A 144,179-nucleotide genomic window follows, 5' to 3' on the forward strand; every position below is an offset into this window, starting at 1 on the left:
GTTGAGGATGGGTGCATTAAGAAATGCCAATCCAGTTTTAATATCCATATGGACCGGCATCCATTGAGTGACTATCACTCCTTAGTGGGTAGTGTGTTAAATCAAACAGATTGTTGGGTATGCTCTAAAGTACCCCAAGGTCATAGCAAATCAGGACTAGTACCATTTCCTTTAACGGTAGGGGAGGTACTTGAGCTAAAGGGTGGGAGACCGGTGGACAGGAGGTTTAATATCTCCAGTCCTCCTAGTTTGAAGCTCCACCAATATCATGTGGATAGATCCCTAATATGTTTTAACATTAACAATCCCCGAAAGCCGGGAAATTGGGAAGTGTCATGGAGTAACCAAACCATGACCTTTTCATATAGAGCAGATAGAATGCCGACAGATACAGAACTTATACGCCACATAGCCAGTAGAGAAAAATCTTTCCGATATAGGTATACCCTAGGAAGTAGGATTACGAGAGTTGGAGAGGTATCACCAGGATACTGCGCACATATCGTACAAACTGATACGTGTATTAAACAGATGGGAGCATTAGGTTTAGGAGATTTCACATGGAATATGTGTAATATGGTTATGTCCTACTCCGTCCCATATGTCCTCCCCGATGATGCATATTTCATATGCGGGAGGAAGGCGTATAAGTGGCTTGCCCCAAACTCTGAAGGATTGTGTTATATTGGAAAAGTACTGCCTGAAGTAATGACTGTATCACATGACAAAATGAAAGACATACACCGTGGTGCCCAAGCTCCTTATACTCATACCCACTACAAGCACGTAGTTAAAAGGCAACTGACAGAAAGGACAGAGCATTCGGCCTCTGACATGATCCATGAATCCACCGGGATTCAGGTTCTGCTTGCGCTAGATTTCACTCGCACCGCTAGAGGAGTGTTGAACTATAGATACATCTCCGCGCTTGCCAATTTGTTAGACAATATCACAGAAATGTATGATGACACGTTTAGGTATACTGGAAGAGAACTTCAAGCTTACAAAACAGAACTGGTTCAGCATAGAATGGTTCTTAATTATCTCACAGCAGTGACAGGTGGATATTGTGTCACACTGGCAACGCAGTACGGCGTGAAATGTTGCACATATATTACAAATAGCACCGAGGACCCGGTCGAGGTCATAGACCAAAAGATGGACGATATTCTCCAACTGAAGTGGGAATTTCGCAGGAGACACAATCTCACTCTTGCTGCTGTGGGTAATGAGCTGACTGGTTGGGTGTCATGATTGAACCCGCGAAATTGGTTCTCTGGTTTAGGAGAATGGGCTCAAGGAGTCATAATGGATGTTGGGAAGTTTCTCCTATGTATCTTAGGTGTTGTCATATCGATTGGCTTGATATTTAGATGCGGTCAGGCTTTAATGAAGTGCAAACTTCGTACCAGGGTAATGAGTCTGAGGAGTGAGGAAACTGTAATTCCAATGGATTTGATTTATGACCCAACTGTAGAAACAATGATGTGATGAAAATGCGATTATACGGTCCGTTTCTTTCACCTGTTTTTCCGGTTTTTCCAAGGTAAAAAGGCCCACTTTTGACGAGGAATTTGATGATCCTGTATACAGACAACGGATGGATTAAAGAAGAAGTTTTGACAACCTTATACACAGATATTTGATGAACTATGCCATAGACCCCCAGTTTCCCTAGAAATTTTAAAATTACGCTAGCCCAACATTTTTGTAAGTCTATGGACATTGACAAAGCTTTTTGCTCGCACCTTATGGGCAAAAGCACAAAGAAGACTGCAATCAACAGACACGGAACAAGACCTCAACCAACAAATGTTCATTAACCTGACATAGAATACCACTGCATTTACCATAAGTGTTCTTTATCTTCATTTCTACAACCCTCAGGTAATAACACACATAGTCGATAGGGAATACAGGCACAGATATCAGCAATCACATATTCCCCCATTCATGTATCATCAACTAAAATGTGCTCCCCCATTTTGTTACAACCACAGCCGAAAAGAGCTCGGTAGAGTTTGACAGCCCATCCACAGACCCTTAATACGGGATAAGAAGGAATTCAAATGTATACTTCGCAATACCTCGAAGCTTGATGTACAACACGTACGGCACGATGATACATGACCCCCCACACATGGATTCATGCACACACGCTTCTGCTATCTCACTAGGTCATACCCTCTTCACACCTTCTCCTCTCTCCTCCCTTACCCAACCATGGAAATGTATTAACCCCTGACATATATTTTTCTCTTTTTGAAATGTTTTAGAAAGTGGCAGTTGTTGTTGACTGCCAAAGGGTGGACTGTCAAAGTCAGAAAAATAACACTATGCACACTACCATATTTGCACCTCATACAGGTCCGTGCTGCGCATGCGTGCGCTCTCCCGTGCGTGCGCATACCCGCTGTTACGTGCACCCGCAGGTGCACGGTATGCGTATTTACGGTAGAGTTTATGTGTTCGTAGCGTGCGACTCAATCGTTACATATTTTCACTATATAATGTATTTTGTAGATCATGGTCCCTTTGATAGATCTTGAAAGTTTAGTTAATGTAGCATGTTCCTGGACAGAGAGATCTCTCTTTGTATTGTACGAAGGGTCCAACAGGGGTCATACAGTGGTGTTTAGTATCAATCGGAAGAGTATTTAATTAGCAATATTCCGGTGTTGGTTTGGAGCGGATTAATCGCTCGTGCGAATAGTTATGGACATAAGAAGTTTATGTCCATTTACTATTATTTGCACTTACTTATCCATGCGGCGGGAAACCTAGTTTCCCACCCACCTGAGCAGTTGGAAGTAGACACAGCCCACCTGTTTGACATGGCCAGAAGCTTTACCCATTGTACTGTACAGCATCAGAACCACTCCCAGGTCCCCTCTTAATCTGTCTCCCTTTGAAATTTTGTTTGGTCGACAACCGTATGTTATGATTAACCCTCAGGATGATTTGAAGTGTAACAATGAAGTGACCGTAAAATACTTGATTAACATGAGTAAACAGCTAAGGAATCAAAATGATAATTTGAAGCTAGCGATTCCTGATTTACCAGATAGTAATTGTCATGACATTGAACCTGGGGATTATGTAATGATACGGAATTTTCTACGCTCAGGTTGCCTTATTGACAGATGGGAAGGACCATACCAAGTCTTATTGACTAGCACTACAGCATTGAAGGTTGCTGAGAGAGAGACTTGGGTTCATTCGTCCCACTGTAAGAAGGTCGCTGATCCAGAGAGGTCCCGTGACAAGGAACAGACGGTAGAAGTTGTATCACTGGAGTGTCTGTTCCAAGAGGACTGAGGCGGCACCTGAGCATTGAAAATCACAAGATCGAAAGCAGTTGTCGATTCCCTGTTCCCTTTTATTGTTTTTTTTCCACTTCCCATTCCCTCTCCCTCAAATTATTTTTTTTTCCCCTTCTCATTCTTCTTCGTTTCCTCCTATAAGATGGACTTGCCCCAAGAGACTGTGATCCGGATTTTCCTGTTGACCATGATGTTGACCAAAGCAGTCTGTTCCGGCGAGAGTACCATGGAGGTCGAGAGAGGTTCTGGAATGGGTTATGATGATAAAGATGGAGGCGTAGTTTTCCAAGAACAACTTAACCAACAAGTAAAGGCGAGTATCAGAAAACGATCCGATAGCATTGACAATAGAAGGAATTGTGAAGGATTGTTAGCTGAAGAAAACTGTATCTGTAGGCTCTGTGACAATGTAGTTGAGGATGGGTGCATTAAGAAATGCCAATCCAGTTTTAATATCCATATGGACCGGCATCCATTGAGTGACTATCACTCCTTAGTGGGTAGTGTGTTAAATCAAACAGATTGTTGGGTATGCTCTCAAGTACCCCAAGGTCATAGCAAATCAGGACTAGTACCATTTCCTTTAACGGTAGGGGAGGTACTTGAGCTAAAGGGTGGGAGACCGGTGGACAGGAGGTTTAATATCTCCAGTCCTCCTAGTTTGAAGCTCCACCAATATCATGTGGATAGATCCCTAATATGTTTTAACATTACCAATCCCCGAAAGCCGGGAAATTGGGAAGTGTCATGGAGTAACCAAACCATGACCTTTTCATATAGAGCAGATAGAATGCCGACAGATACAGAACTTATACGCCACATAGCCAGTAGAGAAAAATCTTTCCGATATAGGTATACCCTAGGAAGTAGGATTACGAGAGTTGGAGAGGTATCACCAGGATACTGCGCACATATCGTACAAACTGATACGTGTATTAAACAGATGGGAGCATTAGGTTTAGGAGATTTCACATGGAATATGTGTAATATGGTTATGTCCTACTCCGTCCCATATGTCCTCCCCGATGATGCATATTTCATATGCGGTGTCACGAACCGGTCTCTCACCTTTGCGGGTTCTGGGGTTCATCCGTTGCCAGTGCGGTTGCTCGCGGTGCTGTGCGCCCGTGTGGGGACACGGCGTGATCAATGGCACAGGTAATGCAGAGTCTGGGAACTGTGAGTGCGGGGACCAAATGGCCTAAGGCACTGCGGTGTGTCTGCTGTATAGGAGGTGGCCATGTTGGAGACCAAATAGCTAATACAGAGCACTTGTGAAAACACCTGTGGGCAGGTGTAAGCCAATCCCGTGCTTGTGCTGCCTTTAAGTAGGCTGGGATTATGTTACTCTGGGCCAGTGCTTTGTTGTATCAACGCTGTGCTCTAGCTCTGAGCTCTCTCCGTGCATTCCTGTGTGATTCCCGTGGTCCAGATATCGCCTCCGTTCCCAGAGGTCCGTCTGCAGCCTTCACTGCTGAAAGATCCACCGGCTCTCCGCTGTGCTGTCAGTTAATTGCACTCCTATTGGAAATAGTTGGATTCCCAGTGTCCTGCATGAGGTTACCTTGTCAGTCTGCCTATCCTACAAAGTCTGCAGGATCTCATTTCTCTCAGCTGTTCGTTTGTTCAACTCTGCATTTAACCCATTCATCACCTTGTCTTCTACTACAGTTTCACAGTGATCTCCGGAACCCGCAAGTAACCCAATTCAGTACTTTTTATTTGCTATGTTGTCATTACAAGGATAATTCATCACAGTCTCTCAGTTAACTCTCAAAACTCCATTGCAAATCCTTACAGTTATCTCTTCATGTCTGCATTATCCAGTTAATCACATTCTGCAGTTCAGCATCAAAGCGTGTTTATATTTGCTATGTTGTCATAACAAGGATAATTCTTCACAGTCTCTCAGTTAACTCTCAAAACTCCATTGCAAATCCTTACAGTTATCTCTTCATGTCTGCATTATCCAGTTAATCACATTCTGCAGTTCAGCATCAAAGCTTGTTTATATTTGCTATGTTGTCATAACAAGGATAATTCTTCACAGTCTCTCAGTTAACTCTCAAAACTCCATTGCTAATCCTTACAGTTATCTCTTCATGTCTGCATTATCCAGTTAATCACATTCTGCAGTTCAGCATCAAAGCTTGTTTATATTTGGACAATCCAACATTTATTCATCAGCTTGTTTTGCATATGTTTCCATGAACATTTCTTTTATTTATTTTTGAGTTTTCTCTTGCATATTATTCCTGCAATACTTCAGTATAATATGATGATTAACAACTTGTCAGTTAACTCTTTACTGAATTGTTATTTTGAATAAATATATGAAGCGGAACTTTCTTCGTCCTCCCTGCTTTCTTCATAGCCCAGCACCTACACCTGTGGTTGGTCCCGGGTTAACGGATTCACAAAAACACCCGGACCTGACATGCGGGAGGAAGGCGTATAAGTGGCTTGCCCCAAACTCTGAAGGATTGTGTTATATTGGAAAAGTACTGCCTGAAGTAATGACTGTATCACATGACAAAATGAAAGACATACACCGTGGTGCCCAAGCTCCTTATACTCATACCCACTACGAGCACGTAGTTAAAAGGCAACTGACAGAAAGGACAGAGCATTCGGCCTCTGACATGATCCATGAATCCACCGGGATTCAGGTTCTGCTTGCGCTAGATTTCACTTGCACCGCTAGAGGAGTGTTGAACTATAGATACATCTCCGCGCTTGCCAATTTGTTAGACAATATCACAGAAATGTATGATGACACGTTTAGGTATACTGGAAGAGAACTTCAAGCTTACAAAACAGAACTGGTTCAGCATAGAATGGTTCTTAATTATCTCACAGCAGTGACAGGTGGATATTGTGTCACACTGGCAACGCAGTACGGCGTGAAATGTTGCACATATATTACAAATAGCACCGAGGACCCGGTCGAGGTCATAGACCAAAAGATGGACGATATTCTCCAACTGAAGTGGGAATTTCGCAGGAGACACAATCTCACTCTTGCTGCTGTGGGTAATGAGCTGACTGGTTGGGTGTCATGGTTGAACCCGCGAAATTGGTTCTCTGGTTTAGGAGAATGGGCTCAAGGAGTCATAATGGATGTTGGGAAGTTTCTCCTATGTATCTTAGGTGTTGTCATATCGATTGGCTTGATATTTAGATGCGGTCAGGCATTAATGAAGTGCAAACGTCGTACCAGGGTAATGAGTCTGAGGAGTGAGGAAACTGTAATTCCAATGGATTTGATTTATGACCCAACTGTAGAAACAATGATGTGATGAAAATGCGATTATACGGTCCGTTTCTTTCACCTGTTTTTCCGGTTTTTCCAAGGTAAAAAGGCCCACTTTTGACGAGGAATTTGATGATCCTGTATACAGACAACGGATGGATTAAAGAAGAAGTTTTGACAAGCTTATACACAGATATTTGATGAACTATGCCATAGACCCCCAGTTTCCCTAGAAATTTTAAAATTACGCTAGCCCAACACTTTTGTAAGTCTATGGACATTGACAAAGCTTTTTGCTCGCACCTTATGGGCAAAAGCACAAAGAAGACTGCAATCAACAGACACCGAACAAGACCTCAACCAACAAATGTTCATTAACCTGACATAGAATACCACTGCATTTACCATAAGTGTTCTTTATCTTCATTTCTACAACCCTCAGGTAATAACACACATAGTCGATAGGGAATACAGGCACAGATATCAGCAATCACATATTCCCCCATTCATGTATCATCAACTAAAATGTGCTCCCCCATTTTGTTACAACCACAGCCGAAAAGAGCTCGGTAGAGTTTGACAGCCCATCCACAGACCCTTAATACGGGATAAGAAGGAATTCAAATGTATACTTCGCAATACCTCGAAGCTTGATGTACAACACGTACGGCACGATGATACATGACCCCCCACACATGGATTCATACACACACGCTTCTGCTATCTCACTAGGTCATACCCTCTTCACACCTTCTCCTCTCTCCTCCCTTACCCAACCATGGAAATGTATTAACCCCTGACATATATTTTTCTCTTTTTGAAATGTTTTAGAAAGTGGCAGTTGTTGTTGACTGCCAAAGGGTGGACTGTCAAAGTCAGAAAAATAACACTATGCACACTACCATATTTGCACCTCATACAGGTCCGTGCTGCGCATGCGTGCGCTCTCCCGTGCGTGCGCATACCCGCTGTTACGTGCACCCGCAGGTGCACGGTATGCGTATTTACGGTAGAGTTTATGTGTTCGTAGCGTGCGACTCAATCGTTACATATTTTCACTATATAATGTATTTTGTAGATCATGGTCCCTTTGATAGATCTTGAAAGTTTAGTTAATGTAGCATGTTCCTGGACAGAGAGATCTCTCTTTGTATTGTACGAAGGGTCCAACAGGGGTCATACAGTGGTGTTTAGTATCCATCGGAAGAGTATTTAATTAGCAATATTCCGGTGTTGGTTTGGAGCGGATTAATCGCTCGTGCGAATAGTTATGGACATAAGAAGTTTATGTCCATTTACTATTATTTGCACTTACTTATCCATGCGGCGGGAAACCTAGTTTCCCACCCACCTGAGCAGTTGGAAGTAGACACAGCCCACCTGTATGAATCAACCTATGACCTTTTGTTATAATGCGAAGACGAATTCCTGTGTCCAATGAACAATGAGATTGTAGGGACCATTGAATTGTATTGTGTGTGGGGCATAAATAGACAAGCCGACGATATCCAGCTCACTCTCTCTTCAACGGTTCTCATTGCTGATAATCGGGAGCTGGATATCGAGGCGCATGCGATCGTTCCCCTTGTGCGTAAGTTTTCTCCGCAATCATATTGTCCTTATTGTAATTGTGAGCCATTTCTCTCTCTCTCTCTCTTCTCCTCTTTCTCTCTAATTTCCCGTAAACGTAATCGTATTATATTGTATTTCCTGTGTAGTTATCTGGTTAGTTAGTCTATGTTATATTGTAGTGTGTGAATTGTACTGTATTTATCTTTTTGCAAGTAATAACATTCATATAAGGCGTTAGACTCTAAGCACGGTATCTGGGTATTTCTTATAGTGTTAAGTATTCTCAGAGCGTCGGTGACGCTCAAACAGCTTTTGAATTAATAAGGTTATTCTGTGTTGCATTTACACCCTATCACTACACAAAGGTTTTACTGCATAGTACATTGTTTATGGTTTAGATATAAAGGTTTAACATTGTGAGCGTCTGCGCCGCTGGTGATCTCCTCGTGGTTCCGAGCATCCGCTACGCTATAGCGAATCATTACGTTAGTCGGCAGCCAATAGCGTGCCAGCCTGTGATCCCTTAGCCGTGAGCGAACGTGACGCTTGAGCGTCTCGACTACGGCTAAGCGATTGTTACGCAACGTGCGTACCCTTACGGTACTCCATACGTCAATAGCGTACAGTGTTCTTAGACCTCTTAAAGGGTTTTATATAAGATAAATATTTAGCTTTATCATACGGTTCAGTGTAACCTTACGATTTTGACTATATTGCCAAAATCGTAAGGAATGTTAGTGCAAATCGCATCATGTGTATACAGCTTGCGATACTGATGCGCAGTCCCGTGGGATCAGTATCGCAAGAAAAAATAGACTGTGCAGACTGTCAATCACACATAGCCACAATTGCACCATTTGTAGACAATATCAGTGCTTCTGGGCTCTGGGAGAGTTCAAGGGAAATCGCATAGTCAAAATCGGGCATAGTCAATATCTCACCATGTGTATGCACCTTTAGACTATCTTCCATTCAGGCATGATGACAGCTCAGGGCTGCCATCAGAAATTGTGGGTCATGGCACTGACAAAATAGGTAGGGCTCCTTGGGGTGGAGCTGTGGATAATTTAGGTGGGGCCTCAAGTGGTGCGTAAACCAGTTTAAAGAAAAATTGTCAAAGTTTGGCCTGTATGGGGTGGGTGTTATTATAACATGATGCCCTAAGGATTGAACAGGAAGGGGATTGGCCATGATTAATGGATGGGCACTAAGATTCAGTAATCAATAAAAAAGGGGAAGGGACACCCACACCCAGCTGACTACCTTGATAGGATGGTGATTTACCCTCCAAAACAATAAGCTCTTCTGTATTTGTCTAGCATTGCAGGCAAGTGATTGGCTCTCGTTATTAACCCGTCCTATTTATCACACCACAAAGCTCTGCTAGCAACCATGTAATTTAGCACAGTGCTGTAGAAGTTGCTCAAGCCACTGGTTTTGTACATAGTATATATACTGGATATAATTGGTCATGTCTTTGCAAAAATTGTTCAGTGCTCTTTGCAGACAGGCATTTTTCCTGGACCACTAAAAGAATCAATATTTAGACCTCTTCTTAAAAAACCTAATTTAGATCCCGTTCGGCATGAACCTTCATTTCCTAGGAAAGGTTATTGAGAAAGTGGTTGCAAATCAACTGGAAACCCGCCGACAAACCATGATATTTATGATCCATTCCAATCAGGATTCAGGAGAAGACATAGCACAGAAACAGCCCTGGTGTGTGTGTTAAATGATCTTCTGATGGCAACAGACAGAGGTGACTGTTCAATATAAATCCTTCTGGCTCTCTCTGCAGCATTTGATACCGTGGACCATGGGCTTCTTATTGAGCGACTGATACATTTTTGTGGACTGGATGGCACAGTCCTAAGCTAATACAAACAGAAAAAAATGGAGTGTTCAGCGCTGAATAACAAATAAATGCAAACGTGTCTGCTATCTATGATATAATATACCACAACCTATACTTTGTATGTTTGTCTGGATATATTCTTGCTATTTTGATAGTATTTCAGCAACAACTATATAGAGATTTTTATTCGTAGATGATACTTATAGAGGGATTTTTAAATGTGCATACCTCTTTAAGCTGCCCATACAGCCTCAGAAATAGAAAGCAATGAGGTTTTTTATATACAAAGATGGTCTGCAAACTTCACATCCAGTATATGTTGCTAGCAGTTGATAAAGACCACCGTCCTTGCTGTGTCTCTAAATGAAATGACACTCACTTTAGGTAACCAGATACCATTCAAATAATTTCTCACAGACAGGTCACAGAGAGTATCGTCTGGAGTATATTCATCTGCATCAGTTCCATTGCCATGTGGTGTCCAATAAAGTTCTATACTATCCCCCATGCTTCTTGCAGTTTACATGCTCCCGCTGGGTGAAATAATCAGGCTGCATGGCCTGGTCCTCCACTGCTATGCAGATGATACACAACTGTACTTGTCCTTTGCTCCGGGCACTGATAACCCAATAGCAACCGTAAATGTCTGTATAGCTGAGCTCCAGGAGTGAATGAGTGCCAGTTGGCTGTGACTGAACCTGGATAAAACAGAGGTCCTTATGATAGGACTGCAACATCAAGGGACAAGACTGCAGCATAGCCAACCTACTGGACTTAATTTCGTGGATTCAGAATTACAAACCACTGATTTTGTGCAGAATCTTGACGTTGTTCACCTGAGGAATTTAGCCAGAATCAAGCACTTAATTCCCTCAGATGATGTGCCAAAAGTCATACATGCATTTGTATCATCTCGATTAGACTACTGTAATGCCCTCTACCTTGGTCTCCCAGCAAAAGAATTGCACCGCTTACAGCTGGTGCAAAACACAGCTGCCAGGCTGTTAGCCAACCAGCCCCGTTCTAGCCACATAACACCCATACTCTACTCCCTTCACTGGCTCCCTGTAAAATGGCGAATCATCTTCAAGATTGGCTTACTGAGTTTCAAAGCACTACATGACCAGGGCCCAAGGTACCTGAGCCAGCTTCTGCTACTATACTGACCAACTCGATTTCCGCGATCTGTAGATGAAGGACTTTTAGCAGTACATAGGATCTCCCGTAATTCATCTGGGGGTCGAGCTTTTAGTCATGCGGCTCCGACTCTATGGAACTCACTTCCCCACACAGTGCGAGTGGCCCCAACTGTAGAATCCTTCAAAAGTAGACTCAAGACTTTCCTGTTTACTCAAGCATTTCCATAATGTCCCTTTAGTATCTACATGCTTCTGTATTCTATGAAAAGCTGTTCTGTACTTCATTATTTTCTGTACTATATCATGCTATGTATCTGTTAAGCGCCTTGAGTCCTATTGGAGAAAGAGCGCTATATAAATTAAATTATTATTATTATTATACCAGCAAAATGGAGTTTGACATAAAAGTTAGTTTGCAACCAGCAATAAAACAACTGGTAATCCCATCAGTCACACAGGCAGTACCAATACTGCACATAACAAGGGCAGAAAACTCCAGTGAGTGATTTATCTCTCCGTGTCAGCTACACACACAGCACAGCAGTCAGAAATCAATGAGGCTGGGGATGAACGGACACTCCAGCAGCAGGCACAGGATTACCCTGGCTTCTCCGACTGCTGCTTGCAGCAACGCAGGCAGGGCTTTCTCTTCTTCAGCTTGTTGGTCACTGCTCGAGTGGTGTGAGGCGGGTATTAAGAGATGCGGGAGGCAGGAGGTGAGAGGCAGGTGGCCAGCACCGATGGGAGAACGGGGGCCCTCACTTTACTGTAGGGCAGTGGCACAGGAGAAATAGCGGCAGTGGCGGGCAGTATGAGGCAGAGTGGCCCAGGCCCTCCCTTCTCTGTCAGAGTGGGCAGGCCTGAGACAGTTGTTCCTAAAGTTCCCCCTTAATGGCGGCCCTGCGACAGCTACACATACTGTAGAGACTTAACACATTGACGTTGCAAGTAGGTTTCCCCTCTGTCCAAAGTGCTGGGAGGTCCAGAGCCATCTTAACAGCATTAAAGGCACTGGGCAAAGCACTGGGGCCCCATGGGAATACATAAAAAAATCATAACCTACCCCTCCTGCAGTCCTGACTGTCTCTCCACATGCTCCAATACAATGAATGGCTGTCAGCACTCTGATTGGTGGATAGCTCCAACCATTCGCCAATCAGCATCCTGATAGCCATTCACTGTCTGGCTGCAGGCTAGGAGGCAGGAAGAGAATACTGCACTCTGATTGGTGGATAGGTCCACCAATCCACTAAACAGCAGTCTGGTGAACAGCTCCAATCATCCACCAAACAGCTAGAAGACAGCCATTCACTGTCTGACTGCAGGCTGGAGGCAGGTAGGGAATGCTGGTGTAATTCACAATCAGAGCAGCCGGGGCAGTATTCTCTACCTTCCTTCCAAGAAGCTCTGAAGACACCAGCCCAGGAGGGAGATGCATTAGCCCAGCCTGCCCCTGTTTAAAGGCCCCTATAATCATGGAACCCTGGGCTGATCTGGGACGCGGTATCGACGAAGTACTGATATACATCAATTAGATTGACACCATTAGCTAGACAGTGTGTTTAAATCGACAGGTGTAAGATAGACGCGGGTGTTATATCGATGGTAGTTTTGTCGACATATACAATAGTACGACATGTACATGATCGAATCATTAAGGTAGACATACCATAGTGATCGGCATCAGCAACATAGACATAACATATTTCGACAATGTGAAGTCCGACAATAAAAATATTTCGACAAGTAAATGATCGACAGGTGTAAGATCGAATCAAACAAAGCTTAACAGCTTATAGGTCGACCGATAAATGATCAAATTTTATTATATCGAATATAACCAGGCTAGACAGGTGATAGATCGTAAGCTAAATGATTGCCATCTTTTATTTAGCAGATAACTACTTTGTATACTGTGGAGTTCTCTGTATATGTTTTCCTGCAACGCTTGTTGTGTGACAACTGTCACATACATTGTGAAGCAGCAAAGAGATCAACTTTGTGAAAAGTCACTGTAGTTGCCCATTCCCCCTTTACCCCCCCCCCTCCCCCATGCCCCTCGATGTCAGGGCACCTTCAGCAAGGCGCAGCGTCGCGCCTGCATTCATGAGACACCCAGAGGAAGCCGCTAAACAGCCCACTCACAGCGCTCTCCCCCAAGGCATAGCACTACATGCCCTAGGCTGCCCTCACATCCCTACCAGCTTCATGTGTTAGCGATGGACACGCTCCCTCCCTGCATGGGACAAGTGTCCTTTACCAACCCCCCCTGCGCCCCTCGATGTCAGGGCGCCTTCAGCAAGGCACAGCATCACTCCTGCGTTCATGAGATGCCCAACCACCGCACACCTTGCATATGTTTATTTTTTCTATATAAATCAAAACTGATTTACAAGTTTATTATTCATTTATAAATTCCATTCCCAGGTAGCATAATTTAAGATTCCTACACTCTGGATGCCTTATGTTAAGCTAACCCTCGACTGTAAACCTATATTTAGTTTATATTTAAAAAAAAAAGGCATGGCAATATTTAAAATGGCTGACGCTCTATCCCCTCACCCCCGACCCATTCTTCAGTGTCCGTTTACCATTGGCTGGCTATGTTATGTGTGTGATGATGCAGTATCTTGCCACACAGCTTAACCAATTAAAAACTTTGAATCATAGGCAGTAGGAGGGTTTGTTTTACAACCATTATAAAGCCAAGACCCACCCTTGCTTAGGTGTCATTTTGAGAACACTGCCACTGAGTGTGTCAGCGTGTATAATTTGGCTATCCGCACTGCAACAGAGACCACTAAACTTAGTTTGCTGTATTCCAGTGATTTGTGACAATAGGATATTTGTCTTCCCTGTTAAGGTAAATCCCTAGCTTTCCTCTAATTCTATCCTCAGAAGTTAGACTAAAATATAGTTAGTTTTAGACACACACACACACACACACACACACACACACACACACACACACTCTCTTTCTCTTTCTCTCTCTCTCTCTCTTTAATGATGTATCCTCTCCAAGATCTACATAATACCTCATAGCTTTTAAAAGTTTGGGTGTAACTTTTAATTCTGGGACAGACAGTTTAAAGGTGGCTGCTGCTTATATTTACAAAGTTCACTAACACAAGCTGCTATGTTTTTTTAAATAAACTCCTTCTGACACTAGAAAGCAGCAATCTATATTTATGTGTTCCATCCATCTTCAGGATACCCTCCACTACCCATCCCACACAGTAGCGGATCTTGCCACGGGCAAGCAGGACTTTTGCCCGGGGCACCGCCTTCCGGAGGGCGCTGGCGCCATCCGGAGGGCGCCGCACCGTGGCAAGATCCGCCACTGCTGCCCGCTGCGTCCGCCTCCGCTGCCCGCTGCCGTCCCCCTTCTGTGAAGGGAACTAGACGCTATGCGTCTAGTTTCCCTTCGTGGAGAGGACCTTTTGCTGTGCGGTGTGCGATGACGTCATCGCGCACCGCTCAGCATTCAAGCGGCGCTAGCAATGTACAGGGGGCGTAACTGACCACGCCCCCTGTATTAGGCCACACCCCTTTTCCTGCCCGGGGCGCAGAGCGCCCTTGAACCGGCCCTGATCCCACACTTCTCCCCTGCATCCATTCCAACCAAGCATCCAACCCTTACTGGGGCAGTTTCATCTGCTAGGCTTTGAAAATTAATCCAGTTTTGTGATAACATAGCTGTGTATATGCACCTTTACGCAGTCTGCTATTGATTGTCTGATAGTACGTCCCCAATTACAAAATGGCGCCGCTTCCTCTCCATGCTTGGCTGCCTGTCAGCATGCTAAAGACATTTAGCGTCACTGCGCAGATACACAGTTTTGTCATCCAAAACTTATCACATTGCAGAGCCCCGCAGAGTGTGGCTACTGTGTCTGAGCTAGCGCACACAGATCAGTACACAGGCTCGGGAAAAAATGAGGGAGGTGGTGACACAAATGGGACAATTACCATTCCCCGAGCATCATGGTCACATAAAATGTGGATCAAGACAATTATAATTTTTTTTAGATTTCAGGTTAGCGTTTGCCCGTTAATAAATTTAAATTCTTAAAACATGCCTTCATTCGTACACCCCCACACACACATACACTATGTTATACACTCCAAGTAAACACCCTAGTTAAGCCCGCCACTTTGTACAGTCCATAATGATTTAACGATGCTTAACCGGGGACGGATTTAGGAGATGTCGATCAGGGCTAAGTACCTCCTTATAACACAGCCACAGTGACGGCTAAGTGCAAGTGTAATCTATGTGCCCAGCGCTACACCTAGTCCCTCTGCAACAGGTGCTGCACCAGGACCCTATTTACCCAGTGCTGCACAGGACCCTATGTATCCAGCGCTCCATCAGGACCCTATGTTCCCAGCACTGCACACGGAGACTATGTTCCCAGCACTGCACACAGAGACTATGTACCCAGCGCTGCACCCGAAGACTATGTACCCAGCGCTCCACCCGAAGACTATGTATCCACCACTTTACCAGGACCCTATGTATCCACCACTGCACCAGAACCCTGTGTATTCACCGCTGCACCAGGACCCTGTGTATCCATCGCTGCACCAGGACCCTATGTAGCCACCACTTTATGATGACCCTATATATCCACCGCTGCACTAGGACCCTCTGAATCCAGCACTGAAACCAGATCTTTTTTTTTTTAAAGTAAGTTTTATTGGTTTATGTATTAAGAAACACAGAAGTATAAACGTTAGACAATATTTGTGGATCAACATAAGAGGTGCATAAAGTTAAGGCTGTACAAAAAAAGGAACAATATAAACACATACTAACAGCCCAGGTCGTAGTGATCCTTATTATCGAATAACATAGAAAGGTAATGGAAACTACGATGTAGTTACTGAAAGAGCAAAACGTGAAAAGAGGAGAAAGAAAGTAAGAGCAAGAGATAAGAAAGAGGAGAGGGGGGGTGGGAGCGTCGGCCAGACAAAGTTGGTCACTAGATCGAGTTCTGCTATCTATATAGAAAGTGGATCAGATGGTTGTCAATGGCGATTCAGCATTAAAGTGCGTCGTCCATGGCGTCCAAGTGCGTATAAAAGTGACTGATGTGTCATGAAGGGCAGCGGTGATGCGTTCCAACTTGTATGTGGTCCATATAGCATTAATGGTGGCGGGAAGAGTAGGGGGAGAGGTGGATTTCCAATTCGCTGCAATTTGGCCGTATTTAAAATGTGCTTGATAAGTTTTAATAGATGGCTCGGAGTGTCTGGAACTGGGCGTAAAAGTAGAGAGTAAGATGGGGAGTCTGGGATGACCACATCGGTGATTTCTAGTATTAGTTTATGAATTTGACGCCAGTAGCGGCGGGCAATCCCACAGGACCACCAAACATGCAGCATGGTTCCCCTCTGTCCACAAAGTCTCCAACATCTATCAGAACAGGAAGGGTAAATAGCCTGAAGTCTAGATGGCACAAGGTACCATCGGTAGTAAATTTTATAAGAGTTTTCTTTGATACGAACTGACAAGGAGCTCTTAGCAATTTCCTGTCTGATGTCAGCCCACTCCTCAATAGTCAAGGTCTCCCCTACATCTCGTTCCCACGCTATTTCATGAGACTCCTTCGCAGGAGAATTGTGTGATAGCAAGATTTGGTAAATGGCAGACAGCAAACCTTTTGTAGACCGTTGACCACAACATAAAGATTCAAATGTAGTTTTGGGTATAGAATGAGCAGTGTTACTTAGAGTAGAATAAAAGTGACGAATTTGCAGGAATTGATAGAAAGATGAGTGAGGAAGAGAGAAGCGTGATTGCAGGTCCGCAAACAAGGGAAATGAAGAAAGGGGTGCCAGATCAATCAGGAAAAGGACATTGTGAGAAGTCCAATGTTTAAAAGCAAGGTGGTTGGTACCTGGGGGGAACTTGGTATTGTTTCAGAGGGGGGTCAGCAACGGATTATAGGAACGAAGACGATAATAGCAGGTGCAGTGATCCCACACCGATAATGCAAAGCGCATCGTCTGCAACAAGAGAGACGAGGCCGGGCGGGAGCGAGGCGCACACCATAACAGGGTTGAAGGAGAATATACATTTATTACTTGAGCTTCCAAAAGCGTCCATAATCTCTGTTCAGGAGGTGAGTGCCAGAGAGCACAGGAGGCCAAGTGCGTGGCTCGATAATAGTTAATCAGGTCCGGCATACCGAGGCCCCCGGAGTCATGATGTTGCTGAAGTAGTCGTATCTTGACTCTGGGTTTCTTACCAGCCCAGATGAAGATCGATAGATCCCTTTGTAGATTCTTCAAGATTTTAGTCGGTATATGAATAGGGAGGGTCTGCCAAAGATATAGCAAACGCGGAAGTATATTCATTTTGATAGCAGCTGTACGCCCAAGCCAAGAGATAAAGAATTTGTTCCAGCCCCCAAGGTCGGTACGTATAGATGCGAATAGACGCGGGAAGTTGGCCGTGTATAGTGACGCGTGAGACTTTGTTAGGTAGATTCCTAGGTACTTAAGTTTAGTGTGTTGCCATTTAAACGGGTAAGAGGACTGAAGGAGGCGTAGGTCCCGGGGAGTCACGTGTATATCCAGGATTTCTGTTTTATCAGCGTTGAGTTTGTAATTAGATAGACGACTATAAGTTTGAATCTCCTCAAACAGGTGTTGTAAAGATATGAGTGGGTCAGTTAAAGTGAGAATGACGTCATCCGCATACAACGCTATCTTGAAGTCGTGGTTCCCTACCTTAATGCCCAAGATGTTGGTATTCAGTCTGATTTTGGCTGCCAAAGGCTCCATCACCAGAGCAAATAGCAATGGGGAAAGTGGGCAGCCCTGCCGGGTGCCATTTCTAATAGAGAGTGACGGGAAAACCAGACCGTTGATGAAAATGGAGGCAAAGGGATTATAGTAAAGTGAGGTGACGCCATTATAAAAGGCACCATGCACGCCCATGTTTTCCAAGGTTTGGCGGATAAAGGGCCATGCTACCCTATCAAAGGCTTTTTCTGCATCCAAAGCCACCACCAGGGTCGGAAGGGACTCCCGTTGAGAGAGGTGGATAAGGTTGATAAGCCGGCGAGTATTGTCCGCCGCCTGTCGATTAGGAATAAAGCCGACTTGATCCGGATGTACTAAGGTCGGTAGGAATGGGGCTAATCTATTCGCAAGAATTTTAGCGAACAACTTAAGGTCTGTATTTAACAATTAAATGGGTCTATAATTTGTAATTTCAAGCGGGTCACGGTCAGGTTTGGGTATAACGATAACGTTAGCCCTGGTGGTGGCTGCATCCAGGGAGCCTAGTTCCAGTAAAGAGTTGAATAACGAGTGAAGCATGGGGAGGAGTGGGTGCGCAAATTTTTTGTAATAGATGGCCGTATAGCCATCGGGACCTGGGGCGGACGAACGGCGCAACTGAGATATTGTGACCAGAATTTCCTCATTGGAGATAGGGGCGTTAAGCGTTTCTAGGTCTGAAGCAGAAAGTTTTGGTAAGCGACAGGTGGTGAGGTAATGTTGAGTGTTGGAAATGTGAGATGAATCAATATTAACAGGTGGAGGTAAGTTGTAGAGTGATTCATAATAATCATGAAATTACGAGGCCATAATTTTGGGGTCACAAGTCACGGATCCGTCAGAGCATTTCAGAGCGAGTATGCGGTTTTGTGTCCTTTTAGCTCGGAGGCGATGAGCCAACAAAGTGTCAGCTCTATCTGACTTTTCATAAAATTTCTGGCGGATCCATAGGAGTGATTTAACCGTTTTTTTCGTGAGAATTTGTGACAGCTGTCCCTTAAGTGAGAGGATCTTAGTGTAAAGACGCTTTTTCGGGAAGCGCTGGTGAAGAAGGGTTAGGGAAGTTAGTTCCGTTTCCAAGTCACGAATACGTTTAGTCTCTATTTTCTTATGTGCTGAGGCAAGATTAATAAGGAGGCCATGTAACGTTGCCTTATGAGCCTCCCATAACACTGCAGGAGAGATATCCGGAGAGCTATTTTCAGCACAGTAAGTCTGAATCATAGCGGTAATGTCGACAATGTTAGAGGGTTTAAGAAGAAGAGACTCCTGTAAACGCCATGTCCGAGGGGACGAAAGAGTATGAGGGACAGTAATGTCCAAGATAAGGGCGTAGTGGTCTGACCAAGTAGTGGGGATTACTAGGAGCGGGTAGGGCCTACAAAAGGAAGGGGTAGTGCCGCACAGGCAGCCCCTTCAGTGTGGGGGGTAACGATAATATAAGAGAATAATAATTAGAAAACCAGAACGTGTATAACAATAACTAAGACATCCTGCGGTCAAGCGCGAGGGTTTAGAAATAAACAGGTCATTACCTAAAAAGAGCAAATTGACTTCACGGCTTATCTAGGCAAACACATAACTAAATGACTACAGCGACAGCAGCTAGTTGCGGAGCGGGGAGAGAAAGAAAAAAAAAGGGGGGGGGACTTTTTTGAGAGAGCAAACAGAGTCACATAATAACATTTAGTGAATAACAGTAGCATGTGACAACGGGAGGCAGGTTAGGGGTGGTAATAAGTACGGATATATAGCCTGGGCCGGCCCCATGCTATTGAGTTCAATATTAGCCTTACCAATTCAAGGCACGGTAGACATTTTCCCCCTGGGTCCAGGCACGACCAACACCCATACGTCCCATAAATCTAACAGTCCGTAAAACAACATGAGCAATGTGCGTAAGGTGAAATATAAAAGAAAAGGGAGGGGTGGGGGTGGCAACTGTCCTGTAATCAGCAAAACATAGTTACGTGTCTGCAATCATCAAAGTGTCATGTTATTTAGTAGACCAATCCGGAGTCGGTGCCACAGGCCTTGGTGAAGATGTGGGAGTAAGTTGATTCCTGAGCTCGCCAGGTAGAGTATCAAAAATGCCAAGAGTCTTGAGGAGGTCGTAGCCCTGAGCAGGGGTTTTAATGGAGTGATGGGACCCATCTTTAGTCACGTGAAAAGGGAATCTCCATTTGTATTTAATAGAGTTAGTACGGAGGACTCTAGTAATCACAGCAAGGTCTCGACGTTTTTTGAGCGTAGAGGGAGCTAGGTCTTGATAAATTTGAAGTTGAGTGCCTGAGTAATCCACAGATTGGAGTTCCCGCGCGGCTGACATAACCTTTTCCTTAGATTTATAATAGTGGAATCGGAGGATGACATCTCGGGGTGGTTGGGATGGAGGAGGCCGAGGGCGGAGCGCTCTATGCGCTCTATCCAGAAGGAACAGGTCTTTCGGAGTCCCGGGGAGTAAATTCAGAAACAGGCCTTCCAAAAAACCCGGGAGGGCGTCCAAGGCAACGCTCTCAGGGATGTTACGGATCCTGATATTATTTCTCATGTTCCGGTTGTCCAAATCCTCTAGGTGGTCCTCATGCACGTCGACATCAGTGCGGAGGTCAATTAGCTCCTGTTCAAGCACGGCCTGATACTGACACACTTCGTCCACCTTACGTTCCAACGAATCCGTACGGGTGCCCAGGTCGGTCAGATCTTTTCTAAATTCCGCCAGCGCCGACCTCATTTCGGTTTGAATAGTTTTGGTCACAATAGAGACGATATCTTGGGTGGTGAGGGGAGCTCTTGGCGATGAAGCATCCTCCGAATCGGACATGCGTTCTGTAGTTGATGAGTTACGAGAAGTAGATCCAGCTTTCTCCCATGCCCGTAGAATGCTGGGTTTATTAGCAGCGTTTGACTTGCGATTTTTTTGCGACATAATAGAGCGGGAAAGTAGGTATCCAGAGTATCAACTCCACGTAGGAAATCTCAGAAGTATCCGGAAAATAATTTCGAGAGGCCTCGGCTAGAGCATTAGCTGACCCTCAAGCGCTAGGTGACCGCAGGATAGGCTAGGCTAGGGCAGGCATCATGGGCGCCATGAAGCGCTTCGCAGAACACGGGCCGCCATCAGTAGAGATTCACTGTGGAGTGGATTGAGGCGCCTCAGTGCCTCGGAGCCCAGGCCGACAAGGATCCAGTGGCAATTATAAAATGGCGGGCCAGTCAGCGGACCACTGCAGCGGCGGGGAGCCTCGTGTAGGGACCCGCCTTGTCACGCTCATGCACCCCCACGGCCGTAAGATAGTAGGCTGGCGGGGAGGGTATTACTTACCTCCTGCGCCCCCACTACGATAGACCGGGTATAAGGCGAGGGCCCAAGCAATCACCATCACCCCACTGAAGGGGGGGGTAGTAGAGCTGTTATTGCTTCGGGATCACAGCAAGGGGACAAGGGGGGATCACAGATGCTGCGACTGTGCCCTAATATGGGGGAGAGCTACAGTGAAGGCAGATTGCTGCAGTATGGAGGGCAGCACAAGTATGACCCCCCAGCTCCGGGGCGAACAGCCAGCCCCCGTCCCGTCCTACCAGTGATCCACAGTGGGTGCCCTGACAGTCGGAAGCCCCGGCCGCTAAGGAGAGAGCGCCGGGCTCGGGCGTTGCGAGCCGCTGACGGGTGATCCAGGCCGCTCGTCTCCGTCCCCAGGTAAGGCCGTGGCAAGATGGCGGCCGCACTCGCGTTGATCCCCGCTGCCCGGGGCTCCGGACGCCGACGTCCCGGGCTGCTGGGCATTCACAAGGGCAGCCAGACTAAGGTGGGGGTTTGATAATCCCTGCACAGGGCTTCAAGAGCATTGGGGAGTGGATCAGAGTGTCGGCGCAGCTCCGGGAGGTCAGGTCGGTACCCGTGGTTACTCCAGGCCCCGGCTTCAATCTGGGGAGAGGGCCGCAACCCGCAGGAGCGCTGAAAAGCACTCCCCGATTCCGCGGCGCCCCCCCAGACGATCCAAGCCAGCTGGAGTGCAGTGGGGGAGATGAAGGGACGTGGGTGGGTGACCCCGAGTGACTTATACAGGGCTTTTGGCAGGTTAGTGTGCAGGAGCTCCTGAGCTGCACGTCTGTCTCTTTTGGTAGCTAAGCCAAGCCCCCTGAAACCAGATCTTTTAGATCAAGTGCTGTAGTGTCTGAAGTGCATTCAAAATTGGAATTGGCTAATCGACCTAGATCTCGATATGATGAGAATATGGATTTTAGATTAAGATTAGAGTGTGCAAATATTCAACTGCAATCTTTGCAAGGACAGAATGAGAGCGATGAGGATGAAGCTTAAATATTAATGGTAATAACCCAATGTATCAAGATTGCATTCAAAGATTACTATATATAGTGTTATTAATAATTGTTATTTAATCTGTATTATTTTTAAAGAGTTTACCCATAGGGTACGTATTAGCAATACGAGTCAAATTCAACACCCTCAATAGGAAACAAAGTTAAGCCTACATCGAGTTTCTATTTGAATTATGTGTATGGTTTTACTCTCTTTTTTTTTTTTTTTTAACAGCAAAACTCGTGATTTTTTCTAGTGGACAGTCAAGAGGCAAAGACGTGAGCATACAGCCTTACCGAAGTGTTATAGGCTACAAGTTTAGACAGCAAAAGAGTGGAATCCAAGCAAAATGCTGGCATATAGCATAAAAGTCCTATTGTTTTATGAAGAGTCACAGAGCTCTGGAACAGGGTTAAATACAGTTGTAAAGGTGTGCAGCAGTGGGTAAGTTATTTGGACAAAGATCTTTTGTGAATGTATTTTCTGTAGGGTGTGTTGGTTGTTATATGATTTGTATCTCCATGGCCGCGGTGTATGGATGCTGGCGGAGGATCAACATACAACAAGCAGAAGGCCTGGAAGACAGATACTGTGGCATAGTCCATTTTTATCATGTGTGTAATATGGTGACAGGGGCTTTATTGTATGGGCAGATTATGATGACAGGTGCATTAATGTGTCTGTAATAATATGTGCACAAAATGTGTATATATATATATATATATATATATATATATACACACACACACACATACACACACACACACACACACATATACACATACTGTATATATACATACATACACACATATATTAATATTTGTTATACATTTAAAGAAAATTTTGGGGTTGGGGGGCCCATGATTATTTTGTCTGTCCTGTGATACAAAATTTATGATGGAAGCCATTTCTCCAGTGCATGTATATTGTTACCTTTCCTGTCGTTAATACCCACTATGGAGACATCTTCAGTGCGCTGAAGTTCTTGGGTCAGGATAAGCAGTTTAACTTTCATTCACTTACCTGTTTCACTTCCTTTTTAGTCATGTTGGACAAGGTTTTGGGAGACAGGGTCACGGAACAGAAGATGGAGGGATACAGAGGAATCCATGGTTTCTGGGTGAAAAAAGACACATCGATAATAGGAAGAGGCAGGCTGACATGAAAAATTATTATTAATAATTTAATTTAGCTTAACAATGTGTTTATTTTTTATTTATATTTTAACTGCGTTTTCATATTAATTTAGTAATATTTGAATAAATTAACAATCTTAACATTTAGGTATGTTTAATATACATATTACACTATTTAGAGAGAGAGAGAGAGAGATATTTGATGGCATAAACCATCTGGCCACTTGATGCTGTCATAATTTCCTATGTTTCTCTTAAATACATACACGCTTGAATTTCCCAAATATTGTGTCACTTCAGTTTTAGGGTGCTGTGACTATGAGGGTTTAAAAATATTAAAGGAAACAGTTATTTCAATGAGTATAACTTTGAATTTATTGATGTGAACTTTGAAAATTACAACTTATTTTAAAAATGTATATATATATTTAGAAAGCAATTTAACAAAATAAAACATATGTATCTGTAATATACAATAATAAGAATAATATCACCACATCAGATGATGGTATGTAGGATCAAAATGGTCTTCCTAGTCTTTGGTGGTGAGGCATTGTTGATCAAGTTTGTTTTCCTGTATTTCAAAAACATAATACATTGTGTGCACAAACAATGATGATTTATTAAAACAACATTAAATCGTATTTTTTGTTGTGTTTTTAATATGGTAATGTCAAAATATAGAAAATGTGTTTTGAACAGTTTTTAATATAAGGGTAATCATATTTTACTTGCCTTTCACAATTTATAAGGTTTAATTCACAAACATAGTCAGAAATTATGCAGTAACATCACTATCATATAATTTAGTTGTTTAATATATCTGTAGAAAAACACTGTCTATAAAGCAGCTGTGGAAATACAAGTGCCAACCTGACCTGACACAGTTTTATATTAACGAATGTAAAAAATGAAAGATTATTATTTGTGATTTTTTTAAAACATATTGAGATGCACATAGTAAAAAGATTTGCATAATAAGAAAATAGTGAAATATATGTTAATTTTCAAATAAATAGATACACTTTACTAATATTTAATATTTAAGTAATATGAACAATACAGATTGAAGAATTATTAAGCATTTTAAAAAGTGAAGATGTGGTCAAGTGTAGTTTTTGCCTATGTAAACCATTCCACTGCTGTGTATAATTTATAAGATTACAAATCATATACAGAATGTTAATACGATGATGATTGGCTGCCATGGACAATTTCTTGATTGAAATACTTAAATGCTCTTTTCACTGCTTAATTCATCTGAATCAATATCATTTTATAATTATAGTAAAAAAAAGTACAATCATTTTGGAATATATATATTTTTGGAATTATATGTGTGTAAATGGATTTTAAATAAATATGTTAATTATAGCTATGTAAAAAGTTTTAAGGTACATGACAAGCGGATTAATATTGCAATTATAATAATTGTTTAAATAAGTATAATTACCTCAAAACAAAGTAATGAAGAGAAAAAATTCTTCTTTGGCTTGCAGACGATTGGAAGGTCCTAACAGTTAACTAGTTAATGTAATAAAAAAAATATTAATTATTAGTACTGTGTAAATTTAAATCTTTGTTTCTAATAGCTGATTAAGGTACGTAAATAGAGGATAAATATTAAAATTCTAAAAATGTTTAAATAAGTATAATTACCTCTAAACAAAGTAATGAGGAGACAAATTCTTCTTTGCGTGCAGACGATTGGAAGGTCATAACAGTTAACTAGTTCATTTAATAAAAAAATAAATTATTAGTAATGTATACATTTAAATCTTTGTTTATAATAGCTGATATGCATTTTGAACTGAATAAAACAATATACCAATATTATAGTGCCCAATTTTTTTCTTCAAAATATACTATACTACAGTATGTTATTATTTTTAAGCTAACATATATTAATTATAATTGAGTTATTTAATATTAATAGAAGGGGTAAATTGCTAGTTTGGAGGGTGTGGTGTAAAGGCCCGTACACACGGTGAGATTCGGGCTATGCCTGATTCTCACTATGTGACAGGGGTCTAGGTCAGCACACAGTCAGTATCGCAAGCACATAATGAGTGTGCTTGCGATACTGACTATGTGCGATTTTGGCTGTGTCAATTTTGACTATCTCTTCTATAGAGATAGTCAAAATTGACTTGCCTGCACAGGCTATCTATTCTTGTGATGCCGACCACGCGGGACCACGCATCGGCATCGAATCGGGATCGCGAGGTGACTTTTCACCTTGCGATCTGCACTGACTTTTATATAGTCAAAATCATAAGAAAAAACTCACCGTGTATACACACCATAACAAAGTATGATTGGTTGATAAAAATTATTATATTTATTCAGAAACAATTACTAGTATAATTAATATGTAGAACTACGTTAAAAAAAATGTTTACACATAAACTACAAATAATAATAATTTAAATTTTATTTAACGACAGTTATGTCATAAGGAATAGGCCAGGGTTACACAACCTGTGTCTCCAACAGCTGTGGAACTACACAACCCAGCATGCCCTGAAACATTTCTTTGAGTATACTAATACCAAAACTGTGGTAGTTCATGCTGGGATGTGTAGTTACACAAAAGTTGGTGAGCCAAAGGTTGCCTAACCATGGCATAGTCCAGGCTCTCCACCTGCTTTGGAACTACACATCCCAGGATGTCATGCCACATTTTTAGAATATCCCAAACAGCAAACCTGTGGTAGTGCATGCTGGGATGTGTAGTTCCCATGAAGTTGGTGAGCCACAGGTTGCCTAACCATGGCCTAGTCCAGGTTAGGCAACCTGTTGCTGTCCACTTGCTTTGGAACTACACATCCCAGCATGCCCTGCCACATTTTTAGAATATACTAACAGCAAACATGTGGTAGGGCATGCTGAGATGTTTATTTCCACAGCAGATGGAGAGCCACAGTTTGTTTATCCCTGGATTAGGCAATAAAAGGACCTACCCCTTGCAGTCAAAGTACTAGTGACTACATGCTGGAACAAAAAAGGGATAAATATTGTCACAACGCTGCCGGCCAATTCTACAAATACGCCAATTTGAGAATTGCCATATGCAACGTGGGGGTCACTTTTGCCACCAGCAAGAGGAAATTTGCATCTAAAATCAAGGCAATGTAGCCTACGCTTCTACCTGTCACACACACTGCAATACTTAGAAAAGTAGGTGGACGTGGACCACACGAGGACTTGGTTCATTAGAATTACATGATCAGAACTAAAAATTAGATATTTAATTTCAATAATACTTCAGAGCTTTAGTTACAAAAGGGTGTTACAAAATTTATTAAGTATATTTTAAAAACACACACAGTTTCTGGTATGATCTCAATAAATGAAAAGAAATAAAAAATACAGAAAACCTAACTCCCTTAAACGAACTTAGGTGGTTCTTCTGTGGGGGAGTTTCACAGAATAGCCCTGGTCATCTCCAATGTATATTTGAGTCCTCAAGAGATGCACTCTCTGTTTACCCGTGAGAGTCACAGATATAGTCCCCAGCTCTAGCAAGGGATTTTTAACCACTTCCCTGCTGGACACTAAACATACACCATTTTATACATACTGTTGGTGCTTGGCAACAGGCAGAGGGGAGGGTGTGTAGTCCAAAGGCATTGAAATCTCCTTCAAAGAGAGTGAGGTCTGTGGGGATCTGTACCTTGTGACCCCTGGACAGCTTTATGACTAGCCAGGAAGCTTAGTGGCTTAGTTATCTAAACATGTGGACTGCTTTTACTTTCCATCAGGTAATTGAGTCGGCCACCTCCCTCTTATCAGGGGTTATAACCCATGGTCTGGTCATTGCACATGTCATTGCTTTCATCACTAACATTAGGGTCTGTAGATCTCCCACAACCTATATGTATGGAGGTTAAACGCAGGACATTGCCTGTCAGACATTTTGTCACCTCTAAGCTGAAAGAATACAAAATTATATATATATACAGTCACTTGAAAACATCATTGCTGATTATTTCTGCAGGTAATCACCACACCTTAGATCAAATATAATTTGTGATTCTCCTTTCTACATTTAAACATAACAAATGTGTTTTGATGTTTTAAAATATAGGACAGCTTGTAAAGTTTGTAAAGGTGTTTCATAAAGCATTATATAATTTTTATAATTGCTGAATATTAGTAAAATTTATGTTAAACATACTAAAGGGAAACTTTAACTAAAACATTAAATTGGTGACATACTGTATTAATCTAAAATGGTAAACCATTTTATATATTCAAATTTTAAATATAGCTTTAGATATTACCAAGATGTATATTTTAGAATGGAAAACAGAATGCAGAAATTAATTGAATAATAGTAATTTTATAACATTTTAAATAGTCTATTTAACAGTAATGATAGGATACCGAAATCCAATATGTAAAAAGTAAGGTTTTTTTTTTATATTTTTTATTTTGTATTTTAAACTATTTAAAAGTCAACAAATACAAAAAAGCCATGGGAAATATGAAACTTAATTTGGAACTGAAAGTAGGGCAATATTTAAAAACTTTTGCAAATTACTCCAGCTTGAGATGGAAGGCAATGGCATGCAGAAATTCCATCAAATCAATGCAACCAAGTTGTGAAAAACATTTCTGGAGTGCATCTTCTCGAGTTGTATTTTCACGTTTAGCGGGTGTTCAGACAACATTACAGGTAACTTTTTCAATCATGTTGGTGGTCACTTGTGCAGATATGAGATAAATTTGTAGACTCCAAATTTTTCTCTCTCCCAGGAGAATGTTCCATCTCCTGTGACATCCTTCCAAATTATTTTGTGTTCTTGGAATCCCACCAAGCATATTGTCATGCACTGACCACATGCATGGTGGAAAAAGTGGGGCAGATCTGTTTTGACTTCTGGAACGTTCTCTAAGCCGACTCAATATATAGGTCTCCTCAAAATATGTGACTAATGGTGCAGCATTAGGAGGCATTTCTGATTTTAATTGTTCAAATGCAGGAGCGATTTTGTCTGCAGGGAGGAAGGCAAGGACCTGAAGGTGCCTAAGTTTCATTGCAAATCCATGACCACGTCCATATTGCACTGATAAGCCACATGATTAAATTTTTCACCTCAGATTTTGACCAAAATGGAACAAGCAACACTTATGGGTGGTGCTTGGAAAAACGTGTTTAGCTGCTTGTATTGCAGCATTTTCAAAATCAGTCAATATGTACAATGGAGAAAATTGGATATCATACTCCTGGCCATAATCCTGTAGGTCTTCTAAAAATCCGGTTTAAACATACCTCACTTTTGCTACTAAGCAATCCATAGACCAGTCAGACACAGCATTGTGTACTACCATCTGTCTAAATTTGTCTAAATACGGTTGGACACGTTTTGAAAGTGCCAACCATTACCCAATACGGTGCCTCATGAAGATTCCTCAAGTTAGCTTCTGTACTGAATAATAGTGTTCTTTCATTGTGGAAAGTACTGTACGTTTTATCCCATCAATATATTCCAAATGACATGGGATAGCAATATCATCCAGTGTAGTTGGTTCATGTGGGCAATCCTCTCTCCTTACCCTTTTGACAAGTTTACGGAGGGATTCACTGTTTGGAAGACAGGCAGCACTGGTAGAGGGCATTTGTGCAGTACCTGCTTGAATTATAACAGATGGAGGGTCATTGGTATCCTGTGCACGTTGCTTTATTGATGCCTTGGAAATGGCAACATCTGTTTTTTCTGCCTTGGGAGTATGAGTATGTTCTCCGTGAGTATTCAGTTGGTGCTATCCTGCAATGATGGTCGTCTTTGCAAAGCATGGACAAGAGCCAGTCTTCCTCTCTGTGCAGTGCCAATAGACAACATCACCGTGCTGCTTGTTTTTAGGCAAAAGATATCAATCGATGTTTAAGACCATTCCTCTTTGACAAGGAACCAAATGACATAAAGGTTCATCAGCCATTGTTGAATAAATACAGAAGAGTACTTGATCGGAATGCTGGATGAATGTCGATTATGTACACCTGTGCTAGGAGTACCTTTTTTTAGGATTTTTAATAGGGAGGAAAGTTAAAATAAATTAAAATGTAACCAATGAAAATGTTGTACTTTGAAAGAGTGTTTTAAAAAAAAATACAATCAGAAATGCGGTGGGAGTGGGCTGTTGATTGAATTTAAATAACATAGGATTATTAGGAGACATGCTGATGCTAGTCTACTATATTATTTTTTTGGGGGAATAGAGATGTATCATGAAGATATGGAGGGTGCCGTCATCCAATTGCTCATAGGCTGGAATGAGACTTGTAGCGACATGCACTAGAGGAGACTAGGAATACCTATTAGCGGGTGGTAGAGTCTCATTTGAGGTGCATAACGGGGTGCAAGGGGGTGCTGAGAAGACTAGGAGTGGGTGTGCAGAAATAGAGGGGTGCGCAGGGAAAGGGGACTAGTGTACCATGCAGGGGAGGTTCATGGCAGTGGGCAAGGGCGTAGCTACCATAGGTGCAGGGAGTGCAGCTGCTATGGGGCCCAGAGCTGAGAAGGGCCCACCAGTCATAGTTGCCTACCCTCCCGCATCAGTGCGGCATCTCTTGTTGCCATGGAAACATCCACAAATCCCCCATATTCTTCCTCCCCAGGCGCAGCATAACAGCCGGGGGAGGGAGTCCCAGGAGACATCACTTGCCGGGCTGAGGCTCCGACCAGTGAGCTTAGCTGAGTGCTGGAGTAGGGGAGGAAAGGGCTCATGTGTTTCCTGTTGCTGGTCACTGGTGTGATCCACCCACAGCACAGATTCAATGCCTGCAGGTACGGGTTGCAGCCACATGAAAAAGATAGTTTAGTAGTAGTGGGCTCTCAGTCCCTCTCTGTGTCTGTCTCTCTCCCAGCTATACCCCTGCATTATACAGAGAGCAGAGGGAGAGATAATACAGAGCAGCGTGTGGATCAGAAGTCACTGTCAGCAGGGAGAGGTAGTTTTACAATGTAGCCATGACATGTCTTCTCCAAGTCTGGACACGCCCACTCAGCCCTGGTTTTCTGATTAAACTTAACACTGGAGTGATGCCGGGAGAAGGAAGCTAATACTATGCAAGATCCACAGCAGATGCCTACCTATCTCTCTGTACCTCAGGTTCACATAGGAGATCCGCTCTCATGTTACAGTATTCATTACCTTGCACATGGTATGAAGTGGCCATCACCAGTACACTATACTGAGGGTATTTCTGGAATCTTTCATGTATATTTTAAACTTTTTGAGTCAACTGCAAATTCTATGCACCTGGATATTTCTGTATGCACATGTCTGTTAATGCTATGTTAGACAATTGTCATTCTATTTACTGTATATATACCAGGTAAAGGACTCCATCAGGTATCCTCCTATCAGTAGGGTTGTTTGTATTTGTACAACTGTACAGTTTAAGATAGGCTCAAAATTGAAGGAACCTGCCAGTGTCTGTTTCATTAGGGATACACCCAATATACAGGTTGAGTATCCCTTATCCAAAATGCTTGGGACCAGAGGTATTTTGGATATCGGATTTTTCCGTATTTTGGAATAATTGCATACCATAATGAGATATCATGGTGATGGGACCTAAATATAAGCACAGAATGCATTTATGTTACATATACACCTTATACACACAGCCTAAAGGTAATTTAATGCAATATTTTTAATAACTTTGTGTATTAAACAAAGTTTGTGTACACTGAGCCATCAAAAAACAATGATTTCACTATCTCAGTCTCACTCAAAAAAGTCAGTATTTCGGAATATTCCGTATTTCTGAATATTTGGATATGGGATACTCAACCTGTATATTATTTTAAATGTAACCTTTATCATGCTGAGGGACAGGTATTACTCAAACTTTGTGGTATAATTGACTGACACTGTATTGTATCCGAATTAGTGCCCTGTACACTTACATTATTTATTTCATCACAAATTCGTGCTGCCCACTGTTCCTGTTGGTTAACCTGCCAATGTTTGGAGCCCTCATGTATGAAACATGATGAATATATTGGGTGGTATGTAATGGAGACCAAGTTCACCCAACGTGTGGGATGCCTGCTGAACTTGGGCTTTTTTTAATGGGGCAAACATTTTCAAGGCATGGTTTAGCCTTGTAAATAATTGCCTCTTTAAAAAAGTCTGAGTTTATCCAGTATTCCGCATGTCTGGCAAACTCGGACTCCATTACATCCCGCCCATTGTATGTGTGACAAATGGTCTGTATTCTAACATTTGTACTTTTTATTCATGAGTCTGTATTATTGTTCTGATCTATGATCAATTGTTTAAGAAGTGTAAGCTTTATACTGCATTGTGGAATTGTTTATATAATGAACAATAATAGTAATATTTAGGAGAATCATAGGTGAACAATTCTCATATTTATCCACAAAACACAAAGCACCATGGATGTAAATGTATTTAATTTTTTTTTTTTAAACATGTTGTACCCGTTCTGTTACATGGCAGCAGTGCTTTCATTCCCACTGCCTCAGGTTTCATATCAATAGAGATAAGGGGTACAAGTAATAAGGTCCAAGTTGCTGGAGGTCTGGGATTTCACCTGAGGATTTTTAAAGCAGCAATCATTTACATGGCAAAACAAACCTGCTTTTGCCTTGTAAATGATTGCCGCTTTAAAACTACGGGCATTCTCGGATGAAATCCCGCACCTCAGGCAACTTGGACCCCGTTACCTTTACCACAATGTCAGACTCTTTGCTGGTAGATCCAGTTATGGGTCTGCTTCTGACTTGGACGCAATGCCAATGATCATGTAAATTAGTGATTTTTTTTTTTGCGACTGCACATGCCACCCCACTGGCAGCATGCTACATTTAGTACTTTAGATTTCACCTGCCACTGCAGGATACACTCCTGAGTGTCAAAAGAAATGTCTATAGGTCGAGCTAGACACACTCCTTCTACTGCTACCTATAATCTCCCTGAAATCAGTTTTCAAAATGAGGCAAGAATGGACCACCTTCCATGGCAAAGTTACATGTGTTATATACATTTTTCGCCATTGGGTGGTACGTAGGGGTCCTTTCAAACTTTTTCCTTTGGTACGTAGGGGTCCTTTTAAACTTTTTCCTTGGGGCCTAAAATATATCTAGGTATGCCCCTGGACTTAAAAAAGAAGAAAAGTGACTGATTGCGCTATTTCTCCAGGTGCGTATATGAATAAAAACACGTGTTTTTCACTTCTCTGGTGTTTATTTTAGTACAAACGTTATATCTCATACAACAATATAATAAAAAAAAATTAAGTATGCATACTCATTAGGGGCACATTCTAAAAAATTATTTTATAATAATAAAAATGATGATATTTCTCTGTTTTAGACATCCAGTGCTCAAATCTATCAGAGACAATTAATAGTTACACTCCTGGATTAAAATGCAACATGATTTATGTATCCACAACGTTTAAACGGTGATTTTCCAAGGTGAAAACTCAGTTCTCTGTTTAAAGACACAGTTTCCACAACATTGAATATTGCTTATCTTCGTTGTATTAGAACTCAGTCTTTAGCATAGGACCACAGTTCTCATTCATATAATTGCAAAGTCCATAGACTGACAGTTTCTAAATTGAGCCGCTTACCACCGTGTCCGTGGATGCAGACGTGATGGGGAGATCCTCGCCGTGCACAGCGATGCTGGTTTGCTTTCCTTCTCCCCGTCCATCCTCCGTGGTGGTAGCGGTGCTGGATGGTTTCTAACCCTCAACGTGAGTGGGGCCGCTTGTATGTGGACAATTTTCAGAATAGACTCTCCACCTTGCTAGCCGCGTCTCCTTTGATTGCAGTTCAGCTGGAGCGGCAGGTGTGTAAGAGGTCTCGTTGGTTGTCCTTAGCTCCCAATCCGGCAGGGTTGATCCCAAACAATGTCGCTGATCACTTGGCAGGGTGAAAGGCAATTCTCTAACGCGTTTCGCACACAGGTGCTTCCTCAAAGATGCCCCTGGACTTGCTCATTGTAGTGTGGTATAAAATGAACTGGAGGGCATTTTAATGTTATATAAAATAAACCGGGGCACTGTAATGAGGCACAATATAAACGGGGAGCACTATATATCATAATGTGAATTGGGGGTACTGTGCGGCATAATGTGTACTGGCAGCTCTGAAATGTGACATAGGGTGAACTTAAGCACTACTGCAATTCATAAAAGAAACTAGGGCACTACTGTGGGGCATAACATTAAATAAGGCTCTGCTATGGTTATGAAAATGAACTAGGGCACTATTTTATAGGGCAAACATTAACAACTGCTGCAGAGAAGTGTCTCTCTGGAAGCATTGGGACGGGGGCCCCTTGAAAATGTTGCTATGGAGACCACAAACTTCTGGATACGCCACTGGCAGTGGGTAAATGTGTATGGGCAATTAGTGGTCAACCTTGGATTTGTAGTTCCATGCTTTGGTGGAGAGTCGGGCGGAGCAGGCTATTAGCCGGGGTGGCGTCTTATTCAAGCCGCCTAATGTGGTGCAAGGGGGGTGATGGGAAGACTAGGAGTGGGCGTCCAGAAATAGAGGGGTGTGCAGGGAAGGGGGACTAGTCTACCATGCAAGGAAGGCTCATGGCAGTGGTTAAATGTGTATGGGTGATTAGTGGTCAACCTTGGACTTGTAGATCCACACTTTAGAGGAGAGTATTATAGTTGGGTATTAGCGGGGGTAGCGTCTGAGTCAGGAAGGATTTGGGGGTTGTAGGGGGGTGATGACTATAATGAAGGTTCATAGAATAGGGAGTGCAGAAATTTATATTTGTAGCTAGGTGGCAGGTCTATTAACTTTTATATATTTTCTTCTTTTTTTTATGATGCGTATAAAATAAATAGGATCATTTGGTGTTGTGAAAAATATGGGACATGTAGTTCAGTGATGATCAATCAGACGTTTTGACAGGAGAGACATTGGGTCTAGAGTAGACAATAAGTGGTGATCTTTATGTGCTTCTGTGATTAGTGAGGTGTTTTGATAGAAGAGACGTGCAGTCTAGAAATAGGGGTGTAAGGGAGACATAGATCATAATTGGTTTGTTTCAGATAGAAGTTAATTGTATTAACCTTAGAATTAGTCAAGGTTAACTGGACCCTACATGACGATAGTGTGATGTGTACGTGTGAAATCTGTATGCACATGTCTCCACATATAAAAAATAAATACGCTGGCTATGGAGAATAATGTAGCTTATTAAAAAATAGGTACGGCCTGGGCACCTGAACAATGGATCACACAGGAAACTGTGCTCTGACACTGGAGCTTGTAATCTCTCCTACTCCATCTCCATGGTGACATACAGCACGTCGGATGGACACCCATTATTTCATGTTGATTATTATTTTGTAAGTGTTTATGTTGTCGACCTGTTTGTAATCAAACAATGTTATGTCTGTTTGTATTCGGTCGACCTTTGTGTTTGTCGATGAATGTATTTTATGTCTATTTGTTTGTCGATGTGTTTGTTGTCGTTCAGCGTCATGCCTATGTTGTATTCAGTCGACCTTTTTATTTGTCTATGCTTCTGTTGTTAATTTGTTATTTGTCAATGTCATGTTTGTCGATATACTGTGCGTCTGGGTTATTTTATGTCGATCCATTTTTGTTTTCAATCTATTGTTGCTGTCAAACTTCTTGTTGTCGGTCTTTATGTTGTCGATCTATGTTTGGCCGATAAGCCGTCCGGATACCCTCTGGGCTGCTGCCCAGTGTGCCTATACATTGGATGTCCCTGAGGTAACCTTGATCTGTTCTTTACACTCATTTTGGACTATTATATTTACTATGCAGAATGAGCATTTGCAGCTATATGCTCACTTCTTAAATGGCAGAGATTAAGTTATTATGTTGATCAGTACTATTTGCATCAGCATTTTGTCTTTGTGTATAGATGCACTGTTATAATTAAAGTACTACAGTATATTGGTGCCATGTTTGGGCCACTTTCATTGCTTACAACAAGGATAGTATAACACCTTACAGTTCTCTATACTTCTAAAGGATTAAGGTATCTCGGCGATCCCTATTTTTTGGATGATTTTAATTGTACATCAGTTGTACTGATATGTGTTCCTTCCATAAGTGGTCCAATAAAAATAATTTTTTATACTGAAATGGAGACTCAATATATCTGTTTATCACTATTGTAAATGTAATGAGTGCCTCTGTAAACATATCATAGATAATGAAGGGGTTGCATGTTTGTGACAGATTCCGCTGTCTGCTTCTGGTATGGCCAATGCAAAAGTGAGGAGACAGCACCAGCTCCAACAGTGTAGAGAACTGGATCATATGGAAGGGAGACAGGAGTTAGAGTGGGGGAATGAAGGGGGGGGGGGGGGGGGGGGGGAGAGAACTGAGAAACAGGAGGTAAGGGAAAAGGATAAAGATGGAGATCAGACTCTAGGAAATGTTCATTCCCCTTCCCTTATTATAACTTAAGCATCCTACCTTAGGTTAATAGACAGGAAGTGATTCATTCAGGATAGGGATGTCAATAACCAGGGATGTGCCTAGACATTTTGCTTTATACTGTACATAGCAGTTCATAAGTGTGAAGTTCAGTGGAGCTGAGGGGGTGTGGTTGCAGTTACACAGACCTCGCTCTGTCAGTAAAGTGTAACCCCTTCACCCTCCTCATTGGTTATGCACAGCGTCTGCAGAGGCTAGACATTCACAATTAGGCATTCCCCACCCATTGCCACACCTCCTGTGCTAGGTCACGATAGATCTCTTGGCAGCAATTCTGAAATTCCATAAATTCCAACAATGAAATCTTAATATTCTACCTTTATTGAACCTTTGTACATGGTCAACACAACACACTGTAGATGTAACGGCCACATTCTGTAGAATAATGGATCGGAATTCAGTGTGAAACACGAATGCGGGGGGGAGTGCAGACCACACTGGGTAGTACCCTCTTAGAAGGAGACAAAAATGACAGAAGCTGAGAGCAGGTGCTGCATGGTAATGTCAACGCCCCAGAATCTGGTGAGGAGTACGGGGAGAGTCTCCAAGAGTAGCCCAGCATCTAATGCCCCATTCCCCATATAGCCATGCCCCCTTCCCGGTACCATTTACCACACTAAGTGACACCAACCCTAGTGATGCCACTGGACAGTTGATAGGGGAATTTTGTGCATGGCACGTAAACCAACTCGGAAACCAACTAACCAACGTAACCAACGTAAACCAACCTTCCACTGGAAACATAAGAACAATATTGAGCTAACATTTTCTAAATCAGTTTTGAAACTTTCACCCATCTCTAAATTATTCCCAACACTTTGTGTTCCTAAAAATGTTGCCTGATAACAGCAGCCTCGGTTCACCTCCTCTGACAAAAAAAAAAAAAAAGTTATACAGAGAAGGTGTACTTCTTTCAACCCAGTTGTTCTAAGGAAACCTAGAGCAATTCATTTAGATTATACAAACAAATGAAAATAGCTTGGCTGATCTTGTTGACGCTGATATGGCCATCAGCGGTTAATAACATAAGCTTGTGTGCTATATTAAATGCACACAGATTACTGCAATCAATGTACAACTAACATTGTTACTCAGGCTTGTTCCTGACCACTTCCAGCTTAATGAACCTGCTGAGTAATTTGAAGAATTCTCTGTAAGTTGAGATAGGAACACTCTGTTCTCTTACGCGAGAACACGTTGATCTACACAGTTATTCAAGGAGTTCTAACAAGACGCTAAAGTCAGCCCCAACTGTGAACACCAGGAGGAATTTATTTTCTTTGGCAGCAGTTGTTACAGACATTTAGGAGAACCCGTGGTAAAGTATCAAGCAAAATAGTATTGTGTCAGGTACTGCAAAAGACAGTTGTCCATGTGGTGATGTCACATGACATCATAAGTTAGTATAATACTTACTGGATAAAGGCCAAGATATACTAAGCCTTAGAGAGTGATAAAGTGGAGAGAGATAAACTACCAATCATCTGTCATTTTGCAAACACAACCTGTAACATAACATTTAGGGGCTGATTGGCTGGTACTGTATCTCTCTCCAAGTTTCCATACATAGGACCCAAAGGGTGGTGAGGAACAAAATGAAAACAGTGTAATAAAAGGATCTATTTATCAAGCAATTATGAGCCTATTCACCAGCTCTTTCATTGTTTCACACAATTTACCAAGAGGGTAACCCTATAGAAATCACCACAGGTTCTATTCCCACTCTATGGGTGTCGCGGACACCCCACGAGTGAGAATAGCCTTGGCGCAGCTGTCAGCATTCTCTGCAGTTGGGATGCCGATGTCGGTATTCTGTTCACCGGAACCCCGACCTCCGTGATATTAACTACATCCCGGAAGTAACTATACCCAGCAATGCAGACCAGCAAAGCCGTAGAGCTGAATTCCCACTGGGTCAAGGTAAAATGCTCATGTGCACGCACGTACATATCACTTTAAATGTAAATAGTGAGGATACCCTCATTGAGATGCAGGGTTACCAGCACCCTGCCATGGTAAATTGCTGCTGTACATCATTATACATCGCTGAGATATGAAGTAGTATATAATAATAGTTACTAGTCTACCTACTGCCCACTGCCTACCAATGTAAGGTAGACACATTATAGTGAACTTGACAATTTTCCAGAGACAGGTGACTGGAGGCGTGTCCTGCTACAAATGGGTGTGTGGCCTAGTTTGTTTGGGCCTAGTTTGTGGCACATTTTCTGAGTGGTTGATGAATCTATGTTATAGTACATTTCTAATCATAATATTGTCAGGTTTGTGTAGTATAATTGTCTATCTGACAACAGGAAATGTTGTAAACCTTGGCAGAGTTGTGCCTTGTAAATTAGATCCTTTGTGCACTGTAAATTCCTTTTTTAGTGGAATTAATGCTGTAACTCTAAAGCCAAATACCAAGATATTATACCTTATTGTAAACAATACAGTAAATTGGTCCTCATTGGACAATTACCAACCCAGAGGGATGTTGAGGGAGTGCATACTGCATAGTAGGGTAACTCAGTGCCGTTTCTAGGGGCGGGCGAGCCGTGCAACTGCACGGGGCGCCCGCCGCGGCACTTAGTTACTCCTTCTTGCCTCTCCCGAGCGCTCCTGCTCGGGGGGCGGAGTTTCGCGGAATGACGCGTTGCGTCGTGACGTCACGACGCAAATGCGTCATTCCGCAAAGCCCCGCCCCCCGAGCAGGAGCGCTCGGGAGAGGCAAGAAGGAGAAGCAAGAAGGAGGAGGCGGCCGGCGCGGGACGTGAGGCGGCGGGACCGAAGAGCGGGAAGACGTAAGTATTCTCTCTCCCCCTTCCTTCTCCTCAGCTTGAAACCTGCCTGCCGCACTGTGTAAAATGGGGGCACCTGCCTATGGGGATACCTGCCTGCCACACTGTGTAATATGGGGGCACCTGCCTATGGGGATACCTGCCTGCCACACTGTGTAATATGGGGGCACCTGCCTATGGGGATACCTGCCTGCCACACTGTGTAATATGGGGGCACCTGCCTATGGGGATACCTGCCTGCCACACTGTGTAATATGGGGGCACCTGCCTATGGGGATACCTGCCTGCCACACTGTGTAATATGGGGGCACCTGCCTATGGGGATGCCTGCCTGCCACACTGTGTAATATGGGGGCACCTGCCTATGGGGATACCTGCCTGCCACACTGTGTAATATGGGGGCACCTGCCTGCGTACTGTGTAATATGGGGGCACCTGCCTGCGTACTGTGTAATATGGGGGCACCTGCCTGCGTACTGTGCAATATGGGGGAACCTGCCTGCGTACTGTGTAATATGGGGGCGCCTGCGTACTGTGTAATATGGGGGCACCTGCCTGCGTACTGTGTAATATGGGGGCATCTGCCTGCGTACTGTGTAATATGGGGGCATCTGCCTGCGTACTGTGTAATATGGGGGCACCTACCTGCGTACTGTGTAATATGGGGGCACCTACCTGCGTACTGTGTAATATGGGGGCATCTGCCTGCGTACTGTGTAATATGGGGGCATCTGCCTGCGTACTGTGTAAAATGGGGATATCTGCCTGCTGTGCTGTGTAAAATGGGGATATCTGCCTGCTGTGCTGTGTAAAATGGGGATATCTGCCTGCCGCGCTGTGTAAAATGGGGATACCTGCCTGCTGCACTTTGTAAAATGGGGATACCTGCCTGCGTACTGTGTAAAATGGGGGCACCTGCCTGCGTACTGTGTAAAATGGGGATACCAGCCTTCCGTGCTGTGTAAAATGGGGACACCTGCCTGCCGCGCTGTGTAAAATGGGGACACCTGCCTGCCGCGCTGTGTAAAATGGGGACACCTGCCTGCCGCGCTGTGTAATATGGGGACACTTGCCTGCTGTAATGTGTAAAAAGGGGACATTTTTATTTTTTTCCGTACTGTGGTGGGTGTGATGATATCAGATGAGGCCATGCCCACTTTAATGAGACCACGCCCATTTTAATCAGGCCACACACCCTTGTCGGGAGCGCGCGCATGCTTTTTCTTTTTATGGCTATATGGGGGGGCACACTTTTTTTTTTTTTAGAGCAATAGGGGGGGGGGGGCGCATTTTGAAATCTCGCACTGGGAGCCAAATTGTCTAGAAACGGCCCTGGCCCGGTAACTGGTGTATTTTTACACATATAACTCAGTATACTGTTCACAATATGTTTTATGCATATGAATTGGCTTCAGTACAGATGCACTAGTCATATTTATCGACTCACTAACAATGACTGCTGTTTAGGGAAAAAGTAGAAGCGAAATTACCAGATGGGAATAGAATGGGTTAAACCTCTGAGGCTGGGGGAGGGCCTGTGTTGGCATCAGGTGACAGGGGTATCCAATGAGATAGGAAGGGTATGGGGTTAAGTTTCAATTTTAGGGTCTCGAAGAGGCGTGGTTAGCCTCTTTTGCTACCGGGAGCAGGTTAGCGGCAAGGACCCAGCGGTGTTGTTACCCCCTGCAGCCCTGGCTGTGTCTCCAGCGGTGCCTGTTGCCACTGGAGTCACGTGGAAGTGGGGGCGTGCAGCAGCGCGGGCGGCCATGTTTCCCCTTTCTCATTTGTCTGTGCCAGCGCCGGGAGGTGCTTCTGGCTGGGTGCGGCGGGGGGAGGCTGGGCGGCATGGACAGAGGGTGATTGGTGCAGCCGGGATGCAGCTGCCTGGTCACCGCTCCCCTTCAGCAACAGTATTGGCCTGGGAGCTCACAGCAGCAGCTCAGGAGGAGCTCCCAGGGCGCAGGGAAAGTTAGAGTGGCTAGTGGTAGGCAGGGTAAAAGCAGGGTTGGAAGAGAGAGTGGCCATTTCAGGGTCCCCAGGGATAGTAAAGGGGTGGAGCCTGTGTATAACATGGGGGACAGACAGGCTGCAGCAGCAAGTAGCAGAGCTGCTGGCAGCAGGCCAAGATCTCATATTACAGGCTCTGCGGTGAGGTCTTCCTCTAGTCAGGACAGCATGTGTGTTAGGAGCCAGCAAGTAGCTGTTGCTGGAAGGAGTGAGGTTCAGGATTTGAACCCTTCAGGGATGTCGGCTAACAACCTTGATCCTGCAACTATTGGGTCTGTAATGTCCTCTGTGGTAGCCGCTTTTGCCCCTCTTGTTGTGGATTTTACCCCTGGTCCCGCTTCACAAGAGCAGCTTCCTGTTTCCGACACGTCCTGGCCGGTATTGGAGCAGTTCTTGCAGGCGTGCCAGAGCGTTGGTGTGACAGCGACACAATTGGGTGTTGGTGCGCCAGCAGATGAGGAGCATCCTAGGGCACCAGCTATTCTTTTTCCGGCCTCGTTACCCACCTCAGGGGCTTCCGCACCGAGGAAAGTTTCCTCTTCTGTTTCAGATGTTGTGGTTTCCGACGATCCGAGAGAAGTTGGCCGTGAGGAGGACATTTCTTCATCTGGTACAGCGGGGGCAGAGCAACCTGGGACTTTAGGTGAGGTGTCGGGGGTCTCAGAAGGGGGCATCACTAGTTCTTGCCTTTCTTCTAGTGGGTCTACTTATAGATCCTCCTCTTCATCTTCCTCTTCAGTCGCATCTTCTGCCAGTATAACTGCCAGGACTAAGAAACGCGCTGCAAAGTATGCCCGTCATGAGGCAGATCGGCGCAATAAGCAGGTTAAGCGCCGGTGGGTCACTGAGAGCGCGCACAGGACGAGGAAGCGTCGCAATTTCCTGGGGGTAGTCCACTGTGACTATACAGAAGTGTTGCGGGGGTTGCGAGAGAGTTGCCGCAATAAAATATGGAATTTGTGGAGATGTTTGCTCTAACTGAGGAGGCTAAGAAAAGTTTTAAAGCAGCTAGAGCTAAAGGCGGAATAGGGGTGGAGGTGTTTAAAACATATGACAATTGGTTGGCAGGTTTTTGTGTCTTAGCGGCTTGCTATTTGGAGGATTGGCCGGAGGAGCATATGAATATTATACGTTACTTGCACCTACACGACATGCAGTGTAAATTGATGGGGACCGCTTGGACGGTGTATGATGAGCAATTTAGGTGCAAGCAGTATTGTTTGTGAGTTATAGATTTTGGTTGCAAGGACGTCGAGGTACAGCTTGACGTTACGCGGTCACCTCAAGATCGTAAAGAGATCTCTCGTGCTGCGTCTGAAGCACAGCAGGCGGAGACAAGTGCACAGAGTGTTGTTTTAGATGCTCCTTCGGGCCGGATATCCTGCGGTCTGGACGGTCTTCTTCTCTGACACCTGCGAAGGGCAAATGTTTTGCCTATAACAATTCTACGTGTACCCTGGGACAGAGGTGGCATTGCAGCGGTTTCCACCCCGCGTCTAATTGTTTTCGATCAGGTCAGCAGGGGTTCAAGCCCGGGAACGGCACTTCCACCAAACCAGCAGGGAATTCTGGAGTTAAGTAGGGCTCCTACCCCAGTCCGTTTGATGCTATGTCCAAATGGTTGGGGTGGTATCCTAATAAGGAGGTTTCTCAGTTTTTGTTTTTAGGTTTTAAGTTTGGTTTCTGTTTGCCGGTTGCTAGTGAGGTGGTAGTTGGTTGTCCTAGGAATTTACAGTCAGCATGTGCTTTTCCCAAAAAGTTGACAAGGAGGTGCGGCTAGGTAGGATGGCGGGCCCCTTTGCGCAACCACCATTAGAGAATTTAGTTATTTCTCCAGTGGGGGTGGTACCCAAGAAGACTCCTGGTGCTTTCAGGCTCATTCCACATTTGTCTTACCCACCTGGGTCATCTGTTAATGATGCTATACCTCCGGAGCATTGCTTGGTGGTGTATCAATCTTTTGATGATGCTCTGACTATAGTTCAGTCCTATGGTCCTGGGGCACTGATGGCTAAGATTGATGTTAAGTCAGCCTTTCGGTTGCTACCTTTGCATCCCAATTCATTCAGGTTCATGGATTTTCGCATCGGGGAGGAACACTTCATAGACAAGTGCTTGCCTATGGGGTGTTCCGTTTCATGTGCATTTTTTAAAAAAAATTAGCACCTTTCTTCATTGGTGCGTGGAGTTTTCTTGTGGTGGTCATGGGATAGATCACTATCTTGATAACTTACTGTGCGTTGGTTCCGTGAGTTCCAGCTGTTGTAGTGAGCTTTTGTTTTCTTTGCGTGGCCAATTTTGACAGTTTGGTGTACCGTAGCTGAATACAAAACAGAGGGCCCCCTCTCTTGTTTGTAATTTCTCGGGATAGAGATTAACACCGTGTTGGGCTCTTGCAGTCTTCCGGCGGAGAAAGTTTTCAAGTTGCGCAAGGTTATTGTGCAGGCAGTTGCAGTGCGTAAGATAACCCTTAGGCAGACCCAATCTCTTTTTGGGGCTGTTGAATTTGCCTGTAGGGTTATCCCTATGGGCAGGGTTTTTAACCTTAAGTTGGAAAGGGCCATGGTGGGGGTCTCCAGATCTTACCATTTTATCCACCTATCTTCAGAGATAAAGTGGTACCTGGCTTTTTGGATTTCCTTCCTGGAGGATTTTAATGGTGTTCGGATCTGGATGGCCCCCCTCGTCGATAATGCCGTCTTGCAGCTTTTTACTGATGGAGCGGGTTCTTTAGGGTTTGGTTGCTACCTTCATGGATCCTGGTGTGTTGCGCCTTGGCCAGGAGATTGGGTGCGTAGGGGTTTGACCAAAGACCTTTTGCTTTTGGAATTGTTCCCAATCATGGTAGCCTTGGAGGTATGGGGTGAGCAACTTAGCAATCACAGCATCTTGTTCAGACGTGATAATCTGGGTGTGGTGCATGCGATAAACAATCAAAGGGCTAAGTTGTTGCTGGTTTTGCACGTACTGGCACAGCTAGTGTTGACTTACATGTGGTGCAATGTGTTCTTTCGCACTCAGCATGTGCCAGGGGTTGATAATGGAATTGCAGACACATTATCTAGGTGTCCGTGGGATAGATTTAGGTCCTTGGCACGGATGCTGACTCTGTTGGTGTGCTCTGCCCCCTTATGTTTGGCAGGTTATCGAGCCAGCTTGGAGGGGATAGTGGAGTGATCTCTTGCCCCAGGCACTCTCAAGGCATACCGTCAAGCATGGGAAGAATGGGAATTTTTTTCCCGTGGACAGAGGCTTAGAGGTAAGAGCGGGCATCAGTTGATGCTTTCTTTTATTTGGCAGCTCTATGTCTCCGGCAGATCTAGAGCTGTTGTCTCCAGGTACCTTGCGGGTATTTCCTTTTTCTCTAAGTTAAAAGAATTCCCAGACCTTTCTAAAAGTTTCCTTCTCGTGAAGGCCCTAAAAGGGTGAGCACATTTTGTGCCGGTGCCACCGGATAAGTGGCGTCCTATTGACGCTCACTCCTCCTGTTTATCCTCGGGGCGGTTTTGGGTGTGGCGGACTCTGTATTCAAAGCACTGTTATTCCAGCTGGCTTTTTCCATGGCTTATCATGGGGTCTTTTTGGTTTCGGAGTTAGTTGCTCCCTCCAAGTGGAGGGAGTCGGCTATGTTGCGACCCGATGTTCAGGTCAGTGAGGGGTCCTTGCTGTGCAGACTGCGTCGCTCTAAGACTGGTCAGTTGGGCAGAGGCAAATGGGTATCCTTGGTGCCTTCCTTGGATGACCGGGTTTGCCCAGTGGCCTTGGCCAATCATTATGTGGTGGTTAGACCTTCCTTGGAGGGTTCATGGCTATTACATTATGATGGTCTGTTGCTGATGAAATACCAGTTTAGCTGGATGTATGGCGCTGTCTTTGCAGTGTGGGCCTCTCACCGTGGGACTTTGGGACTCATTCTTTTAGAATTTGAGCCGACACATCTGCTGCACCTGCAGGGTTTTCAGTTGCGGAAATCCAGGCATTGGGCCGGTGGAAATAGAGCCGTTATAAGCAGTATATCCAGCCAGGGTGTTTTAATTACAGTTAATTGTTGCAATGTTTTACTGCTTTGTTTTCATTTGTTTGCTTTGTCTTTGTTAGTCTGGTTTGTTTCCGCCTGTCCTCACTACTCGGGGATTAGCTACTCACCACTGCTGGCAGTGGGGGTTCAGAGGGTTTTATACAATTTTTTTACATGTTTTGATGGATATAATTCGGCTTGATTATTCTTGATTCGGCTAATTGGATTTCAATTATATGTCCCTCAGAGGTTTTATAAGTTTTAACTCTGACCGAGTTCACATGTGTTGTCCCCCTCCCTCCCCCCCCCCCCCCCATCCCTCCCTCTTCTTTTATTTTTTTATTATATTCTTGTGTGTTCATGTTGCTTCGATTGGCTTGAAGCTTATTTATGGCAAATTTATTATACAGAATTTTTTTCGTCACTCTTATGTTTTTTGGGCGGCTTGGTTTATGGCCTCGGCTGGGGCACTGATTTTCCCAGGGTCTGAGGAGGTTAGATGGGTTGGAGTGAGAGGTATGTTGTGGCAAGATCTTAAAGCTAAACTTTTGGAACAGGCTAAGTTGTTTGGTTTACCTTAGATTCTGGTTCTGCATTTAGGAGGGAACGACCTAGGTAAGAGGACAGCTTTGGAGTTGCGGTGTACCATGGTGGTGGATTTAGCCAGTGCTTTGGAGGCCTGGCCGGCTTGCAAAATTGTTTGGTAATTTATTGTTCCACGGGTGGTTTGGCGAGGAGTGACTGATTGCGGGCGATTGATATGGCCAGAAAAAAATGTTACTGCACGGTAGCAAAGTGGGTACTGGCCAATGGTGGTGCTGTTGTTAGACATCCCAAAAATAGGTTTAGTTATTCTTACCTATTTAGGCCTGGTGGGGTGCACTTGGCTGAAGAGTGTTTGGTTCTTTTTCTTGAGTATCTGTTTGCAGTAGTTGCTTCTGTGCATTAGGGGTATGGTGGCGGTGCGTGTTTCTGTACACAGAACCTCGCTATTGGCGGGAAAAAATGGTGATTTACCTGTTTTTGGGTGCGGGTATCAGTTGAAGTTTGATTGGTTCTTGGTTTCAGGTGTGCTCACCTTCATTGACTGTTTATATCTGCTGGACCACCTTACCAGGGGCAGCGTCACCACCCTACCAGGAGGGTAGTCAAGGTAAAAGGTGGAGTGGATACCTGTTTTGGTGTTAGTTGGTTTTGGAGTGTTTCGATTGAGGTGTTAGTATGTTGGGGGTTTGAGATGATTTTAGCCGTTCATTCTGTGCCACCATACTTTACTTTTTGTTCTTACAGTTTTAAAATCATTTAAGTTCATTTAAATAAATGGGTGTAGTATGGTATGCCGGCGGTCGGGCTCCCGGCAACCAGCATACTGACGCCGAAATTTTGATCGTCAGCATACCGACAGCTGGGCGAGTGCAAATGAGCTCCTTGCGGGCTCGCTGCACGCCACGCTATCTATTCTCCCTCCAGGGGGGTCATGGACCCCCAAGAGGGAGAAGAACTGTCGATATGCCAGCGGTCGGGATTCTGGCGCCTGTATGCTAGTCGTCGGGAGCCCGGCCATTGGCAAAGTGAAGACCCCCCCCTAAATAAATGGCTAACATTTTCTGCCAAATTTATGTCTCCGTGTCTTTATTATATTAATATATGTTGTTAATTGCTGTGATGCGTACACAGGGCTTTTCTCAACCACTATGAGGTTTAGGCATACAAAAGGGAGAAAAAAGTGCCTCCACAAAACATCAAAAATAGTACCCAGTGCTTATAGCCTGACCTACACCACTATTATGCACAGGGAGAAGGATGGGGGATCAGTGCCACGCTGGGTTGGGTGTGGTTTTGGGGGGTATCCAATTAACCCGCAAGTAATTGTCTCACTGCGGGGTATACAATTAGCTCCAATAAGGCGGCAGGGGCCACAACTTTTCTGGGATTTTGTTTCACCTGCTGCAGGCGGGCAAAACCAAATCCCCAAAACAGCCCCATTTTCTGCGAAAAACCTGTGTGTTTTCGGAAGAAACATTCTGAAAAATTGCCAAAAATTACAGTTTTTCGCTCACAATGCTTATTTGCAACTAATTTGAGTCACCCTTTGAAATAGAGGTTCACAGCTTGGGGTCTCCCCAGCATAATGCACAACACAATGGGCCTAATTCAACATGAATCGCTATTCAGAGAAATTGCAAATTGCGCGATTATTGAATGACTGCGCATGTGTAGTGTTCGAATTGCGCATGTGAGAAGGGTAATAGTTATTGGAAATGCATACAGATTGTAATCGAAATCTAGCCGCTGTTTGACTGACAGGAAGCCGGCGTTTCTGGCAAGAAACCTGACGTTTTCTGGGTGTGTCAGAAAAAAACGCAGGAATGGCCAGGCGTTTTTGGGGAGGGTCTCTAACGTCAGCGCAGACCACTTCCAGGCTGTCTTAGTCACAGATTAGTGGATGCCTCAGACCTACTGTACTCACAGTTGCTCAGATGGCAGAGATTTTTTGATGTTCTGGGAATTGCGTATGCATCTGCGAGTGGATAGCGATCTGTAATGCATTTGTAATTTTGCACGGGGCATTTTTTCCTCCTGTCAGAGCGGCACCTTTCTACTTGCAGACAACTGCAATTTCTCTGACTAGCGATCCATGCTGAATTAGGCCCAATTAATTTTCTTTTTTTTTTTAAATGTCTAAATGGGTTGTGGCCACACCTCTAAGATTTGGCCACACCCCCTTCCGTACCTGTGTTAGGAACCCCCTGTAGGGTGACCATAATAGCCATTTAATTTGGGACATATATGATTTACACAGGTTCTGTGGCTGGCTAAAACCAGGTGAAATTCAGGCTAGAGTTTAGCCAGCCACCGAACCTGTGTAAATCATAGGTGTCCCAGATTAAAGGGATATTATGGTCAGGTGTGGATTGATAGATAGACAGTGTCTAGTTAGACAGTCATTAGATAGACACCATATGTTAGACAGACATTAGGTCGACAGGGTCAAAAGGTCGACATGAAAAAGGTAGACAGTACAAAAGGTCGACATGAAAATGGTTGACACAAAAAAGGTAGACACCATGTTTTTTGCATTTTTGGGGTTTGTGTGGATAGTTTTGTCATCTGGGACCCACAATTGTAGAAAGCCATACCCTCGCTTTGCTCACTTTGCTCGCTACGCTTCGGGCTCAGTAGCTCGCTGCACTCTCCACAAAGTTTATAACCAACTCTATGCCGACATGGATAGAGAAGGTATGAAATGGTCCAAAGACACGTTAAAATAAAATAAAATGTCTATTTTATGTCGATCTTTTGACCCTGTCGACCTAATGTCTGTCAAACATATGGTGTCTATCTATTGACTGTCTATCTATCAACCGGATACCATTATGGTCACCCTACACCTGGGTTCAGTTGAACTACAAGCCACAGAATGTTCTCTAGTAATAATTTCAGAATTATTTTTATTAGCGGAACATACAATGGCATGGGTGTAAGCGAGCTTTATAATGCAGGTATACTTAAAAAGTAGGTTACTAGAAAGTGCAGGAATACTGGAAAACAAGGTTCAATTACTGTAAGAATGCAGACAATGCAGAAACCCTTGATGATGCAGAGACACTGGGAGGTAAATTTACTAAGGTGAGAGTTTTTTTTAAACTGGTGATTCTACTAAACATTTATCTCAGGGATGGGGAACCTTTGGCCCTCCAGCTGTTGTTGAACTACACATACCAGCATGTCTTGCTACAGTTTTGCTATTTGGCCATGCTAAAATTGTTGCAGGGCATGCTGGGATGTGTAGTTCAACAACAGCTGGAGGGCCGAAGGTTCCCCATCCCTGATTTATCTAGCTGCTTCCAGAAGATAATAGATAGAATCGGATTAGTTGCTATGGGCAACATCACCAGTTCTAAGAAAAACTCCTACCTTAGTAAATTTACCCCTGGAACTCCAGAATATGGACAATAATGAATGCAGATAATTGCAGACTAAATCAAACTGCAGAGTGGTCACAGTAGCAAAGCAAAGTAAAGTCCTGGATAACTTTGTAACAAACAAGGATGTAAACCTGGTGAATGGTCAGAAGTTCATGAGGTACCAGCAGGCATACATAAATACACATGAGCTCACAGCAAGCACAAAGTCCAGAAACATTAATGATCCAGCAATGACTGCTTTGTCCAGGCAGATTTAAAGGTCTTCGGTGTGATCAATGCAAATAATTGAGTTATCAAATACCTTACACCTGAGCACAGAACAGCACCTCTGGTAAGGATGAGTACTGCAGCTCACATAACAAAAGGCCATGCAACCCCTAGTGGTGGTGAAAGGATACTGACGGGTAAAAGCACAGAGTCCTAACACTGTGCCCCAGAGCTGTCTCAATGACCCTGTTTGCATGAATGGGGGAGATGTACTAAGCAGTGAAAAAAGTGGAGAAGTGAGCCATTGGAGAAGTTGCCCATGGCAACCAATCAGCATTGAAATAACATTTATAATTTGAATACTATAAAATTATACAGAGCAGCTGATTGGTTGCCATGGGCAAACTCTCCACAGCTCACTTCTCCACTCTTTTCACTGCTTAGTACATCTCCTTCACTTCGCCTACTGTACATAAGATCTCCCCAGTATAACACAGTTACAGTATGCCTCTATGGTCATAAATGTAGATGCATGCGAGTCTGCATCATCCACGCTTGTGTGTGTTTATTTTTGAAACATATGCAGTGCATTTCATTCAATGTATGCTCCAAAAACTGACACATGTTCATCAGACCCACTATTCTTTCTGTTGAGCAAATCCTAACGCTGGAACTCCATTTTCCACATCAAATTAATTCAAATATATGCAGTTCTTGGATCTTGAATATGTACTCTATACATGTCACCATTAATTCATTGGAAGAAACTTGAATTTCAGGTTTAGCGCCTTTAATTCATTATTGGCAGATATTTACTGGCTCTTAATTAAAACTTAAAAAAAAAGTTTAATTAAGAGAATGCTGAAACTTCAATTTCATATATTGCCTAGGCGACCAACATACACGTGTCAGCTAGCCATGTGACAAGAGCTGAGAATGATTCACACAGGGTCACAATAGGAACTTGTACAAGAGGTATAAATGGCCACTATTCGTTGCTCACATCATTTGTCTGTCCATCATCCCAATGTTTAAAAGGCCTATCACTAGTGTCATCATGCAAAGGTTAATCTTCACAGGGTCATTTCTAAACTTCATACAACGCTCTTTCTAGCACAATTTTTAATGAGCCTACTTGAGGGTTTAGTTATTTTTACTTGTCTAGCACAGCCGCAGCACATTGCACAACTTGGGTGGTGAGAAGTCTGAAAAGGAAAGTTTTAATTTGTGGTGCATTCCATTCACCAGTCAGATAACCTTTTAATCCTGGGAAGAAGTGGTAAATACAATACATAGCAATCCCTATGCCAATATATCACATTATGTAAACCCTGTGCTTATAATAAATGTTCATTTTAGTTTACTTTTTGCTTCAGTTTATTTTATACTTTTTATTTTTTCATTAATAAAAATGTAATTTCAGTTTTGTTTTTTTTTGTAACTAAACGTGTAATGCAGAGCATGCCAGCAGCCAATTAGTACAGCCAATAAGCCGACCCATAGGGTCTACAATCAGTAGCTTATTTAGGCCACATGTTAATGAATGGTCATGTTGTATACTCAGCGTCTATGACACAAAGCCAAATAATTAAGAATGAAAGAAATCCTGTGTATTGGGTAACAATCGGTAAACTTGTGCTGTTTTTTCCTCTTTCTTTCTCAAGTTTAATTGGGTCATTGTTCCCGCTAACTATAAACCGTAGGGTGGATAGCAGTGCTATAAAGTTTACCTCTGTAAAGAAAGATTAACAGATTCTGGAACTTTACCCTAATCCTTGTTTTGAGTTAACTGAAGCAGATCGGATTTGTAATTCCTACCTACCACCCACTACAAAACTCGGCTTCTCAGACAACTGACAGCATTGTATGCTTCTGCATGCATGCTCTCTACACACGGCCAACATTGTAAGGACTGGAACGGCATGAACCAAAAAGGCAACTGTTTCCCACTAAAGCAGGAGTGTCGCAGATGTTTTAAAATCTGGGTTCCGTTCAATTATTGGATATTTATTAGTTTAATTCTCTGACACAGCAGCTGAGTAAAATCCATAACACTTCCTATGTACGTCTTTGTTTAGCTCAATTCAAATTCTGGTGGTAAGTGGACACTTTCCAGGTGCACACCTGTAGGGACAATAATTACAGAAGAGAAACGGAAGCCAGAACTGAGAAGAAAAATGCCTTGTTTTAGAACATTAGACATGCATAACAATAGTGTAATAGAGTGTAATACAAAAACAGCATAAAGCAATATACGGAGGGTCATCTCCACCTTGCATGAATGATGTGGATAATTTGACATCAAAAGCATTCTCCTCTTGTATGGCTTTCAGTATTCACCACTGTAATATATATCCACCTTTAGTATTTAGAGATGTTATCCATTTACAATCACATGAATTGTAACAATTTTATTTTTATTAGTAGACATCTCACCGGCTCTGTCCGTCAGGGTTGTGTATGTTTTACCAGAGGCCGGGATCCCGGTGGTCAGAATCCTGACGCCGGGATCCCGGACGCAGAATGCCTGCGGTGTGGGGCCGAGTGCAACAAAACCCCTTGCAGGATTGCTGCGCTTGCCACGCTGCGGGCTCAGTGGCGAGCTACGCTAAGCTCACCATAGGTCCTATTCCCACTTTATGGGTGTTGTGGACACCCACGAGTGGGAATAGTCCCTTTTAGTCGGCATGCCGACTGTCGGGTGTGTGAGGCTTTAGGATATAGGGGGAGGTATTGTGACCGCCGGTCATATAACTACATCCCGTCTGTCAGTATTCGAGGCCAACACACTGGTAGATTACATGCCACCAGGATCAGCACAAAAGATAATAAATCTTTAACCCAGTTTGTTAAATTTAGAAAAACTATAAAGTTATTCTTTTCTAAAAAATTAATACAATGTATTGTGACAAGGATCACATACACCAGGTAAAAGTTCCACACTGCAGGTTTATTTTCCACAGGTAGACAATAAACAAATGAACATAAACAGTTACCAGCAAGCAGAGGCAGATTGGCCATAGGGCCCACAGGGAAGATTCCCGGTGGGCCGACGCACCAGTGGGGCCTGTTTTGTTTGAGGACATGTGGTCCTTTTTATAGACATAATGAATAAGATGCAAAATAATTTGCATATATGAAAATGACTTTGCCACTTAGCCTGTGATTGCAGATGGTCTAGTGTATGCTCTGTCTGCCTGCTTGGCTGACATATAAGATTGAGTGAATAGTGATTGGGATACGGTTGGTGTAATAAGCAAGAAAATATGTATTTCTAAAGAATGATATAGTTTCCTAAATTCTGAAGGTGTGTCATATAATGTGCTCATAATATTTAATTTTATTTCTTTTTAACTTCCCCTTGATTCTGGACAAGCCCACTATCTGGAAAGTCTTGGGGGGAGGGTGCTGCTGCCATGGCCCATGGCTAGACCTTACACCTCTGGTGCTGCCCATGTGGGGCCACTAGTACAAATTTTTCCAGGGCCGCTTTTTGTTCCCAATCCGTCCCTGCCAGCAAGTCACAGGTTACAGAACAGTTCACAGCAGTTCTTATCATACAAAGTGTAAATTCTCCAGAGACTACTGATCCAGGACCAGTAACAGTAGCCATCCCCCTGGCCTATCCCCTTGGTCATACCTCCCATCACGATCCTCTCCAGAAGGGACAAAATGCTCTGCTTCTGGACTTTACTCTTAATTTATGATTGCTGGCACCTGTTTTGAAGGTTAATGGATAAAAAAGGTGTTTCAGCACAGGTGATGATAAATTAAGAGGTAAGTCCAGGAGCAGAGCATTCTGTCCCTCCTGGAGAGGGTTATGTTGGGAGGTATGCCTTGGTGACTAGTTCACAGTCAGGAGCACAATCTCTTGTATCTGAAACCATTTTAACAGCAGCATGACAGGTGTCTGCAATCATGCTTGCTGTAGCTCAGACTTGATCAAACTGAATACCTGGACTGGATTCCACAACCTGCTGTTCCACATCCACGTCAGTCATATTTATGCTGTCCCTGTGACAGTATACTGATAATATATATAGCAACTACGTTCAAATAGTTTTCCTAATGTTATATACAGTAATTATGTTAATGTATTTGTAAAATGAGAATGATAGGAAAAGCCAGCTACTGACTCTCAGGATTGGAGAGATGGACTTGGAAAAGGGGACAGTGACATAAGATAGAAGCCATGATAGGTGTTTATAAAGGTTGTCTTACTTTGGCCTGTTTTAGTTACTTTGCTGTTGGGGTGCCTCTTCCCTGATTGCTGGCAGCATTGCATTGACCTTTTTACCTGGCATTGTCATATGATGCTACCGTGTCAGAAGCACCTGCTGGCAGCTGCTGGAAGATGAATCTCTCAGCCACAACTACAGGAAGAAGTTCTTCCTGCAGCCAGACCTCACGGCAATTTTTGAGAACATTTTGGAAAACCAACAGTGAAGATGTTAGAGAAAATTCTTCTTTGCTTAATAATACACAGTCTTCCCTCTAAAGTATATTTCCCCTACCTTTGGTAGCTTCAGGTGGTGCCCGAGGCAAGGCTAGGGAGTCACATTTATAGGCATACTTGCCTACACTCCCGGAGTGTCTGGTAGACTCAAATTTTGAAATGCTCTCCCAGATTCTCAGGAGAGTAGATCTGCCACTCAAATACTACGTACTTCCCCATGGAATTAGTGCTGACTGGGGACTTGCTAACATGAATCATACTGAATCCCATTATCCTGTTATCATATCCATGCTACTGTGAGTTGTAGTATTGTACAGTGGGAGGTGGGATTGTGAGGATGTGATTCACAAGACCACACCCCAACACCTACCCCATGAACCTCCTCTACTTTGGAGGATTAAGGATGACCATTTAATGGTTCACCATCTATAGTCATCATCGTTTGTGCCATCAATGGAAAACCATGAATGGGTTGAACCATCGATGGGCAACACTAGTGGCAGCACATGACCACAGAGGGACAAACTTGATCTCTGCCATCAATGGCAAAACCATCAACATCGATTTTTGGTGGCCATCCCAAGAGGGAAGATGACAAAAAACATTAACCACTTGCCTAGCATGGTCGCATCAGATGCGACCATGCCTGCAAGTGCTCTATCTGACCTGGGAGCACAGGATGTGACCAGTCAGATAGAGAGTGTTAGCAGCGGCAGGGAAGAGAAACTTCCCTCCGCTGTTGCTGTCAGAGGGACCGGAAGGTCCCTCTGCCTCCCTGCACTCTCCCCCTGTGTCTGCCATGCTGCCGATCACTGCTGATCGGTCAGCACGGCAGGATCCCCCCCTCCCAGCGGCTGCAGACAATGGAAGCCGCTGGGGAGAGTAAATGAACCTTCCCAAGCCACCCCCAGACCTCCCCTGCATACTTGCAGGCTGTCCTGGCTTTCAAATTGAAAGCCACGATAGTCGCGATGTTCCCGATGTTCCGATGTTTGAAGGAAAAAAACATTCCCTTTTTTTAACTAAAATCATTTGGTATATGGTTAAAGTCATGTTCTTCACTTAATTCACTCATAAAAAAAACGACAATTTCGGAGCGGCTTTCGGCTAAATAAATCGTCAGTTAAGTGGTTAAGTATGTCGGTAGGTCCCTAGTTTACAGTTAAAAAGCAGGTATCAAAGACATATCACCTGGGACATTTGTCTAGCATAGCAAAACATGAAGCATAGCTTTTACGGTTTTCAGTACAAACAGCATAGACCCTAAGAGGGAGATGTATTAAGCCTTTAAGCCTTGGAGAGTGATAAAGTGGAAAGAGATAAAGTACTTACCAATTAGGCCAGGTACACACCAGAATGACATCGGAATGATTTGTTGTTACCAGACTAATTGGAACAACGAATCGTGCAGATTTTTCAGTGTGTACCATCAATTGTGTGCTCCTACAGATCATTAACAATATCTTCAGGTTGGCTGTGCTGCACGGTCAATCAGAAGATATCCTTGTACGATACCATGCTGCTAAATGCAGCATGACATAGTATATCAAGCCATCGTACCACTGCATCATGCAGTGTGTATGCACAGTGCAATATGTCAGCCAGTTGGCTGGCAAACCCGCCAGGAACACACCGTTCTGATTTGTACCTGGTCTTACTGTAGCTCCTGTCATGTTACAGGCTGCGTTGAAAAATCACAGTTAGGAGCTGGTTGTTTGGGATCCGGTCTGAAGATCGACACTGTTTAGGTCGACCACTATAGGTCGACAGTCACTAGGTCGACAGGGTTGGAAGGTCGACAGGGTTTCTAGGGCGACATGTGCTAGGTCAAAAGGTTGACATGCGTTTTTCCAATTTTTTTCTTTTTTTGAACTTTTTCATACTTAACAATTCACGTGGACTACGATTGGAATGGCAATCTGTGCCGAGCGAAGCGGTAGTGGAGTGAAGCACCTTGCCCGAAGCATGGCGAGCGAAGCAAGGTGCTTCCCGGTCACTGTACGCAGAAAACGACACAAAAAAACCCTCATGTCGACCTTTTGACCCGTCGCCCTAGCACATGTCGACCTAGAAACCCTGTCGACCTTCCAACCCTGTCGACCTAGTGACTGTCGACCTACAGTGGTCAACCTAAACATTGTCGACCTAGACACTGTCGATCTAATGATCCACACCAGACATGGTGGACATGAAATATGGCTGCTGAGAGTCACAGGTACAAAAGAGGTTTCTCCTGGACGTTGTGGGAGACTCTTGATTTTTTTGGGTAGTTCCCAAAAGAGTGGGCACCCCTTCCATATCTTGAGTTTCTACCAGAGAGGAGTATTTATGTGTTTTGATGATTTGCTTACATTTGTGGTGGGAGTTGTATAATGAATAGAGTTTATCAATGTAAAGACGTGACTCTGATACTGTTGGAATTGCCCTGAAGCAATTTTAAACATACTAGACTGTGGATGGAGGACTCATGGGGGGAGATTCAAATGTTTGAAAAGTCAGTTGGGAGAATGTTTTTTCCTGTCTATTAGATAAGGAAAAAACAGACACCCAACCGACTTTTCAAACATTTGAATCTCCCCCATAGCCGTGAAGGTGTTAAAAAGATAATTGTCTTTTGCTGTGGAACTACAAGTCCAAGCAAGCCTCCCCCGCATGCTGGTACTTGGAGAACCACAAGTACCAGCATGTGGGGAATTAAAGGGCCCGCTGGTACCTGTAGTTCCACAACAAAAGAAATACCCCAAAAAAGACAAAACACACACCTTGAAAGTAAAAGTTTATTTACACACTCACACATACTTACCTACATCCCAAGCCACCATTCACGTCCCCTTGTCCAAGTAGAATCCATTAGGGTACCTGTTTTAATAAAAAATATACTCATCAAAAATCCTGTGTAGATCTGTCCTCTTCGATCCATGTAGGCATCCCAGGGGTTAAAATAAAAAAAACGTGAATTCTGTTTTAACCTTAAAATTCACACCCTATAACATTTGTGATTTTCAGTAAAAAAAACCATGCGATTTGGTGCAATTTTTTAGACACCTAAAAAAATCGCACCCGATTGCATCTAGCCCTGAGTAATTAGTGCCAGGTAGCCAGGTACTACCTACCCTATAATAGTGCACTATTTAATTTCCTGTACGATAATAGTGCCTTAGTTAATTATATACCCCAGAGTAGCCCTAGTTTATTTAATGATCCATCATAGTTCCCTAGTTTACATGATGTTACAGTGTAGGGCTGCCAATACACATTATGCCACACAATATCTCCAATTTACCTTATGACATGGAGTGCCCCCAGTTCATATTATGCCACATTATGGTGCCGCATATTCATATTGTGCCACACTAGGGTGTACTCCAGTTCATATTATGCAATGTTACAGCGCCCAAGTTTATAATGTGCCACAATATAGTGCCTCCATTTCATGCTGTGCCCAGTTCTTATTATGTAACATTATAGTGACCTCCACATTACAATGAGACTATTACACTTTATAGTGCCCTCCAGTTAATATTGTGCAACGTTACAGTGCCCCCTTACCATTATAACATTCACTACACACACCTTTCACTGAAAATGTTATGTCACATAATTCAGGCTGGGCAATGGGTCAGACCCAATTGCTTAGCAGGCAGATCTGGGAAATGGGTATGCAACTTTTTAACTTGGCCCTACTATGCCTCTAGTAATGCCCATGGATGTGAGGTAATATCTATGCCCCAGAGTAGCTAAAATGTTTTATTATTAACGAGCAGAGAAAAGGTACCGTATGTAACACTGCTACAGCTACTGAATGTTTCATTAGGTTAGCACATTACGAAAACTTAAGTGCCATGTTACAAACCAGTTACTTATATTTCACCTTTTTGCATGTGTGTGAAGTAAACATTCTGCTATTTGTTTGATATATTTGACTCACATTTCATCAGCAGACACAGGGAATGCCAGGTTACAGCAGTGTGATAAAATGCTGCCAAGAAAAGTGCAGGCTAAAACCAAAGTGTTATTTCGACATTAGAAGGAAGTGAAACTGCGGCAAAACTTTGCTCAAAAAGAGTTTTGTGTGGATTTTATAGAGGCTTGACATACTAGTGATATGATCTTTGAGATCCAGTTTAGCCAATCCTCTTTGACATTATAATGATGCATTTAGCAGGATTTATAGCCAATGAATAAAGCTAAGACTGAGCTAATTTGTTCAGTCTTTGCGCTGTGGTTGGGGGGTCGTACTGGGAATACTTAAACTCAAACTCTTCTCTCGTCTGGCAAAACAGACAAACTTTTGTGGCCAAATGCAGAATAAGGCAAATATTTGTGGCAGTTCACTCATCTGTATTTGATGTGCCTGCTGGCACAAAGAGAGGTGATTAATGTATTTAAAGGTATTGTCAAGTATGACCATCAAATAGTGTTATGATGAGTTTAGCTGCCCACTGTCTCTATTGTGTGGGGTTAGTCACAGATTTTTAAAGATTTTTTTGTGATACTTTTCCCGTTTTCAGTGTTGACCACGCATACAATACAGTATCATTCTCCTTTTTCTCCAAGTCTGTTGATATTCGTGACAACTAGTCTTATTATCTGAGATTAAGAAGAAAGAATACGGAGGGAATGGTATATAACAGGCAAGTCATAAAACTCCAGGCCTGTACACTTGCACTCCGAATGGACAACTAGGGGTTACGTTTTGTGCAGAGGGATTGGTTTTAGATGGAATGGTTTCTAATTGGTCCTGCTTGATATCAGCGAGGTTCTGTGGGCTTTTGTTGGTTGGTTTGGAAATCTTCTCTTCAAGACGTTTGCCCTCCCACCCTACCTGGATTGGTTGTGTAGTTGGGCTTAATGGTTCAGTTGTGTTGGCTTTTTTAGGGTGGCTGGTGTCAGACCCACTGTTGGTGGTTTTTTAATCATGTTTGGTTGTTCCCCTGGGAGGCAGTTCCGTTCACAATGAAGATTAGGCATGGATTCCAGTTTCAGGCAGGGGCAAACACCGGTCCAATTGGGTCCTTTGCTTCTCTGTGGATGGGCTGTCGCCTCATCTCGATGGCGATGTGGACAGATGGCCTCATCGCTTGGTGGTTATGTCCCCGTAACGGTTGGGCAGTCGATCCTTCCCGTGCAGGTCGTTTAGGCAAGGATGGTGGCAGAAGGCCTCATCCTTGCCGAGGTGGGCTGTTAGCCCTTGTGTTAATTGTTGTAGTTCTAAGGGCCAGTATCAGAATGGCTGTTGGTGGTTTTATAATCATTTTTGGTTGTTTCCCTGGGGGGCAGTTCCATTCACGGTGAAGATTAAGCATAGATTACAGTTTCAGGCAGGGGCAACCACCGCTCCAGGTTGGGCCCCTTGCTTCTCCGTGGATGGGTTGCTGCCTCAAGTTGATGGTGATGTGGGCGGATGGCCTCATCGTTTGGTGGTTAAGTCCCTGTAAGGGTTGGGCAGTCGGTCCTTTCCTTGCGAGTCATTTAGACAAGGATGGGCTGTTAGCCCTTGTTTTAATTGTTGTTAGTTCAAAGATAGTGCTAATGCTAGGCCAGTCTTACTCCCCACCACCATACTTTTGTTTATTTAAATTAATCTAAAATGAAATCCCTTTAAATAAAAAGCTGACCCCTTTCACCGCCAATTCAGTTGTCCGTGTCATTATTTATTAGCTAAGATCATGTGAGTGGAGTGTGAGTGTATCGGGCGATAGAGAGTTTAACATTTAATAAGGGAAATAGTTTATTAAATGCAAAAAGCACACTTTCATCATACGTGACATGACAGGCATAACACAAGAAAACATAGCATGAAAGTCCAACCTACTCGTAGCTTAGAACCAACCAGAGGCGTAACTCTGGGAGGCAACAAAGTCATCTGCCGCCGGGCTCCTGCACTGACAGGGGGCACCTCTCCTCCCATTTTGTGACACCATTGAATTAAGTTAATCGATAGCTGCCGCTATCTCTTCAGTGGCCTATTTCCTCACTGGTCCCTGCACCTTACAAATCACACACTTTTCTCTATCGTCCTAGTGGATGCTGGGGTTCCTGAAAGGACCATGGGGAATAGCGGCTCCGCAGGAGACAGGGCACAAAAGTTAAGCTTTAGGATCAGGTGGTGTGCACTGGCTCCTCCCCCTATGACCCTCCTCCAAGCCTCAGTTAGGTTTTTGTGCCCGTCCGAGAAGGGTGCAATCTAGGTGGCTCTCCTAAAGAGCTGCTTAGAAAAGTTTAGTTTTAGGTTTTTTATTTTACAGTGAGTCCTGCTGGCAACAGGATCACTGCATCGAGGGACTTAGGGGAGAAGAAGTGAACTCACCTGCGTGCAGGATGGATTGGCTTCTTAGGCTACTGGACATTAGCTCCAGAGGGACGATCACAGGTACAGCCTGGATGGGTCACCGGAGCCGCGCCGCCGGCCCCCTTGCAGATGCCGAAAAGAGAAGAGGTCCAGAAATCGGCGGCAGAAGACTCTTCAGTCTTCTTAAGGTAGCGCACAGCACTGCAGCTGTGCGCCATTGCTCTCAGCACACTTCACACGGCAGTCACTGAGGGTGCAGGGCGCTGGGGGGGGGCGCCCTGGGCAGCAATGGAAACCTGTTATTTGGCAAAAAATACCTCACATATAGCCTCCGGGGGCTATATGGAGATATTTAACCCCTGCCAGAATCCGTTGAAGAGCGGGAGACGAGCCCGCCGAAAAGGGGGCGGGGCCTATCTCCTCAGCACACAGCGCCATTTTCCCTCACAGAAAGGCTGGAGGGAAGGCTCCCAGGCTCTCCCCTGCACTGCACTACAGAAACAGGGTTAAAACAGAGAGGGGGGGGGCACTAATTTGGCGTTAGACATATATATAAAGATGCTATAAGGGAAAACACTTATATAAGGTTGTCCCTATATAATTATAGCGTTTTTGGTGTGTGCTGGCAAACTCTCCCTCTGTCTCTCCAAAGGGCTAGTGGGTCCTGTCCTCTATCATAGCATTCCCTGTGTGTGTGCTGTGTGTCGGTACGTGTGTGTCGACATGTATGAGGACGATGTTGGTGAGGAGGCGGAGCAATTGCCTGTAATGGTGATGTCACTCTCTAGGGAGTCGACACCGGAATGGATGGCTTATTTAGGGAATTACGTGATAATGTCAACACGCTGCAAGGTCGGTTGACGACATGAGACGGCCGACAAACAATTAGTACCGGTCCAGACGTCTCAAAAACACCGTCAGGGGTTTAAAACGCCCGTTTACCTTAGTCGGTCGACACAGACACAGACACGGACACTGAATCCAGTGTCGACGGTGAATAAACAAACGTATTCCTCATTAGGGCCACACGTTAAGGGCAATGAAGGAGGTGTTACATATTTCTGATACTACAAGTACCACAAAGATGGGTATTATGTGGCAGTAAAAAAACTACCGTAGTTTTTCCTGAATCAGATAAAATAAAATGAAGTGTGTGATGAGGCGTGGGTTTACCCCGATAGCAAATATTGGCGTTATACCTTTTCCCGCCAGAAGTTAGGGCGCGTTGGGAAACACCCCTTAGGGTGGATAAGGCGCTCACACGCTTATCATGTGGCGTTACCGTCTCCAGATACGGCCGCCCTCAAGGAGCCAGCTGATATGAAGCTGGAGTAATATCCTAAAAAGTATATACACACATACGGTGGTTATACTGCGACCAGCGATCGCCTCAGCCTGGAAATGCAGTGCTGGGTTGGCTTGGTCGGATTCCCTGACTGAAAATATTTTAGTGATATAGAGCATTTAATAGGATGCAGTCTATATATATATATATATATATATATATATATATATATATGTGAGATGCACAGAGGGATATTTGCACTCTGGCATCAAGATAAGTGCGTTGTCCATATCTGCCAGAAGATGTTATGGACACGACAGTGGTCAGGTGATGCAGAGCCCATACGGCACATGAAAGTATGGTCGTATAAAGGAGAGTAGGTACTTGGGGTCGGTCCATCGGACCTGGGGGCCACGGCAACAGCTGGGAAATCCAACCTTTTTACCCCAAGTCACATCTCAGCAGAAAAAGACACTGTCTTTTCAGCCTCAATCCTTCCGTTCCCATAAGGGCATGCGGGCAAAAGGCCAGTCATATCTGCCCAGACATAGAGGAAAGGGAAGTATACTGCAGAAGGCAGCCCCTTTTCCAGGAACAGAAGCCCTCCACCGAGTCTGCCAAGTCCTCAGCAGGACGCTGGGGCCGTGCAAGCTGACTCAGGTTAGGTGGGGGGTCGTCTCAAGAGTCTCAGCGTGCAGTGGGATCACTCGCAAGTTGACCCCTAGATCGTACAAAGTATTATCCCAGGGGTACAGTTTGGAGATTCGAGACATCTTTTCCTCGCAGGTTCCTGAAGTCTGCTTTACCAAAGGCTCCCTCCGACAGGGAGGCAGTATTGGGAAAAAATTCACAAGCTGTATTTCCAGCAGGTGATAATCAAAGTACCCCTCCTACAATCAAGGAAAAGGGTATTAGTCTTCCACACTATATTGTGGTACTGAAGCCAGACGGCTTGGTGAGACATATTCTAAATCTGAAATTTTTGAACACTTACATACAAAGGTTCAAATCAAGATGGAGTCACTCAGACAGTGATAGCGAACCGGAAAAAAGGGGACTATATGGTGTCCCTGGACATCAAGGATTACCTCCATGTCCAAATTTGCCCTTCTCAACAAGGGTACCTATGGTTCGTGGTACAGAACTGTCAATATCAGTTTCTGACGCTGCCGTTGAATTATCCACGGCACCCCGGGCCTTTACCAAGGTAATGGCCGAAAAGATGATTCTCTTCAAAGAAAAGGGCATCTTAATTATCCCTTACTTGGACGATATCCTGAAAAGGGAAAGGTCCAGAGAACAGTTGGAGGTCGGAATAGCACTATCTAAAGTAGTTCTATGACAGCACGAGTGGATTCTAAATATTCCAAAAATCGCAGCGTTTTTCCGACGATACGTCTGCTGTTCCTAGGAATGATTCTGGGCATAGTCCAGAAAAAGGTGTTTCTCCTGGAGGAGAAAGCCAGGGAGCTATCCGAACTAGTCAGAAACCTCCTAAAACCAGGCCAAGTATCAGTGCATCAATGCACAGGAGTCCTAAGAAAAAAGGTGGCTTCTTACGAAGCAATTCCATTCGGCAGATCTCACGCAAAAAATTTTCAGGGGGATTTGCTGGACGAATGGTCCGGATCGCATCTTCAGATGCATCAGCAGATAATCCTGTCTCCAAGGACAAGGGTGTCTCTTCTGTGGGGGCTGCAGAGTGCTCATCTTCTAGAGGACAGCACATTCAGCATTCAGGACTGTGTTCTGGTGACCACGGATGCCAGCCTGAGAGGCTGGGAAGCAGTCACACAGGGAAGAAATTTCCAAGACTTTTCTCCACATGAATATACTGGAGCTAAGAGCAATTTCCAATGCTCTGAGCCTAGGAAGACCTCTGCTTCAAAGTCAGTCGGTGCTGATCTGGTCGGACATCATCATGGCAGTCGCCCACGTAAACAGACGGGGCGGCACAAGAAGCAGGAGGGCAATGACAGCAAGAACTTTTCGCTGAGCAAAAAATCATGTGATAACACTGTCAGCGGTGTTCATTCCGGGAGTGGAAAACTGAATTTCCTCAGCAGGAATGAATTCCACTCGGAAAAGTGGGAACTTCATCTGGAAGTTTCCACATGATTGTAAACCGTGGGAAAGACCAAAGGTGGTCATAAGATGGCGTCCCACCTGAAGCGCCAGGTCAAGAGACCCTCAGGCAATAGCTGGGTCGCTCTGGTAACACCGTGGGTGTACCAGTCGGGTATGTGTTCCCTCCTCTGCCTCTCATACCCAGGGTATTGAGAATTATAGGAAGGAGAGGAGTAAGAATTATACTCGTGGCTCCGGTTTGGCCAAGAAGGACTTGGTAACCGGAACTTCAAGAGATAAGAAGGGTCTTGATTCAGCAAGAATCATGTCTGTTCCAAGACTTACCGCAGCTGCGTTGACGCAGGGGCGGGTGAACGCCGGATCCTAAGGGAAAAAGGCATTCCGGAAGAGGTCATCCCTACCCTGGTCAGAGCCAGGAAGGAGGTGACCGCACAACATTATCACAGTTTAGGTGAAAATATGTTCCATGGTGTGAGGCCAGGAAGGCTCCACGGAAGAATTTCAACTAGGTTAATTCCTATATTTCCTGCAAACAGGAGTGTCTATGGGCCTCAAATTGGGGTCCATTAAGGTTCAAATTTCGGCCTGTCGATTTTCTTCCAGAAAGAATTGGCTTCAGTTCCTGAAGTCCAGAAGTTTGGCAAGGGAGTACTGCATATACAACCCCTTTTGATGTCTCCAGTGGCACTGGGGGATCTCAACGTAGTTTTGGGGATTCCAAAAATCACATTGGTTTAAACCACTCAAATCTGTGGATTTGATATATCTCACATGGAAAGTGAACATGCGGTTGGTCCTGGCATCGGCCAGGCGAGTGTCAAAATTGGCGGCTTTGTCTCACAAAGCCATATCTGATTGTCCATTCGGACAGAGCAAAGCTGCGGACTCGTCCCCAGTTTATCCCTAAGGTGGTGTCAGCGTTTTACCTGAACCAGCTTATTGTGGTACCTGCGGCTACTAGGGACTTGGAGGACTCCAAGTTGCTGGATGTTGTCAGGGCCCTGAAAATATAGTTTTCCAGGTCGGCTGGAGTCAGGAAATCTGACTTGCTGTTTTATCCTGTATGCACCCAACAAGCTGGGTGCCCCTGCTTCTAAGCAGACTATTGCTCGTTGGATTTGTAGTACAATTCAGCTTGCACATTCTGTGGCAGGCTTGCCACAGCCAAAAATATGTAAATGCCCATTCCACAAGGAAGGTGGGCTCATCTTGGGCGGCTGCCCGAGGGGTCTCGGCTTTACAACTTTGCCGAGCGGCTACGTGGTCGGGGGAGAACACGTTTGTAAAATCCTACAAATTTGATACCCTGGCTAAGGAGGACCTGGAGTTCTCTCATTCGGTGCTGCAGAGTCATCCGCACTCTCCCGCCCGTTTGGGAGCTTTGGTATAATCCCCATGGTCCTTTCAGGAACCCCAGCATCCACTAGGACGATAGAGAAAATAAGAATTTACTTACCGATAATTCTATTTCTCGGAGTCCGTAGTGGATGCTGGGCGCCCATCCCAAGTGCGGATTATCTGCAATACTTGTACATAGTTATTGTTAACTAAATCGGGTTATTGTTGTAGTGAGCCATCTTTCAGAGGCTCCTCTGTTCTCATACTGTTAACTGGGTTCAGATCACAGGTTGTTCAGTGTGATTGGTGTGGCTGGTATGAGTCTTACCCGGGATTCAAAATCCTTCCTTATTATGTACGCTCGTCCGGGCACAGTATCCTAACTGAGGCTTGGAGGAGGGTCATAGGGGGAGGAGCCAGTGCACACCACCTGATCCTAAAGCTTAACTTTTGTGCCCTGTCTCCTGCGGAGCCGCTATTCCCCATGGTCCTTTCAGGAACCCCAGCATCCACTACGGACTCCGAGAAATAGAATTATCGGTAAGTAAATTCTTATTTTTATTATACTGTAGATATACATTTTACAAGTGTCATACCCAGGATTAGAAACCACAACCTATTACATTGGAAACAGGCACCTCAGTGATGGAGCTATTTGATCCTGTATAGGAAATATGATAATTCTAACTATATGAAGTTACTGCTCTGACAATTACACGTAACTTGATATAGTTAGAATTCTCATGCTTCCTGTACAGCTCCATCAGTATAGTTTCTGCTGTCAGTGTAACAGGTCATGGGTTACACATCAGGGACGTGCAGTCAGGGGAGGCAGTGCCTCCCCTGTCATTAAAGGGATTACAAGAATACAGAGAAGATACTTATGACATGTTCTGTGTCATAAGTATCTTCTCATAGTAACCTAATCTTTTTTAGCATAAAAAAAAGATTTCGGAGGCACCTTGAATGGTGCCTCTAGCTGCTAACTGAAATGGCCGGAAGCAGGGGGCGGGCAGGGGACGTGGCCATGCAGAGGGCTGGAAAAGCCCATTAAAAAAAGCATTGAAAGCGGCACTTATAGAGGTGCCTCAGTGCAACAGGGACGTGCTTTCAGCCAATGAAAGCACGCCCCTGTGACATGCACACAAGCGCCTCCCACCACCATGCAGAACCGCAGCAGCCATCAGTGGACTTGCCTGCTGGGATGACGAGTGACTCCTGCTGTGCTGTCCTGTGACCCCCCTGCCTGCCAGCCTCCTCGTTCGGTGCTTGCTGCTGAATGGTAGGAGGATGGGGTGGGTGTTTCTCAAAGGGGGAGTGACCACGGGTCCGTGATTAGGCCACGCCCCCAACTTCTCCTGGTCTTGTATGTGTCCCTGCCTACTTCTGCTGTGTCCGGAAGGCTTAGTGACTGACTGGGGGAAACGGGGGAGAGTGGAAGGGCAGAGGAGAACAGGTATGTGTGTTGCTAAGTACAGGCTGGGTGTGTGTAGGGACTGGGGTGAACAGGGTGTGTGTATGGTGTGGCTGTAGGGGACAGGGTGTGTGTCAGTGTATATAGGGACTGGGGAAACTTGCTGTGTGTGTAGGGCGCTGGGGGGGGGCTGGTGTGTGTGGTGATATGGGCATGTTGCTGGGGTGGGTTGCTCACTTGGAAGCTATGCTCAGGTGGGTGATCTTCACGTCTGTGGATGCTCGGTCCTTGTGCATTTGGCTGCACTATGTGCACTGAGAGGGGCTTTGTTGGCTGTGGGAGAGGGATGCATGGAGGGTCGCTGCTCGTCCGGCTCAGGGGATCCCGCCAGTGGCGGTTCTATGTGCGGGTGGGCGTTCCAGTCACCTCACCAGCGCCATCAGCACCCATCTGCCGCCCGCATCACAATGCTTCCTGCTGCCGGGCGGCCGCCCCCAGTCCTGGCCACTTCCTCCTGATGGCCACCCCACCGTCCTCTTTTGGCCGATTCCTGCTGCCTGCCGCCCCCTGGCCACTTACCACTGCCGGTTGCCTACTGCCAATACTCACTCACACTCAGCTTCACGCTGGGTGGAAGTATGAGAACATAGAGCCAAGGGACCACAGGCGCCGGATGTGAGTGACGGCTAGCTGGTGCAGTGTGTATAAGGGGCTAGGTGGTGCAATTTGTTTAATGGGCTACCTGGCGCAATGTGTATAATGGGCTACCTGGCGCAATGTGTATAATGGGCTACCTGGCACAATGTGTATAATGGGCTACCTGGCATAATGTGTATAAGGAGCTACCTGGTGCAATGTGTATAAGGGGATAATTGGTGCAATGTGAATAATGGGAAACCTGGTGAATTGTGTATAAGGGGCTACCTGTGTATAATGGGCTCAACCTCATGCAGTGTGTAAAATGGGCTACCTGGTGCAATGTGTATAAGAGCTACCTAGTGCAATGTGCCCCTGAGGCAACTAGGTTGTGGGGAGCGCCACCAGCAAATTTGATCCTGCGCCTTAGCTTACCTGCTACAGAAAGCAGACACTAGGGGGTATATTTACTAAAGGTTCTAAAAATGAAAAGTGGTGATGTTGCCCATAGCAACTAATCAGATTATGTCTATCATTTTCTAGGATGCAATAGAGAAACGATAGAGAGAATTTGTTTTGTTGCTGTGGGTAACATCACCACTTTTCATTTTTAGAACCTTTAGTAAATTTACACCTAGGACCCAGAGCAGCTTTGACTCAGGCAAGGAACAATGTGTGGCGGGCCCTGCGTGACACAACCCCTAGTCACAACCCCCGCTGTTGCTGGTCACATTCCCTGCGACGGTACACAATAGGCCCTTCATAGATTTCAGCTCCAGGCCCATGTGGTCCTTAATCTGGCACTGGTGATTATGCAGCAGCAGCACTGACAGTGACCTGCATGCGGCTGTCAGTGCTGCTGTTACAGGGAGAGACGAGAGCTGCAGTCAGTGTCAGTGCATGTAAGTGTTTAGTTTACACACACTGTCACACCACTGCTTTATTCTTGTTGTCCACTGTCCAGGTCTTTCAGTAACTTAATAGCGCCACAACCGCGGCGCTGCTAAGTTAATGAAAGCCCTGAACATTGAACAACAATTATACATTAATGCCCCACCCCCCACCCCTGCTTTCCCCACATACACAAATACTACATTTGCCTGCTCATCACGTTTGATGAGCAGGCACTTTGCGGTGCAGAACCCGGTGTTGGGCGGTAGCAGGCAGCGGCGGCGGGCAGCGTGACTTGACTTGTGCGGTGGAGGCGGGCAGCGGGACTTATGCGGCGTTGGGAGTTATGCAGCGGGGCTTGTGTGGCGGAAGTAGGCAGCGGGACTTCTGCGGTGGCGGGACTCAGCAGGGCATTTTGGCTGCAGGTCTGGATCATGGATCTAGTCCCTGCAGCCATTAGGGCACCATAGTTGAGGGCTTTGCCACTTTCAAAAATGGCGCTGAAGTGCAGAGCCATTTTTGAAATACAAGATGGCCGCCGCGAGCCAATCACCCCGGCCAGTACCTCACCAGCAACTGACCTCACCGCACGCCACTGTTACACATACATACATATATTTATCTAAATATGGGGGGGCACCAATATTTAGCTTGCCTCCGGGCAACTGGTACGAACTTACGCCACTGGAACCAACCCTACATTCTTTTGAACTTTTCTTACTTTATTCTTTAATTAATGCTCATTTTAGCCTTATTTATAACATAAATTAAACATGAAAGTGGGACGGCATCTGCCCTGATTCTGAGTCACACACGATCCTCACGCAATCCGATATTCAGGTGGTTGAGCTATTACATGCCACTGCACATGCGCCAAAATTTATGAAAACTTCTGCAGCGCATGCATTTATGCAGAGTGTACACACAAAGGTGCTGTGGCGATCGGGACAGACGGTGTCAGAACTTGAGAGGCAAACTGATGGGCATTGATGGGCAGTGTCTAGTAGGTGGTTTAAAGAGAATGTAAAAATAATCCATCTTATTGGCATGCCATGAGAGTGTCACGGGGCATGTCATGGGTGTGATGTTGGAGTATCATGGGCATGTCATGGGTGTGTTGTGGAAGTGTCATGGGTGTGTTTTGGGAGCAGTGGTGCAAGTAGAAAAAATGTCTTATAGGTACTGTGTGCGCCAAAAATGGGTGTGGCCAAATGCCACATGGGGTGTGGCCAATGAAAATGGGGGCGTGGTACACATATGGGGAGGGGCAGATACACATATGACCCCAATGGTGCCAGATACACGTTGCCCCACGGTGCCAGATATACATTGCCCCTCAGTGCCAGATATACATTGCCCCACAGTGCCAGATATACATTGCCCCACAGTGCCAGATATTCATTGCCCCACAGTGCCAGATACACATTGCCTCACTGTGCCAGATACACAAATGCCCCCAGAGTGCCAGATATACATTGCCCCCCAGTGCCAGATACAGAAATGCCCTCACAGTGCCAGATATGCCCCCAGTGCCAGATACAGAAATGTCCCCAGTGCCAGATACACACGTCCCCCAGTGCCAGATACAGAAATACCCCCACAGTGCCAGATATGCCCCCAGCACCAGATACACATGTCCCCCAGTGCCAGATACACATGTCCCCCCAGTTCCAGATACACATGTCCCCCCAGTGCCAGATATGCCCCCAGTGCCAGATATGCCCCCAGTGCCAGATACAGAAATGCCCCACAGTGCCATATGCCCCCAGTGCCAGATACACATGTCCCCCCAGTGCCAGATATGCCCCCAATGCCAGATACACATGTCCCCCCAGTGCCAGATATGCTCCCAGTGCCAGATATGCTCCTCAGTGCCTGGTACACATGCCCCCCCCCCCCCCCCACTTTCCCTGCTGCTCACTGCTGCTGCTGTCCTGTGTGTGAGGGGAGGAGAGCGCAGCCTGCGCCCCTCAGTTTCCGGCGGCGGTGTGAATGTCTACCTTCAATTCAGCGCAGATCCGTGAGCCAATCAAAGTTTGCGGTCCGGCAGCCAATCAGGAGCCTTGGCTGCCAATCCGCAAGCTCTGATTGGCTCACCGGCCAGCGCTGAATTGAAGGGAGACACTGAGGGGCAGGAGAGGTGCACGCTGCGCTCTCCTCCCCTCAAGCAGCAGCGGCAGTGAGCAGCAGCAGCAGAGGGAGGGAGTGGCAGCCCATCGGCGGTGGGTATGGCGTACCCACGGCTAAATTCTTAAGGGTACGATACGCCATACCCACCTGTACCCGCCCACTTGCACCACTGTTTGGGAGTGTCATGGGCATATTGTGGGTGAGTCAATACAAGCAGGCTGCATTCTCAGATGCACAGCCATTTCCACAGAGGCCTTGTTCAGATGAAGATACTGCACTTATGACAGGTGCAAGTGTAGATGGTGGATTCAATGGTGCACTGGTGATGGGCTGTCTGGAACCAGTGACAGTGCTTCTGCATGCAGGGGTGCAGCAAATGGGTGTCTCAAGGTCAGCATAGTCAGGAGCATGCTAGTGCAAATGGGAAGGCCAAAATTATCATTTGCATATTGTCACACCCATGACACCGGCAACAGGCACTGGAGTGGACACAGCAGAAAAGACATATACTAGGTGTAGCATTTACATCTAAATACTAGACATGTTAAAAATATATTGAGAAAGAGGGACTTATCCTGCGCTTCACAATTGGATGACGTCTCAATGGATCCCAGAGTTATTTGTAAACTCGTAGAGATGCCACATAAAAGAGAGGAATATTGTACATATATAGTGAAGTACAGTTTTAATTTTATACACATAAAACAAATTAAGCAGACAATAAAAACATCATACACTTTCCAATAGGAATGTATAGCAGCAATTGGGTAACAATTTATAGCAGCATATCAAACTGGGGTGGGGAATGGTGAGGAAATTACCAGATAGTCTGAACTGTGTATACAGTTCAAAGCCAGCTTGCGGGTTTATTAGGTGCAGGGTAACCCGGGAATCCCCTGTGCCTCGTTGCACTGGAATGGCTCAGTCCTCTCCTGTCCCCTCCTTACAGTCCTGTAGTCACCGACGCGTTTCTACCTATAACATAGGTCTTTTTCAAGGTGCAATAACATGTGCTGCTGTGGAACTTATTTAAATGGTTTCTAGCCAATCGACTCACAGATGCAGCAGCTGGACCCTATACAGAGTAATCACCTAATCAAGTCCCGTGGTCCGTTGCCGCATACTGTGGTATCCGGATTTGCCCATCGTCATGGTAACTATGGTAAACTTCCGGTATCGTCATCCGGATTCCTCCCCAGTTGTCATAGTAACCGTTCTCCGCTTTCGGTTACAACGTCCCACAGTATCTTACTGATTGTGTCCTCTTATACAACATGCTCCACACAGATCCCCTTCGTGGTTAAATGCTGAAAGAAAGTCTGAGTCTCAATGCCATCGCAAGATCGCGTCACGTCATTTCCTGTGGTTTTTTTCTCTGGGGAAACTCGACGGAGTCATTCTTCCATATAGCGGAACGTCACTTCCGGTCACGGATGTAAACAAAGAGCGGTGTCTCCCTTGTTATATATATTAGGAAGATACATATGGGTAAAAAATATGTAGTAAGAAAACAATAAACTTAGATGAATCTTAAAAACTAATCAATACCTTACAATCTAATTATTCTAAAAAAGGCAGTGATCTTAAAAGTGATTTTTTTTTTATCAGTGCAGAGGAATAGATTAAAAATAGATTAAAATTAAACAGATGAATTTAGGACTTTAAAAATGATATTCTCACAATTATTTCACTCTAAAATCCTTCATAAAAACCATTTAATTTCAAAGTCGCAGTTCAGGCCCTCAGGTTTTAATGTTCCTAACTCATATATTGCCCTCATCTCCGCTTTTGCTAACTGTGTCACAATATCTTTGCGTCTCCAGTCGCCCTTAATATGTCGAATGCCGCAGAACTGCCTAATCGCACTGCATTTGCTCTGATGTACAATGCGAAAGTGTTCTGATAAGGCATGGGTAGTGAGGGATTTCCTAATATTCCTAAGGTGTTCTCCCAGTCTTACTTTGAGTGGGCGGGAAGTTCTCCCAATATACCAGAGACCACAACTGCACTCGATTGCATATATGACATTGTTCGTGTTATAGGTGACAAAATCATGAATTTTAAAATTCGTCTTGTTGATCATTAATTCTGTGATTTTACTCCCAGCCCCAATGATCCCCCTACAACCCAAACAGCTACCACATCGAAAAAAGCCTTTAGACTTTATCGTATTCATCTTCTTCTTGGTGGTTTGTGCACTCTTCACTAAACTGGATTTAATGTTTGGTGCTTTTTTGAAGATACATTTCGGCTTGGCTGGTAACAGGCCCCCTATCACTGGGTCTTTTTGTAGGATCCTCCAATGTTTGTTGAGCGATCCTTCCAGTGTTCTATACTGGCTACTAAATGAGGTAACAAAAGACCAGTCATAGTTCCTATTGTCGGGTTTCTTCTCTTTAGTGCCCAGCAGATCTTTCCTAGCTATGCCAGATACTGTAAGTCTTGAGTTGGTAACCTTTTCCGGGTCGTATCCTGATGCCTCAAATTTCCCTTGTAGTTCTTTCGCTTGTTCTTCAAAGACTTATAATTTAGTACAGTTACGTCGTAGGCGCCTAAACTGGCCCCCCGGGATTGAATCCAGCCAATTGGGATGATGACAGCTGGTGGCGCCAATAATGGCTCCTGAATCCGTCGGTTTGGTGAAGTTCCTAGTACTCAGGCCATTTTCGTCCACCAATACTGTGATATCAAGGAAATTAGTGGTCTTCCGGCTACTTTCAAATGAGAATCGGATGTTTTTTGCATTCGTGTTTAGGTATGTGAAGAACTCATTTAAGGTTACTTCATCACCCCTCCAAACAAAAAATACGTCGTCAATATACCTTTTCCAGGTCACCAGGTTCGCCCCAAAGGGACAGTGGTTCCATATAGTGTCTTCTTCCCACTGTCCCATAAAGATGTTCGCGTAACTTGGGGCGAACCTGGTGCCCATCGCGGTCCCGACTTTCTGCAAATAAAATGAATTATTGAAAGAGAAATAATTGTTCTCTAATATGAATCGGACCCCCTCCTTTATAAGATTTTTGAGATTAGTGTCCATAGATGTCCTTTTGAGGGCATCATCCAATGCTGTTAAACTGTCCTCATGGTTAATGATGGTGTAAAGCGACCTTACATCGGCCGATACCATCATAAATCCCTCTCTCCATTCCAAGTTTTCTAATACTTTCAAAAACTCGGTAGTGTCTTTCAAATGGGATGGGTATTTGGTGACCAATGGCTGTAAATGGAAATCGATAAATTCTGACAGGTTCGATGTCACAGAATCGATACCTGACACGATAGGCCTTCCCGGTGGTTTAATCGGATCTTTATGTATTTTAGGTAATACATAAAGTATTGGGATTACTGGATCTTTATTGTACAAAAACTGGATTTCCTTGTCTGACAAAGTTCCCATATCCCCATACTTCGTCAGGAGGGTATGCAATCTATCAAGGGTGCTCATAGTGGGATCTGTCTTAATTTTCCCATATGTGTGACCGTCGTTCAGTTGGTTCAATACCTCCTGATTGTAATCTTCCTTAGACATGATGACCACTCCCCCCCCCCTTTGTCTGCAGGCTTAATGATGAGATCTTCGTTATCTTTTAATTTGGAGAGAGCTTTACGTTCTTTCATTGTCAGATTATGATTATGCAGTTTGTGTCCCATTTCTTTTATATCATCTGATACTAATTTTAAAAAAGTTTCAATAAAATTACCTCTCATGTGGACTGGATTAAAAATGGATTTAGGTTTAAAGGGGGTATTAGGAACATCCAAAGACTCCTCCACTGGATTGGTAATGAAAAATTTCTTTAAACTTAATTTACGTATAAATTTATTGAGATCTACATATGTATTGAATGTATTGAGGGGTAATGAAGGAGCGAACTTCAAACCTTTTTCAAGGACAGAGATCTCCTCTTTGGCTAAGATATGGTTACTAAGATTGAAAATTATGATTTTCCCTTCTGCGGTTGATAACATTTTAGATCCATCCCCACCTGGACCTTGGCCTGTTTTATTCTTTTTCTTTTTCTTTCTAGGTTTCCTCCTTTGGGGTCTCTGTTCTTACTGAGTCTCCCCCCTCTGGAGCCTCTTACTTTTACTTTATATACCTTTTCCAGTGGCCCATCGATAAAAAAGGAGATGATGGGGGATCATTCTGATCCTCTAATGGGCCAAATCGGTTTGCTGCATAGTTTCTTCTGTAGTATCACTTTTCTTCTTCCGGATAGGCCTCCCTTTCACGATAAGGGGAGTTTCGTGGTTTCGCCCTCCACCTAGGCGTCTCATTACTTCTCCAGTTCGTGTCATACTTCTTAGTATATGGTAATCTTGATTTCCCAACCCATTTTAGTGGCCTTAATTGCGGGTCGGTATATCCCTAATTTCTGCGGGAATCGGATCTTCTTTTTTGCATAACATATCTTGATCCATCCCCTTTCCCTAAGTCCTCTAACCTTTCAGGTGGAGGATCTTTTTGTAGTGGTGTCATACATTCACAATCGCTTCTATCATCCTCTTCATTATCTGTAGAGTCTATCTCACTAGATCTTCTAACCTTATCCCTGTTAAACTTCCGTACTTTTCTCTCAATGATAACCTTTTCATTTTTCTTTAGGTTAGTCTCTATTCTTTTTTCTATTTCCTTGAATTCAGGTAGGTCTTTGAAAGGATGGATGAGGGTTTCATAATTAGTTATCTCTAACTCCAATTTCTCCAATTCTTGTTTCCTATCCACAATGATAAGGTTGATAAGATCTAAGGAACAGGTTTCAAGTATTTTGTTCCATTCCTGATCAAAACCCTCATCCGATGATCGGAAGGATGCTGATTTCTTCACAAGTAAGCCCTTCGGAATAATTTTGTGGGAGAGGTATTTCTCAAGCGTTACCGCCTCCCACCAAATTCTGTTTTCCTTCAGGAGAACTTTTTCTAACTTCCTAGTGATGCTCTCAAGACTCTCGTCTATCACAATGACTGATTCTCCATTTTCCCTGAACACGTACTCAAATGTAGTTTTTCGACTTTCTCTGATTTTAAACATAGTTGCAGCACAATGATCGACCTTGTTAGGGAAAGTATAAAACAATATGTGAAAGGAATACAAGGAAGGTCTCAGTGCGCAAAAGATCAAAGCTGCTGGATATTATCCCCCCTCTCCAAAGAAGGTTCCCAATTCCTTCACCACACGTGTCTAACAAAAAAATTGAGAAAGAGGGACTTATCCTGCGCTTCACAATTGGATGACGTCTCAATGGATCCCAGAGTTATTTGTAAACTCGTAGAGATGCCACATAAAAGAGAGGAATATTGTACATATATAGTGAAGTACAGTTTTAATTTTATACACATAAAACAAATTAAGCAGACAATAAAAACATCATACACTTTCCAATAGGAAAGACCCAGTGATAGGGGGTCTGTTACCAGCCAAGCCGAAATGTATCTTCAAAAAAGCACCAAACATTAAATCCAGTTTAGTGAAGAGTGCACAAACCACCAAGAAGAAGATGAATACGATAAAGTCTAAAGGCTTTTTTCGATGTGGTAGCTGTTTGGGTTGTAGGGGGATCATTGGGGCTGGGAGTAAAATCACAGAATTAATGATCAACAAGACGAATTTTAAAATTCATGATTTCGTCACCTGTAACACGAACAATGTCATATATGCAATAGAGTGCAGTTGTGGTCTCTGGTATATTGGGAGAACTTCCCGCCCACTCAAAGTAAGACTGGGAGAACACCTTAGGAATATTAGGAAATCCCTCACTACCCATGCCTTATCAGAACACTTTCGCATTGTACATCAGAGCAAATGCAGTGCGATTAGGCAGTTCTGCGGCATTCGACATATTAAGGGCGACTGGAGACGCAAAGATATTGCGACACAGTTAGCAAAAGTGGAGATGAGGGCAATATATGAGTTAGGAACATTAAAACCTGAGGGCCTGAACTGCGACTTTGAAATTAAATGGTTTTTATGAAGGATTTTAGAGTGAAATAATTGTGAGAATATCATTTTTAAAGTCCTAAATTCATCTGTTTAATTTTAATCTATTTTTAATCTATTCCTCTGCACTGATAAAAAAATCACTTTTAAGATCACTGCCTTTTTTAGAATAATTAGATTGTAAGGTATTGATTAGTTTTTAAGATTCATCTAAGTTATTGTTTTCTTACTACATATTTTTTACCCATCTGTATCTTCCTAATATATATAACAAGGGAGACACCGCTGTTTGTTTACATCTGTGACCGGAAGTGACGTTCCGCTATATGGAAGAATGACTCCGTCGAGTTTCCCCAGAGAAAAAAACCACAGGAAATGACGTGACGCGATCTTGCGATGGCATTGAGACTCAGACTTTCTTTCAACAGTTAACCACGAAGGGGATCTGTGTGGAGCATGTTGTATAAGAGGACACAATCAGTAAGATACTGTGGGACGTTGTAACCGAAAGCGGAGAACGGTTACTATGACAACTGGGGAGGAATCCGGATGACGATACCGGAAGTTTACCATAGTTACCATGACGATGGGCAAATCCGGATACCACAGTATGCGGCAACGGACCACGGGACTTGATTAGGTGATTACTCTGTATAGGGTCCAGCTGCTGCATCTGTGAGTCGATTGGCTAGAAACCATTTAAATAAGTTCCACAGCAGCACATGTTATTGCACCTTGAAAAAGACCTATGTTATAGGTAGAAACGCGTCGGTGACTACAGGACTGTAAGGAGGGGACAGGAGAGGACTGAGCCATTCCAGTGCAACGAGGCACAGGGGATTCCCGGGTTTCCCTGCACCTAATAAACCCGCAAGCTGGCTTTGAACTGTATACACAGTTCAGACTATCTGGTAATTTCCTCACCATTCCCCACCCCAGTTTGATATGCTGCTATAAATTGTTACACAATTGCTGCTATACATTCCTATTGGAAAGTGTATGATGTTTTTATTGTCTGCTTAATTTGTTTTATGTGTATAAAATTAAAACTGTACTTCACTATATATGTACAATATTCCTCTCTTTTATGTGGCATCTCTACGAGTTTACAAATAACTCTGGGATCCATTGAGACGTCATCCAATTGTGAAGCGCAGGATAAGTCCCTCTTTCTCAATTTTTTTGTTAGACACGTGTGGTGAAGGAATTGGGAACCTTCTTTGGAGAGGGGGGATAATATCCAGCAGTTTTGATCTTTTGCGCACTGAGACCTTCCTTGTATTCCTTTCACATAATGTTAAAAATATATATTTACCAATGTAGTCATCAGTGAACTTGGGGAGGAGTATGTTCCAAATGGCAGGAGTCCTGGCCACTGACCCCACATAGCCTATCCGTCCTTTCCCAAAACCTAATCCTAACGATCCCTTCCTGCAGCCTATCCCTAACTATCCCTTTACGCAGTCTAACTTTAACCATCACCTCCTGCAGCCTAATCATAACTGTCCCTTCCAAAAGCTCCCAAAGCCTAGCCCTGTCAACCTCCCAACACCCCCTGCAGCCTAATCCTAACCTTCCCCCTAGTGCCTAACCCTAACCCCAATAATTTACCCAAGGAATCTGTCGGAATTCTGACCATCAGGATTCCGACCATGGGGGTCATTCCAAGTTGATCGCTAGCTGTTTTCGTTCGCAGCGCAGCGATTAGGTAAAGAAGCGGCACTTCTGCGCATGCATATGCGGTGCAGTGCGCACGCGCAACGTACTTTCACAACAGTCGATGCAGTTTCACACGACGCTTTTCAAATCGCACTGCTGGCCGCAGAGTAATTGACAGGAAGTGGGTGTTTCTGGGTGGTAACTGACCGTTTTCGGGAGTGTGTGTAAAAACACAGGCGTGTTAGATACAAACGCAGGCATGCCTGGGGAAACGCAGGCATGGCTGGCCAAACGCAGGGCGTGTTCCTGACGTCAAAACAGGAAAGAGTAGGTCTCGAGCTGCTCAGAAACTGCACAATCTTTTTTTGCAGCAATGCTGCAATCCTTTCGTTCGCACTTCTGCTAAGCCGCCACCCTCTGGGAGTGTATCTTAGCTTAGCAGAAGTGCGAACGAAAGGATTGCAGCATTGCTGCAAAAAAAGATTGTGCAGTTTCTGCTAAAAGCAGCTAGTGAGCGAACAACTAGGAATGAGGGCCCATATTCCTAGCATCATTATTTTTATCTTGATCTTATGGCACACAATATAAAAACTTACTTAAAATTTTAAACATAGAAGCTATTTATTATACAAATTTACAGCAAGCTACAGTATTAAACAAAATTCTGAATTAACTGCTAAGTGGTAAAGTCATATATGATGTTGCAGAATGCATAATTCTCATACAATGCTTTGTATCATAACACCTTTTGTCAAGAGATAAATTATTGCTTAAAAAATGTTACTTTTAAAATATGCTTCCTGGGAGAGTCAGACTGAACAATGTGTTTTGTCTCTATGTGCTATAGATGAACATGCCTCTTGTGGGGTATACAGTAGCTGTTCTTAAAACTGAAACAAGCAATCAAAGTCAATGAAAATAATATTGTTTGTGATAACAGCAAAAGGAAACACAAAACTTTTGCAAGTTACTGTATATGGCTATAGAGAAGTTAATAGCTAACGTGTTTTCTACAATGACCTACTGTAGAATCCTGCTTATGTATAGAATATGAGATCCACAGCTAGATTAGATTTTTGTTTTGCGGCAACTATCGGATATTATAAATTCAAATTATTGAACTTTTTTTTTTCAATTTAGATTTTCCGTTAGTTCTAAATAGGAAGTAGACATAACTAGAAAGACTGTCATCTTTCTGTTCCGTTTGAATCCTGGCTGATTCTTTTCCATAGCAGAAGCAGATGGCCCATTTATAATGAGGGAACACAATTACATTAATTACTGTCTTACTAATGTTAAACAATAACTGTTTAAACTCAGAACTGTAATTAATGGAAATAGAATATTCAGTTTCTAGGATTATATAAAAAATAACCTGTTGGGGGTGCTTAACAAAGACTTTGCTTTATTTTCATTTAAACAAAACATTCCAATTAAACAAATAATATTTCGAACATGGCTAGAAAAAACTAGCCATGTTCGAAATATTATTTGTGTAATTGGAATGTTTTGTTTAACGAAAATAAAGCAAAGTCTTTGTTAAGCTTTTCTGTACGTCAGGTCAATGTCAGGAACAACTGAAACATTAGTCTTAATTAGAAAGTGTAATAAATTATTAATGCAAACGTGCACTTTTTTGTATTAATGGAAATACAATATGCTGTAGACAAATTATGTGTGGGTTTGAGACGTAATAATAATGGTTATCTGGCTCATATGAACTTGTTTAATTCTGCGATTCTCTAGAACTTCACCAAAAAAGGTTTCAGGAATTTATGTGAAATTATTGTAAATTGTATTATGGTTTACTTACACTAGTTTATAGAAATATGATTTAGTTATGGCAATAATCTATTAGTTTAGTTTCTGTAACTCAGGTCAATGTGGGGAATAACTGAAACATTAATCTTAATTAGAAAGTGCAATAAATTATTAATGCAAACGTACACTTTTTTGTATTAATGGAAATACAATTTGCTGTAGTCAAATTATGTGTGGGTTTGAGAGGTAATAATAATGATTATCTGGCTCATATGAACTTGTCTAATTCTGCAATTCTCTAGAACTTCACCAAAAAAGGTTTCAGGAATTTATGTGAAATTATTGTAAACTGTATTATGGTGTACTTACACTAGTTTATAGAAATATGATTTAGTTATGGCAATAATCTATTAGTTTTATGTTTATTGAAAAAACATACTTTTTTCAAAAATACTTGCACTTACAGAGATTAATAATTTTATAAATGAAAACAATATAGCAATAACACCATAACTATGAAGTGTAATCTAGACGACAGGGTGTATTTAAGAAACAGAAGCTGAAATTCTGCTGAAACCTCAGTAGCTACTTCTCATTATTGAATCTTTTGGGGGTTTACTTATCAATCACTGATTTTGGCAAACTACATTGTCCAATGTTGATGTCTCCTCATCCTGTTTAGATATTGAATAGACATATTGCAGCAGACATATTGCAGCTATACATGATGTACAGTAGAATTGCTGCTATTTACCATGCCAAGGCTCATTACCCCTGCCTCCAGCAAAAGAAAAAAACCCTAGGGGTATATTTACTAGAGATGTGCGGGTTCGGCTCCCTGGGAACCAAACAAACATTTGTACTATGCTGTCAGTGAAGTCAACCGCAGTGTGTAATTATTATATACATTTCTGACTCATTTGTACTATGCTGTCAGTGAAGTCAACCACAGTGTGTAATTATTATATACATTTCTGACTCATTTGTGCGACGCTGTCGGTGAAGGTCAACCTTACTTTTTGTTCATAGAAATGAAGGCTACTACTAGTGCTGAAGCTGCTGCCACTAGTCAGGACATTGACAATGCAAGTCCATCAAAGTCATCTGCTAAGGCAGATGCCCGTGGGCATAGAAGGCTTAAGTCAGGATATGTAAAATCATTTAATTTTAGAGTGGTAATGTAAAAAAAAAATCAAAAGGAAAGTTAGCTGCAGCGGCAGTAAGGCAAACTGCACATTCAGTATCAGAACCATCAGACATTCTTGAGGAACGTTTAGGCGTGTCTACGTCAGCTATGTGTGAGTCTGACATTTCTCACACTATCCTCATACAGAAGCCTCTTTCACCTCCTTCCACCATTTCTGAACCATCTGCACATTTGGGGAGCAGTACAAGTAAAGATAGTGATGAATCTGATGAGGATGGTGATGAATCTGATGAGGAGGACATAATACAAATTGAGAATGCGTGTGTGGAAATGGGACAGGATGAGGGGGGTATGTGTATACTATCCGATAGTGAGGATGTTGATGATGATATTGTTTGTGTAAGTCAGCTTGTATTGTAATTAACACCTCATCATCAACATCCTCAGAGTAATTACTTAACAGAGGAATTCCTTCTAAAAGAAATTGAGGGGGCCCAAACAAACCAACCATTTCAGCCAGAAGTGACGGCCCCTGTCACTGAAATGATTGGTTTGTTAAACTGTGCATGTCCTGTTTAATATATACAACATAAGGGTGGGTGGGAGTGCCCAATGTCAATTCCATCTTGCACCTTATTTCTTTGCATTATGTGGTCTTTGGAACATTTTTTGGGGCATAGTTTATAAAACTGCCATCCTGTCTGCCACTGCAGTGACACTCCTAGATGTGCCAGGTGTTTATGCCATCCACTTCTGTCACTTAGATTAGTCATCCAGCTACTTCAGTGCAACCTTTTGGCCTAAGCTGGATACAAACAATATTGTGAGCTGTAAGGTGTTGAAAATAGACTTGAAATGAGTGGAATTGAATGTTATTGAGGTTAATAATACTGCAGAAACAAAAACACCCCCAAATTCTGTGATTTTAGCTATTTTCATGATTAAACATTTTTTATTTAACCAAAACACACAAGGGCGGTTTTGGTAAAACCAATCCAAAACCCGAAAAAGAAAAAAAAAAAAAACATGAAAAATGGCCAGGCGCACATCTCTAATATTTACTAAAAGTCAATTTTGGGTCTATTTAAAATCGGCCAGAATAGAACCTGCATCAACACAAACTCGACTACAGTGTTTTTATTCCAAATAGCTTATTTGCTAAAGTCGATTTTGAGTTCCATTTTAAAATCACCGGGTGATGCGGGTACTATTTTAAGATCTAAAAGTGTTCTGTTCACAAAAAAATTTTAAATCGATAAATAGTCAATTAAAAATCAACCCAACAATTGATTATACAAATTAAATTAAAATTATACAAAAGCATTCCTATTTGCCAAAACAGGTCACATGTACGATATTACCCACAAACACCTTCCTTCCTGTGCTTATTTGCATATCCTAATTTTTTTTAAATCATTGGTCTGCCTTTCAATGTCATGTTTTTTCCATCATATTGAGGTTTCAGACAATTCTACATGATATAAAAAAAACTAAAAAAAACCTGTAGATTCTTTGATATATGGCATTTCCTTAATGTTCATATGTCCCTCGAAAGAAATAGAAATGGTTATATATCATAGTGTAGTACAGGACTATTTTTCATCCAGAACACTCCGGAATGTCGTTCCTGAATTTCTGGCTAAAAATGACACCACCAGGAACGGCGTTCCGGAACGTCCGGACCGCCGGCGCAAAATTATTTTTTTTAATGCAGGTGGGCGGGTGCAGGATTTGCATAGAAATAGCCCCCTGCACCACCTGTAACGGTTTGTGAGCACTGGTAGCTACGGAGGAGCCCCCTTTGGCAATAAAGTGACCTTCTAAAACTCCTCCACCACCAGAAACAATAGGGGGAATTTAAATGTCTGAAAAGTCGGTTGGGTGTCTGTTTTTTTCCTGTCTATTATATAGGGAAAAAACAGACACCCAACTGACTTTTCAACAATTGCATATCCCCCAAAGTGTCTATAACAAAGCCTGATCCAAAATAGGTTGAATGACACACCTCTGAAGCACACCTTTTGGTAATAAAATTACCCTACACAACTCCTCACATATGAGGATTAATCAGCATTAAATAGATTCCGCAGCATCTCACGGTTTCCTGGAAATCTTTATTGGAACTCCATATCAGGATTTCCAATGGTGCATAATACGAGAAAACATATACATAGCATAATACTGCTTAAGAATGTATTCAGTAAAAACAATTAAAATAACAGGGTAAAAGACTCAAATAAATCTGGAGGAGTAATGAGAAAGTCTATGCAAGTGTCCCAGATGGTTTCTCTGTGAGTAACTTTAATCTTGCTTTCCTCCAAGATTCTTCAGACCTTGAAATTCCTTATAGGTATATGTCCATGCAAACAGAAGGAAAAAAGATGACATATAGTGTAGTATTTTTCTTAAAATTTTTGTTCAAATTTATTTCATATAACAAGAAGATAGAAAACATATAAAAAGGATTTTTCTTCCATCCAATTAAAAGTATGGTCCTTCACTTTATGTGTTTCGAGTTCTGGTAAACTCTTCCTCACTCTGCCCTGAGGAAGAGTTTACCAGAACTCGAAATGCGTTGGCGGCCATTTGATCCATCTACCTGCATCCACATTTAGAAAGGAACTTGCCTGGTCCAGCTGCCGGTGTTTAGCCTGGAGGGAGTAAGGAGGAATTCCGGAGACTCCAATCTTTTGCTCTTTCCATTGCTCCATGCTGGGAGCTTGACACGGTACGGTTCCAATCATATACACATAAAGTGAAGGACCATACTTTTAATTGGATGGAAGAAAAATCCTTTTTATATGTTTTCTATCTTCTTGCTATATGAAATAAATTTGAACAAAAATTTTAAGAAAAATACTACACTATATGTCATCTTTTTTCCTTCTGTTTGCATGGACATATACCTATAAGGAATTTCAAGGTCTGAAGAATCTTGGAGGAAAGCAAGATTAAAGTTACTCACAGAGAAACCATCTGGGACACTTGCATAGACTTTCTCATTACTCCTCCAGATTTATTTTAATTTAAATTATGTTATTTCTTTGCAACTTCACATAAAGGTGGTAGCGCCAAAGATATTTTCAATTATCAATTTTTTTATAGTTTTGCATATAGTGATTGGGAATCACTAGAATATATCTAGGCTGCTTTTTTCCACCAAGCGCTATTTTCTAGTCCATATATTTTCTTGTAGGGTAAAAGACTCAGTTTATTTTGTATTAAAAATGTGTGGGTTCGGATTTACTCAGTTCTTAACTCCAAAATTAATGCAAGTTCGGATTTATCTGGATTTTTCTTATTGGCTATCCAAAACATGTGACATCCAAGAGCCAATAACATGTCATTTTCGATCTAGAAGTCACCGCTAGAAAGCGTTTTTCGGTCTCACTTTTTCAGTACTGCAGCTTCAGCTACTGAAGAAGGGAGACCGAAAATGCTTTCTAGTGATGACTTCTGGTAGGCATACAAAATTATTTTTATTGTTTTTACTGAATACATTTTTAAGCAGTATTTATATATGCTATGCCACGCTATGTATATGTTTTTTTTGTATTAGGCACCGTTAGAAATCCTGATGTGGCGTTCTAATAAAGATTTCCAGGAAACCGTGAGATGCTGGATTTTTGGATTATGAAGAGGACGGTGATTTATCTTTTCTTTGAAGGCCGATTTATTTTCTTTTTTTTCTGAGCACTATATAATCAATCATTGTTTAATGATATAAAAATCAATCAGAACTCTTTCTGATGGTTCTATTGAAAATGGTGATTTTGGTGTTTTCAAATCAGCTATTAGTAGATGAGTTTTTCCCATTAATGTCTATGGGGAAGTAACAATGGTCTATTTGAAGTTCTATTTGTGTGTGAAGTCGAATTTCTGGTGAATTTGAGGGGATTTTGAGTCCGTTTTGCCTTTAGTATATACCTGATTGTTAAATGCACCACCAAATCACCTCATAATGGACTGAAACTAAAAATCGACTATTAGTAAATATACCTCTTAATCTCTACACATACCCCATTTGTAACTGTCCTATGTTGAAAATAAGTACTCCCCTACTGTCATGATTTCAACAAATGAGTCCTGACGTACTTACCCTGAAAGTTTTGAAAAGTGTGTACTATTGACAATGGTATGGCTGAGTAACAGTATACATCAGTGGACCCAATGTCACCAAGCAGCCCAGTACTGAACCAGTTGAGTGGTTTATTTAGTAGGAATGTAGATGTACAGCCAAACTCACTGTTATGCATATAACAGACTCTCAGCATAGAGTGGAGCTGGAGCGTAGCATACAGTTTACCAATCAGTTACTGTATGTAGGGAGCTGTGCAAAATGCAAGTGGTGATTGGAGTTGCTGAATGCTGTATATCGTAGGGTCTAAATGAGCTAAGTGGAACCAGGGCCATTTCTTGGGGTGGGCGAGCTGTGCAATCACACGGGGCGTCTGCCGCGGCACTGACTGTGGCTCCCTGCTTCCCTCTCTTCCCGCGTACCCTGCTCGGGGGCGGAGTTTCGCAGAATGACACGGTTTCGTCGTGACGTCACGATGCAACCGCGTCAATCCGTGAAACTCTGCCCCCCCCAGCGGAGTAGTGAGGAGGAGGGGAAGCCAAGTTACGAAGAGGGAGAGGTGGCCGGTGCGAGGAGCGACTGGAGAGGTGGGCCAAAGAGCGGGAATCACCTCTGTAGGTATAGTAACTCTCTCAATCTCTCTCGATGGGGACACTTGCCTGCCATAATGTGTAAAAATGGGGACACTTGCCTGCCATAATGTGTAAAAATGGGGACACTTGCCTGCCATAATGTGTAAAAATGGGGACATTTGCCTGCCATAATGTGTAAAAATGGGGACATTTGCCTGCCATAATGTGTAAAAATGGGGACTCTTGCCTGCCGTAATGTGGGGATTTAATGTATCAAGGGCATTGTTGTGTGTGGCATAATATGGTGCAGGGGGCATTACTGTGTGGGGCTTAATACAGTAGAATTATTTTTTCCTGTGGTGGTCGTGATCTGTTGGTGCAGGGTCAAAAACTAGGGTGTGAGGTAGTCTTTTCAGACGAGGCCACGCCCACTTTTTCGTGGCCACGCTCATTTAAATGAGGTCACGCCCCCTTGCCGGGAGCACACGCAAGGTTTTCTGCTTTTTTTTTTAAATCTAAGTGGGGGGACACATTTTTTTATGTCATGGTGGAGGGGGGGGCACACATTTTTAAATCTCGCACTGGGAGCCAAATTGGCTAGAAACAGCCCTGAGTGGAACACATCCATGTCCCACTGTGGCGCTCTTACACATTGACAAGATGGAGCCACACATCCGCAGAAGGTGGTAAAGGACTTGATGCCTCTCCAAAGGAGCATCATGGAGACTGTACAGTAGTGCTCTCTAGGTTTCAACAGAAAGGAGCAGTGCTGACACAGAAATGGATGGAGTTTTGTAATAAATTATTTTTTGGGTGGAATCAGGATGGGGGTTTGGGGTGGATAAAGACAGGGCTTATTCTTCCTAATTTACCATGCATAAATATTGGGACTATGGACTTTATTCGGGTTGGATCACAAATCTAGCTAAAAAGCAATTGCTGCGATCAAATAGTTGCCACCCAGAAATAGAGAAGAGGCTGGAAGTGGTCATCACTGATGTCAGAGACGCCTTGCCACGCCTGCATTTTTACAAACACACCCACCTAACACCATGTTTCTTCGCCTAAACGCTGGCTTCCTGTCAATCAAAATGCAATTGTGTTAAAGCACAATGCATTAAAAGAAATAATCTCTATTCGCGGGTGTGTTTTCTCAAATTTTGCAATCCAAACTGAATAGGGTCGAACAAATCCTGTTAAAAAAACACATGACACACACATAAACACACATTTATATAGCTATATAGATATATACCGTAGATATAGATAATTTGATTGACAGACCAGGCACCAGCACATTGATTTGGTATATACGCCAGAATGGTGCAGCCCTCCAGACATATAAAAGAGCACACAGTGGCAGCAATATAATGCAGCAATATTTCAGTGTCTACAATGTATTGGCACTGTTATCAGCCCTGATATCAGTGCCTATACATTAAAGGCACTGAAGTGATGCTGCATTACATTGCTGCCGCTGTGAAGGGGGGGGGGGGGGGGGGGGGGGGGGGGGCACCCACCATCATTCCACCAGCCCTAGGCCTGTTGGCACTAAAGCCAGTTGTCCAAATTAATACTGCACATGACCTTGAGAAAGGTCAATACTTAACACAGGCAAGTAGTTCCGTCCATCCTCTGTATATTAATGTGCGGCATTCTGAAGGCATGGCAGTAGTTTTTATTTGCTACATGCTTTATTTTAACCCTTCCTTTCACAGAAGAAGAGGGGCTTGGATCGCTATGATGGGGAGTTTAGTATAATATATGGCTTCCTGCAAGGGTTTTGGGGGAATTTATTTTAAATAATGTCTGTTAACACATTAAACTGGTGTTTTTAACAGTTTTTAATTTGAGCACTAGCATTGTCAGCATGCCTGGGTGCCAGTACATGCTGGCACTTGTGGTTCTCTATGCCCTTGCATCCATTTGTAGCAGCTGGAAATTATGAGTGCAACACTGAAAATAAATGGAGCAAATGTATTAGTAACTAATAAGCCCACAGCCACCACTGGGAATAGCCCTAGTGCTATTGGTACTAGGGCTTGGTCTATTTAGGGAGTGGTCTACATTTATATTTGTGGGCCTGGCCTCCCAAGGGAACCCAGCTTTGGTGCCAAACTACCTAGGGCTGGTGGAATGATGGTGGGGGTATCCCCACACTACAAGTCTCAACTCTATGATTTAACCTGCTCTGACTGGTAAAGCCTAGTTTTGGTGATTGGAAACTGGAGCTACCCTACATCAACGTCCCCATGATTTTATCTCTACCAACCTAAGCTTAAAGCGCTAGCTCTGGTTGGGTGGGACCCCATGAAATTTTTTTATTATTTGCTAATTCAATAAAAAAAAAAAAATCAAAATGCATGTATAGTAGAGATCCTAGCTTTGGACCAACCTGACAGGTCATTTATTTGGGTGGATGTGCGGAAAATTCTACGCCCAACACTTAATAAATCTGGGATTTCAATACCTTTATGGGAGTGACATCTGGACAGTGGTTTTGTATTCTTAAGTGTGGTTTGTTGGTTGATTTGCTGCGTGAGCTTAGTTAATCAGTGGGTTGCAATCCCACCGGGAAACCGCTGCAATCCCGCCTACATTTCAAAGCCACTTCTTGGTAAATTTACCCATAAGATTCTACAGTAAGATGTTCCAGTCCACTCTGCCCAGTACTTAGAGGTAAAATATGGGTTAAATTAGCAAAAGTCTACTTCTTACATTTAGTCTTTAAGTCTAGTTGCACAGTTGCACTAAAGAACACAAAGTACATAAAGTAGGACTTGTCATTCATCAGAGAATAATAATTATATTATTATTAGTATTATTATTAATATCCTATTGTTACAGACTATGCGTTGAGTACATACATATATTTGCTATACATACATATGCAATACAACAGTGAAATACACTTCATTTATAAACACTGAGCGCCATGCTGTGTAGGGGATAAGCAGAGTGTGCACTTTTACCTTTCATGTATATAACTATGTCAGTTATTAGAATCACAGGGGGTAAATGAAAAATATAAGATGCAAAGTAGCCGAGAAAAGTGTAATTATGCTAGAAAATCCTTACATATATTTTGCAAGCTATGAAAAACATATACTGCTTACACTTTGCTTAATTTGTTTGACAACCTTCAAGTACTAATTTAAAACATTCCCCTGCACGTCATATTTATTTGATAATAGGTTCCTTTGTTCGCAGATCCCTTCTGTTTGCTAAGCATTTTTTTCACCCCAAGATGCAATTAGAAAGCACAAAAAAAAATTGAAGAAAAAAAAATTCAACAATCATCCAATTGAAAAATTAATTTGGAGCTCAGGCAAGTGACTTAGTCTGATGCCAACAAGCAGAAACTATTCATCCTTCATCACCTGATCTGGGAAAGCTGAGCAGTTTAGTTTAATTAATCCTGCTTTGGGTGGTGCATGGAACTCACATGTGTAACTAAGCACAACATTTTTACATTACTTTGCATCCAGTTTTATAGAACATTGTGTACAGTGGCTGTTTAACCCCTTTGTTATGCATACAATTCTAACACTATAGAGGTAATTCAATTAGCTGAGAGGTTATGCTAGAACCTTGTGGCCTACTACATAGCGGGGATATTGGGCAGGAAAATGTTGTTTGTTTTAGCTCACACTGGTAGAGGGGCAGAAGAAAAAAACCAAGCAAGATTGTGCACCATAATTTTCGGAGATCTACGCAGCTAGAGATCGGACGGAACCTCAAATTCAATTGAATAACCTATGGCAGTTAGGAACTAATTGGTTGGTACTTTATTTCTCACATTCTTATCTCTCTACTGTCAGGAAGCGCGACCAGCATCGGCATCCTAAACACTCACCAGTGTCACTGCAGGTGCGACGGGAGGTCCGTCGGATCCTCTGATAGGAGGGCTCTGGTGCCTGGCAGGCCAGGATATTCTGCATTATCCCAGAGTCTGCTCAACCTTGCTTCACTCTGACTCCAGTGTTTGCTGTGCATACTAGTTTCCAAACTGCAGCCCCTTCCCAGGCTGATTGCACAGGTGCACATAATCCAGATTGCAGCAATGTTCTCTGACCAGTTGTTAACGGTTTGTATGCCTGAGGTTTATTCAAGCTCCTGTGTGCAGTCTATGATATTCTATGACATTGCTGCTTTCCATGATTTCCAGTTGATCTCCACTTCACCAACCTAAGTCTCAGTCCAGCCAGTCATTTATGCTGCAGACAATTAAAAAGAAGTCCAGCTGCAGTAATCTGGGCCTGTGCAACTAGTTACATAGTTAGTGTGACTAGTGAACCTAATTTGTTCCTTCTGCGTAGCACTATGAGGCCCAGCATATCCTCAGTCGGTAACCAGTCCGGTCCTGCACATCCTTAGCCAGTAACCAGTCCGGTCCTGCATATCCTCAGCTGGTAACCAGTCCGGTCCTGCATATCCTCAGCTGGTAACCAGTCCGGTCCTACATATCCTCAGCTGGTAACCAGTCCGGTCCTGCATATCCTCAGCTGGTAACCAGTCCGGTCCTACATATCCTCAGCTGGTAACCAGTCCGGTCCTGCATATCCTCAGCCGGTAACTAGTCTGGTCTAGCTGTATTGCTCTGCCGGTAGCCAGTCCGGTCCAGCAGCATCTCTTCAGCCTGTAGCCAGTCCGGTCTAGCTGTATACTAAAGCCAGTAGCCAGTCCGGTCCAGCAGCATCTCTTCAGCCAGTAGCCAGTCCAGTCCAACTGTATTCCTCAACAGGTAGCCAGTGCGGTCCAGCTTACTTTAGTTGGTAACCAGTCCAGTACATCACCACTGCATGGTTCATTACTCTGAACTCATATCAAAGGCAGTTCTCACTGCTACCCTAATTTCTAGAGATGAGCGGATTCGGTTTTACTCGGTTCTCAAAACGGCATCTTATTGGCTCACTGATGTCACGTGTTTTGGATAGCCAATCGGATGCCGTTTTGAGAACCGAGTAAAACCGAGTAAATCCGAATCCGCTCATCTCTAATTAATTTCCATGCAAAAGATCTATATTCTGCCTCCTCGACTCCAGCTCCAAGCCCCAGACCCTGGATGTCAGTCATCACCTGATCCAGGTAACCTTGTGCACAAAACCGAGACATCTGCAAACTTTGATAAATACCCACCTTAGACTGTAAAGTAAGTTAATTTATGCTATATAAAAGTGTCTTATGTATTATTATTTTTGCTAATCGCAGCTGCACAGAACCTGTCCTAGGCTCAAAACTGCAAGTGTTGCAGCCATGCATCCCAGAGGGGTTTGGGAAGCACAGCATCAGCAGAGGATACCCAATGATCACAACATGGCATGACCCCAACCATAATTGCTGCTGTACCAGTGCCTGACTTTTTCCATGGTGGTCCTGGTTGTGCACAGCACATACCTGTACTTTGAGTTGAGTGTATTTGTTCCCTGTATCTGTCACGATCCGGGTATCTGGACGCCATTTCTTACCCATCAGATGCCTCCTAAGGCTGGCTCAGCGCTCCAGGACCGGATCCCATCTGTTATCCTGATGTGTACATTCCTGTATCCTCTCCTGTCACTCTGGGACGCTGTCACAGTAAACGCCATATTACACCTGGCATGGCGTCTCCCGCGGCCTCCGCCGCCGTCCCTGAACTTCTGCATGCAGAGTGTCTGAGTGGCGATTACGTCAGCCGCGGCCTCCGCTGTGTCCGCGTGGTTGGATGTGCATCTGTCAGCCTGGCGCCTCCTGTCTCCGGTGGCCGGCGCCGCCATTACTGTTTTCATTACCACATGGATTACAAACCAAACTTCCCTCCAAGTGTCTGCATGGGCGCAGCCATCTTGGATTCTGTCAGCTGATCATTTCCACCAATCTGTTCTCAGTATTGATAATCTGCATAATTGCCTAGCCAATCCCTTCCTTGCTGCAGGTATAAATACACTGTGCCTGAGCAAGGAAGGCGTCAGTGCTTTGGTTGTCAAACCTAGTTCCTGTTTGTCTCTCTCCTGTGATTGTCTTCCAGGTTCCAGCTCCTGTCTCAAGACTTCCTCCATAGAGACCCGCACCAGCATTCCACCTGCGGTGTAGCCTGACTCTCCAATCCATTGTGGATTCATCTGTTTCCAGCTACAACATTACCTGCTTCCAGCTCAGCTTCCAGCAGAGTACAGCTTCCCTTAAAGGGCCGGTGTCCTTTCTACACTTTACCACTCTCCACCGGTATTATTATTTCTCCGCTCTCAAGTTCTACATTTCAGTTCATATTTCATCGCTCCCAAGTTCATTTATTATTTAACTGGTTCCAGCCAGTATCCACTCCGTGCTAACAACAGTCTGGTTCCAGCCAGTATCCACAGCAGCTGTTTTATCTTCAGCAACCCAGCTTTTCCTGGAACACCAGCTGGCACAATCCTGGGTTATCTCCATTGCTACAGTCGGGCCTGGTAAGGACTTTCCATCTAGAAGATCATAAGAACTATCTCACACTACCAGTGCCCTGTGGCTCCTGCCATCCTGTAGTACCCAGGAACTGTATTTATTCTTTGCTGACTTTTACGTTTTCTTTTACTGCTGCTGTGTTGCGGAGTTGTCATAATAAACATCATTGACTTTTATCCAAGTTGTCGTGGTCACGCCTTCGGGCAGTTATTATTCATGTTACTTACATGTCCAGGGGTCTGATACAACCTCCCAGGTTCCGGTACATCTCAGCCCCTACAACTGAGGCTGCCTCCCGTCAGCTCAGGCCCTCAGTTGTGACAGTATCTACAAGAGTCAAATCAGGGGCATTCACATGTAGGTTCAGTACAGTGTGAACTAAACAGGAGTGTATAATAAAGGGTGCAGGGATGTAGAATAAGGTCAGATGAACTGAGCTTTTTGAAGAAATCAGCAGAAATATGGGAACAATGTATAGAGGGCAACAAGCAATGTACTAGAGTCATTACTATCTTCTGTGCATACACCATCTTGAATTACACTGCCAATCCCAAGTACTTATATCTGAGACCCTTGCAAAGCTGTGCCCCCTTCACCTTGATGTTTTTATTAAAAGGAAGATGGTTAGAAAATAGATTTGAAACCACTGAAAATTCAGTTGCCCTTATACTTTTATTCAAGTCATAGAACTCTTAGGTGGCACTGTAAAGCATACTGTGTGTAATTCCTTGCAGACTTCATTTAACCACTTAACTGACAATTTTTTTCTCCAAAAATTGCTCAAAAATTGTCGGGGCCATTTTATGAGTGAATTAGATGAAGTGCATAAATTTAACCCTATTCAAAATGATTTCAGTAAAAAAAAAAAAAAAAGATTATTTTTTTTAAAAATTGTTTGTTTTTTTGTCAAACATGGAAACATTGATTGGGAACATCGTGACCATCGCGACTTTCGTTTTTAGAGCCCGGACAGCTGCCAGGGGGTGGCTTGGGGGTGGCTTGCGGGTGATGATTTACACTTACAAGCAGCTGCTATTGTCTGCAGCTTCTGTGGGTGGGGGATCCTGCCGTGCTGACCGATCAGCAATGATAGTCAGCACGGCAACACTGGGGGCTGGAAGCAGCAGCAGCGGAGGGAAGTTTCCCTTCCCTGCCGCTGCTAACACTGCTTATCTGACTGGTCGCATCCTGTGCAACCAGGTCAGATAAAGCACTTGCAGGCATGGTCGCATCTGATGCGACCATCCCAGGCAAGTGGTTAATTCTTCATGCCACTACAGGTAGCATAGATAGCCCTGATTTCACCCGAGAAAGAGGGAGTAGTAGATCAGTGAAACAAATTAGATCTTCTCTTGGATAGCTATCTGTCGCTACTTGTGAGTGCAGTACCCGGTGAGCATGCAATCAACCAACAACGATAGGAAGTCACTGTGCATCAAATTCACATTCTATTATCAGTTTTTGATCAATGCTTTAATACACAGAAAAACCACTGCTGTCGGTGAAACGCAAAGCAGCACTTCCAGCGGAAACCGGGTGCAACGTAACGTAGGTTCCCACAGTTTTGCGGGCTGCTGCAGCCCTTTGTTAAGGAACGTAAAGAGATCGATTATGTGAAAAAAGTAGGTGGCACATACTGTAGGGAATTGTGACCATTGTTTTTATGGACTTTATTAGCTGGTAGTTGGTCCATGTCTAGAATTAGGTAATACTTTGATCTTAGTTGTTAAGGGTATAAATATCCTGTTTTGTCACTTCCTCCTTATGCCTTGAAAAAGATACTTTGTGTATTGAAATGTGTAGGCTAGGAGGGACTGTGCGGTACCTAATGGACTCATTCTGGCTGTTGGACAAGAGTATCCGGGGACGCAAGTGCGTAGCTACCAATGGTACAGGCAGTGCAGCTGCTATGGATCCAGAGCTGGGGATCAGTACGTAATCCCGCTGGACGGGATCCCGGCGGTCGAAATACCGACGCCGGAATCCCGACCACACAATCCCGACAGGGGTGGTAAGCGGAACGCAGCCCCTTGCGGGCTCGCTTCGCTCGCCACGCTCGGCACACTATTATATTCTCCCTCTATGGGTGTCGTGGACACCCACGTAGGGAGAATATGTCAGGATTGTGGCAGTCGGGATTCCGGCGTCGGTATTTCAACCGCCGTGATCCCGTACAGAGGGATGTTGAGCGCATCCCCAGAGCTGAGAGGGGCCACCACCTTTCCTGTCAAAGTTACATGTGTTATATACATTTTTCACCATTGGGTGGTACGTTGGGGTCCTTTCAAACTTTTTCCTTGGGTCCTCCAATCTATCTAGGTATGCCCCTGGACCTGCTCATTTTAGTGTGGTGTAAAAAGAACTGAAGGGCATTTTAATGTTATATAATATGAACATGGGCACTGTAATGAGGCACAATATGAACAGGGAGCACTATAATGTGAATTGAGGATACTGTGCGGGATAATGTGTACTGGTAGCTCTGAAATGTGACATAGGGTGAACTTATCGCACTACTGCGATTCATAAAAAAAAACTAGGGCACTACTGTGGGGTATAACATTAAATAATGATCTACTATGGTTCAGAAAATGAACTAGGGCACTATTATAGAGCATAAAATGAACAACTGCTGCAGGAGAAGTGTCTCTCTAGAAGCATTGGGACAGGGGCCCCTTCAAAATGTTGCTATGGGGCCCACAAAGTTCTGGCTACGCACTTGCGGGGACGCCTGGTTGTTTATAATCCACTACTCATATGTTTACCTATTGTCTATAGATATACAAAGAGAAAGGTCGCACAAGTCGTTTGATATTAGTAGAAAGGCCCCCTTGGGTTCCAATTATTATCTTAATGCGAATATTCTATAGTGGGGGGTGCTACCTAGGCAAAAATAGAGTTATGTACATGAGAAAAGAGAACAGAATTGCCTTAAAGTGGTGTACATTGTTACATATAAAACATAACTTTTATTCCTTATATTATTTTAAAAAAAACTTGCGGAATATAAAAGAACACATACAAGTAAAGAATTTAGAAAAAGAGTTTAAAATGTGACTCCCTGCACACAGGACATCCGCCAGACAATGGGTTTGTATGACTATCTATTATAGCGTATCAATCTGTTTGTATCCGCATTAATTTATGATAAATGTTATGCAGTATCAATGTTGCCTAGTTAGAAACAATATATGTATAGCACTGTTATGCTTGAAAATCCTCTTAATGGAGTATATGTGTACACTGTAATAATATTGTGTCTTTGCAACCAAAAATAGGTCTATGTAGTCAAACCTCTCAGTATTGTATACAAATATAAACTATGCACTGCTTGGGCATATCCGTTTCTCTATATCACAGGTTCTCAAACTCGGTCCTCAGGACCCCACACAGTGCATGTTTTGCAGGTCTCCTCACAGAATCACAAGTGAAATAATTTGCTCCACCTGTGGACCTTTTAAAATGTGTCAGTGAGTAATTAATACACCTGTGCACCTGCTGGGTTACCTGCAAAACATGCACTGTTTGGGGGTCCTGAGGACTGAGTTTGAGAACCACTGCTCTATATCATTGCAGTGAGTATAGGAAGTACTGGTATCTCTAGATTTATTGAGATTCCTGTAATGGCATAGTCACATTATACATATAGATATTGGGCCCATATACCCATAAAGGTCTATATATCATTCACATGCTGTGTCCAATATGAACCTACAATCCTATGGGGTTTGGTGTTGATATCTATCATCAATTGAATTTATATAATAGTAACTTTTTCTAAGTAAAATATCAACAGGGCCACATATATGATGTTGCCTAATCGATATCTCCTGTGACTGTCCATATAAATCAGGTCATCATCTCTATGCTATATTCTTGGGTAATTATCCAGTAAATCCCAAATCTCTCTCACATTAAACTAATATATTTAGACAGAATCCAGCATGTATAGCTGTAAATGTTTATCAGATATTGCTTAGTTTCTGTAACTGTGTGCAAATGATACAGTGTCCCGAATCAGGAGTGTGTTGTTACAAAGTATCAGCATTCCTTTCTAACAGTCCATAGACCAGTCCACCGGGTGAGAGTCCAGGACTACTGCTCATTGTCTGTGTTGTATATTGCCATTTTAATAAATGCAGAATTATGCTACTGTATACTTTCTCCTTTAAATTCCTGCATGTAAACTGGAGGATTGGATGTGAGGAGAACGGTTTTTGGATCTCATGTGGGTATGACCCACTCCCTATACATGCTCATTTGTCTAGCATTTATGTAGACCCCATTACATGGTAGTAGGCCACACTTATTGTTATTTGTATGTTACATAGTGTGGATCACAATACTGCCCTATGAGATGTCTTTGATTCTCTTTGAGGAACACAGTGAGGCTGAATTGAGGAAGGATCTGAACCAGTGATGAGCAGTGAGGTGAGGCAGGTGATGCAGAGCCTTTCCTGTCTTACTTCAGTACAAGCCAAACCTTTGGTAAAAATACAAAGAATATATTATAAATATCTTCTTTGTATTATTCTAATCATTTTTATAGTTACAACTAGGGAAGCCAATCCCGGGCCATTTTTTCAATCCCGGGTATCGGGATTGAAAAATGGCCAATCCCGGGATTCCCGGGATACCCGGGATTGACTTTTAGATAGGTGGCTGCACCCTCGCCCCACCCTGCCCCGCACATATAACTTACCATATACCGAGGGCGGGCGGGAGGGGATCATCCTTTGATCACTGCTGACGGCTCCTGTCAGCGCAGAGTGACCTCTCACGCTGCGCTGGGGACCCGGAAGGAGGAAGCCGGGCAGCGCCTGCGCGTCCTGTGGACGCTCAACGCTGATCCCTCAATCCCCGGGATTGGAGCTTCCAATCCCGGCATGGAATCCCAGCCATTTTTGGGCCTAAATCTCGGGATCCCGCCGATCCCGATCCCAGGATTGGCCACCATAGTTAAAATTCTGGAGTAAAAAGTCTATGACAGGTGAGGCACTGCCTATCTTTTCTGCACCTCTGATCAAAGCTCACCAAATTTCCAGCAATATATACTGCTGCACCTGTGTATAATGCCCACATGGACCCATTGGCTCATATATTGTGTGGAATTCTGGCTCTGGCACTAACCAGTGCCTCCCCAGCTATTTACCTCACCACACGTCCCTGATCTGACACATAAAATAAACTTTATTGGGACTCTTAACATATTACAATTCTTAATTGGTGATATTCTTTCTGGGTATTTTTGTGGGAGTGTGGGGTGACACATGGTTTATGTGCACACATAAATACTATCTCCTCTATAAAATGCACTTACTGTAGATGGCACAAAAAAGTGTCAACAACTAAATTGGCTTTTGAAGGCTACCTGAAGTAATTTTTATCATTTAAAAACAGCTCTGTACAATCGGCTAAATCAGAAACACTTCTATACAAGCAGGAGTGGGTGAGGAGATGTAAAGTCTTCCGTATGTACAGTATTCTGTTGGTTACTGCCTTTACCTCTCAATAAGTGCTGTTCATCAGAATTGGCAACCTAGCAAAGGTATAACTATAATTCTAGAATAATTATTTATTTATTGCCAGTTATTTATATAGCGCACACATATTCCGTAGCATTTTACAGAGAATATCTGGCCATTCACATCAGTCCCTGCCCCAGTGGAGTTTATAGTCTATATTCCCTACCATATGTAAACATATACACTAGGGTTCATTTTTGTTGTGAGCCAATTAACCTACCAGTATATTTTTGGAGTGTGGGAGGAAACTGTAGCACCTGGAGGAAACCCCCAAGTACTCTACACAGTTAGGGCCATGGTAGGAATTGAACTCATGACCTCAGTGCTATACAGTAAGGCAGTAATGATAACCATTACACTGTGCTGGACAGTATGTGGCAGCTACTATAGGTCCCACAACTGGGGAGGGAGGAGATGTCTCCTCTGTCACAGACACACACCCATGTCTATGTGGGTTTTATTTTGACACTTGGGTATACATGGGAAGGCCAGCTACATAAGGTGCCAAAGCATTAAGCAAACAGGTTTTCAAATGGTTTAACCTGCAATTTGTGGGCATTGGAACTGTTTTGGTGAGGAAGCCTCTAGATTTAAAGTGGCAATTAGTTCTAAGGTTGTTTTTGCTTTTAAATTAATTCAGGCTTAAAGACTATCAGCTATCTCAACGAAATTGCACAGGTCCCCACCAATAGATGGCTATTACATTTGGGATCAAAAAAGGAATAATCTAAAAATTGGTGTACAGAAAAAAGTGTTTGATAAATATTCTGTCATTTTCAAGTAGTGATTAGGAAATACAAATTAAAACATTGGAAACAACTTTTATAAATGTCCCTTCTTTATAGTGACTAAAGTATTCAAATACCTCTGCAGTCCAATGTAGTAACCTGACTACATAATGGCCTAGCTTTTTACATGCTATAACAATGCTCTACAACTACCTGACATAATATAATATTGATTTTCAATGTACTTTTCCCTCACGCCAGGTGATGATAATGTAACAGAAGTAATGTATGCTGCTTGTTGGCATCTACTGAGAGGTCAGGCTTCAGTGCGAATACCCACATTGGAAATGGCTGTAGTATCAAGGTATAATGTTTATAAAACCTGGCGATGTTGCCAAAATAGTTGCTGCGTAGGAAGACAGCAGATGGTCCACCAGGTGGATTCTGACGGCCCACAAACTGGCATAAGTTTTAGGTTAACTGCTTTCCAGCAATAACTAACAAGAGCCAAAGCAATAAACATGTTTGGTTTTTAATTCGACCTTGATGTACAGACAGAAGCAGCGTGCACTTGTGATGGAAGAGACTGCACCAGATTGTTTGGGAATCAAGGGAACTATGGTGCTGAAAAAATGCATAGGCAAAAGAAACCTAGGCCCTCATTCCGAGTTGATAGCACCAAGCAACTTTTTGCTGCTGGTGCGATCAACTAATCTCCGCCTATGGGGGAGTGTATTTTAGCATAACAGGGATGCGATCGCTTGTGCAGCCCTGCTATGCTAAAAAAGTTTGTCTCAAAACAAGACCAGCCCTGGACATACTTACTTACCCTGTGCAACGGATCCAGCGTTGATGGGGCCGGTTTTGATGTCACACCTCCGCCCTCCGTTCACCTGCACACGCCTGCGTTTTACTTACCACTCCCCGAAAATGGCAGCAAATGGTAAGTTGATGCCCTGGAACGCCCACTTGCTGTCCATCCTCTTGCTGTCGCTGCTGCGACCGCTTTCTTCTCTGTCAGCGTTGTTGCCCGGCGACCTCTGTCACCGGGCAACGATGCGCGTGCGCAATGCACACGCCGCGCATGCGCAATGCACACGCCACGCATGCGCATTCCAGACCCGTTCGCAGCGAAGAACCGCTGTGTGCGAACGGATCGGAATGACCCCCATAATTCAGGGTGGGATGCACCAATAATCGCATTGCTCGCGGTAAGAGCTGTCCTTTGCGATTATAGGACTTAGGTATATGACCCAAAGTCCTATCTGCACATGTGTCTAGTGATGCACATGCCGCAGGGGGTGATGGTAGGGATACGATTGGAACCCTCTCAGCAGGGAAATGCAAAATAAGCCCATAGACTTCTATAGGGCAACACCATCTAAAGATGGCATTGTCCACCACATCTTAGCCATTGAATCTATAACATCCGGGGCTTGGTGCATATGCGGTAAGCAGCCAACCTCCAGAAACTGCATTGTCGGAGGTTTGGCCACTTTTTACAGCTTCATGCTCATCTCCCTCAGTTGGACATAAATGCAGGTTGCAGATTTGTTGCTACTACAAGCTCTTTTTTAAGTGGTCATTCAAAACAATGCCATACAGTAGTTGCAGACTTTCTGGATGCTCATGTTGGGAGGAGGAAGCCAGGTTGGTGCAGTGGAGGTGGGGCAGGGGTCGAGGCATGAGAAAACATAGGGGTAAGGGTAGGGTGACATGTTGTAGGAGGTGGTACAGGTGGCATGGCGTCATCGTGGCTACACCCCTCACAATGCAATGCAGAGATTACAGGCACTATACAGTGGGGACATGGCTAAGATGATGCAATTCAATGCAAATTGCATCATTGGTCACCCGGATCACCCACTTCACTCTGCATGTAGTGGCTGCCGGGATGTAATCATGTGACCAGTAGTCGGGATCCCGCCGGTCACTATACCGACGGCGAAATCCTAACCACTAGAAAATCCAGACAGTCGAGATGCGACTTACAGGGACTATTTCCACTCGTGGGTGTCCACGACACCCATAGAGTGAGCATAGAACCTGTGGCAAGCACAGCGAGCCACCGATCCCGTTGCGTGGCGAGTGCAGCAAGTCTGCAACGGTCTTCATTGCACTTGCCACCCCCCCAAGGGCAATCTGGCGGGTGGGATCCCGGTGTCTGTATGCTGCCCACCAGGATCACCACCGCTGGTCACCCAATCCCAACCTAGCTGCTACCAGGATATTTGCTCACTCTTCCGGGTGGCCGGGAGCACCACACAATTTTTGGGAGCCGGAATAGTAGGTAAGTATGAACAATGCAAGTCCTGTTCATGGAGCTCAGCCGCATTTTGAATTTATATTTGCCTGCAACAAGGAAGCTGGGATGGGGATTGGATGGAGATGTAGACAAGTTTATAGTGCTGTAAGGGAGTGCTGGCATGAAATGCATATGGAGAAGATAATCTAATAAATGCACAAAATGCATACGTTAGGAGGGTGATGAATGAAGATACTCTACCTCTGGTGCAGTTTGCAAGCTGATGATGATGATGACAGCCACAATCTATGTCTGATTCTTTGTATGTATCTAAGACATGCCCAGTTTACATATATAGTACTACTTACTCCTCGTCACTCCAGAAGCCAAACTCATTGTTACCTTGCGCCGTTCCTTTATATGGCAGGGTAAACGGCTCCTAACTAGTCTTGTTCAACTCCAATAATTGACCTGCAATGATGGTGTGAACTTCCCAGATATAGGGAGTTACAGTATTCAGAGTTGTTCGCAGAATTTGCTATTGTAGCAAACTACTCACATGCTGGGGGCTGGCCAGCACAGGGCAAGGTCACCCACCATGTGGGCTGTGCCCTGAGATGTGATCACAATTTAATTGTGATTGCATCGAATATAGGTAGGCCGATGCCTACGCTGCCAGTCAGGCGCCATGTTTCCACTTGCAGGAAATGCAGGCAACATCATTGCCAAGCGACAATGACATGCCTGTATTTCTTGCTCTCCTCCCCCAGTGCTGCGTCACCACCCCCGGACACCCATCGGCTATCAATCACCATGCGATTGCATCCTTCCAGGATATGATCGCATGGTGAAGGATTGCGCACGGTAACCTGCCCGTGCGCATACACTCTGAATGCTGCGCAGCTGCTGTTTAACTCTGAATATTATTATTATTATTATCCTTTATTTATATGGCGCCACAAGGGTTCCACAGCACTCAATTACAGAGTATATGAACAAATAATCATAACAGGAAAACAGCAACTTTCAGTTGAAAAAAAAGGCATTTTGTTTCCCCCAGCACCCTGAATGATAACAGTAACCAGATTTAAATCCCACACAATATTAGAATTCCAAGATCTTGGTTACATATATTTGCGTCTCTGAACTGCAATAAATAGTGGAAAACTGCTCTAATCAAGCTGGTAACAATCCCCAGGTGCTGCGGGAGGGGGTTACTCTAGACAAGAAATACAAAAGGGATTTTTCCCACGCACTCTGCTGGCTGTTAGTAAGAAGAACTAGTATATACTATGTAATAATAGGAAATTTAGAGCTCTTCGTTACATATGTTTTGCAAAAGATATGATAAGCCTCCAGGCCACTTCACGGCTGCTCTATTACTGGAGGTCCCTAACTAAGCATAGGTCCAGGGCTTGGACCCCACAAAGTCGGCTCAGGCCCGACCACCCCAGGGCAGCACACCATTGAAATACTAAAGTGTTAATATGTGTTAAGAAAGAAGCAGAAGCTATGGGTTAGAAAGTGCTACAAAAATAAGGGTGTTAATAAAATACTCAAAAGAGTAATATTAGTGAAAAAATAGGAGTGTTACATAAGTGCTAAATAAATAATATGGCATGCTACCCCAAGGTGGCCCAGCCCCACCAGACCAGGGGGGTACCACTCCCCAAACCCATACACAGCATAATAATAATAACATCCACTATGGGTCACACAATTGCTTAATGTATGGCCACATGATAATGGCACATACAAAACATATCCAGATTGAGAGCTAGTTTACCTGGAGGCACCCCTGTATCCTCCAAATGGCACCACAGGACCCAGCATGCCCTCCTAATGCTGGCTCCATCTATGCCTCTCTGAACTGCAATAAATAGTGGAAAACTGCTCTAATCAAGCTGGTAACAATCCCCAGGTGCTGCGGGAGGGGGTTACTCTAGACAAGAAATACAAAAGGGATTTTTCCCACGCACTCTGCTGGCTGTTAGTAAGAAGAACTATATACTATGTAATAATAGGAAATTTAGAGCTCTTCGTTACATATGTTTTGCAAAAGATATGATAAGCCTCCAGGCCACTTCACGGCTGCTCTATTACTGGAGGTCCCTAACTAAGCATAGGTCCAGGGCTTGGACCCCACAAAGTCGGCTCAGGCCCGACCACCCCAGGGCAGCACACCATTGAAATACTAAAGTGTTAATATGTGTTAAGAAAGAAGCAGAAGCTATGGGTTAGAAAGTGCTACAAAAATAAGGGTGTTAATAAAATACTCAAAAGAGTAATATTAGTGAAAAAATAGGAGTGTTACATAAGTGCTAAATAAATAATACGGCATGCTACCCCAAGGTGGCCCAGCCCCACCAGACCAGGGGGGTACCACTCCCCAAACCCATACACAGCATAATAATAATAACATCCACTATGGGTCATACAATTGCTTAATGTATGGCCACATGATAATGGCACATACAGAACATATCCAGATTGAGAGCTAGTTTACCTGGAGGCACCCCTGTATCCTCCAAATGGCACCACAGGACCCAGCATGCCCTCCTAATGCTGGCTCCATCTATGCCTCTCTGAACTGCAATAAATAGTGGAAAACTGCTCTAATCAAGCTGGTAACAATCCCCAGGTGCTGCGGGAGGGGGTTACTCTAGACAAGAAATACAAAAGGGATTTTTCCCACGCACTCTGCTGGCTGTTAGTAAGAAGAACTATATACTATGTAATAATAGGAAATTTAGAGCTCTTCGTTACATATGTTTTGCAAAAGATATGATAAGCCTCCAGGCCTGGAGGCTTATCATATCTTTTGCAAAACATATGTAACGAAGAGCTCTAAATTTCCTATTATTACATAGTATATAGTTCTTCTTACTAACAGCCAGCAGAGTGCGTGGGAAAAATCCCTTTTGTATTACATATATTTGCGCAAATGTATGAATAAGCCCCAAAGCCGCATCAAGGCATCTCTGTATATTTGGGGTCCCTAGCGCTATATCTAGGTGCAGGGTGTGGCACCCCAAAGTACCAGCATAAACCAGAAAGCCCAGGGCAGCATACCAGTGAAAAAACTATAGTGTTAATAAATTAGTGTTAGGAAGCCGAAGCTATAAAGGTGATACAAAAATGAGATGTAATTAAAATGGAGAAATAGTGTTAAAGAAATTAGTATGTGAAAAGTGTTAATAGAATATAAAGGTATGCCACACTAAAGCCATCCAGCTCAGCCAGTCCAGAGGCACCACACCCCACACCTCCATTAACTTTCAGTTGAAGACAATAGTACAGGGTAAATAAACATGGCTACTGTACTTCAGAAGATGACACTGAAATAAGTATCAGGTGGCAGAAGACTGCTTTATTTGGTGCAGTTGAAGAATATTAAAGTAAGAAAAAGGATAAGCACATGAGGGAAGAGGGCCCTACTCATGAGAGCTTACATTCTAAAGGGAAGGGGTAGACAGACAGGGGTTACACAGATGGGGTACATAGAGAGCGTGGAACAGTGGGTTAGGATGAGATTTGGCTGGGTTTGGTGAAGAAGTGGGTCTTGAGAGCCCATAGTCCATTATACAGTGCATCTGGAAAGTATTCACAGCGCTTCCCTTTTTTCACATTTTGTTATGTTACAGCCTTTTTCCAAAACGGAATAAATTAATTTTTTTCCTCAAAATTCTACACACAATACCCCATAATGACAACATGAAAAAAAAGTTTTTTGAGATTTTTGCTAATTAAAAATAAAAAACTTAGAAATCACATGTACATAATTATTCAGAGCCTTTGCCTTCAAGCTCAAAATTGAGCTCAGGTGCATCCTGTTTCCACTGATCATCCTTGAGATGTTCCTACAGCTTAATTGTAGTCCACCTGTGGTAAATTCAGTTGATTGGACATGATTTTGAAAGGCACACACCTGTCTATATAAAGTCCCACACTTGACAGTGCATGTCTGAGCACAAACTAAGCATGAAGTAAAAGAAATTGTCAGACCTATGAGACAGGATTGTCTCGAGGCACAAATCTGGGGAAGGGTACAGAAAATATCTGCTTTTTTAAAGGTCCCAATGAGCACAGTGGCCTCCATCTTTCCGTAAATGGAAGAAGTTCGGAACCACCAGTACCCTTCCTAGAGCTGGCCAGCCATCTAAACTGAGCAATTGGGGGAGAAGGGCCCTAGTCAGGGAGGTAACCAAGAACCCGATGGTCACTCTGTCAGAGCTACAGCATTCCTCTGTGGAGAGAGGAGAACCTTCCAGAAAGACAACCATCTCTGCAGCAATCCACCAATCAGGACTGTACGGTAGAGTGGCCAGAAGGAAGCCACTTCTTAGTAAAAAACACATAGCAGCCCACCTGGAGTTTGCCAAAATGCACCTGAAGGACTCTCAGACCATGAGAAACAAAATTCTCTGGTCTGATGAGACAAAGATTGAACTCTTTGGCCTGAGTGCCAGGCATCATGTTTGGCAGAAACCAGGCACCACTCATCACCAGGCCAAAAACATCCCTACAGTGAAGCATGGTGGTGGCAGTTTTTCAGCGACAGGAACTGGGAGACTAGTCAGTATAGAGGGAAAGATAAATGCACCAATGTAAAGAGACTTCCTGGATGAAAACCTGCTCCAGAGCGCTCTTGACCTCATACTGGGGCGACAGTTCATCTTTCAGTAGGACAACGACCCTAAGCACACAGCCAAGATATCAAAGGAGTGGCTTCAGGACAACTCTGTAAATATTCTTGAGTGGCCCAGCCAGAGCCCAGACTTCAATCCAATTGAACATCTCTGGAGAGATCTGAAAATGGCTGTGCACCGACACTTCCCATCCAACCTGATGGAGCTTGAGAGGTGCTGCAAAGAGGAATGGGTGAAACTGCCCAAAGATAGGTGTGTCAAGCTTGTGGCATCATATTTAAAAAGACTTGAGGCTGTAATTGCTGCCAAAGGTGCACCAACAAAGTATTGAGCAAAGACTGTGAATACTTATGTACATGTGATGTCTTAGTTTTTTATTTTTAATAAATTTGCAAAAATCTCAAAAAAACTTTTTCACATTGTCATTATGGGGTACTGTGTGTAGAATTTTGAGGACAAAAATGAATTTATTCCATAACAAAACATAACAACATAACATAACAAAATGTGGAAAAAGTGAAGCGCTGTGAATACTTTCCGGATGCACTGTAGTTATGTGGCTCAGATGCTCTATCTTAGAGATTGGCTCTCTCATTGCAGAACTTATACTACATCAGAATCCATTTTTTTAAACTTAATTTTAGTCTATTGTTTTTTTTTACACCTTCACGATCAAGACCTTCCTGATATTGGCCCTCATTCCGAGTTGTTAGCACGTAGCAACTTTTTGCTGCTCATGAGATCAACTTGACGCCGCCTATGGGGGAGTGTATTTTAGCATAGCAGGGCTGCGACCACTTGTGCAGCCCTTCTATGCTAGAAAAGTTTCCTGCAAAACAAGACCAGGGTCAAACTTACTTACCCTGTGCGACAGATCCAGCGACGAAGGTCCCGGGATTGACGTCAGACATCTGCCCTCTAAATGCCTGGACACGCCTGCGTTCACCTCACCATGCCTGGAAAACAGTCAGTTGACGCCCCAGAACGCCTCCCGCCTGTCAGTCTTCTTGCGATCGCCACTGCGATCACTTTTTCCGCTGGAGGCATCACTGCCCGGTGACAGCTGTTGCCGGGCAACGACACGCGTGCGCAATGCATCCGCCGTGCATGCGCAGTTCCGACCCGTTCGCACCGCTGTGACAAACTGCAGCATGTGAACGGGTCAGAATGACCCACATTGTTCTTAATAACCCCCCTGTTTAGCTCCATGCATTGTGTCTGGTTTTTGTACGTTACAAATTTCAATTGAACCCTTACAAATCCCTCCACTTGCCCTTACTACAGAGTCCTTTCAGAATGGCATGGCTGCCTACCCCTTAACATTTTGGGCTGCACAGGGCCTTTGATTTGTAGGCTAGCTGATGGATAAGTCCTCAAAATTGTCCTTAAGCTACTCTGTGGCTGCTGCTTAGTTCTCTTGCATTAGATCATCCGATTTTGCCTCTTTTCATGCCCAACACTTCACTAATTCTGTCTTAAAACTGTTTTACCTCTTTGATTAGGAAACTCTCTTTGATAAACTATTGTTGCAACCCCCTCCTGTTAAACAGGCCATAGCCATACTCAACAAATTCCTGATACGGGTGTAGTATGGTATGCCGGCGGTCGGGCTCCCGGCGACCAGCATACTGGTGCCGGGAGCCCGACCGCTGGCATACCGACAGTGTGGCAAGCGCAAATGAGCCCCTTGCGAGCTCACTGCGCTCGCCACGCTGTAGGCACGGTGGCGCACTACGCGCGCCACGCTATTTTATTCTCCCTCCAGGGGGGTCGTGGACCCCCACGAGGGAGAATGTGTGTTGGTAGGCCAGCTGTCGGGATTCCGGCACCGGTATACTGTGCGCCGGGATCCCGACAGCCGGCATACTGAAGACCACCCCCTGATACTACCCTCATATCGTTTGCTGTTTTTTTCTGGTCTGCGACATTGGTTATCTAATTCCCCTGCTCTGGAAATGTCTGATCTCCTAAAAGCCCGGTAAACATCTAAATAGCTACTTCCCTCTTCAATATATCCAGAGATGATCCTTTATATTTTCATCAAGGCTATTTTCCCTCTCATATAAGTTTTTTGATTGGCCTTAGTTCAAATTCGCATTGCTCTATCTGTGGTGACCCTGATGTTTATTTACTACACTGCCTATGGTCTTGCCCAGTCATTATGGAATTTTGGATCCATATATGCAGAGCTGGCCATAACCAATATGATGCCATAGGTAAGATTTTGGCTGGTGCCCCCCAGTGCCGCCGCTAGTTCCGCCTCTGACCCGGCACCCCTTTCCCTGCACCATCACCATTAACCCATAGCAGTCCTCATTTTGGCGCTCCTATCCCCTATATTGTAAATAGGAACAGTGCGCACATTCACCACACAGGTCAAAAAGGAGCATGTTCTTGCTGGGAAGATGCCACACAGTAGTGCAACTTTATTCATTTTATCATGCGATAGTGTCCCTTATTCACGTTACATCACACAGTAGTACCACTTTAGCTTATATACGTTACTCCTCACAGTAGTGCCCCTTATTCACATTACATCACACTGAATTGCTCCTTATTCACATTACACCACACCATATTGCTCTTTATTCACATTAGACCACACAGTAATGCCATTTCTATACGTTACGCCACACAGTAGAGCACCTTATACACATAATGCCACACATTAGTAATGCATTAATACACATAATACCACACAGTAATGCCCCTTACACATATGACAAACATTATTAATGTCCTTATAAACATAATGCGCATTACACATTATGCCAACCTTTATTAATGCCCTTATACATCTAATGTCCCTTACACATATGCCGCACATTATTAATGCCCTTATATACATGATGACACACATAATGTCCCTTTCACATATGGCGCACATTATTAGTGCACTTATACACGACACTCGTAATGCAACTTACACATGTGCTGAACACTACTGCACAGCCAATCCACCTGCACACAGCACTCACATGGCCACTAACACTGTGACCTCTGCCTCTGCTTGGCTACAGATGTGTCCTCATACAGCTTGCCTCAATACACCATGCAGCAGAAGATGCCTGGCGTGAGTCAGCTGGCAGCTCTGCTAAGACCAGTCACCTTTTTCTGCCAAAAACACGTCTTATTTGCATTGCTATATGGCTAGGATGCACAGTTTCCTGATTAAAATGATATGCGGCATGCCTATATTATGTGTGTGACTGTGGCTGTATCTGCATACGAAATGCTACGTTACAGTGATTTCCAGGAATACACTGTAATGTAACATTTTTATATTCAGATACAGCTGCAGTCACACACACAGAATATAGGCATGACACATCATTTTAATCAGCAGAAGCTGCTTCTGCCCCTAGGCATAACAAATGACTTAGGCATTTTCCTAGTTTGCCTATACCTAGGGCCGGCTCTGCATATATGGAGGTATGTTGCAGATACCTTACTTAATTATGTTCCATTAACCCCAGAGTGGGCTGTCCTGGGAATACTTTCACATGGCACAAACCTGTAAGGATGCGAAAATTTGTTTTGGCCATCTTGCAGCTACGAGAGAGTGCATCCTCCAGGTATGGAAACAGTAACACCTTCTGTTTAAGGAAAATATATTTTTCCTTATGCAAATGACCTGTTTAGAGGCTTCTTTCCAAAAGGAGAAACACACAGAACAGTTTTTCATGGTTTGTGAAAGCTTTATTGATTTACAGTACGCCTCTATCAAGGAACATATTCAACAATGTTTCCACTCAACTCTCAGGTAGGAAACTCAAGTTTTGTAACAAGACCCCCCTGTTATGATTCTCCACCCAGTCCACTTGTCCCTCTTGTTTTGTTATTCTGCAACTATACAGTTTCTGTTTATATATTTATTGTGACATTTAACTTATTTCATAATCGTCACTGTTGCTTATTGTACTATTCTTTATGTATGTATCGCTTTGACATTACTACTACCACTTACCACTTGGCTTTATATATTGGTATGTTTTCCATGTGTTATTTGCTCCAGTAAAATTTTTATATTTCCATTTTTTTAATTGCTGTTAACAGGCTCCATGCGACTTTGGTACTTACTGTCTACAAATTCGAGTTTTCAGCCACTTAATATAATGTTTATGAACAGAGAACTGGGTTATTTCCGATCTGCTGTGCTCACAATGAGAAAACATAAAAGAAAGGAAAGGATATTTATATATGCTGGCCTGGAGTAATGATAAAATATAACTTATTTTTTATGCACAATTTAAAAAAACAAAAAACATTTTACAAACCATCACAGAGTTCAACAGCAAAATATTTAAGAACCACAAGATTTCACTATGTATCCTTTCAGTGTCTTATTCAATTTTATTGTATTATTGGTTATGGGTTGGTTATTATTAGATTAACTATATTTCATAATCGATGTCACTAGCACTGTCCATGCCTTCTCTCTCTGACATTACACCTCTATAGAAGAGCCAATAATCTTAAAAAACTACTAGTAAAAAGTGCTTTACCGAATAATAAACCGGAACGAATTAGAACTAAAAGTTTTTCATCGGTGTGGATGTTGCACCATGTGTAAGACTGTCACAAGTAGCAAATCGAACTTCACTAACTTCAAGATTGCCGAACACACCTACAAAATAAAAGAATTAATACCATGTCACACATCTAATGTTGTTTATCTTTTGGAATGTGCATGTGGACTTTTTTATGTTGGTAGAACATCAAGAGCATTGAAAACAAGGTTGAGTGAACATCTAAGAAATGTAAAAAAAAGGCTGGAAACTCACTCATTCTCGGAACATTTGAAAATAAAACATTATTGTTCTACAAATCAAATTAAAAATTTTATTGGGATTGAACATGTCAAGAATACATGGAGAAATCATGATGAGGAAACAAGATTGGCAAGGAAAGAGATGGAATGGATTTTCAAGCTCAAGACTTTGGTCCCAAGAGGCTTAAACAAAGATTTTGAGTTCAAATGGTTCTTAGGATCTTGACTCACACTCATTTCATACACTAAAGGTGTGTATATATAGTGAAATACTGTTAAAGTAGACATAAAAACATATAAGGACAAGTTTAAAATGATTCCAAATGATCAAGCATAACACAAATCCTAGAGCAGTGGCAAGTACAGATGATAAAGAACTGTGGCCAAACAGTTCTTAAACAGCATAGGGATTTGTCTTAGGGGTTCCGGATTTCCCACAGCAAACCTGCTCGATCTTACTGGATGTTAGATCTTCACTCCGCTGTCTACTTGTTATCAGCTGCAAGGACACCACTGACGTGTTTCTACCCCTGTTAGGCGCCGAGGGTCCGCTCGTCAGTGCGGCCCGGCGCCTAGCAACTAGGGACGCCGCATGCGGACAGCCGCCGGCTCCCTAGCAACGCTAGACGCCGGGCGCACGGAGCCGCACAGACCCTAGCAATGGGGACGCCACTGTCGGACCGCGTTCCCCGTTGCTGGGTCTAAGTTAATCACCTCACTGGTTCCTGGCCGTGCAGCATGCAGCTGCACGGCATGTTGTAATTAGCCCTGTCTGGCTCCTGATTGGAGGGCTCCCATTTAAAGGCACTCTCAGGACTTCTCACAGACACCGGTAATAGCTTCCTGTTTGCTGTGTCAGTTGCAGAGAGTTTTCCAGTCCTGTTCTATCCGGTCGTTCCTGTCCTCAGTGATCCAGTACTCGGAAGTTGTCATCTTTCCTGGAGTCCAGACCGAGCACCTTTAACATCCTGTGGTGTTCGTGAGTCGCGGCGTAGCCGTGTGTTGCGGCTTGACCGCTTACTATTTATTATTTGGTTATATTGTGTTTCGGAGCTTTTTGCGGAGGATTCCGCTCCCACAAATCCACTCTGGTATCCAGCGGTGCTGGATAGGAGTAACGGATTAGTGGATTTTTGGTTGTCCTTTTCCCTGGCGGTTTGTCCGCACATACTTCTGGTTTAAGTTAGTTAGCTTGTAGCCCCTGGTCTGGTTGCTTAGTCAGAGGGCCCCTTGTTATCACCCTGTCTCGGATTTCCCTTTGTCTCCCATTAAGACCTGAGGGGGCATCGGAGTTGGGCAGACATAATCCGCCCTTCAAACGCGGCTGCCATGGGCTCAAGCAACCATAGTCTCGCAGGGGATTTCTGATTACACGGGCGAGACAACGGAGTTAGGGCGCCAGGGGTTGCTAGGCTCTCCCGCTCCCGTAACCAGCATTTCCTTCCAGTACTCTGGCCTCTGTCATAAGATCTCCTCTGGTCAGAAGTACTGGAATCATAACATTATTACCGGCCTTACCAAAACTTAAAATTAAACAGGGTTTGATTTTTTCCCTTATTCAGTTTAGAAGATTTGTCGGCCTCATGAATCCCACTGGTTTAGGGCCAAATCCTGGCCAGCTTCTAGTTAGCCAGATTCAAGAACTTACTCAGATGGTTCAGGATCTTTCCCTTCGGGTGAGGTCACAGGAAGATCTTTTACGGACTTCCCCGAGGGTCGTTCCTGAACCGAAAATGCATTTGCCTGACCGTTTTTCTGGTGATAGGAAGCAGTTTTTTAATTTTAAAGAGTCTTGTAAACTTTATTTTCGTTTAAGACCAGTCTCCTCAGGTACGGAATCTCAGCGGGTCGGAATTATTATTTCTTTACTTCAGGGGGATCCCCAGACCTGGGCTTTTGGTTTAAGAACAGAGGATCCGGCATTGTTGTCTGTAGACGCCTTTCTGGGGTCTTTAGGGCTATTGTATGATGACCCTGATAGAGAGGCATCCGCCGAGAGTCAGTTACGTGCTCTCAGACAGGGTAGGAATCCCACAGAGATTTATTGTACGGAGTTTCGCCGTTGGTCGAACGACTGTGGATGGAATGACCCAGCCCTGCGCAGTCAGTTTCGCCTCGGCTTATCTGAGTCTATAAAAGACAGTCTCCTTCAATATCCCGCTCCTGAGACTCTCGATAAACTCATGGAGCATACTATTAAGATTGATCGTCGTCTCAGAGAGCGGAGGGCTGAAAAAGGAGCACCTGTCGGGTCTACCCCTTGTGTTTTTTCCATTCCTGTGGACATAGAGGAGCCCATGCAGATGGGTCTCTCCAAGCTGTCTCCTGAAGAAAGAACCAGAAGGCAAAATTCTGGTCTTTGTTTGTACTGTGGGGGTAAAGGACATTTTGCCCGTAATTGTCTGAGCAAGTCGGGAAACGCCTCGACCAAGTGAATTGTGAGGGGGTTCACTTTGGTCTGCAGCTTATCTCCTCGAATAATTCCCTGTTAGTCCCAGCTAAAGTTTCCTTTGGCAGCCTCTGTTCTTCGGTGTCGGCTTTCGTTGACAGTGGAGCTGCAGGGAACTTTATGGACTTAACATGGGCCAAGGCCTTAGGTATTCCTCAGTTAACCTTGGGTAGGCATATCACCATGCATGGTTTAGATGGGAGTCCCTTATCCAATGGGGTTATTTCTCTCTGTACACCCCCTGTTCTACTTTCGGTAGGAGCTCTTCATTCCGAAAAAATTGAATTTTTCCTTACCCATTGCCCAGCAGTTCCAGTGGTTCTGGGTCACCCTTGGCTGGCCTTTCATAATCCCATCATTGATTGGCAGTCGGGGGAGATCTCACAATGGGGTACCATCTGTAATAAGGAATGTATTACGCTTCCCCTCAGAATTGCTGCTGTCATTACCGCACCCATTCCTGTGGAATACCAGGATTTTGTTGATGTATTTTCCAAGGGCAATGCGGACATTCTGCCTCCCCATCGGCCTTATGATTGTGCTATTGAGCTAATTCCTGGTGCCACATTGCCAAAGGGAAGGTTATATGCATTGTCCGGACCAGAAACTGTGGCCATGAATGAGTATGTTAAAGAGAGCCTAGGGAAAGGATTTATCAGGCCATCTAAATCCCCTTTAAGTGCAGGCTTCTTCTTTGTGGAGAAGAAAGATGGATCACTCAGACCCTGCATTGACTTTAGAGCCTTGAATAAGATCTCAGTAAAAAATACTTACCCTTTGCCGCTGATTTCTGTCCTCTTTGATCAGCTACGTTTGGCTGTGATTTTTTCTAAGATTGACCTGAGAGGAGCGTATAACCTCATCCGAATCAAGTCAGGAGATGAGTGGAAAACGGCATTCAGTACTCAATCGGGTCACTACGAGTATCTGGTTATGCCATTCGGCCTGTCTAACGCTCCGGCAGTTTTCCAGGATCTCATTAACGATGTGCTCCGTGATTTTCTTGGAAGATTCGTAGTCGTCTACTTAGACGATATCTTGATCTATTCAGACTCTATTGAACAACATGTTACCCAGGTGCGTCCGGTTCTTCAAAAATTACGTGAAAATCACCTATATGCCAAGCTGGAGAAGTGTGAATTTCATGTCACGGAGGTATCCTTTTTAGGGTACATTATTTCCCCTCGGGGATTCTGTATGGAACCAAAGAAGCTCCAAGCCATCCTTAGTTGGGCGCAACCCACCAACTTAAAAGCAATTCAGCGCTTTTTAGGGTTTGCGAATTATTATAGAAGATTTATTCATTCTTTCTCCGACCTGGTTGCTCCCATTGTGGCACTGACTAAGAAGGGAGCGGATCCAACCAACTGGTCACGTGAAGCTGAAGTATCTTTTCAGGCCTTGAAACAAGCCTTCATCTCAGCCCCAGTCCTCAGACATCCCAACCCAGAATTGCCTTTCATTGTTGAGGTTGATGCCTCGGAGGTTGGAGTAGGGGCTATCCTGTCTCAGAAGGATCCGGACTCTCTAGAATTACATCCTTGTGCCTTTATGTCCAGGAAATTCTCTTCTGCTGAATCCAACTACGATGTTGGTAACCGGGAATTACTGGCTATTAAATGGGCTTTCGAGGAGTGGAGGCATTGGCTTGAGGGAGCAACACATACCATTTCAGTTTTGACTGATCACAAAAATCTTCAGTACATCGAATCAGCTAAACGGCTGAATGCCCGGCAGGCTCGTTGGGCTTTATTTTTTACTCGTTTCAAGTTTTTTATCACCTACAGGCCAGGTTCCAAGAATACCAAGGCGGATGCCCTGTCACGCAGTTTTCTTCCAGTTCATGATAACAGTCCTGTTACTCCCATACTTCCGTCTTCAGTCATTCGGGCAGGTCTCACACAAGATTTATTCACCCAGTTAAAGCAGCTTCAACATCAAGCTCCTGGAAATACTCCTGCTGGTCGTCTTTATGTCCCTGAGTTTTTGAGAGCAACTGTTTTGACTGAGTTTCATGATAGCAAAGTTGCCGGGCATCCGGGGATCTCTAAGACTTTGGAATTAGTCTCCCGCTCAGTATGGTGGCCTGGTCTTTCCAAAGACATTAAGGAGTTTGTTTTTTCTTGTCAAGTCTGTGCACAGCATAAAGTTCCCCGTTCCTTGCCTATCGGTCAACTTATGCCCTTAAATGTTCCTCTCAGGCCATGGTCTCATATTTCCATGGATTTTGTGGTAGACCTCCCTCTGTCAGCCGGATGCCGAGTCATATGGGTAGTAGTGGACCGTTTTAGCAAGATGGCCCATTTCATTGCTCTTCCCCGACTGCCATCTGCCCAGGGATTGGCAGTTTTGTTCCTCCGCCATGTTTTCAGACTCCATGGATTACCCACTGATATTGTTTCTGATCGGGGTCCACAATTCATTGCACAATTTTGGAAGTCTTTTTGTGCCTCATTAAAGATGAAATTGTCTTTAACGTCCGGCTACCATCCCCAATCCAACGGGCAGACTGAGCGAGTTAATCAATCATTAAAACAGTATTTGCGTTTGTACTCGGCCAAACTCCAAAATGATTGGTCCGAGTTTCTTCCTTTGGCGGAGTTTGCTTACAACAATGCCTGTCATTCCTCCACCAATGTGTCTCCATTTTTTACAGTTTTCGGTTTTCACCCCAGGGCTAATTCCTTTTTTCAACATTCCTCTGTCTCCTCGCTGACCTTGACCTCTCATCTCAGACTCATTTGGAGAAAAGTGCACCTTGCTCTCAGAAAAGCGGCATTTCGGGAGAAAAATTTTTCTGACAGGCTCCGGCGGCCTTGCACTTTTAAAGTAGGAGATAGGGTATGGTTGTCGACTCGCAACATTAAACTTCGACAAACCTCAGCCAGATTGGGCCCCAAATTTATTGGACCATTTCATATTATAAAAAAATCAATCCAGTTGCTTTCCGGTTACGTTTACCAAGAACTCTCCGGATCGGAAATACGTTCCATTGCTCCTTGTTGAAACCATACGTTTCTTCCAGTAGATTTCCTCGAAAGGTCTCTCAGGGGAAATCACCAGTAGATGTACAGGGTCAGCAGGAGTTCTTGGTGGAGAAGGTTCTCGATTCCAAGTTGTCCCGGGGTCGGCTTTATTTTCTGGTACATTGGAGAGGTTATGGTCCAGAAGAAAGGTCTTGGGTCCTGGATAAGGATCTCCATGCCCCGAGGCTCAAGAGGGCATTTTTTCGAGAATTTCCTCAGAAACCTGGCCTTAGGGGTTCCTTGACCCCTCCTCAAGGGGGGGGTACTGTTAGGCGCCGAGGGTCCGCTCGTCAGCCGCCGGCTCCCTAGCAACACTAGACGCCGGGCGCACGGAGCCGCACAGACCCTAGCAACGGGGACGCCACTGTCGGACCGCGTTCCCCGTTGCTGGGTCTAAGTTAATCACCTCACTGGTTCCTGGCCGTGCAGCATGCAGCTGCACGGCATGTTGTAATTAGCCCTGTCTGGCTCCTGATTGGAGGGCTCCCATTTAAAGGCACTCTCAGGACTTCTCACAGACACCGGTAATAGCTTCCTGTTTGCTGTGTCAGTTGCAGAGAGTTTTCCAGTCCTGTTCTATCCGGTCGTTCCTGTCCTCAGTGATCCAGTACTCGGAAGTTGTCATCTTTCCTGGAGTCCAGACCGAGCACCTTTAACATCCTGTGGTGTTCGTGAGTCGCGGCGTAGCCGTGTGTTGCGGCTTGACCGCTTACTATTTATTATTTGGTTATATTGTGTTTCGGAGCTTTTTGCGGAGGATTCCGCTCCCACAAATCCACTCTGGTATCCAGCGGTGCTGGATAGGAGTAACGGATTAGTGGATTTTTGGTTGTCCTTTTCCCTGGCGGTTTGTCCGCACATACTTCTGGTTTAAGTTAGTTAGCTTGTAGCCCCTGGTCTGGTTGCTTAGTCAGAGGGCCCCTTGTTATCACCCTGTCTCGGATTTCCCTTTGTCTCCCATTAAGACCTGAGGGGGCATCGGAGTTGGGCAGACATAATCCGCCCTTCAAACGCGGCTGCCATGGGCTCAAGCAACCATAGTCTCGCAGGGGATTTCTGATTACACGGGCGAGACAACGGAGTTAGGGCGCCAGGGGTTACTAGGCTTTCCCGCTCCCGTAACCAGCATTTCCTTCCAGTACTCTGGCCTCTGTCATAAGATCTCCTCTGGTCAGAAGTACTGGAATCATAACAACCCCGTGCTGGAGTCTTTTCAAGGTGCAAACAGGAAATACTGATCACTCCACACAAACGTATATTTAAATACACAGGGCACCAATCACAGTCCAACAAGCCCAGCTGGACCCTATACAGAATCAACCTATAAGTCCCATGGTCCTCTGCTGTGCTTAGCGGTCATGTTTCCCCGCTGTCATGGCAACCCTGCCTCCAATAGCTGTCCGGCAATATACGACGTGGCATCCCCGTTGTCATGGGGACCCGTGTCTTCATTCTCGTAGTGTTGCCCTGCGCCGGACAGTGCAACGTCATTTCCGCTTTCCATCTGTAGCAATAGATGTATCCTTCAGCCCAAACACCCGTTGCATTCATCTAGTACCGGGAGTCACATCTCAAGGGGATTTATACAAAGTTTTTTAGTCTTTTCTTCACGGATATAACGTAAAACGAAGCTCATGTTCTCTGCTTTTAACCACTTAACTGGCATAGTCAGATCTCATGCAACCGCGTGGCCCCACTGTGCATAGTATAATATTTAAATATTGTAAAAAAAATACTTTTTAAACTATTTTAAATAAAAGATATTCCAAAAACAATGTTATGAATGATTTTGAAGGGAAAATTCGTCAGCTAAGTGGTTTAATTCCACCGTAACGTCACTTCCGGTGATGTAATTGTAAACAAATGGACATCTCCCAGGCTTTTTCACTGGAAGCATAGTTTTACACTAAGAGGAGAGCAGAATTGAGAAAAGGTAATCCGGATAGATAATACACGAACAACATTTAAAACACATTATTTTAAATCACACACATGCACTTTTAAAAAAGGAAGGAAAAAATTAAAAGAATGGTATAAAGTGATGGATTCCCCTATAAAAAAACATTTCACCTCAAAATCTGAATTTAATCCTCCTGGTTTGAGGGTACCTAAATCATAAATAGCCCTCATTTCTGCTTTTGCCAACTGACAAGGTACATCCTTACGTCCAGTGTCGGACTGGGGCATGAAGGGCCCACCGGGGGAATGCTGATGTAGGGGCCCATGCTTTAAGGTGTAGTCTGGTTCCAGTGGGGGCGTGGCCAGCCACCAATGAGGTTTGGCTAACCATTACATGTTCTGTGCCCCTTGGTAAATATATAATAAACCTAATTATTGTGAAGTATAATGTAACATATGTATAATGCATGAATCCAGTGCACTAGGATAGTCTGGAACTTGATTCCCAGTGGAGGAGGAGGGCCCATAGGCAATAGGGCCCACCGATGGTTTCCCCTGTTCCCCTCTGGGCCAGTTCGACCCTGCTTACGTCTCCAATGTTCTTTTATATGTCTAAAACCACAGAACTGTCTAATCCCAGAAATATTACTTTGATGTTTTGTTTCAAAGTGCATGGGTTGTAATTTTTTTATATTCCTTAAATGTTCACTAATGCGAACCTTTAGTGGTCTGGATGTCCGGCCTATATACCATAGGCCGCAAGTACACTCAATTGCATAAATTACATTAGATGTGTTAAAGGTTATAAAATCCACTATCTTGCAATGATTGCTATTAATGGATACTTCCGTGATCTTACTACTTTTACTTTGTACCCCACGGCATCCCAAACAGAGCCCACACCGGAAAAAACCTTTAGATTTTATAGTGCACATAGGTTTTTTCAAAGGCTGAGCACTTTTCACAAGGCTTGTTCTAAGGTTGGGGGCCCTTTTGAAAATACACTTGGGTTTGTGTGGGATGCATTCTCCAATAATTGGATCCTTCGTTAAAATCCCCCAATGTTTATTTAGGGATTTTTCTAAATTCTTATATTGACTATTGAAAGTTGGATTTTTTGGGGGGATTTTATCTGTTACTACAGTACATGATTTACCCACCATAACCCTGTGTAGCCTTATCCATTAGGAATTTATCTAACCCATTCTTAAAAGTAATGACCGAGTCTGCCATTACTACTCTCTCAGGCAGGGAGTTCCAAATACGTATTGTCCTTACTGTGAAGAAACCTTTCCGTCTCTGTGTGCAAAATCTCCTGTCCTCTAACCTAAGCGGGTGTCCACGTGTCCTTTGTGATGATCTTTCCAAAAACAAATCCCCTTCTAGCTGTGTATTGACCCCTTATGTGTGGGTGGGCCGCAGTGGCTGCGTGACGTCACACGCAGCCGATGCGACTTGGAAAGCGACGGGTAGCTCCCTGCCAGCGCACAGGAGCTGTGCTGGTAGGAAGCATCGTTGTACCTTTTGTACCTGTGCGTCGGGTTAGGGCCAGACATACGGGGCGGACTAGCCCTGTGCTGGGCGTCCCCCTGCATGTCGGGGTGGCTGATTGTAACCGTGCAAAATTTTGCATGGCTACGATCAGGTCTGAATTAGCCGCTCAATCGCCTTTTTTCCAGTGTAAATATGCTTAGCCTAGCAAGCTGTTCTTCGTATTCTAGCGTCTCCATCTCCTTAATCAATTTGGTCGCCTATCTCTGAACCTTTTCTAGTTCCAGGATATACTTTTTGAAGTATGGTGCCCAAAATTGTGCACAGTATTCAAGATGTGGCCTCACTAGTGATTTATATAATGGGAGTATAACACTCTCATCCCTAGCATCAATCCCCCACTTAATGCATGCTAATACCTTGTTTGCCTTTTTTGCTGCATTTCTACTTTGGGTTCTACTGTTAAGTTTGTTATCTATGTGAACACCTAAATATTTTTTCAGTATAGAATCCCCTAGTTTTTCCTCATTTAGTATGTAGGTAGTATTCTTGTTCTTGCTACCGAAGTGCATTACCTTACATGGTAAAGCAGGATGTTACATTTCTGCTCTATAACAGAGTGTAGTGTCCTGCTTGTGGCTCTAGTTAGTATATAGGCCAGGCCTGGTCAACCTGTGGCTCTCCAGCTGTTGTGAAACTACAATTCCCAACATGCCCTGCTACAGTTTTGCAATTAGGAAATGCTAAAATTGTGGAAGGGCATGCTGGGATGTGTAGTTTCCCAGCAGCTGGAGAGCCATAGGTTGGCCAGGCCTGATATAGGCAATGACGTATCTGCTGAATTGGTGCCATGTGTGCTGTGCAGGTGGGGCCCTGGGTCAGTGGGCACCCTGTACCACACATCCTGCACACAGAACAGACCCTGCTGTTGCCATGCAGTGGGTTTCCCCTCTGTAATTAGTTGCAATACCTTCATTTAGATGGTGCTGGCACAGAATAGCAAATACTCTGCATACAGCACTGTGCCAGTCTCTTCTGCAAATTTGTCATATTAATGGAAAGATTTGCAGCAGGCAGAAGGTCTGTGGGGGATACTTCATCAAAAAAGGTGTGTGTGTGTGGGGGGCGGGGGGGGGGGGGGGGGGGGGCGATGACTACCACACACTGGCCTTTCTGACATTAATACACCCCAGTAGGTAAACAAGGAATTCCACAGCTGTAGTTGCTACTAGTCTGATGTTGAGTTAAGTAGTAAGTGCCCTCACATTCAGGGATGGACTGGAGCCCCTAGACAGCCTTGGCAGTGTACTACAACACCCGACAGGAGGCATGGTCATGTATCACAAAGGCATGCCACGAGTCAGAGGGACCTGACCTTGCGGCATGCCCCTGTCTCTCTGCATGCCGCAAGGCCAAGCACAGCGCTGGGAGGCTGAGCTGCTTCACCAGTCTCTGCCTCTCTGTGTGAAGTGTGGCCAGGCAGAGTTGTTTGCCCATGCTTTTAGCCTCGATCAGTACATCAGGCCATCGGCCCTTCTGGCTGGCATTGTCAGATGGCCAGTCCGGTACTGCCCTCATCGTATTCATGGACTTAAATGTGGATATTCGCCCAAATGCTGAGTACACATCTTTGCGAATGCACTGCCCTCATCCATATGCCTGGTTTTACAGCTGCTATCATTATCAGCACTTGTGCTAGCCCTATCTGTGGTGTAAGAGATCCATCAGAAATAGGTGTATCTATGTGTGGGATGTAGTTAATATACCGGCTGTCGGGATTCCGGCGTTCAGGATCCCGACAGCCGGTAATATACCAGAGATCGGAATACCGTCTGCTCCCCGGTATTCGCATTCGGGTGGCGGGTACATGCCACCACTGGAGGGAGAATAGAACCCATGGGGAGCATGGTGAGCGTGGTGAGCCCAAGGGGACTTGCTGCGCTCGCTGCCGGTATTATGGCTGGTGGTATATTGCTGGCGGGAACCTGACAGCCAGGATATCGTCTCCATCTCCTATGTGTATGCACGATTCTCCATAGCTTGCAATTCTATCAACATAATATCAGCACACCTCACTAAACTTGCCTGCTTGCACCAAATGATGCCCTTCAGCAGCAAATGGAGCTAAAACTAAATTGCATACAATTTGTGTATGTACTGTAGAGTTTAATTGTGTGGGTTTTTTATTCACTTTTTATTATCAATTTGTGCAATGGGGGGAAATAGAAGATACAGTTTAGGCTACAGATGATGTGTGGTTCAGAGTTACCAATTCCATGTGTAATCACTGGTTATAAAAACAGCCACAGTTCTACGGTATATACTGTCTGCTAAACAGCTTGAAGATGTACGAATATTGAAAAACTTGTGATGGCAAAAGAAAAATGCCACACAGTATACACTGTAGTAGAAGGGAAGGAAGGTCAAACTATTGACTTTACCCACAATTCCCTGAGCAAGACAGTTATTCACAAAGGAAATTTCATATTATTTTTGTCAGAGTTCTGTGTTACCAATTTAACCAAAGTGATTAATTAGGGATTAAAATATTTACTTTGCACATGTAGACTTGGCACGGCACAGGAATATTTAAGCATTCCACTAAAGGGGTCAGCCTGGCTGCTCACAGTGCTTTGTTTGTAATTTTTATCTTCTGTGAGAGAGAAGAAAATGTGTCACACCAAGGACATTCATTCTAAGTTGTCTCTCCTCAAACTTGGATCAATAAAACTTAAAGTGCATCTACCATACACAATGGAGGAAGCCATTTTGTAGACTGAACCAAGTTTTATAAGAATGCTGTCCTTCAGTACACTGTGAACCAGTCCTTGACGAGTATAAAACATCACTTACCTATATGTTAACAATTGTAGGGGGCGATGTAATAGGTGCCAAGATTATGGAACCAGTGTGATTTTCAAAAAGTTTGCTATAAAATTTAAAGCAGCAATCAGTTATAAGGCTGGTTTTAATGCTATAAGGCTAGAAACACATAGGGGAAGATGTACTAAGCCTTGGTAGTAATAAAGTGGAGAGAGAAAGTACCAACCAATCAGCTCCTAACTGCCATGTTACAGGCTATGAAAAATTACAGAAGCTGATTGGTTGGTACTTTATATCTCTCCACTGTATCACTCTAAAGACTTAGTACATCCCCCTATAGTAAGAAAAGCTACAAATAAAAACTTTAGTGCTTTCCTGTCCCACCACTGATCCATCGGGCGCCATATTTAGCTTCTCATTCTCACTGATACCCCTTTTCCACTGACCAGAAAACTCTTGGTTATTGCACGTGAACAGGGCAGTAGAGAGCATGGCCGGTCCCAGGTACTTTTCAGGGCCGTGGCCTAATCACTGAAGGCGCAGTAAAAAAATACAGAAAAGTACTTTAAGTGCCTCCCTGGCCACACTGCAGCTCAGCACACAGTGGCATGTGCTGGGCTGAGGAGAAGAGCTGCTGCTGCTCACCAAGGCTTAGTACATCTTCCCCTATGTGTTTCTAGCCTTATAGCCCTAAAACCAGCTGGTCCCCTTTTTTAGGCCTGGGCCAGGGTAAATAGTACCTGCTCCCCCCCTCTCTCAGCACCACTGCACGTGAACCCGGGATGTTTGTCAGTGGAAACGGTTTATCCCGGGTCCAGAGACCTGGGATTGCAGCCCTGCTAGCGAGCAGAGTTTTTCACGGGAGGGAACCGGGTAAGGATCAGTGTAAACGGGTAGCATAGGAAGAGCCGGCACTTGGAGATGTGCAGTGACCTCGCCAACCTGGAAATAAGCTAGGTCTTGCTACAAGACTTAAAGGGGTCTCAGCCAGGTTGCATACATGTACAAAATCCCAGGTGTGACCAGCATTTCAGTCTAAAAGGGGTATTAATGGCAATCCGATTCACAAGTAGTGATATTTAGAATAAATTTTTTCTCTGGCGACACAGGCGAACATTGATTCATAGGGGGAGATGCATAAAGCCTACTGAAGACTAAATACCATTGGGTATGTTGCCCATACATCAGCTTCTAGTTAGCATTAATCAAACATATTCAGTTGATAGGTAGCAGCTGATTAGTTGCTATGAGCAACTTCACTCCTTGTCTACTTCTACGCTCTTTAGAAGGCTTGATACAATTCCCCCTTAGTTTGGTACATTCACAGTAATTGCAAAGGTTATGATTTGTATTCATATTGCTTTCACATATTTTTTATTTCCAACATGAATATGTTCATGTACTATAGCAATGGGTGGTCTTCAGTATGCCGACTGTCGGGATCCCGGCGCACAGTATACCGGCGCCAGAATCCCGACATCCCGACCCCCCTGGAGGGAGAATAAAATAGCGTGGCGCGTGTAGTGCGCCACCGTGCCCACAGTGTGGCGAGCCCGCAAGGGGCTCATTTGCGCTCACCACGCTGTCGGTATGCCGGCGGTAGGGCTCCCGGCGCCGGTATGCTGGTCGCCGGGAGCCCGGCCGCCGGCATACCAACCTACACCCATAGCAATAATGTATGATAGTTTAGCTGGTGCGCTGTGGCAGCTAGCAGATGTATGGCACTGTAGATATTTATTTACCTTTTTAAAACTGAAAATTCCTAGTAACAGACAACTTTTCCAAGCTGAAAACAGGATTTGCATCTTGAACCAGAGTTATTGCTGCAAGCAACGTTTTCTGCAATTATTCTGCAAGCAGCGCTAATAGATGATGTCTAACCCATTAACTGTCTGGGGCAAGTTGCCTCTAGGAGAAAATAGCCGTCACCTGTCACTGGCTATCTTATTTCTTTAATCGTTTTAAGTCTGGTCAGAGCGGTAAAAACATCAGTCATGTTCAAAATGTTGTCAGCTTCAACCAAATCAACTCAGTAAATAGGATGTTATGTATTCAAATAGACCACTGGATACTTAACCCTTTACTCTCCTGTGACCTTGCAGATTAAAGGTCATTACTTCTATAATAATAATAATAATAATAAAAGTAATAATAATATAATATAATATAATACAATACAGTGCAGCCTGGAATACATATACTGTAGCACAATTTTTGTGGCAGTTAAGAACGTTAAAGACAATAATTCTGCTACCACCCTTCTCTTTTCAGCAGTTTGATAAATATCCTATAAAATCTACTGAAATAAATCAAGAATCACAAAAGAAAAACAAAAAGCATTGTTTAGCTAAACAAAAACATTTTTTTTCACTTGGTGTATGGTTTATCTCTTATATCATATGGGCAATTCTATGGACGCAGAGCCTAAAACATAAAAGTCACATGGGTACACAATGTTGCCATCATTAATTCAGGTAAAGTGGTCTATTTTGCTAATAGAGGAAAATAATTTTGATTTGTGATCTAGTACTTTATATTAGGACTCTTTAAACTATCAGTGCTATGCACCATTGTCATTATTGGCGCTGCAATCTTTAGCCTTTCTCACATTGAGATGACACTTGGGCAATGTGAAGCTTCTACTCTATGGAACATTTACCATTTGTTGCCCATTAGACGGTCCAGGTTTCATCCTTTGTTCATTACTAGTTTTATTGCCTTTATTACTTTGAACAGGATTGTTCATGTAGAACTTTTTATTTTTGCATCTACTGTATGTTTTGAAAATATCCTAACTAGGGGGCTTATCTGTGAATACATTTTATATACTTATAAGTATGTGTTAACACACCTATTTTTTCTGCTTTGGTTGCTCTATATATTTACCTGAAACCATTGGGAGTGAATATTTGTATGCAAGCTGTACTAAAGAAACCTAGATATGAGTACAATTTCATTAGCAATCATGAGCGTGGTGCATTGACTATTAACCACTTCTGCACATGTAAAAATACCTTTATATGCTTTTGCTCTACTTATGTTTATAGTGATAGGGGTACGCAGCTTCCTTTATAATATATTGTGAAGGCTTCACATAATAATAGAAGACCAAAGAAACCTTTACAGACACTATTATTGGGACTAAACTGTGAGTTGGGTACACTCCTTTATTCAACATTCTGTGCTATAACCTAATCTTTGGTTGGACTGGTGTTCATATTAGAGATGAGCGGGTCTGGTTCTCTGAGAACCAGACCTACCCAAACTTTAGAATCCGAGTCTGGATCCGAGTCCGACTCGGGACTTCTTGCCTCTCTCAGTTCCCAAATCGAGGGCGAACATCATCATTATTCCGCTGTCAGATTCTTGTGCGTTTTGGATTCTAGAAAGGTCCCCAGTGATCGGAGACATCTTTAAACTGGCTGTGGAGAGTGTTCTGTACCGACGTGTCCATCTCAGTACTGTATTTTCTGGCATGGGGCTGGTGCTCTGTCTACTGTATCTGAAATGGGTGCTCTGTCTGCGGTATCTGAAAGGGGTGCTCTACTGTATCAGTCCAAGTGGGCTGCTCTGTCTGCTGTATCTGAACAGAATGCTCTGCCTGCTGTATCTGAAAGGGGTGCAGTCATGGCCAGCGCTTCCACTAGGCAGCTTTAGGCAGCTGCCTATGGGTGCTGGGACCTGATGGGGAGGTCTGCTGAGTTTGCCTGGATGAAATAAAGAAAGATGAAAGGATCTGTTGGCGCCGTGGCCATAATGCAGAGCAATGTGTGACCAGACAGCTGCTCACAGAGTCAGGCACATGTGACTTCCAGCCATAGAGTCCAACACCAGGGAGAGAGGGCGCAGTGCTGACAGCCTCAGTGGCACCAAAGAGCGAGGAGGACGGAGCGCATGAACAGAAGCGGTACCCGGCCGGTGCTGTCATCTTGTAGCTTGCTGAGTTAGCACCAATAAACATGGCCAAACCGCCCTGATCAGAGCCTCCTACTCATCGCTGGATAAGAGCAAGAGCCACCTGGTGCAGGAGGAGAAAGTACTCCTAGGTGAGGGAAGACCTCTCCACCCCTCCCCACCTGGCTTGTACAGCACTGCACCACCGGTGCAGTGAGGAATACTGTATCCCCCCTTCTCTCTGATTTCCCCAGGTCCCGTGTTACCCCTCTCATTTTCCCAGATCCTGTGTCCATCCTCCCTTTCTCTTCCACCATCATGTCCCCTTGTCCTGTGACATCCCCTGCCCCCTCATGTGGCCAGTTCCTGTGTCATTACCCCTCATATGCCTAGGTCCTGTGTCCCAACTCCCCCTCTCCACCATGACCCATGTCACCACCTTCACCCTCATGTGCCAAGGTCCTGTGAAACCCTCCCAGGTCCTGTTACCCCCATCCCTAATGTCCCCATGTCCTGTATCCCTCCTTCCCCTCTCCACTCCCCTCATGTCCCATGTCCCGTGACACAGATATTATGTCATTCCCCCTGATGTGCCTAGTTCCTGTGTAACAACTTCCTCTTTCCACCCCCCATGTCACCACCTTCCCTCTCATGTGCCAAGGACTTGTAAAAAAAAAAACCACACATCCTGTGTTACTCCCCTCATGTCCTCAGGTCCTGTGCCAACCTCCAAGATCCTGTGTCATCCTTCCCCTCCTCATGTCCCCAGGTCTTGTGTCTATCCTTCACCTGCCCCATTTATGTCCCATGTCACCCCCTCTCCCCTCATGTGCCCTTGTCCCATGTCACCCCCTCTCCCCTCATGTGCCCAGTTCCCTTGTCACCTCCTCTCAAGTCCCCAGGTCCTGTGTCACTCCTCCCCTCTCAAGGTTCAGGGATATCCATACCTTGGCTTTGATTATATACAGTGCAATTGTTCATGGGAGTGCATCTGTTTTGTCTATCAATTTTAATTTATCATTGATATTTCATTCTGAATTTCATTCTTAGAAACGCAAAAAGTTACACACACTCTAAAGGCTATGTACATACTGTACTTATCCATACCATGAACCTCATGTGGTCTCAACCCTATTATCATTATAAAGAATACTTTTATATAAGAATAGAATGGGCTGGGTGTGAGGGGGGGCAGTGGACCAAAGTTTTGCCTAGGGTGCTAAGAAACCTTGCACTGGCCCTGGGTGCAGTGCTGTATCAGTCCAGGCGGGGGTGCTCTGTCTGCTGTATCTGAACAGGCTGCTCTTCCTGATGTATCTGAAAGTAGTGCTGTGCTGTATTAGTCCAGGCGGGGTGCTCTGTCTGCTGTATCTGAAAGGGGTGCTCTGCTGTATCAGTCCAAGCAGGGTGCTCTGTCTTCTGTATCTGAAAGGGGTGATCTATGTGTCCATCCAGGAGCTTTGCTCCAGTGTAAAATTAAAATAATAAAAGTTAAAAACAAAAAGCCTAAAAATATCATTATAAAATTTTTTTTTGTTTGTGCTGTACCCAAGTGTACTATACAATTTTTTTATCTTATTATTAAGTACTGTGACACTACCGGTCAGACCGCAGTATGCTATTGTTTCATACTCATACACGTATTGTGCGACACTGTTGGTTAAGGTCAACCACAATGTTTGATTACTATTTTTGCGCACACACGTATTGTGTGATGCTATGGGTGAAGGTGGTACCACAGTAAGATATTTGATTTCCTACCCATACATGTATTGTGCGACACTGTTGGTGAAGGTCAACCGCAGTGTTTGATCACTATTTCTGATGCGCACACGTATACTGCTCTTCATTTATTGTTTTCATATCTTCTGTAGTAAATTAAATATTTGAACTATCCACCACAAAGAGAGAACATAAAGAGACAAACATAATTTCATAAGGAATGCATACTGTCCTCTAATTCTTGTTATTTGTTTACATTTTTCTACTCAGCGCCCATACAGGTGTTAATTCCTACTTTTCTTATCAGTAACAGTAATTGACCGGCTATCATGGAGAGACATGGGGAGAGGGTTCTCACCACCAGTTACACCACAGTAGAGCCTCTTATACATGTTACACCACAGTAGAGCCCCTTATATACATTACACCACAGTACTGCCAATTATACATGTTACACTAAAGAAGAGCCGCTTATACACATTATGCCATGGTAGAGCCCCTTAGCCACGTTACACCACAGAAGAGCCAATTACACATGTGACACTAAAGTAGATCCACGTATACACATTATGCCATGGTAGAGCCCATTATACACGTTACACCACAGTAGAACCGCTATGGAAGTAGCTGTGAGATGAGCACGACAGAGAGAGAGAGAGGACAAGAGAAAGAGAGAGACAGAGAGGTGAGTGTGATAGAGAGAGGACAGAAGCAGGCGAGGACAAGAGAGAGAGAGAACAAGAGAGAGAGGCAGAGAGGTGAGGATGAGAAAGAGAAGACAGAGAGGTGTGGGGGGCCTGAGACATGGGGGACTCAGGAGAGGCATGCAACAGCAGATGCAGCATTGCTGCTATAAGATTTGTCCGTGGCACTAGCTGTGACCAGAAGGTGCAGGTGAGACTCTGCGCAGCTGATGGTTGGAGATGGCGCACATAAGAGCTTGGCGCCATACGCAGCTGCATAGCTTGTGTTATTGGGCAGGCCGCACTGTGAATGGGAACACAAAAATAAAAATAAGAGGCACTGAAATAGCTGTGGCAATCCTTTCCAGCAACTCAGCAAGTAATTCATTAAACAAAGTATTGTACACACATCTGGGCCTAGCATATTGTAGATATGTAACTACAGAGAGCACTTCACACTACCTGAGTCTGCACCTGGCTGGCACCATGCAGCAGCAGAGTCCTGCCCAGTTTTTGCATATGTAATGAGCGGCATGACGTTACGCCTCTCCACCACTTATTACATATGCACGAGCATCATCATGCGGCACTACATGGGAGGGGAGTAGGAATGGCATTCGATGGGTTATCCATCAATGGCTGTGGTTTTTGTAAACCCGGCGTGTACGTGAAGTCCGTGCCGGTAACTGGAGGACTATGTGTACATTTGGCTGGTCTATGGGAATCAGTGAGATGAAGTAGTAAGGAGCAATCCCTGACCAGGGGTCGAACCCGGGCCTTGGCAGAGAGATCCATAGCCTGACCACTTGATCACCAGGGACTTGGTGTTGATAGCAGGATGGTGAATATATTGGTGAGAACAAACTGGATATACTGTCACAGGAGTAGGTTTTTATATACTCAAGGTTACTATGAAATAGGTTCTCTGGAGTTGCGCAGAACTGAGAGGAGAACTGAAGACGTTGAACTGGTTACCGGTGAGACTTAGAACCACACTGAGAACTGGGCTGTGTGCCGATATAACTGGAATGCAACTGTAATCCTGGCTGGTACCGGATATAACTGGAAATGCAACTGTATGTTGAACAATGACTGTGGCTGTGACTATAAGACGAGGCTAAAGAAGAACTGAACTGTAGCTGTGACTTTAAGATGAGACTGAAGAATACTGCGGCTTTGTCTTTAAGATGAGACTGAAGAATACTGCGGCTGTGTCTTTAAGGCGAGACTGAAGAATACTGCGGCTGTGTCTTTAAGACGAGTCTGAAGAATACTGTGGCTGTGTCTTTAAGACAAAACTGAAAAATGCTGGATATAACTGGTAACACAACTGTTAATCCAGACTGGGTAGCAAAAGAGCAGAGTTTTACAGGAACCAAGGTAAAAGTGTTACCTCTTAGGGAGCTCAGTTACTAAGCTCACACAGAGCTATGTGACACAAGGAACCGGCATCTTCTGTAACACAAGTCTCTTTACTTATACTTCCTGGTCCTTGGTGATTGGTGAACAGAGTCAGGTGATTCAGGGAGTCTCAGGCTGGCACAGGATTGGATAGCTCCAGGTCAGGTGATCAGACCCTGTCATGTCAATACTCCAGGTTAGGCTCTGATGTGGAGTGAGGGCTAGTAGGTCAAAAAAACACTGAAGCCTAAACTCCTAATATGAGCAGAGGATGCTGACTTTTAGGCACAAACACCAGAGAGCCGAGCACAGTGGAGAATGTATCTGGTGATCACTGGAGTCAGAGAGTCATATAGTATAATGATGACAACAATTATTGCTGTGTAGGCACAGCATAGAGAGACTTACTGAATTCAGTATTCACACAGCAGGTTAATCAGAGGTGGTGCTCGTTAACTCTCACCTTCCAGGCAGAGAACTCAGCACTCAGGAAACTCATGGTACTGGCAAGCTGTTTATCCCAGTGAGCAGAAAAGATGCAGAATCCAGGACAGATGACAGAGGTAAGTCTTCAAACATGAGAACTACAGTCAGGATTATGACACATTGATGGATAACCTCGATGGTGGGAAAACATCTGTAAGGTATCCATCGATGGTTAACCCTACTTCAGTATTACGCACGGAGAAGACCAATCATAGCCCGGGGGCATGGCTTCATGAGTGTTGGGGGGCGGAGCTATGTTCTGTGTCCCCAACACCCTGGGGAGAAAAAAATAAATATTCAGTAGCTTCTTATCAATGGCGGGAAACCATCTGGTTCTCCCCCATCCATGGTAAAAGTAGTTACCATCGGTCAGAGACCATGGATGATTTTGAATCATCCATGGTCAATGGCCATCCCTAGAGCGGAGGGGGGAGTACGGGCGTGTGGCAAGTCCGCAGCAGCCTTACAGCCATGATTGTCACTGTTTGTCAATGACAGACATTAAAGTCAGTGAAAATCGCAGTACATAGCCGGAGCGCCCTCTATGTACGGTGCCTTACTTGGCTGCATACTGTGCATATGTGTAGGGCCAGCACTGGCTATACACAGCTGCAGTTGCAGCTGCACCATGTTTTTAATCACAGCTGACGTCCAATGCATACCCGAAAACGTGGCACGCCTGCGCTTTCCCAACCACTCCCCACAAACACCATGTAACCTCCCACAAACGATCACTTCCTGGCAATTGTTATACAATCGCACATTGCTGGGGCTGTGAATGCATTGTGAATGCATTTGGGCCTTCACGGTCGCAGCACATGCGCACTGTCCAATAATTGGACAATTTGCAAATTTGCAATTTTTTAACTGAAGCTTAATAAGACCCAGAATACACAACTGAGGTGAGAAGCTGAACATAAAATTCTATCATCAGTCAGAGGCACATTAAAGATCTATTTTTGTTACTACCCTTTTGTTTATAGAGATAATTCAGTTATTTGCCCATATTATATATTACCTAATAAAAGTTGTTTTATCTCTCTGTCTTATTTATATTAAACCAGAAAAATGTGTCATGCCCCAATATAAATGCAATTAACATAAAGGAGAACACTCACAGATAAGCTTTAAAGTTGTACAAGAGCTTTTTTCTTTTCCTTTTTGTTGGAGATTAGGATCAAATAAATTTTGTTTTATTTTCAACAAGTGATTTGAGAAATGAATGGATTGAGACTGAAATCATTAATAAGCTCATCTTCATTAGATGTTTTTACAAGTAGGTAAGCTTATAGTTAAGATAAGTGGATTTGTTGTAATTCTAAAGGTAATATTATGGATTATTAAAAAGAGCTCTTAATAACTAATGAGGGAGGCTTTGCGCGACATTATAATATATTTTTGCACATATAAAAAAACCCATCTTGATGTCCTGCCTATTATCATCTCCATACATCGGTGACCTGACTGTCTGCTACTTTTAGCGTGAACGGGTCAGATAACATTGATCGGGCTTTCTATCTGCAGATGACCTGGGTCGGTCCAGGGTCCGACCCTAGATGTGACCCAGGCCAAATTCCAAGGGGACCGTACCCAGGAAGTCCCTTTCACACCAAGCCAGGACCCGCATTGCGCCGGCAATATCCCAGAGCCTCGATGACAGTGAAACGGATATTATTTGAAGTCTCAGTTATTTCTTAAACAACGTCAAAGGGACATTAAGATTAATTTTATTTCTAATTCTGACACCCAATTAAAAATCTTGTCCAATATATGCGAAAACTCCTAACAACTGTTATTATCAGTATCATAGGTTGTTCCTTGTCTAAATAGGATGTAAGCTCTTGCAAACACGGTCCTCTCTCCTGTTTTTGATATGTAATTATGTCATTTGAGAGTTGTAATTATGTATTTAAATTAATTTGTGTACCTTTCTGTATCTATATTACTAATCTTGTGCCGATGCAATCCTGAATGTTCTATGCCTACGAACAGAAATATGGAGCCCTTGTGGTACCATACAACTAAAAACACAGACAGGAATAGTATGTAATAATATTGAAATAAAAATCTAAAATTGATTACTTTCAATATAGCCGTACCTGATTGTCTTCTTTTCTCTTGAAAATATACCTACTCCAATAATGCTGTATCAAACCATTAGTTTAAGTGACCATTTCAATTTTAAAAAGTATTGTCATTAAATGCCAACGTGTTATCTAAAACCATACTATATGAAGAGTTAGGGTGTGTACACACGGTGAGATATTTTCTTTCGATTTTGACTATATAGTCAAAATCGCAAGAAAAGTTAGTGCAGATCGCAAGGTGAAAGTCACCATGCGATCCTGATTCGATCCCGATGCGCGGTCCCGCCAGGTCGGCATCGCAAGAAAAGATAGACTGTGCAGGCAAGTCAATCCTTGCTAGATCGGTGTACTATCCAGTTCATCTCACAAGTCAATGACATCTCACATAAGCCAAAATCTCACATAAGCCAAAATCATAAGCACACATAGTCCATATCTCAAGAAAAGTTAGTCAAAATCAGTGCTATCTTGGCTCCGGGGAGTTCAAGGGAAATCGCAAGTAAAAATCGGGCATAGCAAGGATCTCACCGTGTGTACACACCCTTACATTGCTTCCCTGCCCCTACCTGGGCTGCAAGACATATTAATAAATAAAATAGTGAATGCCCATTTTGCAAGGTTAGGGCTTCCAAGTGTCTTGGATTTCTAATGTCAATTTTTTGTCTCTAGAAATCCTTAGCTCACAATGTATTTTTTATTTTAATTCAGTTCTTTATGCACAAAAAATTAACAGGATTAATGTAGATTCCCATAAGTGTTTCTTTTTTTATGTAAACCCATTCATTATAGGTGGATCTTCTGTTTTGAGTCAATTTTATAGTTCAGATACTGTATTTAGGGCCTAATTCAAGGTTGATTGCAAAACAACATTTTCTTCTAATGAGCAAAACCATGGTCAGTGCAGATATAACATGTGCAGAGAGAGTTAGATTTGGGTGGGGTGTGTTCAAACTGAAATCTAAATTGCAGTGTAAAAATAATGCAGCCAGTATTTACCCTGCACAGAAAGAATATAACCCACCCAAATCTAACTCTTTCTGTACATGTTATATCTGCCCCACCTGCAGTGCACATGGGGGTTCATTCCGAGTTGATCGCTCGCTAGCTGTTTTTAGCAGCCATGCAAATGGCTAGTCACCGCCCACCGGGCAGTGTATATTTTCTGTTTAAGGGTGCGATCGCTATTGCAGCCGAGAAATGCAAACACAATTTGTGCAGTTCTGAATAGTGATGAGCGGGTTCGGTTCCTCGGAATCCGACCCCCCCCGAACTTCACCCATTTTACACGGGTCCGAGGCAGACTTGGATTCTCCCGTATGGCTTGGTTAACCCGAGCGCGCCCAAACGTCATCATCCCGCTCATAGGTGTGCGCAGGGGGGGTGCCTGGTGTGCACAGGCACCCCCTAATGTCTGGCACCCCAAGCTCACATGCCTGATGCAGCGATAGCCGAGCAGGCTGATTACTGTCCCCTCTGCGCTGCACCCTGTCAGGACTGTATTACTGACCGGACATCTGGGTTAATCAAGGGTGCCACTGCCGCTGGCTTTCAAACTCTCGGCTCCACCTCCATGCACCAAAACAGTGTGATGTGATGTGATTACGTCATGCTGCTCGCACGCCCACCTGTCACACCCGCCACATGCCCACCTCTCTCCTTCTATGCTATGGCAACGCCACCCACTGATGAGGATCAGCATGCAGCCAGCGTTCCTCTTAGGAAGACAAATTCAATACTGGCAGGCGGTCGGCAGCAGCACTGACACGTCGCTCATTTTTCCAGCAGCAGCAGCAGTACTAGTCTGCGACTGTCAGTGTCAGTGAGTGACTTGTAAGTAAGCTGCTGCAGCTTGCAGGGGAAAGAGAGGGAGAGCCATACCAGGCTGAGGAGGAGCAGTGTAATTGCATGAGTGCCATCAGGGGTGTTTGTTTGGTGCACACCACAACATCTGACAATATATCTGCTTTATTAGGATTGGTACAAGGGTGGATATTTTATATTGTGTTGATCGTCAATAGATGGTGCTAGACACGCCTAAAAGGCGGTGCTAGACACACCCCTCCGACGGTGCACCCCCTAATAAAATGTGCTGCGCACGCCAATGATCCCGCTGTCGGATTCTCGCGAGATTCGGATTCTATATAAGGAGCCGCGCGTCGCCGACATTTTTCACTCGTGCATTGGAAATGATAGTGAGAGGACGTGGCTGGCGTCCTCTCACTTTGTTTCAGGGGGCTGCAAATATCTTTATTCTGGGGACCAGCAGTATTATAGGAGGAGTACAGTGCAGAGTTTTGCTGACCAGTGACCACCAGTATTATACGTTCTCTGCCTGAAAAACGCTCCATATCTGTGCTCAGTGTGCTGCATATATCTGTGCTCACACTGCTTTATTGTGGGGACTGGGGACCAGCAGTATTATATAGGAGGAGTACAGTGCAGAGTTTTGCTGACCAGTGACCACCAGTATTATACGTTCTCTGCCTGAAAAACACTCCATATCTGTGCTCAGTGTGCTGCATATATCTGTGCTCACACTGCTTTATTGTGGGGACTGGGGACCAGCAGTATTATATAGGAGGAGTACAGTGCAGAGTTTTGCTGACCAGTGACCACCAGTATTATACGTTCTCTGCCTGAAAAACGCTCCATATCTGTGCTCAGTGTGCTGCATATATCTGTGCTCACACTGCTTTATTGTGGGGACTGGGGACCAGCAGTATTATATAGGAGGAGTACAGTGCAGAGTTTTGCTGACCAGTGACCACCAGTATTATACGTTCTCTGCCTGAAAAACGCTCCATATCTGTGCTCAGTGTGCTGCATATATCTTTGCTCACACTGCTTTATTGTGGGGACTGGGGACCAGCAGTATTATATAGGAGGAGTACAGTGCAGAGTTTTGCTGACCAGTGACCACCAGTATTATACGTTCTCTGCCTGAAAAACGCTCCATATCTGTGCTGCATTGTAGTATATAGTAGGAGTACAGTGCATAATTTTGCTGACCACCAGTATATAATATATAGGAGTACGGTACAGAAGGCCACTGCTCTACCTACCTCTGTGTCGTCAAGTATACTATCGATCCATACATGTGGTGCATTTCAGTTTTGCACAGTTTGCTGACCACCAGTATATAATATATAGCAGTACGGTACAGTAGGCCACTGCTCTACCTACCTCTGTGTCGTCAAGTATACTATCCATCCATACCTGTGGTGCATTTCAGTTTTGCACAGTTTGCTGACCACCAGTATATAATATATAGCAGTACGGTACAGTAGGCCACTGCTCTACCTACCTCTGTGTCGTCAAGTATACTATCCATCCATACCTGTGGTGCATTTCAGTTTTTCACAGTTTGCTGACCACCAGTATATAACATATAGCAGTATGGTACAGTAGGCCACTGCTCTACCTACCTCTGTGTCGTCAAGTATACTATCCATCCATACCTGTGGTGCATTTCAGTTTTTCACAGTTTGCTGACCACCAGTATATAATATATAGCAGTACGGTACAGTAGGCCACTGCTCTACCTACCTCTGTGTCGTCAAGTATACTATCCATCCATACCTGTGATGCATTTCAGTTGTGCGCAGTATATATAGTAGTAGGCCATTGCTATTGATACTGGCATATAATTCCACACATTAAAAAATGGAGAACAAAAATGTGGAGGGTAAAATAGGGAAAGGTCAAGATCCACTTCCACCTCGTGCTGAAGCTGCTGCCACTAGTCATGGCCGAGACGATGAAATGCCATCAACGTTGTCTGCCAAGGCCGATGCCCAATGTCATAGTAGAGAGCATGTAAAATCCAAAAAACAAAAGTTCAGTAAAATGACCCAAAAATCAAAATTAAAAGCGTCTGAGGAGAAGCGTAAACTTGCCAATATGCCATTTACGACACGGAGTGGCAAGGAACGGCTGAGGCCCTGGCCTATGTTCATGGCTAGTGGTTCAGCTTCACATGAGGATGGAAGCACTCATTCTCTCGCTAGAAAAATGAAAAGACTTAAGCTGGCAAAAGCACAGCAAAGAACTGTGCGTTCTTCTAAATCACAAATCCCCAAGGAGAGTCCAATTGTGTCGGCTGCGATGCCTGACCTTCCCAACACTGGACGGGAAGAGGTGGCACCTTCCACCAATTGGAAGGAGCAGCCGCAGTCCAGTTCCTGATAGTCAAATTGAAGATGTCACTGTTGAAGTACACCAGGATGAGGATATGGGTGCTGCTGGCGCTGAGGAGGAAATTGACAAGGAGGATTCTGATGGTGAGGTGGTTTGTTTAAGTCAGGCACCCGGGAGACACCTGTTGTCCGTGGGATGAATATGGCCATTGACATGCCTGGTCAAATTACAAAAAAAATCACCTCTTCGGTGTGGAATTATTTTAACACAAATGCGGACAACAGGTGTCAAGCCGTGTGTCAAGCTGTAATAAGTAGGGGTAAGGACGTTAACCACCTCGGAACATCCTCCCTTATACGTCACCTGCAGCGCATTCATCATAAGTCAGTGACAAGTTCAAAAACTTTGGATGACAGCGGAAGCAGTCCACTGACCACTAAATCCCTTCCTCTTGTAACCAAGGTCCTGCAAACCACACCACCAACTCCCTCAGTGTCAATTTCCTCCTTACACAGGAAAGCCAATAGTCCTGCAGGCCATGTCACTGGCAAGTCTGACGAGTCCTCTCCTGCCTGGGATTCCTCCGATGCATCCTTGAGTGTAACGCCTACTGCTGCTGGAGCTGCTGTTGTTGCTGCTGGGAGTCGATCGTCATCCCAGAGGGGAAGTCGGAAGACCACTTGTACTACTTCCAGTAAGCAATTGACTGTCCAACAGTCCTTTGCAAGGAAGATGAAATATCACAGCAGTCATCCTGCTGCAAAGCGGATAACTCAGGCCTTGGCAGCCTGGGCGGTGAGAAACGTGTTTCCGTTATCCACCGTTAATTCACAGGCAACTACAGACTTGATTGAGGTACTGTGTCACCGGTACCAAATACCATCTAGGTTCCATTTATCTAGGCAGGCGATACCGAAAATGTGCACAGACCTCAGAAAAAGAGTCACCAGTGTCCTAAAAAATGCAGTTGTATCCAATGTCCACTTAACCACGGACATGTGGACAAGTGGAGCAGGGCAAACTCAGGACTATATGACTGTGACAGCCCACTGGGTAGATGTATTGCCTCCCGCAGCAAGAACAGCAGCGGCGGCACCAGTAGCAGCATCTCGCAAATGCCAACTCGTTCCTAGGAAGGCTACGCTGTGTTTCACCGCTTTCCAGAAGAGGCACACAGCTGACAACCTCTTACGGAAACTGAGGAACATCATCGCAGAATGGCTTACCCCAAATGGACTCTCCTGGGGATTTGTGACATTGGACAACTCCAGCAATATTGTGCGTGCATTACATCTGGGCAAATTCCAGCACGTCCCATGTTTTGCACATACATTGAATTTGGTGGTGCAGAAATATTTAAAAAACGACAGGGGCATGCAAGAGATGCTGTCGGTGGCCCGAAGAATTACGGGCCATTTTCGGCATTCAGCCACCGCGTGCCGAAGACTGGAGCACCAGCAAACAGTCCTGAACCTGCCCTGTCATCATCTGAAGCAAGAGGTGGTAACGAGGTGGAATTCAACCCTCTATATGCTTCAGAGGATGGAGGAGCAGCAAAAGGCCATTCAAGCCTATACATCTGCCTACGATATAGGCAAAGGAGGGGGAATGCACCTGACTCAAGCGCAGTGGAGAATGATTTCAACGTTGTGCAAGGTTCTGCAACCCTTTGAACTTGCCACACGAGAAGTCAGTTCAGACACTGCCAGCCTGAGTCAGATCATTCCCCTCATCAGGCTTTTGCAGAAGAAGCTGGAGACATTGAAGGAGGAGCTAAAACAGAGCGATTCCGCTAGGCATGTGGGATTTGTGGATGGAGCCCTTAATTTGCTTAACCAGGATTCACGGGTGGTCAATCTGTTGAAATCAGAGCACTACATTTTGGCCACCGTGCTCGATCCTAGATTTAAAACCTACGTTGGATCTCTCTTTCTGGCAGACACAAGTCTGCAGAGGTTCAAAGACCTGCTGGTGAGAAAATTGTCAAGTCAAGCGGTACGTGACCCGTCAACAGCTGCTCCCTCACATTCTCCCGCAACTGGGGGTGCGAGGAAAAGGCTAAGAATTCCGAGCCCACCCGCTGGCGGTGATGCAGGGCAGTCTGGAGCGAGTGCTGACATCTGGTCCGGACTGAAGGACCTGCCAACGATTACTGACATGTCGTCTACTGTATATGATTCTCTCACCATTGAAAGAATGGTGGAGGATTATATGAGTGACCGCATCCAAGTAGGCACGTCAGACAGTTCGTACGTATACTGGCAGGAAAAAGAGGCAATTTGGAGGCCCTTGCAGAAACTGGCTTTATTCTACCTAAGTTGCCCACATTCCACTGTGTACTCGGCGTACGAGGTTGCTTCCAGAAAATGTGGAGAAGATGATGTTCATCAAAATGAATTATAATCAATTCCTCCATGGAGACATTCAACAGCAGCAATTGCCTCCAGAAAGTACACAGGGACCTGAGATGGTGGATTCCAGTGGGGACGAATTAATAATCTGTGAGGAGGGGGATGTACACAGTGAAAGGGATGAGGAATCGGACGATGAGGAGGAGGTGGACATCTTGCCTCTGTAGAGCCAGTTTGTGCAAGGAGAGATTGATTGCTTCTTTTTTGGTGGGGGCCCAAACCAACCCGTCATTTCAGTCACAGTTGTGTGGCAGACCCTGTCGCTGAAATGATGGGTTTGTTAAAGTGTGCATGTCCTGTTTATACAACATAAGGGTGGGTGGGAGGGCCCAAGGACAATTCCATCTTGCACCTCTTTTTTCTTTCATTTTTCTTTGCATCATGTGCTGTTTGGGGACTATTTTTTTTGAAGTGCCATCCTGCCTGACACTGCAGTGCCACTCCTAGATGGGCCAGGTGTTTGTGTCGGCCACTTGTGTCGCTTAGCTTAGCCATCCAGCGACCACAGTGCACCTCTTTGTTTCTTTGCATCATGTGCTGTTTGGGGACTATTTTTTAAATCGACCATCCTGTCTGACACTGCAGTGCCACTCCTAGATGGGCCAGGTGTTTGTGTCGGCCACTTGGGTCGCTTAGCTTAGCCATCCAGCGACCTCGGTGCAAATTTTAGGACTAAAAATAATATTGTGAGGTGTGAGGTGTTAAGAATAGACTGAAAATGAGTGGAAATTATGGTTATTGAGGTTAATAATACTTTGGGATCAAAATGATCCCCAAATTCTATGATTTAAGCTGTTTTTGAGGGTTTTTTGTAAAAAAACACCCGAATCCAAAATACACCCGAATCCGCCAAAAAATTTTCAGGTGAGGTTTTGCCAAAACGCGTCCGAATCCAAAACACGGCCGCGGAACCGAATCCAAAACCAAAACACAGAACCCGAAAAATGTCCGGTGCACATCACCAATTCTGAATAGCTCAGAACTTACTCAGCCGCTGCGATCACTTCTGCCTGTTCAGTCCTGGAATTGACGTCAGACACCTGTCCTGTAAACGCCTGGACATGCCTGAGTTTCTCCAACCACTCCCTGAAAACAGTCAGTTGACACCCAGAACCGCCTCCTTCCTGTCAATCTCCTTGCGAACGCCCGTGCGAATGGATTCATTGTAGAATCCATCGCTGGGCGCTGATCCGCTTTGCACTCGTACGACGTGCCTGCGCATTACAGTGCATATGCATGAGCAGTTCTGAACTGATCGCTTCGCTGCGAAAATCCGCATCGTGCGATCAGGTCAGAATGACCCCCCCCCCCCCATGATTTTGCCCATTAGAGGAAAAGGTTGTTTTCAAAAAAAATTCAGAATGAGCTGAGTACTATGTGACACATTCAGCTGCAGGCAGCAAAGGGATTGCCAATCCTTTGACTATTGTCAAATAAGTTGCAAATGTACTCACAACAAGGACGACACAACTAAACTCACAAAACATGTAACATAAATATAGCGGTCACCTTAAAAAGATGGATGAGCAGTCATGTAGCAGTATCGCTGACATGTTTTTCTTTCTCAGACCTGCTCTAACATGAAAATGAAAAACTATTAGTAGGGGAGTATTTTTACTCAATGTTATGCTGCTCACATCCAATGTAGGGCCAATAGAATCCTATTGACCCAATATTGGCCCTCATTCCGAGTTGTTCGCTCGCTAGCTGCTTTTAGCAGCTTTGCACACGCTAAGCCGCCGCCTACTGGGAGTGAATCTTAGCATAGTAAAATTGCGAACGAAAGATTCTCAAAATTGCGAATAGACACTTCTTAGCAGTTTCTGAGTAGCTCCAGACTTACTCGGCATCTGCGATCAGTTCAGTGCTTGTAGTTCCTGGTTTGACGTCACAAACACACCCAGCGTTCGCCCAGACACTCCTCCGTTTCTCCAGCCACTCCCGCGTTTTTCCCAGAAATGGTAGCGTTTTTTCGCACACACCCATAAAACGGCCAGTTTCCACCCAGAAACACCCACTTCCTGTCAATCACATTCCAATCACCAGAACGAAGAAAAAACCTCGTAATGCCGTGAGTAAAATACCTAACTGCATAGCAAATTTACTTGGCGCAATCGCAGTGCGGACATTGCGTATGCGCATTAGCGGCTAATCGCTCCGTTGCGAGAAAAAAATAACGAGCGAACAACTTGGAATGACCAGCCTTGTTAATTTTCCTGCAACAGAAAACGGAAGCAAGGGCCCTCATTCCGAGTTGTTCGCTCTGTAAATTTCTTCGCATCGCAGCGATTTTCTGCTTAGTGCGCATGCGCAATGTTCGCACTGCGACTGCGCCAAGTAAATTTGCTATGCAGTTAGGAATTTTACTCACGGTAATGTGATTGACAGGAAGTGGGTGTTTCTGGGCGGAAACAGGCCGTTTTATGGGTGTGTGCGAAAAAACGCTACCGTTTCTGGTAAAAACGTGGGAGTGGCTGGAGAAACGGAGGAGTGTCTGGGCGAACGCTGGGTGTGTTTGTGACGTCAAACCAGGAACGACAAGCACTGAACTGATCGCAGATGCCAAGTAAGTCTGGAGCTACTCTGAAACTGCTAAGAGGTGTGTAATCGCAATTTTGAGAATCTTTCGTTCGCAATTTTAAGAAGCTAAGATTCACTCCCAGTAGGCGGCGGCTTAGCGTGTGTAATGCTGCTAAAAGCAGCTTGCGAGCGAACAACTCGAAATGAGGGCCAAGGTGCCAGCATTCCAGCTGAAGTTTGCAGACACTGTCTGGAATTGAATCCCCTCCTATGAAAAAAGTTGAGCATTGTGTCCATAATATACAGGAGATTCTGCATTACTTTTATATATACTTATACGTTTAACCAAAAAAAAAAAATCAGCAAACTCCGTTTCCTCCGACTGAAGCACAGCTGGCAAAGACTGTACGACATGCACATATAAGAAGGAATTTGTGTGAAACAACTCTATTGTCTAAGAGGACAGATTAAATAGGACTCTTCAAAACCTTCTTTGAAGAATGACTGCTGGGCCTCTGACCTGCACCTGCAGGTAACCTTGAAATAAGTGTAGCATTCGTACACTAATCCCAGCCTAAAGAATCTAAAAGTGGAACAGATTGACTTGTCCATGAAACATAAAAGGCTTATTAGCAGACAGAGATCAGCCTAGAAAATATTAGCCAGAAACAACAAGTTAGTGAGCAATACTGGGAATGAACAAAATATAGAACGTCAAGTGTCATTTTTGAAACAACATCCTTCAAAAAGTAGCACCAGAAATATTAGACGTGAATTAATATATGTATACTTTGTTACTTAAGGTCTCTGCTATGTCTTCATGGTGCTATTGCCTAAAACAATGAATGCAGACACTGATTCCTAGACTTGCACGGATATTATTATCCAATGAAAGTTTACAATGCAGTTTGGTTTGTTAATTGGATATTCCTCTTAACTTCTGGATTTTACTAAAGCCCTGGTCATCTTTTACTTTTAATGGAAATCCTCCCTTCACGCTTTTCCTAAACTCAATCTATTTCCCAGTGCTGTGTTTTTGTAGGATTATGTAAAATAAACTACCTGATTGTGTTTTTTCTTCTTTACATTCATCCAGAATAACTAGTGTTTGTTCAATTCCATGTTTCAAAGGCTGGACTGCTTGTATAACAAGTTTTTTTGTGGGAGAAGTAGAAAGTTTATTTTGGTAAATGACTGGATTTAGAGGGGGATTTAAAACAGAAGAACATTGTGTTAGATTTACAATTGCTAAAGGCAAAACTGAATATTTGTCAAATGCAATAAAAACATCTATACTATGACACTTAGCGGGAAAAACCTAATTTGTCATTTGTATATTTTTTTTGTAGGCACAATACATCTAATCCCATCAACCATGCCGGTGCTAGGGTGTTCGGCGGCCCCCTGCAAACAATACATTTGCACCCTCCCATATTTTACAAAGGACAGCGTGCAGCAAAAAGGGGTGTGGTCTCACAAGGAAGGGGCGTGGCCACACAATAGTACCCCCATTTCAAATTACACCACACAGTAACACAATCGTATTCACATTACCCTGCGCATAGTAGTGGTGTTTATACACATAATGTCCCCAGTAGTGGCGCCGGTTATACACATAATAGCCCCTGTAGTAGTGCCGGTTATATATAATGCCCTCAGAAGCCCATTTATACAAATTATGCCCCCCCACCTCCCACCAGTGGTGCAAATAAAAAAAAATTCTTAGCTGCACTGTGTGCGCGTGACAAAAAATAGGTGTGGCCAAATGTCACATGGGGCGTGGACAATGAAAATGGGGCATGATACACATATGGGGGGCCAGATACACATATGACCCCAATAGTGTTAGATACACATATGCCCCCACCGTGCCTGATATGCCCCCACAGTGCCTGATACACAAATGCCCCACAATACCAGTTACATGAATGCCCCACAGTACCAGATACACAAATGCCCCCAGCAGTGCCATATATGCCCCCACAGTGTCAGATACGCCCCCACTGTGCCAGATACACATATGCCCCCAGTGCCAGATATGCTCCACAGTGCCAGATACACATTGCCCAGTACCATATAAAATGGAATACATGCCCACAGGACTAATCCTCCACCTATGTCAGCATACATGCAATGGGAATTATGGGCCTAATTTAGACCTGATTGCAGCAGTAAATTTGTTAGCAAATGTGCAAAACCATGTGCACTGCAGGTGGGGAAGATATAAAATATGCAGAGAGAGTGAGATTTGGGTGGGTTATATTGTTTCTGAGCAGGGTAAATATTGGCTGCTTTATTTTTCAGTTTGAACACACCCCACCCAAATCTAACTCTCTCTGCACATGTTATATCTGCCCCCCCCCCCCCCTTCCTGCAGTGCACGTGGTTTTGCCCATTAGCTAACAAATTTGCTGCTGCGATCAGGTCTGAATTAGGCACTATGCCCCTTCTGTTACAAGCTGCTGCATGGTTTGTGCTCCTGGTGAGTCCTGGTTGTTTCCTAGCAACCGGGACATGGTTTCTTTCAGCCTCAAGGTCTGGTGGTCCTCACTCATTACTGGGCAACCAGGAGGCCGGAAAGCTACTGCATCCCTAGTTTTCTAGAGAATCCAAATGTGGAGCTATGTGCAGCGCTACAGCTGCATAGAATATGAAATCACTTGTCCTTCCCATTCACTCACCTCTAATTGGATGAATTATCCTATATATGGCAGTCAGCCCACCTTACCCCCGCAAGTGATAGGTAATGCCTTGTGTGTAAGTCGCTGGTCTCTTGTTACCAGGTTCCTGTGGCTACTCTGCTTGCCCAGTGGATACGCTGTTCAATTCCTGTGGATACTCTGCCCAAATTATCCTAGCCTATTTGACTCGCCTGAAACCTTGTCTTGTCTGAACCAAATCCATTAACCCTTGGTCTGCTCCTGTTCTGTGTCTCTCCTTAGCTTAGCCTGCAAGTTATACACCAGCTGCACTGTGACACAGTGTCTCTCCAGCCTTTGCTGAGATACGGACCCCAGACCTGTCGTAATCCTCAGTGTTCTACTCTACTTTATTTTAGTTGTATTTACTCCAGCCAATAACCCTGTTGTCTCTAGCCAATTGTGTAAGCCCCTACTGCTAGAAGTTTAAGTCCTGGTGGCATCCTAAATACTGAGTCTAACACTAAGGGAACAACCAGTGGCTGCTATAGGGAGAAGACCTTTTCACTGGCACTATATCACTGACCTGGTTTGGGAGTGTTGTGGACTCGGGGCTTCTTCCGATGACCGGGAAGAGGAACCGCCACTGGGTCGTAGTAGAGATGGCCGGATGTAGGTCTTCCTCATGCAGAACTAAGACGGCAGGCGGGAGGCCCAGAGGAATTCTTGTAGGTCTCCTGTAAGACAAGACTTGTAGAAATAATGAAGGCTGGGGTACTGAGATATTGGAGACACTGTGGTATTGAAGGCACTGAGGTACTGGGAGTACAGGGAGTGCTGGGAGACCCTTGGAGGCACGGAGGTGTTTGGAGGCACGGAGGTGCTTGGAGGCACGGAGGTGTTTGGAGACACCGAGGTGTTTGGAGACACGGAGGTAACTGGAGGCACGGAGGTGCTTTGAGGCGCGGAGGTGCTTGGAGGCACGGGGTGCTTGGAGGCACGAGGTGCTTGGAGGCACGGAGGTGCTTGGAGGCACGGAGGTAACTGGGGGCACGGAGGTAACTGGAGGCACGGAGGTAACTGGAGGCACGGAGGTGCTTGAGGCGCGGAGGTGCTTGGAGGCACGAGGTGCTTGGAGGCACGAGGTGCTTGGAGGCACGGAGGTGCTTGGAGGCACGGAGGTGCTTGGAGGCACGAGGTGCTTGGAGACACGGAGGTAACTGGAGGCACGGAGGTGCTTGTAGGCACAGGATGCTTGGAAGCACAGGTTGCTTGTAGGCACAGGATGCTTGGAAGCACAGGTTGCTTGTAGGCACAGGATGCTTGGAAGCACAGGATGCTTGCAGGGACAGGATGCTTGGAAGCACAGGATGCTTGCAGGGACAGGATGCTTGGAAGCACAGGATGCTTGCAGGGACAGGATGCTTGGAAGCACAGGATGCTTGCAGGGACAGGATGCTTGGAAGCACAGGATGCTTGCAGGGACAGGATGCTTGGAAGCACAGGATGCTTGCAGGGACAGGATGCTTGGAAGCACAGGATGCTTGCAGGGACGAGGGAGCTCTGGATCATAGCTTCCACAGGAGAAACGAAGATACTCAGGCATCGGATCTCTGCCTGGTATCTGATTTTAAATTCCCC

General features: G+C 44.1%; 1 long non-coding RNA gene across 1 annotated transcript; it reads right to left on the reverse strand.

Annotated features, from left to right (window-relative positions):
- Positions 1-23,289: 23,289 nt before the first annotated feature.
- Positions 23,290-88,659, reverse strand: LOC134980440 (uncharacterized). Its single transcript, XR_010190396.1, has 4 exons — positions 88,386-88,659; positions 24,848-24,918; positions 23,892-23,968; positions 23,290-23,374 (listed from the first exon to the last, which is right to left on the reverse strand). It is a non-coding gene; the product is annotated as an uncharacterized LOC134980440 (long non-coding RNA).
- Between the last annotated feature and the right edge of the window lie 55,520 nt (positions 88,660-144,179).

The sequence above is a fragment of the Pseudophryne corroboree genome, chromosome 12, assembly GCF_028390025.1.
Source record: "Pseudophryne corroboree isolate aPseCor3 chromosome 12, aPseCor3.hap2, whole genome shotgun sequence".
NCBI lineage: Eukaryota > Metazoa > Chordata > Amphibia > Anura > Myobatrachidae > Pseudophryne > Pseudophryne corroboree.